The 121,896-nt window shown below is 57.1% G+C and overlaps 8 protein-coding genes and 1 long non-coding RNA gene across 12 annotated transcripts; 5 read left to right on the top strand and 4 right to left on the bottom strand.

Moving 5' to 3' along the window:
- Positions 1-1,411: 1,411 nt before the first annotated feature.
- LOC309874330 (uncharacterized protein) lies at positions 1,412-7,047 on the top strand. Its single transcript, XM_082752391.1, has 8 exons — positions 1,412-4,316; positions 5,205-5,456; positions 5,560-5,648; positions 5,741-5,824; positions 6,069-6,215; positions 6,309-6,440; positions 6,520-6,642; positions 6,734-7,047. The coding sequence occupies exons 1-8, from the start codon at positions 1,454-1,456 to the stop codon at positions 6,746-6,748; spliced, it is 3,705 nt and encodes a 1,234-aa protein (XP_082608517.1). The 5' UTR covers positions 1,412-1,453; the 3' UTR covers positions 6,749-7,047.
- Positions 7,048-7,139: 92 nt separating this feature from the next.
- On the bottom strand, positions 7,140-20,317 carry CCM2 (CCM2 scaffold protein). 2 transcript variants are annotated; one of them, XM_082752404.1, is made up of 10 exons: positions 20,112-20,317; positions 14,040-14,213; positions 13,667-13,750; positions 13,330-13,513; positions 12,571-12,707; positions 11,855-11,990; positions 11,404-11,461; positions 10,285-10,423; positions 9,691-9,829; positions 7,140-8,779 (listed from the first exon to the last, which is right to left on the bottom strand). In XM_082752404.1, the coding sequence occupies exons 1-10, from the start codon at positions 20,139-20,141 to the stop codon at positions 8,499-8,501; spliced, it is 1,362 nt and encodes a 453-aa protein (XP_082608530.1). In that variant the 5' UTR covers positions 20,142-20,317; the 3' UTR covers positions 7,140-8,498. The 2 variants fall into 2 exon arrangements, with proteins under 2 accessions (XP_082608530.1, XP_082608529.1); XM_082752403.1 differs by lacking the exon at positions 20,112-20,317 and adding an exon at positions 15,055-15,128.
- A 177-nt stretch (positions 20,318-20,494) lies between these two features.
- LOC309874156 lies at positions 20,495-22,182 on the top strand. Its single transcript, XR_014316786.1, has 4 exons — positions 20,495-20,609; positions 21,039-21,096; positions 21,642-21,807; positions 21,929-22,182. It is a non-coding gene; the product is annotated as an uncharacterized lncRNA (long non-coding RNA).
- Positions 22,183-23,034: 852 nt separating this feature from the next.
- MYO1G (myosin IG) lies at positions 23,035-32,237 on the top strand. The gene is made up of 22 exons (XM_082752092.1): positions 23,035-23,156; positions 23,443-23,651; positions 23,732-23,825; positions 23,943-24,108; positions 24,192-24,245; positions 25,432-25,527; positions 25,601-25,717; positions 26,669-26,875; positions 26,964-27,109; positions 28,030-28,144; positions 28,248-28,418; positions 28,491-28,561; positions 28,962-29,036; positions 29,143-29,275; positions 29,669-29,835; positions 29,923-30,130; positions 30,538-30,761; positions 30,859-31,003; positions 31,097-31,201; positions 31,289-31,402; positions 31,599-31,753; positions 31,845-32,237. The coding sequence occupies exons 1-22, from the start codon at positions 23,062-23,064 to the stop codon at positions 31,999-32,001; spliced, it is 3,024 nt and encodes a 1,007-aa protein (XP_082608218.1). The 5' UTR covers positions 23,035-23,061; the 3' UTR covers positions 32,002-32,237.
- A 930-nt stretch (positions 32,238-33,167) lies between these two features.
- On the top strand, positions 33,168-35,765 carry LOC309874351 (GTPase IMAP family member 1-like). Its single transcript, XM_082752425.1, has one exon. The coding sequence runs from the start codon at positions 33,594-33,596 to the stop codon at positions 34,371-34,373; it is 780 nt and encodes a 259-aa protein (XP_082608551.1). The 5' UTR covers positions 33,168-33,593; the 3' UTR covers positions 34,374-35,765.
- Positions 35,766-39,346: 3,581 nt separating this feature from the next.
- On the top strand, positions 39,347-50,961 carry PTPN23 (protein tyrosine phosphatase non-receptor type 23). Its single transcript, XM_082752382.1, has 25 exons — positions 39,347-39,506; positions 40,434-40,508; positions 40,655-40,782; positions 41,026-41,102; positions 41,290-41,339; positions 41,686-41,817; positions 42,041-42,121; positions 42,456-42,587; positions 42,738-42,785; positions 43,026-43,082; positions 43,358-43,416; positions 43,549-43,628; positions 43,814-43,928; positions 44,152-44,217; positions 44,411-44,556; positions 44,817-45,140; positions 45,533-45,687; positions 45,775-45,926; positions 46,068-46,247; positions 46,473-48,633; positions 49,019-49,203; positions 49,289-49,393; positions 49,487-49,625; positions 49,724-49,834; positions 49,919-50,961. The coding sequence occupies exons 1-25, from the start codon at positions 39,423-39,425 to the stop codon at positions 50,486-50,488; spliced, it is 5,412 nt and encodes a 1,803-aa protein (XP_082608508.1). The 5' UTR covers positions 39,347-39,422; the 3' UTR covers positions 50,489-50,961.
- A 25-nt stretch (positions 50,962-50,986) lies between these two features.
- On the bottom strand, positions 50,987-97,694 carry SCAP (SREBF chaperone). 3 transcript variants are annotated; one of them, XM_082752384.1, is made up of 24 exons: positions 97,671-97,694; positions 94,904-95,000; positions 86,498-86,684; positions 76,430-76,559; positions 74,871-75,028; positions 71,097-71,317; positions 70,181-70,286; positions 69,122-69,294; positions 68,400-68,526; positions 64,239-64,351; positions 63,211-63,305; positions 60,366-60,464; positions 59,750-59,968; positions 58,654-59,087; positions 57,936-58,130; positions 57,039-57,240; positions 55,927-56,042; positions 55,156-55,705; positions 54,504-54,589; positions 54,008-54,090; positions 53,010-53,176; positions 52,443-52,523; positions 51,881-52,087; positions 50,987-51,765 (listed from the first exon to the last, which is right to left on the bottom strand). In XM_082752384.1, exons 3-24 carry the CDS (start codon positions 86,617-86,619, stop codon positions 51,520-51,522), a joined length of 3,930 nt encoding a protein of 1,309 aa, XP_082608510.1. In that variant the 5' UTR covers positions 86,620-86,684; positions 94,904-95,000; positions 97,671-97,694; the 3' UTR covers positions 50,987-51,519. The 3 variants fall into 3 exon arrangements, with proteins under 3 accessions (XP_082608510.1, XP_082608509.1, XP_082608511.1); XM_082752383.1 differs by lacking the exon at positions 97,671-97,694 and adding an exon at positions 97,549-97,631; XM_082752385.1 differs by lacking the exons at positions 94,904-95,000; positions 97,671-97,694 and adding an exon at positions 93,385-93,403.
- Positions 97,695-98,250: 556 nt separating this feature from the next.
- Positions 98,251-110,242, bottom strand: ELP6 (elongator acetyltransferase complex subunit 6). Its single transcript, XM_082752416.1, has 7 exons — positions 109,952-110,242; positions 106,919-106,997; positions 105,650-105,720; positions 101,464-101,591; positions 100,758-100,950; positions 99,589-99,735; positions 98,251-99,156 (listed from the first exon to the last, which is right to left on the bottom strand). Exons 1-7 carry the CDS (start codon positions 110,003-110,005, stop codon positions 99,031-99,033), a joined length of 798 nt encoding a protein of 265 aa, XP_082608542.1. The 5' UTR covers positions 110,006-110,242; the 3' UTR covers positions 98,251-99,030.
- A 5,421-nt stretch (positions 110,243-115,663) lies between these two features.
- CSPG5 (chondroitin sulfate proteoglycan 5) lies at positions 115,664-120,491 on the bottom strand. Its single transcript, XM_082752402.1, has 5 exons — positions 120,364-120,491; positions 118,348-119,590; positions 117,584-117,772; positions 116,909-116,981; positions 115,664-115,851 (listed from the first exon to the last, which is right to left on the bottom strand). Exons 1-5 carry the CDS (start codon positions 120,428-120,430, stop codon positions 115,687-115,689), a joined length of 1,737 nt encoding a protein of 578 aa, XP_082608528.1. The 5' UTR covers positions 120,431-120,491; the 3' UTR covers positions 115,664-115,686.
- Between the last annotated feature and the right edge of the window lie 1,405 nt (positions 120,492-121,896).

Here is a 121,896-nt window from a genome sequence, read left to right as displayed (position 1 = left end):
CTATAGGGACAGAGTGGGGGTGCCCCAACCCCATTGCCCCCAGCCCCCTGTATCCCCCCCCAAAGCTTAATTTGGGGACAAAAAGCCCCCCCCACAACCCCCCCATCCCCATCCTGGGTGCAAATGGGGATCCCAAAGCCCCCCCCATAAGGCACAGCCCCCCCCAACACCCCATAAGTGCAGCACAAACATCACCCCAAAAAAATAGAGGGGGGACTGCTACACCCCCAAAACCACCCCCAAAAAGTGTCCCCATCCTTTATGGGACCCCCCCCTCCCCCCCCCCCAAAAAAAAAAATCCCAGGGGCGGCCCCTCCCCCTTCCCAGCAGCCCCACAGCCCCGCCCCCCCCCCCCTCGCCCCTATAAAATCCCCCTGGGGGCTGGGGGGGGCTCTGGGTGCTGCTGGAGCCTCTCCTGCCCTATGGAGCCCCCCCTAAGAGCCCTAGGTAAAGGGGGGGCTTTTTGGGGTGATTTGGGGCTTTTTTGGGGTTTTATGGGGTGGGGAGGGCTGCGTGCCCCTCCTGTCTTTGGGGTCAGGACCCTAAACTCCATGCAGCGATGAGGATTAGGGTGTGATGGATTTTGGGGTGGGGGGGTTCTGTTGCATCCCCCCCAAATTTGGGGGGGTCTCAATGCTTAGGGTTACCCCCCCCAAGCCCTAAATGCCCTGGGTGCTGCTGTGTCATCCAGGGGATGCAACTGGGTGTGGGGGGGTCTGGCTGCTCCCCCCACCCCAAAACCTCAAATAGTGGGATTTATTTTAATTTTTTTTGGGGGGGGGGTCACCCCTATAATCCTCCCCAGCCCCCCTGGCCTTAAATTAGGGACAAAAAGCCCCCCCCCCCTCCTTAGGTAAGAACACAAAGGGGGGGGGCTCTACCCCATTTATTTATTTTTTTTGGGGGGGTCTATGAGGACATAGGGGGTTCCCTACCCCCCCCCTACACTCACCCCACTCTCTCCACAGCCCCCCCAGGGGACGTCGCTGCCGCCGCCGTCGTGACCCCCCCGATGCCCACCAAGGAGGAGGCTCGCCCCCAACCCGAGGGGGCCAGCTGCGACGCCCCCCCCGGCCCCTCCACCCCCCATGGGGCCGAGCACGGCCCCATCAACAACAAGGGCTGCCCCCCCCCCCCTCCCCAAAACCCCCCTCCGCCCCCTATAACCCTCCCCGCCGACCCCTTGGACACCCGCATCGTGATGGGCGAGGAGACGAGCTGCCCCCCCAAAAACCCTCCCGAAACCCCCCACCCTTTTAACCGACCCCCCCCCCCACCCCAGGCCGCCAACCTGGACCCCGACCTCTTCTTCACCGCCCCCTCCACCCCCGTGAGGACCGGGGGGGCTCGACCCCAAAAGGAGGAAGAGGAGGATGAGGAGGAGGATGAAGATGGGGGGGACGCGGGGAGCGAGGGGTTGGGCTCCCCCCCCACGTCCCCCTCCGGATCCTATATGACGGCCGAGGGGGGCAGCTGGGGGTCTTCGGGCACCGCCAGCACCTCCCCGTCCTGCTCCCCAAATCTCCTGGTTGAGGCCCCCGACGGCGAGGCCGGGCCGGCGGCCTTCACCCACCGCTCCTCATCCTCCTCATCCTCCTCCTCCTCCTCCTCTGAGGATGAGGCCTCGGCGAGGCAGGAGGAGGAGGAGGAGGAGGGTGAGGATGAGGATGGGGGTAGTGGGGAGGTGCTGGGGGATGAAGGCTCCCCCGGCGGCCTCATCCCCGCGGCCCTGCTGCCCTTCCGCGGCAGCCTCCTCTTCGAGGCCGAGGCCGTGGAGATCACTTTGGTGCCGGCCCCGCCGGCGGCCGAGCCCCTCTCCGAGGAGGATGAAGATGAGGAAGAGGAGGAGGAGGAGGATGAAGACGCCAGCACCTCGGCCTCCTTCCTCCGCTCGCTCTCCGAGACCTCCATCAACGAGGGGGTGGACGAGTCCTTCGCCTTCCGCGACGACACCTCGGCCTCCTCCGACTCGGCCTCCTACGACGGCGAGGAGGACGAGCGGCTCTACGGCACCGAGCGCCACGCGTTGGTGGGGGGCTCGGGGGGTCACCACCCCCTTCCCCCGGCCTCCGCCGGGGAGGCCGAGCCTTCCTCAGGGGACATCGAGCTCCATCTGCGAGGCCGGGAGGAGAGGGCGTCGCCGGGGGGGTCCCCCAGGCACGAGGCGGCCTCCGGGCCTCAAATTTTGGAGGTTTCCGCAAAGGGGGAGCGGGACGGTGCCCACCCGGCTGAGGAAGAGGAGGAGGTTGAGGATGAAGAGGAGGATGAAGAGGATGAGGAGGAGGAGGAGGAGGTGGTGGCCTCTGAGGTGGCCTCCGTTGAGGCTCCTGCCACAGAAGTCAACGTGGAGCTGACGGGGGAGGCCTTCAGCCCCTCCTCATCCTCCTCGGAGCTGGAGGAAGCCTCCACCATGGAGCCTGATGTCCTCCAAGAGCCAGACCCCGTCCCGGAGGAGCCTCCCCACGTGGAGGCCACCGTCCCCACGGAGTCCCTGCCCTTGGAGGAGGCCGAGGAGGCGACGCCAGAGGTGGTGGAGGCCCAAAAAATGATGGAGACCCCAGAAGTGGTGGAGGTCCCAGAGGTGATGGAGACCCAAAAAGTGGTGGAGGTCCCGGAGGTGGTGGAGACCCAAAAAGTGGTGAAGATCCCAGAGGTGATGGAGACCCCAGAAGTGGTGGAGGCCCAAAAAGTGATGGAGACCCCAAAAGTGGCGGAGGCCCAGCCGGAGGCTGACCCCGATGCGGATCTGGAGGCCGCGGCGAGCGCCAGCGCCCCGCAGCCCCCCTGCGCTGGGGAGACCAAAGACCCCCGACCCCATGGCCATGGGGGGGACGCCCCCGCCCTGCCTGCCACCAACGGCGACCACGAGGTTGAGGCCACGGCGGTGGAGGCCCCGGAGCCTCCGTGCCCGCCCCAAGAAGGTGACCCCGAGGACGAGGCCGGCAGGACGGACCCCACCCCGGATGAGGAGGATGAGGACGTCCCCGAGCTGCAGGACGGGGTCACGGAGGAGCTCCCGGAGCAGGAGGAGGCCCCCGAGGAGGACGAGGCCCTCCAGGAGGACGGGGAGGCCACGGGCAGCGAGTCCCCACCGCCGGCCGCCAGCGACGGTGGCAGCAACGCCGCCACCGAGGAGCCGGGGGACGAGGACGAGGCGAGGGACGTGGAGGACCCCGAGGAAGCCTCCAGCGAGGACCTGGAGCAGGAGCAGAGCCCGGAGCCGGCCTCGAGCAACGTGGAGGCCGAGTGGGACGCCACCGCCTCCTCCTCCTCTTCCTCCTCTTCCTCCTCCTCCTCCGAGGACTCCTCGCCCGAGCCGCTGGACACCTCGCGCTCCCGCACCGACTCCAGCTTCTTCACCGCCCCCGAGGACAGCGCGGGGGAAGCGGCCGCCCCCGGCCTCCTGCCTTCCTCCTCCTCCTCCTCCTCGCTGGCCCCCCGGCCCTGCATGGCTCTCTGCCTGCTGCCCCCGGCCTCCGACCCCCCGCCGCTGCGTTTCACCGCCTCGGAGCGGGAGGTGTACGTGGGGACCCCCCCGGCCCCCCTCGAACTGCTCCCACCGCCATCCTCATCCTCATCCTCACCCTCCTCATCCTCACCACCACCTCCACCGCTCGGTGCCTTGCCGGGGAGCGCGGAGGATCGCCGGCACGTGGCCACCATGCTGCAGGGCGCCTTCGGGGACCTCCTGGCACCGGGGGGGCCGGGACAAAGCCCCCCTCTCGTCGTCGCTGCTGCTGCTGTTACGGAGCCTCCGCAGCCCCCCCAGGCTGAGGCCGAAGGCGCCGTGGCCGCGCCTGAACCCAAAGAGCCCCAGGAGCCGGGCGATGCCGGGAGCCCCCCCTGCACCCCTCCGCTTTGCCCCCCGTGGGACGAGGAGCCCCCGCTGCCCCCCGCTGAAGAACCCGATGCCAAAGTCCCGGCGGAGGGCGAGCACCCCCCGACACCCCCTGAGGAGGAGGAGGAGGATGAAGATGATGAAGAAGAAGAAGAGGAAGAGGTGACAGCGGGATCCCTCCCCGAGGAGCGCGGGGAGCCTGCCCCCAGCCCCCCCGAGGCCGTTTCGGTGCCCTCGGCCCCCCCAGCAGAGCCCGGGACCCCCGAGGACCCCGCACCCCGAGAGGTCCCGGTGGTGCCGGTTGAGGTTTCGGTGCCGGCCGCCTGCCCGGCGCTCTCCAAACTCATCCAAGTGCCTCCTCCCGTCTCCTCCTCATCCTCCTCTTCCTCACCGCCGCGCTCGGAGGACACCTCAGGGCTCGCCGAGAGGCTGGAGGAGCACCCGACGGCCCCAGCGGCCTCCAGGAAGAGGCTGGAGGGTAAGAGTCCACCCCGTTGGGTGTCCCCTGTCCCCATAGGGTGCCCTCCGTCCCCGTGGGGGTCTTTGTGGGGTCCCTGGAGCTCTGTGGGGTTGGGTGGTGCTGGTTTTGGGGTGAGCACCCTGGGTACCAACCCCTGGAGGGGGTGCCTGGGTCCCTACCAAGCACAATTTGGGGTGATGGGGCTTCCCCTTCTTGTGGGGTCGCGGTGACCCCAATATCTCCAATCCCCATGGGGTCAACAAAGGTGTTTTGGGTTGGGTGGTGCTGGTTTTGGGGTGAGCATCCCAGGTACCAACCTCTGTGGGGCTGCCTGGGGTCCCTACCAAGCCCAGTTTTGGGGTGATGGGGCTTCCCCTTCTTGTGGGGCTGCAGTGACCCCAATATCTCCCGTCCCTGTGGGGTCCCCAGAGGTGTGTGGGGTTGGGTGGTGCTGGTTTTGGGGTGAGCACCCCGGGTACCAACCCCTGGAGGGGGTTCTGGGGTCCCTACCAAGCCCAATTTTGGGGTGAGGGGGCTTCCCCTTCTTGTGGGGCCAAAGTGACCCCAATATCTCTGGGGACCCCACAGGGACAAGAGGTGTGTGGGGTTGGGTGGTGCTGGTTTTGGGGCGAGCATCTCATGTACCAACCCCTGAGGGGCTGCCTGGGTCCCTACCAAGCCCAGTTTTGGGGTGAGGGATCTTCCCCTTCTTGTGGGATTGTGGTGACCCCAATATCTCCCGTCCCCGGAGGTGTTTTGGGTTGGGTGGTGCTGGTTTTGGGGTGAACATCCCGGGTACCAACCCCTGGAGGGGGTTCTGGGGTCCCTCCCAAGCCCAATTTTGGGGTGAGGCATCTTCCCCTTCTTGTGGGGCCGCGGTGACCCCAACATCCCCCATCCCCGCAGCGCCGGAGCCGTCCCCGCAGAAGGAGAAGGCGCGGGGCAGGAAGGCACCGGGCGGCCCCAAAACCACCAGGGGGTCGGAGGCGGCAGAGGGGGGACCCCGCCGGGCACCCCGGGGCTCGGTGCAGTCCGAATCGAGCTCCTCCAGCGAGGCCGAGCTGCCCTACAGCTGCCCCGGCGCCGCCGAGCACCTCCCTGCCATCGCCCTGCTGGAGGACAAGGCGGCCCCGCGGCGGGGAGAGGCCAACCATAAAGGTAAAGGGGGGAGATCTGCCTTTTTTGGGGGCGTTTGGGTTTTTTTCGGGGTGTTTGGGGTGGCTGTGGCATCTCCAATGTGGTCCTTTTTGGCTTCTTTTAGGGTCGTGCAACGAGTCGGAGAGCAACGACGAATCCATCCCGGAGCTGGAGGAGCCCGAGGGCGCGGAGCCGCGGCCGGCGCAGACCCAGGTATAGGGTTGGGGGGTTCAGAACCCCTATCCCGGGGTACCCGAGGGATCGTGGCGACCCCACTGTCACTTCTGCTGTCCCCGTCCCCATAGGCACCGCTCACCCACTCGCTGGGCACGGGGGAGGAGAGCATCAGCAAAGCCAAGCAGAGCCGGAGCGAGAAGAAGGCCAGGAAGGTGGGACGGGATGGGATGGGTGCTGCTGTCCCATGGGGTTTCTTTTTGGGGGATATGGGGTTGGGGTTAGGCCCCCCGTGCTCCCCAGGGTGCTGCCCCCACCCCTGGGGTCGCAGCTGGGTGTCCTCATCCCACTTTATCCCATTACTGGGGGTTGGGGACCCCCGGGCTCGGCCCCACAAGCCCCAGCGGGGTCTGTAGGGTCGATCCTTCAAGGCGTGACCCCAAAAAAAAACCCCCCCAGGCCATGTCCAAGCTGGGCTTGAGGCAGATCCACGGCGTCACCCGCATCACCATCCGCAAATCCAAGAACATCCTCTTCGTCATCACCAAGCCCGACGTCTTCAAGAGCCCCGCCTCCGACATCTACATCGTTTTCGGGGAAGCCAAGGTGGGATTTTAATTATTTTTTTTTTTTTTTGGGGTCGGGGAGGTGGGAAAGGACCTTAAGGGGCAGCCCCCGACCCTCTTTTTGTCCCCGCAGATCGAGGACCTGTCGCAGCAGGTGCACAAGGCGGCGGCGGAGAAATTCAAGGTGCCCATGGAGCACTCGCCCCTCATCACCGAGACGGCGCCCGCCCTCACCATCAAGGAGGAGAGCGAGGAGGAGGAGGAGGTAGGGTGGGTCGGGATCGGGTTTAGAGGCCCCATTTGGGGTTTTTGAGGGGGTGACGGCGCCGTCCCCGATCCCGCAGGTGGATGAGACGGGGCTGGAGGTGCGGGACATCGAGCTGGTCATGGCCCAGGCCAACGTCTCGCGCCCCAAAGCCGTGCGGGCGCTCCGGCACAACAACAACGACATCGTCAACGCCATCATGGTGAGCCAGGGAAAAGGGAAAAAGGATTTTGGGGTTTTTTATGGGGTTATCCCCATCCCGCAGTGCCTGACGCCGTGTTTTCCCCCCACAGGAGCTGACCATGTAGCAGCCGGGCCCCCCGGCCCCCCCCTGTATAGGTGCACAGTTCTTTTCCTCTTTTTTTTTTTCCCCCCCCTCCACCCCGAGCATCCTTTACCCCCCGCGCCTTCGCCTCTGTAATGCTCAATAAACGGCCTCATGCAGCACTGGGATCGCACCCCGCCACCACGCCTGCTCATTTGGGGTCCCCTCTGGGGGTTTTTAGGGGGTTTGGGGGGGGGAACAGCCCCAATTTGGGGTTCTCAGAGTTGGGTTTTGGGCTCCCGGAGGCGAGCGAGGGCTCAGCAAGGAGACGAAGCGGGGTGGGTGCAGCGTTTATATTTCCCTCGAGCCGTGCTCCGTACAGAAAGACACCAAAAAACGCCCCCGACCCCAAACAGGGGGGGCTCCGGGGTCTCGGTGGGGTGGGGAGAGGCAGCACGGGGCCGGGGGGGACCCCATGGGGAACCCCAACCCCATAGCTCTGGATTTTAGGGCTGGATCTTGAAACAGAGGATTAAAAAAAAAAAATAGAGCTGCTGGGTGAGATCCCCGTACACAACTGTTCCAAAAATAGCCTTTTCTTCCCCAATTTTTCCGGAGGAGGCAGCGACGGGAGCGTCTGTGCGTGTTTTGGGGTGGGTTTGGGGTTTTTTAGCTCAGAAGGCACTGAGGGCTCGGCGGATCCAGGGCTGGGGGCTGATGCTCCCCACTGACGCTCCCCCTGGCTCTCGAGTTTGGCTTTTTTTCTCATTTTTTACAGAAAAATGAACCTCGCAGCCCTGCTGCTGGGGGTGCAGGGGCTCCCTGTCATCTCCTGCTGGGGGCTGAGCAGTAGGAGCCCCCAAATTGTGCCCGGTGAGGTGGCAAAGTTGCTGCCCGGGGTGCCCCGGGGCCATGTCCCAGCCACAAAACCCCACAAAAAGCAGCCAAAGCCCCACAAAGCCCCGGGACAAAGGGTGAGGAATGTGTTTTTGGGGGGGGCAGGGTGCTGAGCAAAGCGTTTGGGCTCCCAGCGAGCTGTCCCTGCCAGCTCCGGGCTGCTGGAGCCCCCCCCCCATGCTCTCTGTCCTTCATCCTCCTCTTCCTCCCCCTGCCCGCCTTCATCCCCGGGCTCTGTGCTGCAGCAGAGATCCTGAATTTGCCCCAAATGAGGAAAATCTCTCCCCAGGACGCCCAGAATTTGGGGTTTTCTCCCCCTGTAAGTAAGGACAGGGACCCTGCTGCCCTCTCCCCTGGTTGTAGGGCCGGGCTGGCTGCCCCAAATCCAGCCCCGTGCCCCCTGCAGCCCTTCTCCTGGGATATGGGTTAAAAAAAACACAAATTGGGTGTTTGTAAAAATATGTACAACGTCTCCACTCGGCCCTGCAGCCCTTCCTTGGCTCCCCGTGGGTGCGAAACGCTCTGAGGACAGGGAGGCGAAGGTTTAAATAATTCACATTGTGGTCAACTTCATTGGGAATTTGGGGAGGAGGAGGGGGAGAGCAGTCCGAGGAGGGGACACCATGTGCAAAACTGTAAACCGGGCGGGGGGGGAGAGGGCTGCAGCCAGCTCGGGGCTCTCCCCCGGCCCTACTTTTGGTGCTAAAACCACGGCGGGGTGGGCTGAAGGCCGGGCTCCTGCCCCAAATCCTCATCACGGCACAGCCAGGCCTCGAGAGGAAGTTTTGGGGTCAGTTTTGGGGCCGGCTGTGCTGTTGATAAGGACGGGAGCCGAATTCCCTCCTGCTCCATCCCCCTTTAAAAAAAAAATAAAAAAAAATATCCTCTCCCGGAGCTCAGGAGGAGTCGCGGTCCATGCTGCAGCCCAGGGCCTCGATGTCGTTGCTGATGTGGGAGATCATGCGGTCCCACTCGTCCTCCTCCGAGGGCACCGACTGCTCGTCCGAGCTGCCCGCGGCCCCGTTGCCGTTGGTGGTGGAGTTGGAGGTGGTGCTGAGCGTCCGCCGGTACCTGCCGAAGCTGTCGGTGATGATGCCGCGGCCGTCCTTCACCCCGATGGTCTCCAGGAAGTTCTCGAAGTGTTGGCTGTCCTTTTCGGGAATGAAGGGCCGCAGGCCTGCCCCGTGGGAAGGAGAAAACAAGAAGGAAATCGGGTAAATAGGGGGAAAAACGGGAAATATGGGAGTTTTTAGCTGTGTCACACAGCCCCCGGGCTCGCCGCGGCGGTGTTGGGGCCGCCTCTCCGGCTCGCGGCCCCAAAACGCTGCTGGATGGGGTTGAGGAGAGTTCACGGGGCTGAGTTGGGATTTTGGGAGCTCAGCAGGGCTGGCTGCTGCTTCAGCACCGAAGCACGTTGCTGGGCTTTGAGCTCCGTGACCCTAATCAGCGTGTGATTAACGGAGGGGGGGGCTCAGGACCCTTTAATCTGTCCCCGCACCCCGCTGGGGGCTCACAGCTCAGCGTGGGTAAATCAAGCGGGGCTACGTGTGCCTCCTCGCCGCCCAAAATGCTTGGAAGGAAACCCCACACACCCAAAAATTTGGGGTTGAGGGGGATGTGGAGCTAGGTGGTGGGGGAGGCTCTTTCTTTGTGCTGTTTCGGGTTATTGAAGCCAAAATTAAGCGGGGAGATGGAGGTGAGGGGACTCCAAGAGCCCCCCGAGGCTCTCAGCGCCCTTTTAGGGAGGGGAAATGGAAGGGTCCTGCTCCCTTCCCATATAACGTCCGCCTCCTGGCGCTGCGCAGGGCCACGTGGGTGCTGCCAGTCCTTTTGGGGTTATAAATTCACTTCCTGACGGTGCAGATCCCCGAAAAAACCCTGTGCAGAGCAGAGGGATGAACGCCAAACCTGTCCCGTGCCATAAACAGCTTCGGGGTGCCACCAGCACGCAGAAACCCCACAGGACCCCGAGCATCGCCCCCTGCTCGCCGTCTGGCGCCCAAGGAGCTCACCCCGAGCCCACAAAACAACCAGCAGCAGCCTCGATCAGCGTGAAAAAAGGGGGAAAAAAGAAGGGGAGCCGCTCACCCAGCAGCAGGAACTTCCTGCTGTCCCCGTAGAGCTGCTTCAGGTTGATGCAGAACTCGTGGATGGAGGCCCCGTTGCGGTACTCGTGCAGCAGCATGGCGAACTGCTGGATCTCCTGGGAGGAGAGCTTCGTCCGTAGCTGAGGAGAGAAGCACGCCAAGAAGGGCAGGGGTTTATTTTTGGAGCGCTCTCGCTCGCTCGGAGGGAGATCAGGGGGATGAAATGATGGGGTCGGGGTGTTGTGATGCGTCCCAGCGCGCTGCCAGGGGAGCAGGGGGTGGAGGAGCTCCCGCAGGGGGACGACGTGAGCCTGAAGCGAGCAGGATTTGCCTGGAAAATGCTGTGAGGAGTTCCCACGCCAGCACAGACTTATTAAACGTGACGAGGTGACGAACCCACAGCACTCAGAAAGCCCCAAAGCCAAAAGAAAGGAGCTCGGGCACAAAATCGCAGCGCTGTAGGGGGTAAAAGGCACCACAGGAGGGTCCAACCCTGCTCCCAAAGCAGGTTTCTTAGAGAAAGAGGGCTGCTGAGGGTGCAAACGTGTTCCTAAAAGCACGCAGACCCCAAAAAGGGAAGGCAATCTGTCCCTACCGTCATCATGTAGTCCTGCAGCAGCTCCGTGGCCGTGGTGCTCAGCTCGCTCTCGCTGACGGTCTTGATGTGGGGAGACTGCTGGGGCAGGAAGGAGGAGGGGGAGCTGTCACCGGCCTCTAAGGCTTCTGGAAAGGAACTGGAACAAGGAGAGATGGTGAGGAAATCCCCCCGAGCCCGAGGAGCTCCGGGTCACCCCGCTCCTGGAGGGGTGCTGCCGGGCAGCAGGACCAACGAGGAGCGCTTCAGATTTGGGATGTGCTGCACACGGAGCTCTAGGGAGGGAGAAATCCCCCTCCACGTGCTTTTGATTTCAGAACATCAGGGAAAAAGGTCCCCCAAAACATCTTATTGTGGGGTTAAATCTTAAATTCTGAGGATTTAAATCTTAAAATCTGAGAATTTAAGATTTAAATCGGTGAATCAGAGAACTTAAGATTTAAGATTTAAATCGGAGAATTTAAGATCAAGCTGGTAGACACCATTTAAATCTTAAATTCTCAGGTTTTAAGATTTAAATTCTCAGAATTTAAGATTTAAATCGGTGAATCAGAGAATTTAAGATTTAAATCGGAGAACTTAAGATTAAGCTGGTAGACACCATTTAAATCTTAATTCCTGAGAACTTAAATCTTAAAAGCTGAGAATTTAAGATTTAAATGGGTGAATTTAAGATTTAAATGGGAGAATTTGAGATTAAGCTGGTAGACACCATTTAAATCTTATTTTCTGAGAACTTAAATCTTAAATTCTCCGCTTCACTGATTTAAAATCTTAAATTCTCTGATTTTAAGCTTTAAACGGTGTCCACCAGCTCGAACCCAGGGCTTTGCGTGCCAGGTTTTTTCAGCCCCCAGCTGCTGTTGCTGCTTTTTGGAGGTCAGCTGGGTGCCTACGTGACCTTGGGCCAGCAGCACGGAACAAAACGCCCAAGGTTGCTGATTTGGCAGCCCCGCGCCGCGCCCCAGACACTGCTGATGCTGGGAAACCTTCCAGCCGGGCTCAGCAGACAGCAATTTTGTTTGGGGGGGGGGCTTAAAGCTGGCAGCGAGGCTGCCTGAGCCAGGATTTCTTCCTCCCCGGGGCTGTGGCGTCGTGCTGCGCCTGCCCTCGACTTACACGGTGCTCGCTTCTGTCTCGTAGGGTTCCTTCACGTCCACTTTTGTAGAAGAGTCATCTGCAAGGGAGGTGGTGGAGAGGTGAAATTCGGGAGGCAGGAGCTTGGTGGCTCAGATTTTGGGGCTGAGGGGGCACAGGGCTGGGCACGGAGCCCCAGGGGAGGTGCAAAAAAACTCCCCGGGGAGGATGCGGAGCTCGGTTTGCTGCCTCCATCCCCCAGGAACAGAGAAGGGCGAGGGGGAAGGACGCAGAGGCTGATTTTTTTTTGGCTCCCCGCAGCCTGGGAGCATCTCGAGGCAGGTGCTGTTCCAGTTAAAGAAAAAAGGGGCTTGTTCTCAGCACGGAGAAGCCCCTGAAGGAGGGGAAACGCGGAGCTGGTGCTGTTTGGAGGGCGGGGAGGCAGAGGGGGGGAGGCTGAGGCTGGAAAGGGATCCCAAAAACGAGCACTCACCGCTGTGCAGGGACAGGTGGCGCGTCGGCGTGGACGCCCCATCGAATATTGCCCGGTCCAAGAAGTCGATGGTGGACTCGGTGTAAACAATCTGGAAGACTTGGCTGAGCAGGGAGCACAGCTCCTCCGCCGTCACCTGGGGAGGGAGAGGGGGGGAAAGGGGAGGCGTGTGGGGCAGCAGCCCCTTTATCTCGGCTCCCCCGCCAGGGCTGCGTGGGCAGGGGGATGTTTATAGGGCTGCTGTCTGCCCCTGAAGGGATGGGAAGCTGCTTTTCGGGGCTGCGGGACGCTGCCTGCCTTCAGGTGAGAAATTTGGAGCTTCGGGGCAGCTCTGTCAGCTCTCCCTGCTCCTCTGGCCCAAGGGGATGGTGAGAAATGAGCCGTGTGGCATCTCAGCACCCTGCCCTAATGCCAGGCGAGCAGCTCCCAGCTCCTAAATCCCACTCCCAGCTCCTAAATCCCACTCTCAGTTCCTAAATCCCACTCTCAGTTCCCAAATCCCACCCCCAGCTCCTAAATCCCACTCCCAGCTCCTAAATCCCACCCCCAGCCCTGCCCTGTCTCTTCCCCTCCCTCATTTCAGCCCCTCGGGACTGCAGCTCCGTGCCCTCCATCCCAAATTAGCGCGAGCACCCCGGGGAGCAGCACCTCTTCCCCCCCCCAGTGCAATTTGAGGCTGATTCTGGACTCCTGGGTGATGTTTTTTGGAGCCTTACTTTGTTCTCCGTGGCCAGCACCACCAAGCAGCAAGCCTCCACGGGCACCACGCCGCTCTCCGACAGCGAGCCCGACGTCAGCGCCTTGGAGCTCTCGGCGCAGAGGCTCTGGCTGGGGGAGATCCCGGGGTCCTGAGCTGAGAGAGAGACACAAGGAGATGTCACAAGCAAATTTCTGACACCTCCATCGATTTCTGCCTGCATTCCCAGGGCTCAGACAGCCTCAGGAAGCTAGCAGTAGAATCAGAGCCCCGTAATCTGGCTGTTTGTTCGTCCCCCAGCCCTTCCTCTGCTGTGGCAGGGTTTGTAATCCACTAAATCGTCGCTGTTCCAGCCCCGAAGGAGCTCAACCCCAATTCTGTCGGGGCCGGGGGAGGAATTTCTGGGCACGAGATGAGTTTTTGCACCCCCCACAACCCCCCAGAAACGTGGCCCGGATCCAGCATCCTCCACCTCACCCGGCGTGCTTGCATTTTGTGAGCCCCACCGCCCGCGGGGGCAGGATCCCAACCCTTCCTCGGCCCCAAGAAGGAGAAAAAAGGAGGGACTGGAACAGCTGGGGGCACCCACACCCCCAAAACACCATTTATTGCCTCAAAACACCCCCTTGCTAGCATTTATGGCCGCTGAGCTTTTAGGGTCGTTGGCAGCAAGGCTTCTTTTTGCCCCGCTGGCCCCAAAACACCCCCTTTGCTGGCATTTATGGCCGCCGAGCTTTTAGGGTTTTTAGCTTTTTGCCCCACTGGCCCCCCCCCCTACCCGTTTTCAGCACGACCAAGTGAGCGGAGTCGTCGCGGATGTAGGAGACGGCGGCGATGTCGTGGATGGGGACCCTGAGGATGAGATCCTCGCCGTCCCGCCACACCAGCTTGATGTTGTAGGCCGACAGGCTGATCACGGCGTCGTGCTCGGGGCTCAGCTGCCCCGGGAGCTGATGAGCTCGCTGCAAGGAGCAAGGGGAGCTGTTAAAAAACTGAATCCGTCCTCCTTGGGTAGAAGGGCAGGGGGAGGATGCTGCTCGGGGTGGGATTCTGGCCCTAAAACCCCCCCCCGAGCCTTTTTTGTGAGGGTTTGAGAGGTTTTTTTGGCGGCTCACCTTGGCGTTATCGATCAGGTGCAGGATCTCGGTGCGGCTGGAGGGATTCAGGTAGCCCGGGATGGACGTCAGCTGGCCTAAATACTGGGAAAGCAGCAGCAAAGGGGGGGGTTAGCGTGACCCCAAAACACTCAGCGGGCCCCCAGAAGCCTTCTTTGAGCTGCCAGACAGCACCCGAGCGCGAAAACCCACTCGTTTTTAGGTAAACCTCACGTTTTAGGGCTTTCAGGGCCTCAAAACTGCAGAGGGAGGTAACCCAGCGAGGCAGAGCCACGAGAGGGGGGGGAAAAAGAAAGCGAAAGAGCCGCCGGCTGCCTGCGGGGGGCCCCCGGGAGGGTTTGGGGGAAGAGGGGAGAGTTTCCCCCAAAATTACCTTCACCTCCTTCTCGATGTAGTCGTTCAGGAGGATGTCCGGCTCGACGCGGTCGGGCAGGGACACCAGGACGGTGTGGAGGGGCCGTCGCTCCGTCACCTTCTCCTGGGCTTTCTTGTCGCGGCCCTTCTCGCCCTTCAGGAAGACTCGCTTGAAAGGGGACACGATCCCGGGCTGCAGGGAGGGGGAAAAAAGGAGAGGGCAGGGAGTGAGGGAGGGCTGGGAACCCAATTTTGGGGACCCCAGCGTGGGCTGATAGGGTCAGGAGTCAGAGCTACGAGTCCAAAGGCGTCGTTTTCCCACACAGAGGTGTTTTTTTCCCATTTTTGCCCGCACAGGGAAGGATTTCTGCCTCAGATCCAACCCAAACCCACCCGTTTTTACCTTAAAACCGTCCCCCTGCGGCCTATCCCTCCGCCCCCTGCCCCTCTCCTCACGCACAAGGGGTGAGGCAGGGCCGGTGAGGAAAAAAACCCCAAACTAAGAGCAGGGAACGGCACCCAGGGGCTTCACCGAGCTGCTTTTTGGGGATTTCGACGAGGAGGAGACCGAAATAACCCCAAAATATCGCTTATGGGGCAGGGAAGTGGTCGGGAAGAGCCCCTGCGAGCAGCAAATCCCAGCTCTCCCCGCCCGTACCCGCTGCCACAAGGACATCGGGGACAGCCCGGCCCCAAAACGCGGCGTGGGAAGAGCCCAAAGGGCTCCAAAAAACCCCAGCGCGAGGGCAGCCGGCCCCAAAACGCTTCCCCAAATCTCGTTTTCGGGGCCGGTTTTGGAGAAATGACGTAGAAAAAGCGGGCCAGCCCGGCCGGTTCCGCTTTCTGTGCCAAAATTGCGCCGATCTGCCCCAAAATATGAGCGAACCCCAAATAAATCCCCTCGGGGACAGGGCTGGGGACGCTCCCGGAGAATCGGGGTCTCCTCCAAGCGGGGCTCGGCCCCGATTTTGCTCCTGGGGGAGCCCAAATTTAGGGTGGCGGCGTTTTTGGGGTCGATGGCGGCCCGCACCTACCTCACTCTCCATCGAGCGCCCCCAAAAAAAGCGAGGAGGGGATCCCAAAACCTCGGGGGGAGCCGTCCCCGGTTGCTGGAGGCTGGCAGATCGCAGCCCGGAAGCGCGCCAACCGCAGCTTCCTCCTGCGAGCGGCGAAAACGCCGAAAACAGGCGGTTCTCACCAAAAAAAAAGGGGTTTTGGGGAAGGAGGAGGGTCCGAGGGGGGGGCAGCCCCGTTTGGGGTCGGGCTGGCGGCCCATGGGATTTGTTATTGCATGATCCCAGCCCTGGGAAGCAGAAGGTGAGGCCTGTAGGGTGATAATCCCAAAGCTGAGTGGTTTTTGAGCAGTTTCTCCTCCAAATTTCAGCCGTTTTGGTAAAAATTGGGTGCTCTGGCTTCATTTGGGCTGCGGGGATTTTTTTTTTTTAGGGCTTGGTGTTTGAGCAGCCGGCTGGGTGCTTGGAAATAGGGGCGGGAGGAGGCCGCCCCCAAAAGCAGCCCCCGGTGAGGTGCTTTGCCCAGCTCCGTGCAGCAAAATGGGTTCAGAAAAGGCTTTTTTGGGTGTCCCTACACGGCAGCCCCCACCTGGGGATGCCTTCAGGATTCAGAAGCCGCGGGGAAGATCCCAAAAGAGGCAGATATAGGATCAGGGGGTAAAGGGCTGCTGTAAGGGGCATGGGGGTGCCTCCAGCAGGGCAGGAGCTGGCCCCAAACACGAAATTTGGGGCCGTTTCCACTCCAGACCCCTCCTGGATGTTTGAATCCACCCAAAAATTATGGGTAATTAACGGGATAACGAGGTGGGGGGTGAATTACAGGGGCGGCGGGCAGGGAGGGGGCTCAGCCCCTACAGAGGGGGCAGCAAGCAGCCAACAGCTGATTTAACGACCCTATAGACAGCTTTACCGACCCTACAGCCGGTTTTATTGACCCTACAGGTGATTTAGCGACCCTACAGCCGGTTTTATGGACCCTAGAGCCGGTTTTACTGACCCTACAGCTGGCTTTACTGACCCTACAGCCGGTTTTACCAACCCTACAGCCAGTTTTACTGACCCTACAGTTGTTTTTACCAACCCTACAGCTGGCTTTGCGGACCCTACAGCTTATTTACCGACCCTACAGCTGATTTTACCAACCCTACAGCTGGTTTTATGGACCCTACAGCCGGTTTCACCAACCCTACAGTTGGCTTTACAGACCCTACAGAGTTTTATTGACCCTACAGCTGGCTTTACTGATCCTACAGCTGGTTTATTGACCCTACAGACAGCTTTACCAACCCTACAGTTGTTTTTACTGACCCTACAGCTGGTTTCACCAACCATATAGCTGGTTTTACCAACCCTACAACTGACTCTACAGACCCTACAGCTGATTTACCAACCCTACAGCTGGCTTTACAGACCCCACAGCTGGTTTTACCAACCCTACAGCCAGTTTCACCAACCCTACAGCTGGCTTTACAGACCCTACCACTGATTTACCAACCCTACAGCTGGTTTGACCAACCCTACAGCCAGTTTCATTGACCCTACAGCTGGTTTACCGACCCTAAAATCGATTTTACTGACCCTGCAGCTGGCTTTACCAACCCTACAGCTGGTTTTTCTGACCCTACAGCCGGCCTTACAGACCCCACAGCTGATTTACCAACCCTACAGCTAGTTTCATTGACCCTACAGCCTGTTTCATTGACCCTACAGCTGGTTTTACCGATCCTACAGCTGATTTACCAACCCTACAGCTAGTTTTATGGACCCTACAGCTGATTTCACCGACCCCTACAGCTGGTTTTATGACCCTACAGCCGGTTTTACCGACCCTACAGCTGATTTACCAACCCTACAGCTGATTTTACTGCCCCTACAGCTGGTTTTATGGACCCTACAGCCCGTTCCCTGCTCGGCCCTGCACGTGCCAGGGTTCCTGGGCTGATTTTTGGCGTGTGGCCGCTGGAGCGGGTGCAGACACAGAGCTGTGGGACCAGCTGGAGGTCAGCAGGGATCTCTGGAGCCCACCCTGGTGTCACCAGGACCCTTCTTGGGGACCTTTATCCCTCCCCACTCCGCTGCAAGTCACCCATCCCCACACCTGGGCCACCCCATGCCCAAAATTCTGTTTATTTTGGCAATTTACTGGGTGCTCCAAGCATCCCTCTGGCTTTGGGGGATTCGATAAAGGGATGAACCGGCACCGCAGGGACTCGGGGGTCTCAACATCGGGTTTTGGGGGCGCCCAGCTTGGCTCTCACCCTTTAGGGCCAGGTCAAAATAACTTTGTGCTTCGGCGGGGCACGAGAGGAAGGGTTTTGTCCTGTAGGGTTTTGTCCTGCAGGGTTTTGTCCTGTAGGGTTTTATTCCAAAGGGTTTTTGTTCTGGGTCGCTCCTCGCCCCACCCTGCTGGCTGCTCTCCAGCACCCTGAGTCATCCATCCCCTCCAAACCAACCCCCCCCACCAGCTTTGGGATCTCCTTTGGGGCCAAATCGCCCCAAATCCCCCCAGGGAATCCTCTCGGGGCGATCCCAGCTGCTGCAGGGCGCAGAGCAGCAGATTATTCAATTTAGGCAATTTAGGGACGATTTCCTGGAGAAAAGGGGGCCAGCACCCACGTCGGTCTTCAAGGAAACGAGAGAAAAAGCCCAAAAAGTGTCAAAAACCCCCGAGAGAGCGAGGCGAGGCGCCGGGCTGTGGGATTTTCCTTCGAGGCAAGAGGAAAGGAATTTTTTCCCCGGCTATTTTTAGCCAAGCCTCGTTCCTCCTCCGGCCCCGCTCCTCCTCCTGCCTCCCAGGAGCCCGGCGAGGCCGAGCTGGAGCTGCCCCAGGGAGGCAGCGGAGCCCTCTCCGACCCAATTTGCTTCCCCTTTGTAGGGTTGGGGGCTCCACGGGTCGCTGTGACCCCTATTTTTTTTGGGAGGGAGCTCGCTGCTGGGTAAAAAGCCATCAAGTCGGAGAGTTTTGGGTCCAGACGCTGAGGAAAGCGCCCAAAAAGCTTTTTTTTAAGCCTTAAACCCGAGGGTGCAGCTCCCTGGCACCTCCCACCGCCTGGGGATCCATCTCAGGAGGGTTTTGGGGGGTGATTTCCCTTCTTTGCACCCCGGGAGGGGAGGTGGAAACGGGCAGACCCAAAACCGAGCGGTTTGGGGCTGTTTTGGGGCTGTTTTCACACCTCCTGAGTCCCTCGGGGTGTTCTATTCGGGCTGGGGGCTCTCCTCGTGTCCCCAACGCTGCTTTGTCACCCTCCAGAGGTTTCCAGGCTGGCCGTGCCCCCAGGGGATGCTCAGCACACGCTCCTGCTGCTCCCATCCCTCGTTCAGGTGGCCCCAAAGCAGGATTTTCCTCCCAGTCCGGCCCCAAAGCAGGATTTTCCTCCTCCCAGCCCTGCCCCAGAACGGGATTTTCCTCCCAGCCCTACAAATAAGGCTGAAGGAACTCCCCTGCCCCGTCCCAGCCCCTAATCCTGCGGCTCACCCACACCCCGAGGGGATTTTTCCCTGGGGAAGAGCTTCCCTCCAAGCCCCCTGGGCTGGGAACCTCTGTCCCGGCAGCCAAACGAGCTCCTCGACGGCGTTTCCAAGCTCAAAAACACCGCAGGGGGGTGGTGAAGAGCTGGTTCGGCACCACCACGAGGGAAAACGGGCAGAAAACGGGCAGAAAACGGGCAGGGAACTGGTCCCAGTCGGACCTGCAGCCCCTCAGGACACCAGGGAGCGTGGCTTTGGGGAGCAGGATGCGAGGAGTGATGGGGTTTTGATGGAGGATCAGAGGTTGGCGGGGAGAGGAGAGCTTCTGCACGAGGTGTGAGTGCTCCCCACACGCTGCCAACCCCACAGGGCCCTCCTGAGGTGTGCTCGGAGCTCAGGATCCAGGTTTGGGGTCCTGGGAAGAGCATGGGGCCAAGCCTTCCTACCTGGGGTGTGCTACAGGGCCCCACAGAGCTGCCAGGTCGGTCAGTGCTGGCTGGACTCGATGGGAGAGGGGCTACCGGGGGCTCGGTGGCCACCACTGAGGTGTTGGTGGCCACAGGGCTCGGCCAGGAGCCCCGCTGCTGTCCCCACAGCCAGGGCAGGGCTTGGAGGCTGGCACCCAGGGGGGCTCTGCGCGGCGAGCAGCTGCCCCAGGCTGGATCTTGTGGTGAAATGAGGTGTAAAATGGTGAAAATAGGCAAAAAAAAAAAGGGCAAAAGGTGAGCAAAGCAATGGGAAAAAAAGGACGAGATGGGGGGAGAGAAGGGAAATGGGGGGAGGGGGGAAGGGGGGAAGGAGAGGGGGGAAAGGGGAGGCATGTAGAGGGGGAAAAAGGGAAGAATGGAGGAAAAAAGGGGGAAAAGAGGTAAAAAGGGGGGGGAAGAGAGGGAAAATTGGGGGAAGAAGGGAAAAGCAGGGGGAAAAGGGGGAAAAATGGGGCGAAAAGGGGGAAAAGAGGGGGAAAAGGGGGGAAAAGATGGGGAAAACGGGGAAAAGCAGGGGGAAAATAGGTAAAAAGGGGGGAAAACCGAGGGAAAATTGAGGGAAGAAGGGAAAAGCGGGGGGAAAACGGGGGAAAATGGGGGGAAAAGGGGTAAAAGAGGGGAAAAACGGGGGGAAAAGGGGAAAAAGAGGGGGAAAACGGGGGAAAAGGGGGGAAAACGGGGAAAAGGGGGGGGGAAATAGGTAAAAAGGGGGGAAAATCGAGGGAAAATTGGGGGACGAAGGGAAAAGTGGGGGGAAAACGGGGGAAAATGGGGTGAAAAGGGGTAAAAGAGGGGAAAAAAGGGGGGAAAAGGGGAAAAAGAGGGGGAAAACGGGGGAAATCGGGGGAAGGAGGGGGAAATCGGGGGGAAAAGGGGGGAAAACGGAGAAAAGGAGGAGAAATCTGGGGAAAGGGGGGGGAAAACGGGGGAATAGATGGGGAAAAGGGGAAAAAACGAGGGAATAGATGGGGAAAAGGGGGCAAAACGGGGGAAAAGGCAGGGAAAAGGCGTCCCCGAGGCCCCGCGGCAGCAGCAGCCCCGCTCCCCGCCCCCCCCTCAGCCCCCCCCCCGGGGCCGGGCCGTGAGGCGCCGCTTGGGGCCTGGCCCCGGGGCCGCGCTCACCTTGCGGCCCTTCCTGCCCTCCTCCTCCATAGCGGCTGCGGAGGCGGCCCCGGCCCCCCCCGGGGCATCCCCGGCGTGGTGGAAAGGGGGGAGAAGAAGCGGCGGGGGCCGGGCCCGGCTCGGGGAGCTCCCGGTTGAGCCCCGGGGCCCCGCGGCCGCCTCAGCGCCCCCGGCCCCGCTTCCAGCCCGCCGCCATCTTGGGCGGCGCCTTCCCGGCCTGCCCCGCGCGGCGGCGGCGGCGCCTGGAGGACTGACGTCAGTCCTCCAGCTCCGGCGGGAAGCGCGGCCACGCCCCCTTCATTTGCATAACAACGCCTATTTATCGCGAGGCCACGCCCCCTCTCTCTGCCTCCGCGGCGGCGTGGTGACGTCACGCGCCGCAGCGCTCCCGCAGCCATGGCGGCCGCGGGGGGAGGCCGGGGCCGGCGCCATCGTTCTCCATCCGCCTCCATCCGCCGCCATCCGCCGCCGGAGCCGCCTGTGATGGCCGCGGGAGGGGTGAGGGAGCCGCGCGGTGCCGGGATTCGCCCCGGATGGCTTTCGGTTATGGCGGCCGGGCCGGGATGCGGAGCTGCGGCCTGCTCCCCGCTGTGAGGCCTCGCTCCCCCCCTGTGAGGCCTCGCTCCCCCCCTGTGAGGCCTCGCCCTCCCTCATCCCCGCAAGCCGTCCAGCATGGCGGGGCCTGCCGTGGTCCCGGCCGTTCCTGCAGCGCTTGCCAGAGCAGCCGCGGGGTGGTTTGAGGCCTCCCCTTGTGCCCCCCTGGGGGAGGCTATAGAAATCCCAAACACAGGCCCGGCCCCTATAGGGCTGTGAGGGGCCTGAGGGGCTCCAGGCAGCTGGGGAGGGGGTCCCCGTTCCCACTGGGGTCTTCAGAGCCACTCCCTTCCCGTCCCTTCCCTCTCCTAACGCCCTGCTGCTTCTTTTTAGGGCCAAGCCTCCCCTCTGATGGCTAAGGAAGATGCCTGAAGCTGCACGGATCCAGCAGGTGAGTTAGCGGGGCCGCCCTGACGGCCCTTTAACCGGTGTCAGAGGGTTTGGAAGAGGCTTACTTTGAGTTTTTAACCGCCTCGTGGTGGTTTTGGGGCCGCCAAACGCGTCCCTGAAGGAAAACCACAACCGTGGGGCTGGTTAATGCCCCAGCAGGTAACAGGGAGGCTTTGTTGGTGCTGTAGGATTTGAGGCCCTGCACCCCATAAGGGTTCTCCTCACCCTGTTGGGTTTTTCCTCACGCTCTGCCTGCCCCTCGTGGTGGTGAGGCACCAAGCTGCGGTCCTCCAAGCACATCCCCTTGCCCCCACAGCACCTGCCAGGCTCCGGCGAGCCGCGGTCACCGCAAGCCTTCCAGCGTGGCGGGGCCTGCGGTGGCCCCGACCATTCCTGCAGCGCTTGCCAGAGCAACCCCGGGAGCTCCGGGGCCTCCCCCTGCACCCCTGGGGGAGGCCGTGGGGGTCTTGGACACACCCGGGTGGCGCTCACCCTGCCTGCGGTGCCTGCTGGGGCTTTTTTAACCGCTCTTGACTCTTTTTGCAGGGTTTAAATCCCGATTTTGGACCACGATGGGCTGCGGGGAGAGAGGAGCGGTGGCTCCAGCCCTGTGAGGCTCCTCCCGTGGCGGGGTCGCAGCCGTGAAGCCGCCCGCCGAGGTGTGAGCAGGGATCTGAGCCCCCCCGTGATGCTCTGCCTGGATCCCACAGAGGTGAGGTGAAGCCTTGGGGGGCCCCTCATTGGAAACTGGAGTCACCCTGGATAAAAAAAAAAAACATTTGACCGAGCTTGGTTTGTTTTTCTGATTAACAAAACTCTGTGTTTAATTCCAGGAGAAATTCCCCAGCCCGCGTTGGCACCCAGACACCTTGAGGAGCTGCCCGATGCCACGGGGTGCTCGCGTCCTGATCGCTGCCCTCTGGGAGGGATGGGGTTTGGGCCGGGATCCCCCGCCCCCAAAACAAAATCTGCCGCTCTCCGTAGGGCCTGGCGTCGAGTATGAGGAGGGGTGAGCGCTGTAGCGACGTTTTGGGGTAAAACCTCTCCTGTTTAGTGCTGTATCAGACCAATAAACACAATTTCCTCACGTTCCTGGTGTCTCTTTGTGGTCCTGGGGCCGCCTGTGCAGCTTTGCTGCGTTTCCTGGGATTTTGGGGAGCCAGCCTCATGAACGGGTGTTGAATTTGGGACATGGAACGGCCCCAAAACCCCACCCCACACCCTCCTGGTGCACCGGAGGCACCGACCAGCGCCCGTGGGCGTGGGGCCGGATGCGGGCAGGCACCGGAACGGGCGTAGTGGATGTAGTGCGCGCAGTGTGTGTAGTGCACACAGTGGATGTAGTGCATGCAGTGTGCGTAGTGCACGCAGTGGATGTAGTGCACGCAGTGTGTGTAGTGCGTGCAGTGGATGTAGTGCACGCAGCGTGTGTAGTGCGCACAGTGGATGTAGTGCATGCAGTGTGCGTAGTGCACGCAGTGGATGTAGTGCACGCAGTGTGTGTAGTGCGCGCAGTGGATGTAGTGCACGCAATGCGTGCAGCAGGTGCAGTGCATGCAGTGGATGCAGCAGCGCTACCTCCGGAGGGAAGTGACGCCGCGTGACCGCAGCTGGGGACACCGCGGTGGTCCCGATGGATAAAATCAGGGGGCTCACAGCCCTATGGCGCCCACCCCGCGCCCCCCACCCACCCAAACCCAGCGCCCACCCCTCTCTGTGAGGATGGGTGCTGCAGGGGGCGACCCGAGCACCCCAGGGCGTGGCGCTGAGCCCAAATCCCCACCCCGTGGCCCCCGCTGTCCCCATCCCACCCGTGGGAGGTGGGAGGTGACGGGGCCGGGCCACCCCCACCCCGAGTCCCGTGGGGCGCCTGCGCTGCAGGAAGCCGGGGCGGTGGCGGCGGCGGCGGTGGTGGCGGCAGCGGGGGGGGGAAGTCGGGCGGCGCCCCGCGTTGGGTGGGCGCAGCATGGCGGAGCAGGAGGGCCCCGAATTCGGCAAGGCCGACTTCGTCCTGCTGGACGAGGTCACCATGGAGCACTTCATGGAGAACCTGCGCCTGCGGTACGGGGTCGGGGATTTGGGGTGGGGATGACTGGATGGAGGAGGATGTGGGCAACGCCCCGCGATGCCGATCCCGTTAGGGCGGTGACGGGGGGCGCCGCCAGCACCGGGAGACCCCAAATCCCTTGCGGTGTGGGGAAAGCAGCCCCGGGGGGTGCAAATCCTGTCCGTCCTTATGCGTCTGTGCGTCCATCCCAACCGCGGTGCCCCCGTTTCCTGCCCACACCCCGCAGGAAGAGCCCGCGGTGCCCCGTGGCAGGGTCTCATCCTGCCCCGCCGCCCGCAGGTTCTCGAAGGGCCGCATCTACACCTACATCGGGGAGGTGGTGGTGGCGGTGAACCCGTACCGGCCCATGGGGCTTTACGGCCCCGCCGTGGTGGAGCAGTACCGGGGCCGCGAGCTCTACGAGCGCCCGCCGCACCTCTTCGCCTTGGCCGACGCCGCCTACAAAGCCATGAAACGCCGCGCCAAGGACACCTGCATCGTCATTTCGGGTAAAAAGGGGGCACCCCAAAGGGGGGGGGTCGGGAACCCGTAATCGCCTGCCCTCGCCCACCTCCTGCCTCTCTTTCAGGTGAGAGCGGGGCGGGGAAGACGGAGGCCAGCAAGTACATCATGCAGTACATCGCCGCCATCACCAACCCCACCCAGCGCGCCGAGGTGGAGAGGTGGGTCCGGCACCACGTCTCCGTGCAGAGTGGGGTGGTCCCGGGGGGCTCGGTGCCCCTAAGAGGGGTGTTAGGGGGGGTTTTGGGGTCAGCGGGCCGTGTCCTCGCTCCGCGCAGGGTGAAGAACGTGCTGCTCAAGTCCAACTGCGTCCTGGAGGCTTTCGGCAACGCCAAGACCAACCGCAACGACAACTCCAGCCGCTTCGGCAAGTACATGGACATCAACTTCGACTTCAAGGGGGACCCCACAGGCGGCCATATCCATAACTACCTCCTGGAGAAGGTGTGTGGGGCGCGGGGAGTGGGGTGTGGGTATGGGGGCGTGGTGCTGGGCCCCCGGCACCCACCCGCTGCTGCCTCTTCCAGTCCCGGATCCTCCAGCAGCAGCCGGGAGAGAGGAACTTCCACTCCTTCTACCAGGTGTGGGGTGGGGTGGGATGGGATTGATGGGATGGGATCAATGGGATGGGTATAGGATGAGATGGGATTGATGGGATGGGATCAATGGGATAGGATGAGATGGGATGGGGATGGAATGGGATGGGGTAGATGGGATGGGATGGGATGGGATTGATGGGATAGGATGAGATGGGATGGGATTGATAGGATGAGATGGGATGGGATCAATGGGATTGATGGGATAGGATGAGATGGGATGGGATCAATGGGATGGGATGGGACGGGATTAATGGGATGGGATGGGATGGATGGGATGGGATTGATGGGATAGGATGAGATGGGATGGGATTGATGGGATGGGATCGATGGGATAGGATGAGATGGGATGGGATCAGTGGGATGGGATGGGACAGGATTGATGGGATTGATAGGATGGGATGGGATCAATGGGATAGGATGAGATGGGATCAATGGGATGGGGATGGGATGGGGTAGATGGGATGGGATGGGATGGGATTCATGGGATGGGATCCATGGGATCCATGGGATGTTACAGGATGTCTGGGATAGGATGGATCAGACATAATATAAAGGATGGGATGAGACAGGTGGGATGAGAGGGGATGGGGCGGATGGAATCTATGGGATGGGACGTAATGGATGGGATGGGATGGATAGGAACAGGATGGAAGAGGTGGGATGGGACAGGATGGGTGGGATGGGGATGGGATAGGATGGATAAAATGGGGCAGGCGGGATGAGAGGGGATGGATGGGGTGGGAATGGGATGAAGGGAATCTGTGGGATGGGACGTGATGGATGAGAAGGGATGGATGGGTCAGATTGGATGGGGTGGGATGGGATAGAATGGGATGGGACAGTTGGGATGGATGGGATGAGATGGATGGGGTGGAACAGATGGGATGGGATGGATATAATCTATGGGATGGGATGAGGATGGATGGGATGAGATGGGGTAGAATGGGTGGGATCTATGGGATGAATGGGATGGGATGGGACAGATGGGATGGGACGGGGATGGGATGGATAGGATCTATGGGATGGATGGGATGGGGAATTACAGGACAGGATGTGACACGGTAGGGGCGAGACTGGGACAGGTCAGGGGACACCAGGCCAGGTGGGACGGGGACAGGGGTCCTGGTGCCCCCCAGGACAGGGTGCTGACACCCCCCCTGCCCCATAGCTGCTGCTGGGAGCCCCTGATGATCTGCTGGCCTCGCTGCACCTCTGCCGGGACCCCAGCGCCTACCGCTACACCCGGGAGGGCGCCCAGAGCAGCGTGAGTGGGCTGGGGTCAGCGGGGGGTGGGCGGGGGTCCCGGGGGTCCCGTTCCTCACCCGCATCCCCCCCAGGCTGGCAGCAACGACGCGGACGGCTTCCGGGCGGTGGAGGAGGCGATGACCATCATCGGCTTCTCCCCGGAGGAGGTGGGCGCCGTGCACCGCATCCTGGCGGCCATCCTGCACCTGGTGAGTGCACCAGTATGGTCCCACGTGCACCAGTATGGTCCCACGTACACCAGTATGGTCCCACGTGCACCAGTATGGTCCCCCACACACCAGTATTGTCCTATGTGCACCAGTACGGTCCCACATGCACCAGTATGGTCCCACGTGCACCAGTATGGTCCCATGTGCACCAGTATGGTCCTACATGCACCGGTATGGTCCCAGATGCACCAGTATAGTCCCATGCACACCAGTATGGTCCCACGTGCACCAGTATGGTCCCATATGCGCCACTATGATCCTGTGCACACCAGTCTGGTCCCACGTGCACCAGTATGGTCCCACTCGCACCAGTATGGTCCTGTGCACACCAATATGGTCCCACATGCACCAGTATGGTCCTGTGTAGACCAGCATGGTCCCATGTGCACTAGTATGGTCCCATACATGCCACTATGATCCTGTGCACACCAGTATGGTCCCAGATGCACCAGTATGGTCCCATGTGCACTATTATGGTCCCGTGCACACCAGTATGGTCCCACATGCACTAGTATGGTCCCCCCCACACCAGTATAGTCCCACGTGCACCAGTATGGTCCCCCACACACCAGTATAGTCCCACGTGCACCAGTATGGTCCCTGATACACCAGTATAGTCCCGTGCACACCAGTATGGTCCCACGTGCACCACTATGATCCTGTGCACACCAGTCTGGTCCCACACGCACCAGTATGGTCCTGTCACACCAGTACGGTCCCAGACACACCAGTATAGTCCCAGACACACCAGTATAGTCCTGTGCACACCAGTATGACCCCCCACACACCACTACGATCCTGTGCACACCAGTATGACCCCACACCCACCCGTACGGCCCCGTGCCCACCAACACAACCCCACGCCGCCCAGCCCGGCCCAGCCCCACCATCACAGCCCCAGTTCCACCCAGTACAGCCCAGTATCCGCAGGGCAATGTGCGCTTCGTGGCGGAGGGCGAGGAGGCGGCGCTGGAGGCCCCGGAGCAGCTGCAGGCGCTGGCCCAGCTGACGGCCACGGCCCCCGAGCAGCTCCGCAAGGCGCTGCTGGCCCGCACGGTGGCCACGGGCGGCGGGGAGCTGATCGAGAAGGGCCACAGCCCCACCGAGGCCGCCTACGGCAGGGACGCCTGCGCCAAGGTGAGGTGGGAAACGCGGAAAAAAAACACCACCGGGTGTTTTTTGGGGTCTCCGGGGTGCACACCGAGACCCCGAAATCCGTCCCCAGGCCGTCTACGAGCGGCTCTTCAGCTGGATCGTGGGGCGCATCAACGCCGGCATCGCGGCGCGGGGCTACGACGCGCGGCTGCACGGCAAGGGCACGGTGATCGGCGTCCTCGATATCTATGGGTTTGAGATCTTCGACACCAACAGGTGACGTGGTCCCCGTGGAAGGGGGGGTGGGGGGACAGGGACGCGGGGGAGAGGTGGGATGGGGATGGGGGAGAACCTTGGAGGGGTTGTGGGGGAGTGGGGATGGGATGGGAGGGATGAGGAGGGGACAGATGGGGAGGACGTGGGGATGGGGAGGACCAGGAGGGGACAGGGGACATTTGGGGTGACAAATGGAAGGGATTGGGGATGGGGAGGACAAGGAGGGGACAGGGGACACCTGGGGGGAACTGGGGATGGGATTGGGGATGGGGAGGACCAGGAGGGGACAGGAGACACCTCGGGGGGACACGTGGATGGGATTGGGGATGAGGAAGACAAGGAGGGGACAGGGGACATCTGGGGGGGACTGGGGATGGGATTGGGGATGGGGAGGACAAGGAGGGGACAGGGGACACCTGGGAAGGACAAATGGAAGGGATTGGGGATGGGGAGGACCAGGAAGGGACAGGGGACATCTGGGGGGGACAAATGGAAGGGATTGGGGATGGGGAGGACCAGGAGGGGACAGGGGACATCTGGGGGGGACTGGGGATGGGATTGGGGATGGGGAGGACCAGGAGGGGACAGGGGACACCTGGGAAGGACAAATGGAAGGGATTGGGGATGGGGAGGACCAGGAAGGGACAGGGGACATCTGGGGGGGACAAATGGAAGGGATTGGGGATGGGGAGGACCAGGAGGGGACAAGGGACACCTGGGAGGGACTGGGGATGGGATTGGAGATGGGAAGGGGACGTGGAAGGGATGGGACCCAGGAGGGGCGCGTGGAGGGGATGGGGTTCAAGAGGGACACCTGGAGGGGATGTCACCTAGCAGGGACACCCGGAGGGACAGCAGCAGGGCCGTGAGCTCGGGGGGCCGGGTGGCCGTGGCCGTCCTGACTCCCCCCCCGGGCTCAGCTTCGAGCAGTTCTGCATCAACTACTGCAACGAGAAGCTGCAGCAGCTCTTCATCGAGCTCATCCTGCGGCAGGAGCAGGCCGAGTACCAGCGCGAGGGCATCGCCTGGCAGAAGGTGAGCGCGCACGGGGCCGGCATCACCCGGCGGGGGGGGGAGATTTTTTGGGGTGCTGGGAGACGGGAGGTGATTTTTGGGGACGCCTTGCCTTCCTCCTTAGATCGAGTACTTCAGCAACGAGCCCATCGTGGAGCTGGTGGAGCAGCCCCACCGTGGCATCCTGGCGCTGCTGGATGAGGCGTGCTTGGCCGTGGGGACGGTCACCGACGCGCTCTTCCTGGCCTCCATGGACACCCGCCTGGGTCGCCACCCCCACTACAGCAGCCGCAAGGTGCTTTTGGGGCTGGGGGGAGCAAAAGGGGGGGCCCGTGGGCTGGGGTTGACACCCTCTTTGCCCCCCCAGCTCTGCCCCACGGACAAGACCATGGAGTTCAACCGCGACTTCCGCATCAAGCACTACGCCGGAGATGTCACGTATGGGGGCTGGGGGGCACCACGAAGAAACCCTGGGGGGGTCTTGGGGCCACAGAGGACTTTGAGAGGGCATGGGGGAACATTTGGGGTCATGGTGGGGCTGTGGGGGCTCTTGGGGTGTCCGTGGTTGGCCATGGAGAACCACAGCGGGCCATGGGGTGCTTTGTGGGGTTTTGGTGTCATATGGGGACTTGGGGGTGTGGGTGGCCACTGGGGACTGTGGGCATCCATGGTGGACTGTGGGGAACTACCAAAAACCCATGTGGGGGTCTTGGGGCCACAGAGGACTTTGAGAGGCCATGGGGGAACATTTGGGGTCATGGCAGGGCTGTGGGGGCTCTTGTGGGGTGTCCATGGTCCATTATCCCTGCCCCCCCAGCACGGTGTCCCCGTCCCGCAGGTACTCGGTGGAGGGCTTCCTGGACAAGAACAAGGACACGCTCTTCCAGGACTTCAAGCGGCTGCTCTACAACAGGTTGGGGACAGCGAGGGGCTGGGGACACAGCCAGGGGACGCTGCCACGGGGCGGGAGGTGGCAGAGGAGCCCGGTGTCACCAGCCCCACGCCGCCACCGTCCCCAGCGCCGACCCCGTGCTGCGTGCCATGTGGCCCGACGGCGAGCAGAGCATCACCGAGGTCACCAAGCGCCCGCTGACGGCCGCCACCCTCTTCAAGAACTCCATCGTGGCCCTGGTGGAGAACCTGGCCTCCAAGGTACCAGCTGGCCACGTCCCTACGTGTCCCCAAGCCAGCCTGGTGCGACCCCAAATCGGCTAAAAGTGTCCCCAAGCCACTGGGACGCGCTCCCGAGGCGTGTCCCCAAGCCGGGTGGGCTCCCTAAATCCTTAAATCCAGCTGTGCGTGTCCCCGAGGCGCATCCCTATATGGCCAAGGTGTCCCCGTGCAGCCAGACACGACCCCAAACTGGCCCTGAGCCACGTGGGATTGTCCCCGAGCCACGTGGGGTTGTCCCCAAGCCACCAAACTCTCCTGTCCCCACGCCAGCCCCAAGGTTTGGGGCCACGCGGGCGCGGGGAGCGCGCCAAGCTGTGCGGGGACAGGGGAACGGGGCCACCCCCTGTTCCCCTATAACCAGCCCCTCCTTAGGAGCCCTACTACGTGCGCTGCATCAAGCCCAACGACCAGAAGTCGCCCACGCTCTTCGACGAGGAGCGCTGCCGCCACCAGGTCGCCTACCTGGGGCTGCTGGAGAACGTGCGGGTGCGCCGCGCCGGCTTCGCCTACCGCCAGCCCTACGACCGCTTCCTGCTGCGGTACGGCCCCGACGACCCACAACAGGGGGTCCTCAGCAGCCCTCGTGCCTCATCCCACTCACCCGACCCCTTTTACACCCCCCCAAGGTACAAGATGACGTGCGAGTACACGTGGCCCAACCACCTGATGGCCACCGACCGCGAGGCGGCGCAAGCCCTGCTGGAGCAGCACGGCTTCCAGGACGACGTGGCTTATGGGCACAGCAAGGTCTTCATCCGCACGCCCCGCACCCTCTTCTGCCTCGAGCAGGAGCGGGCGCAGCTCATCCCCATCATCGTGCTGCTGCTGCAGAAGGTGGGGTGGCGTTGGGGTGACATTGGGGTGACATCGGGGTGACACGGGGCAGGACTAGGGGTTGGTGCAAGGAGTGGGTTTTTTGGACCCTCAGGCTGATGGGGCCGGCTCCGGGCTCCCCCAAACACTCCTGGGGGGGCTCAGGGGACGCATCCAGCCCCGCAGCACATTTTGGGGCAGGGGCAGCACTTTGGGGACCGCCCCCGCTGAGCCTCACCGTGCAGGGCTCAGAGCCTGGCACCGTGCTCCTGGCACCCCCACCTCACATCCACAGACGGGGACGACGACGGGGAGGGTCCCCACCGCTGCCACACACCCCGGAGGCGGTGACACCACCGCCTAGGTCCCCGAATCCCCCCTGAGGGTGGCATTTTGGTGGGGACAAAGCGCCGGCTGCTCTCTTCCAGGCGTGGCGCGGCGCCCTGGCCCGCCGGCGGTGCCGCTACCTGCGCGCCGCCTACACCATCATGAGCTACTACAAGAGGCACAAGGTGAAGGCGTACCTGCGGGAGCTGCTGCGGCGCTTCCAGGGGGTCCGTGCCATGCCCGATTTCGGCAAGAGCCTGGCCTGGCCCGTGCCGCCGGCCGTGCTGGAGCGCTTCCAGGAGAACAGCCAGCAGCTCTTCCGCAGGTGCCAGCAACGCGCGGGGGTGCGTGGCGAGCGGGGGCCGCGCCGGGGATGCGGCGGTCGTGGTGTTTGAGCGCCCCGTGCGCCCCCCACCCCGCAGGTGGAGAGCGAGGCAGATCGTCAAGAACATCCCCCCCTCGGACATGGCGCAGATCCGGGCCAAGGTGGCCGCTATGGAGGTGCTGCAGGGGCTGCGGAAGGATTGGGGGTGCCAGCGGGGCTGGGCGCGGGACTACCTGTCCTCGGTAAGGGCACGGCGTGGATGGCGGGACCCCAAAATCCCACCCCAACCCGCTGCGCACCCCCTTCCCGACCACCCTACACCACCTTCCCCGCAGGCCAGCGAGAACCCCGGGCTGGCGCTGCCCTTCGCCCGCCGCGTGCAGGCTCTGCGGGACAAGGTGCACTTCGGCTCCGTCCTCTTCTCCGGACACGTCCGTAAGGTGAGGGGCTCTGCGGGGCCGGCGTGTCCCCGTCGGTGTCCCCCTTTGTCACCTCCCCCCCCCCTTTCATTCGTCCCTGCCCCGCAGATCAACCGCTTCAACAAGAGCCGCGACCGTGCCATCCTCATCACCGACCAGCACCTCTACAAGCTGGAGCCCCGGCAGCAGTACCGGGTGATGCGGACGCTGCCCCTCAGCACCGTGAGTGTCCCCAGCACCGGGTGGCACCGGGGTGGCCGTCCTGGCTGTCCCTGTCCCCTCCGATGTCCCCGTGTCCCACCCACGTGGGTAGATCTCCGGGATGGGGGCGGCACGCCGTCCCCGTCGCGGTGCCGTGGCACCACCGTGGTGTCGTGACACCCTCGTGGTGTCGTGACACTATCGTGACACCCCACAGGTGACAGGGCTGAGCGTGACGAGCTGCCAGGCGCAGCTGGTGGTCTTCCACACGCAGAGCCACGACGACCTGGCCGTCTGCCTGCACAAGACGCAGCCGCCGGGGGACAACCGGGTGGGCGAGCTGGTGGGCGTCCTGCTGGAGCACTGCCGAGCGTGAGTAGGGCCGGGGACAGCCTTCTGGGGTGGGGGGCAACCCCCCTAAAACGCCCCCGTGGCCGAGAGCTGAGGCCGTGCCCTTTTGCAGGACCAAGAGGGAGCTGCAGGTCCGCGTCTCCGACTGCATCCAGCTGAGCCTGCGCGGGCGCAAGAGGCTGCTGACCGTGGAGAAGAAGCCGGGCCTGGCCAGCCCCGATTTCCGCAAGAGCCGCGACGGTTTCGTCCTCTACTGGCCCGAAAGATGAGGGGGTGGCCGCCCTGAGTGTCCCCCCTCACCCTCAAGCACTGCCACCGGCGCCGCGGTGGCCCCCCTGCGTGGGGTCGGGGGGACAGCAGCGTCCTCGTCCCTGCCCCGTGCTCCGTCCTGCTGGCACGTGCCCAGGAGCCTCCCCCGGCCCCGTGCGCCCCCCGTCCTGTGTCCCCCCCCCTTCCCCTGGGCCATGCCAAAGCCTCTGAGTGCACTGGGAATAAAGAGAGCTGGCTGGGAGCGTGGGTGTGAGCGTGTCTGGGACATCCCAGCCTTCTTTTCACGGTGCAGCCCCAAATCGGGGGGCGCTGGAGCCCGTGGGGACCCCTGTGAGCCAGGTCCCGATGTCCCTGACTCTTGGGGTCCTTGTGCCCCTGTGTCCTGCTGCCTCTGGGTCCCCACATCCGTGTGTGTGCTGGGTACTGGGGTCAGTGCGTTGTGTGCCGGGTGTTTTCTGAGGGTTGGGGGGTTGTTGTGTCACTGCACAACCGCTTCTTGCACCACCGGGGCCATGCTGGATTGCTTCTTCCTGGTACCCTGTTGCTTAATAAGGTGGTAAGTGGGTGATTTTCGCCCTAACCGTGCTGCAGGGCTGCTGTGAAAACAACAGCACGAAGCTTGGGGCTGCTCAGTTGGTTTGGCTTCGTCTCCAGCTCGACGCCAGGGACGTGCCTGGGGCGTTTCGGGGACGGTTGTGGATTTGGGGACGCGCAGGGACAGAGCAGGGCAATTCCTCCCAGGAAACATCCTCGTCCCCTGCATCGGTGCCTTTCTGCTGGCACAAATCCTGCCGAGTCCTTCCCTGCAAAGCAAAGTGGCCGCGGTGCCAGCAGCCCCCAGCACGGGGGTCCAGAGGGCGGCTGCTTTTTTTGGGACCCTTCCTTGAGTCCCCGCGGGAGGTGCTGGCACTGCCTGCGCCCTGCGTGCCATCCCGCTGACACGAGGGCCCTGCTTTGGGCTGCTTCCCTCACCGCTTTCGCTTCCTGGAGGTTGCGAGCAGCAAGCACAGGACGTGCAGGAAGGTACGGGCGGGAGGCCAGGGGCTGCGAGGCTCCGTGCCGGCGGGGAGGGCTCCGAGGGGGCCTGGGGACCTGGCGCAGGGTGGTGGGAAGTGGCTCTTCCCGCTGTCCCCTCCTCTCTCTTTCCCTTCTCCCCACTCCTCGCTCCCCATGCTCGGCGTGGGCACAGCCCCAGCCCGGGGGAGCCCCTGGGCACCGTGCTCAGCCCCACGCGGGGCCGTGGCTGCACGAGTGTCACCGCCCCGAGGGTCCCTGCCACCACCTGAGGGTCCCTGCCACCACGCTGCCTTCCCCCCCCCCACGATCCTGTGCACGCTGAGGCTGCCTCGCTGCTCTGTTTCCCCGCAGCACCTTGCAGCTCCAGCTTTTATTTTCATTTTCGGTTCCTCGCTGCTGTCCGTGCACCCAGCTGCAGCCCCCGAGCCCTTCGCACAGCAGGGGCACACAGAGGCTTCGAAACCATCCCCGCTTTTCGTGAAAATCCCTTCTGGGTGTCTGCTTTTGTCTCCGCAGCGTGACCGTGGCCGTCCGGCGCCTCCACGTGCTGCCCGGGGTCGGCGGGGGCTTGGAGATGAGGCTGATCCTGGCCGGGAAGGCTGGTGGGGGGAAAAGCGCCACGGGGAACACCCTCCTCGGGGAATGCGTCTTTGAGTCCAAGCTGTCCACCCAGCCAGTGACCGTGAGCTGTGCGAGTGCACAGGGGCACTGGGATGGCGAGGACTTCACGGTGGTTGACACGGCCGACATTTTCAACCCCAAAGGTGACAGCAGTGAGGTGCACCAAGAAATTATCCAGTGCATCAGGCTGTCCTCCCCAGGCCCCCACGCGCTGCTGCTGGTGACCCAGCTGGGCCGATTCACCCAGGAGGACAAGGAGGCTGCAGAGAGACTGCAGGACATCTTTGGAGCTGATGTTTTCAGGCACACGATCGTCATATTTACCCGTGCGGAAGAGCTGGGGGAGAGATCTCTGCATGACTATGTGTCCTGTACTGACAACAAAGCTCTCCGCGAGCTGATCAAGAGGTGTGGGAACAGGTACTGCGGCTTCAACAACTGGGCAACTGGAGCCAAACGGGACCACCAGGTCATGGAGCTGATGGGGATGGTCCGCTGCATGGTGCGGGTGAATGGGGACTGGTACTACAGCAATGAGATGTACCTGGAGCCCAATTTAACAGAAGAGCAGGTGGAGTATCACATGGAGAGGTACAGAGCAGGCAGGGTGAAGAAGGAGCAGTCCAGCTGCAGGACAGGTGTGGTTTGTGGGCTGATTGTCCTCACCGTGGTGATTTCCCTGGGTTACTATATCACGCGGGTGCGAGGAGTGCCAGCACCACAGAACCGCTGAAGGCCTGGGGCTGGAGGCACCTCTGGACACCGCTCCAGCTGCCCAGGACCGTGTCCACTGGGTGTTGGACATCTCCAGGGATGGAGACCCCAGCACCGCTCTGGGCAGCCTGTGCCAGCGCTCAGACACCCGCACAGCAAAAAAAGACTTTCCTGATGTCTCAGCGGGTGTCCTTGTGCCTCCAGCGGTGCCCATGCTCTTGTGTCCTGGCTCTGGGCACCCCACCAGGCATTCACACACAGACAGGATCCCCAAGTCCTGGTGCAATGGAACCAACTCTCCCTTGGAAATGAAGAGGAATTGTCTATTTTTATTGAGCTTCCCTTTATCAGGTATCATTTACGTAGCACAGGACAAAAATTGTGGTTAACTTCTAACCCAGGCTCCCTTTGATCAGGGACAGAATGCTCCTTCTGGGAGAAACGAAGGAAAGTTGCCAATAGCAAGTAGCCTGAGGTTGTACTTAGGTGACATGTGGCCATCGATGGATCAAAGGGGTTAGGGTGCTTCATCGGGGAACACCACCAAGGACCCCCAAAAAAAGGAAGGCATGCGCAGACGGGCCCTAAAAGGAGCCATTAAGAATGATGCCACATGAGCACAAAACTCAGGTAGATTAGAATGAATTTGTATTAGATCGCTGAATAGTCATTAATTTAATGTCTCCATGGAGCCAGGAAGTCGACATTGGCTGTGCTTGATCTGTGGAAACTGCACCGAGCTCTGAGGCCTGAATAAAAGCAATATCTCTCCTGAGTGCGTGCGAATTGGCTTCTTGCACACCGGGTAAAGGAGCCACTTTTTCGGACAACAGCAGCGCCTCATTGTCCTTGGCTGAGCAATCGACAGGGTGCCCACGTCCACCTGCACATGGAGTGCTCTGAGGCATTATTGGTGTCAAAAAAGGCCAGGAATGTCAACAATTGGTCTCTCATGGAAGACCTGTTGGCTTTTTTGTAGCTCTGGGTTACTGAGCTTGGTAATGGCATAGATATGTGGGAAACAAAGCTGTGTTTTTGCAACAGAAGGTGGTTTTGCAGTGGAAAATTCCACTAACCTTGCGTATTCAAAAGTGATTGTGCAGGCATGGCAGTGGGGAGTATGTTAAGCAGATAAAGGGAAGGTCCCACTGTCCCAGAATAAGGAGGATAGCTCAGAAAAACAGGATGAGCAGCATGAAAGCAGTAAAAACAAAAATCACAAGCCCTCTAGTCACAAAAGAAGAATGGGAGAAAAAAAAAAAAAAAAGAGAGAGAGTAATTAATGGTTGGTCAAATTAAATTGTACCTATATGGTATAGAAGTGTGTAGGTATATAAGGTATAGGTCTATAAGGTATAAGTATAGTATATAAGGTATAAGTATAGGTATATAAGGTATAGCTAGTGAGGAAATGAGAGAAATCAGGTGTCAGGTAATAGGGGATATAGGGTTATGATAAACTTTTACTGTGCGCTCCTGCTTGCATTGCAATCGTGAATAAAATAGCTTCACAAAAGACCCTGTATGAAAAAAAATATTGAGATTTTTCTCACACAATGGCCAGTCAGAAGGAAGATCTGAGCAGAGACAGAGAAATTTCAGGGTTGATGTGCCCATCTTCCTGAGGAGCCCCCGGGAATGGCTGCCCTGCTCTGAGCTTGGAGCACGTCTCCGGGTTGGGGACAACCCTGTCCCAGGTCTGAAGCAAACCCAAAGCTCGGAAAGAGAGCTCCAAGGAGCCTAAATTAGTGTCCTGACATCTTTGGAATGATCAGGGAGATGTGGTGGGACAAATCCCATGGCTGGTGTGCTGCGATGAGGCTGGGGAGATGAGGAGGGGAGGTTGCCCTTCATGAGGGAGAGCAGCTGGAGGGCATGGGGCTCTGCCTGGGGGAGGATGAGGAGCCCACTGAGACTTTAAGATTAAGATTTAATCAGACCACTGATTAAAGGCAGAACAGGAAAAGGTGACACTAGGGTGTGCATCTGCTACAGGAAGAGCGAGCAGATGTGGCCCTCTACCGACAAAAAGAGCAGCCTCCTGCTCACAGACCCTGCTCATGGGGGGCTTCAGCCCTGTAAGAGGGGATAGCACAGCAGGACACAATCCAGGAGGATCCTGGAGCGCATCTGTGATTTTTTTTTTATCCTTTTTTTTACCTTTTTTTTTTTTAATTATTATTATTATTCTCCAAGTAATAGAGCAGCCAACAAGGAAAGATGCTCTGATGGACCTCATGCTCACCAGCAACGTGGACTTGCTGGGAATGGGAAGGTCAAAGGCAGCCTTGGCTGCAGGGAGCGTGAGATGGTGGAGTTCAGGATCCTAAAGGCAGGGAGGAGGGTGAAAAGCAAACACATAACCAACCCTGGGCTTCAGGAGAGCAGAATTTGGCCTCTTCATGGATCTGCTTGGAAGAACCCAATCCTGTGGGATAAGGCCCTGCAGAGAAAAGGGCCCAAGAAAGCTGGTTAATATTTGAGGATCGAATATTTGAGGTTTTGGTAGCGGGGCTGCAGGGGGAGGGCTCTGTGAGCAGAGCCCAGAAGGGGGACCCATGCTGGAGCAGTGTGCTCCTGAAGGATGGAGCCCATGGTACGGACCCATATCGCAGCAGCTCTTGAGGAGCTGCAGTCTGAATCACACTCAAAATGTAAATAATATGTGACATATGTGACTTTTTTTTTTTTTTTTCTGGAAACACCACTAATACCTGACCAGCACTGGAATAACCAAAATGAGTCTGGGAGAAGAGTCTCGGCTGAGAAAACTGGGGGTGTTTAGTCTGGAGAAGAAGAGGCTCAGGGGAGACCTCATTGATCTATCCAACTACCTGAAAGGAAGGTGTGGGGAGCTGGGGATCAGCCTCTTCTCACAGGTAACTAGTGATAGGACTAGAGGGAAACCTAAACTAGAGGTTCAGGTGGGAAATGAGGAGACATTTCTGCTCAGAAAGAGCAGTCAGGCATCAGGACTGGTTGCCCAGGGAGGTGGTGGCATCACCGTCCCTGGGGGTGTTCAAGGAGAGGTTGGACGTGGTGCTTGGGGACGTGGTGTGGCGGTGACATTGGTGGTAGGGGGTATTGGACCAGGTGAGCTTGGAGGTCTTGTAAAACCTTAATGATTCTGTGATTCTACATGACTTACTGGTTGAGCACTAAACAGAAGATGCCTTTTTTTGCACCATTTAAAACATCAGTAGTCCACGGGGTGGCCATCAATCAACTTTCTCAACAAAACACGCATCTGAAATTTGAAAATGCTTACAGGAAAGAGAAGTGGAAAGTGTGTGTGATAGTAAGGGTCTGGTTTGATTAGCAGAAGTGGAAGCCACCCTCACTGAGCATCGCTTGTACAGCAGCTTTAAAGGCTGCTCACCAGAGCTCCCAGCACACTGTGGCTGATGTAATCCTCACGCTGCTCTATAATTTGACCTTGATATCGGTCGGTTATCTCTAGAAACATATGGAAGGAAGCTCTGAAGAGAAAAGCAGGGGTGTGGGGGGGAGCGATAGTGACCACAGCTGCTGCAAGAGCAGCCAAACCCATCTTGGTACTGAAGGAAACCAGAGGATGCCTCGTTGCTGGCTAACCAAATATTCCAGACTTCAGGAGCAAGGGCTTCCTTGTTGTGGAGGATTTTTGGTGCTTTTCTTTGGCCACAAGAGCTGTGAATTTGGCTCTGCACACCATCAGAGTAATACAAAGGTTTTCTGGTGTGGCAGTTGCTGGCAACAGCAGGGATGGAGCCTTGGTGTGACAGCAGCACCCTGAGGAAATACAGGGAAAAAGAGGGCAGTGCTGGACCTGCAGCCGCTGTCACATCCCTGACCAGTGCCAGCCCACTGGGTGTGCCCGGCATCGTGATGGCAGAAATTCACCTTTGTGTTGTGAGTCAGAGGTAATTGCTGCTCTCCGGTGAGCCTAATTGGTCAAGTGATTTGTTGCACTCTGCTCGATGGAAATTCCGTGCCGTTTCCAAACACTTCAAATGGGTACATTCTGCACTAAATCACCCCAAAGCCTGAGAGGAGGTGGTCAGAGTGCATCGGATCCCTGCTCGCTGCCCTTCCCGGGTGCCTGGGCACCCTCGGGCCATCGGCAGGTGTGAGAAACTAGGTTGTTTTTGCAGTAGAAAACTAATTTTCTGTAGTCCAAGGTGGCTGTGCAGTCATAACAAGGAGCAGTGCCAAGAAGATAAGCGGGCAGTGGAAGGCCTCACTGTTCCAAAACAAGGTGGAAGCGTGAGAAAAACAGGATGAGCAGTGTGGGAACGGCGAAACAAAGATCACAGGTTCTCAAAACATAAGAAAGGTGGGAACAAAAAAAGGGAAAAAGGAGAAATTAAAGGGTTGAAGAAAAATATATTGTATATATATGGTATAGTGTGTATATATAGGTATGGGGTTGGGGTTAGGGTTAGGGTTAGCTTGTGAACCTGTGGTACTCAGCCAGTGAAACGGGGGGTGATCAGGTGTCAGGTAATAGGGAATAACAGTATGTTTATTCAAATATGTTTATTGAAATGTGAATGTTTATTAAAACGTGTTTATTAAAATGTGTATGGTTATTAAAACGTGCTCCTAATTGGCAGGACGCCCACCTCAGGCACCCCCCTCGGGCCTGGAGGTGAGTGCCCCTCAGCTCAGCCGCCCTCAGGCTCCCAGGGGAGCCCTGCGAGAGCCGGGCTGGGGCCGCCCAAGCCGCAGGGGGACCGGGGCCGAGGCCCCGCGGCGCTCCCGGGCCGTGAGGAGCGACCCCGGGCGGGCCGGGCCTGGCAGCGCCCGGTGCAGGCCGCAAGCCTGGCCTAGGCCTCATCCTCCCCCGTTGCCATGGCAACAGCGTCGCCATGACAACACCTCCCCTTTTCCTATTGGCTGTCGCCATGGCAACCCCGCTCCGCAGCGGGGTGGGCGGGGCGAGTCGCTATGGAAACGGCGCTGGGGAGGGGGCGTGGCTTCCGGGCGGGACCGGAAGCGGCCTGGGTTTCCCGTCAGGCGCCGCGCGGCGGGGCCGGTGGCGGCGGCGGCGGCAGCGGCGGGGCCCGGGCCCGGCCCGGCGGGCGCCATGGAGGCCGTGCCCCGCATGCCCATGATCTGGCTGGACCTGAAGGAGGCCGGCGAGTTCGCCTTCAACGCCGCCGTTAAGAAGGTGAGGGGGACGGGAGGGGGGCGGGAAGGGGAACAGGGGGGTAATGGGGGGGTCACGGGGAAGGCCTGGGGCTGGGCTGAGGCCTGTGAGGGGAGCCCGGGGGCTGAGGGGGGTGTGGGGGGGGATGGGGGGGTGAGGGGAGGTGGGGGAGGGTGAGGGGGGGTGTGGGGTGAGTCGGCAGGTTTGTGGCCGGCCTCCCGTCCCGCCCTCTGCCGGTCCCGGCCTCTGGGCCCGGTTCCTCCTCGCGCAGGAGGCCTCAAGGGGAGCCCTGAGGAGCCGTGAGGAAGCTGCCCGGGGGCTGGCGGGGAGCCTCGTCCCTGTTTCCCTTCCTGAAGGGTGTTGCTGCGTGCTGACAGGGCCAGTGTGGGGCTCCGCGGTGCCTCTGAGCAAGGAGCTGCAGAGGCAGGGTCGGTGCTGAGCCCTTCCCAGGCAGGGCGCGGTGCTGGGGGCCTGTCCCTGGGCTGGAAGATGCTGGGAGCAGAGCTGGGATCACCTCCCCTGAGCTTTCCATCCCAACCTGGCTGTGGGGGTGCGTTTCTGAAGCCCTCCTGATGTTTGCTGCCATGCAGGCCAGCTCCCACCCCTCCGTGAGCCCCCCAGCAGAGGCAGCTCCTCACCCACAGCGGGCAGGGTCTCCTGGCAGGCACACCTCCTCCTGCCCTTGGGTTTTTTGGGGGGCCACAGCCACAGAGGAGCTGTGCGGTGACACCGGGCGTGGCACGGGGTGACACCGGGAGCCGCCCCGTGGCTGAGTCAGGCCCCGCAGCCGGCTCAGCACCATCCTGCCTCCCCCAGGGATTTATTCCATGCCTGTACATGGAGGGAAACTTAAATCTTCTCTGTAAATCTGCCTTCCCCCGGTGTTTATGAACACCTCTGCGCTCCGTCACACCCCCTCACCTGTTTTTTTCCCCCTCCCCTTCCAAGTTTGTCCTGAAGAACTACGGGGAGAACCCCGAGAACTACAACGAGGAGCTGCGCAAGCTGGAGGTGCTGCGGCAGGTGAGCCCCCTGCCCCCCTCCCGGGGTGGGCTCGGCCCCAAATCGCCCCCATTTGCCCACGGGAGCTGGGTGACAGCTCGCTCCCTGCACGGCCCCGATGTTTTCTGCCTCCTGCTCCTCCCTCCCTCTTTCTCTCTCCCCTCTAGAACGCCGTCAACGTCCCCAGGGACTTCGAGGGCTGCAGCACGCTGAGGAAATACTTCGGGCAGCTCCACTACCTGCAGAGCCGGATCCCGATGGGTGCTGAGCAGGAGGCCGCGGTCCCCATCGCCTGGTGAGGGCCGTGGGGAGCTCCTCCTGCCCTCCTGGGGTGCAGTTTTCCCTGACGTTTGGGGCTCAAGTCCTATAATTCCAAACTTTTGGTTGTTGTGGCGCTTTTTGGCCGGTTTCCCCTGCTGCTGGGGTGGCCTGGGGACATCCTAAAATGCCACCATGCCCCCGGGGTGGCTCTGGGGGGGCTGAGGAAGCGCCAGGAAGGTGAGCAGGGGGTAAGCAGCCCCCTCCTCTCTCCTTGCAGGACCGAAATCTTCTCGGGCAAGACGGTGACCCACGAGGACATCAAGTACGAGCAGGCCTGCATCCTCTACAACCTGGGTGAGGGTCAGAAACGCGGCTGTGCCCCCTGGGGGGGCCTTATATACTCGGTGCTGGGGGTTTGCTGCCAGTTTGGGGCTTCCCTTTGCTGAATATCTCTGCCTGGAGCCAGCTGCCCGCAGATTTGGTGCGAAACTCCTGGGTTTTGGGGTTTTAAGCCCGCTGAGCCCTGCTCCTCTCCCCGCAGGTGCGCTGCACTCCATGCTGGGCGCCATGGACAAGAGGGTGTCGGAGGAGGTAAGAGCCCCCGAGCAGCCCCTAGAAATCCCTAAAAAGGGTTTTTTTTTCCCCCTGGGGGCCAGCAGCCACGTGCTGACAGCCCTCAGGACTCGGCTGTAGCATCAATGCACGCCCCTGAGAGCTTTTTGGGTTCAAAACTCAGCTTTCGGCCTCTGGGAGCTGCTTTTTGGGGTCTTGGGGGGCCCGTGAGCAGCGCAGGGAGCGTTTTAGCCCCTCTGAGCTGGATTTTATCCCCCTGCCTCCTGCTGTGTCGCTGCTCTGAGGCCAAATGTGCCCTCGGGCTCCTCCCAGCCACCCTCTGGCGTGGTTTGTGCCCACCTAACACGTTCTTTTGTCTTCCCAGGGCATGAAGGTTTCGTGCACCCACTTCCAATGCGCCGCCGGGGCCTTCACCTACCTTCGGGATCACTTCCCCCACTCCTACAGCGTGGACATGAGCCACCAGATCCTCAACCTCAACATCAACCTCATGCTGGTAGGAAAGGGGCCAGCGGGCTCCTGGCTGCCCCCGGGGCGGCTCCTGCTGATTTTAGGGTGGGCTCGGGAGGCAGCAGGGCTCCGTGCCACGCTTTTGGGGCATCCTGTGGGGTTTTCAAGTCAAAGGGGCTGTAACTAGCGGGTCCTGGTGCTGGCTACAGGAGGGATTTGGGAATTTCAGAGGAATCTGAGCGTGGGGACAGCCAGTTTTGCCTCCACAGGGCCAGGCGCAGGAGTGTCTGCTGGAGAAATCCATGCTGGACAACAGGAAAAGCTTCCTCGTGGCCCGGATCAGTGCCCAGGTGAGTTTTTGGGGGATCTTTTCCGTGCTCAACTCCTGTCACAGCTGCCAGGTGACACCTGGGGACGGGCTGTCCGGGCCCTGTGGCATCGCAGCAAGCCCTGAGCAGCCCCCAGCTCCTCCAAGGCAGGCGTAAGGGTGGCAGATTTCCTTAGAACACCATTTTTAACCCGTTTTTAACCCAAACTGACCAGCAGGGCACCCGCCGGCTGGACAAACCGAGCCCGGTGCCACCAAACCTGCCCCAACCCAGCTCTTCCTGGGGCTGCTCTCGGTTCAAATGGGGGCCTGGCTCTTTGGGGGCACCCCAAAACCCCCCCCCTTGCACCCCACAGGTGGTGGATTACTACAAGGAGGCCTGCAGGGCCTTGGAGAACTCAGAAACAGCCTCGCTGCTGGGCAAAATCCAGAAAGATTGGAAGAAACTGGTCCAGATGAAGATTTACTACTTCGCTGCCGTGGCCCACGTAAGTTTTTGGGGCTGGGGGGTGGCACCCCTCGCTCTCAGCCCCCCTCACGGCCAACAAACGGGATCTGGGGGGGCTCAGGGGGGCTGAATTTCTTGGCTGAGTGATTTCCCTTCCACGAGGAGCTCTGACGCTTCTTTTTTTTTGCAGCTGCACATGGGGAAACAAGCCGAGGAGCAGCAGAAATTTGGGGAAAGGGTAAGCAGAGCTGTGGCAGCCTGGGTCGAGGTCCTGTTGAGCCCCGGAGGAGATTTTCACCCCCCCTGGGGTTTCCACAGCCCCGAGGGAAGCAGGAAAGGGGCACCAGGAAAGCCCCTGAAGGAAGCTGCAGCCCTCGAGGGGTGGTGGTGGTGCTCCGTGCAGGGCAGAGGCACTGAATTTCTGTGCCATCTCCAGCACCTCTCCCAAACCTGGGACTAATTCTTCTTCTCCCCACAGGTCATTTACTTCCAGAGCGCCCTGGATAAACTCAACGAGGCTATAAAACTGGCAAAGGTGCGTTCCTTCTCCCTCTGGCAGCAGGAATTGTTGGGTTTTTTTGTTTTTTTTCTTTCAACTCCTCCGGAAAATGTGGGACAGGGGATCTGGGGCTGCCTGAGGGGCTGGATTCTGCCTGGGTTTCTCGCCCGGCAGCTCCTGGGTGTGGAGCTGAGGGTTTTGGTCCTGTTTTGGGGCCCGAGGAGGGGCTGCTGCTGTGTGTGGGGCGTGCTCGGGGTATGGGGGCAGCAGCAATCCCCCTACTTCACCTGCACTCACTCCTGTTTCTGTAGGGCCAGCCCGAAACCGTCCAGGAAGCCCTGAGGTTCACCATGGACGTGATCGGTGGCAAGTGAGTGTGCAAAAATCCCCCGGACACAACTGGGGAGGGGGGCAGAAACCCCCAGGGAGCGGTTTCATTTGGGGTCTGGGGCTTTTGGGGCCTTTTTGCCTGCTTCCTGTCATCCTGAGGTCTCATTTTTAGGTACAATTCGGCCAAAAAAGACAACGATTTCATCTACCACGAAGCTGTGCCCGCCTTGGACACCCTGCAGTCGGTGAAAGGTGAGGCTGAGAGCTGCTGATGGCGGGGTGCACGCTCAGGGAACCCCAAATAGTGGGGTTTGGCGACGCCCTGCTCCCCTGGGAGCTTTTGGGGTGAAGGTGCTGATCACAAGGAGGGGTTTTGGGACCCGAGGAGCGTCCCCGTGGAGGTTTGGGGTCAGCAGGTGTTTGTTTTGGGACCGCAGGTGCCCCGCTGGTGAAAGCTCTCCCCGTCAACCCCACGGACCCCGCTGTCACCGGCCCCGATATCTTCGCCAAGCTGGTTCCCATGGCTGCCCACGAGGCCTCCTCGCTCTACAGGTGGGTCCCGGGCAGGGAACAACCCCAAAAGAGGGCAGAGGAAGGAACCCGTGCCTCAGCCCAGCTTCCAGGCCTCTTAACGGGGTCCAGAGGGGGCCACACCAGCTGCAGGGCTTTCCCTGAGGGACCTAAACCTTCCCAAAATGTCCCCGGGCTGATTCCTGCAGCGTCCTGGTGCTTTCCCATATCCCATCCCGACCCTAAAAGGATTTTTTTCTTGCAGCGAGGAGAAGGCCAAGCTGCTGAGGGACGTGATGGCCAAGATCGAAGCCAAGAACGAAGTCCTGGAGTACGTGTGAGCCCCACCCAGCCTCTCCCCTCCCCTCTCAGCACCCTGCTGCGAGCTCCCAGTTTGCCCAGTTCCGAGCAGGCCCCGATAACTGGTCCTCAGAGCCCCTGCTTTGGGGCGGGGAGGTTGGGGAACCCCAGAAGGCTGACGGGGGAGCTTCTGCTGCCTCTCAGGGCTTTGTTCCTGCCCGCAGCCAGTTCATGGACTCGATGCAGCTGGACCCCGAGACCGTGGACAACCTGGAGATGTACAGCCACATCCCCCCCGTCCTGATGGAGAAGTGCGCCGCCCTCAGCGTGCGCCCCGACACCGTCAAAAACCTCGTCCAGTCCATGCAGGGTAAGGGCCCGGGGGGGGGATACGGGACACGGAGCCGTGCCCTGGTTGCGTTTCGGTGTCGGAAACGGCTTCCCCACTCACAAATTCAGCACTTTTTATAATTTTTTTCCCCAAATCACACTTCCTGGTGGCTGCTCACGGCACGTGGTGCTTCCTCGCGGGATGTTCTTCAGGGCTGGAGCAGATGAGGGCCAGGAGGGTTTGTGGTGGGGATCAGGGAACTTTTTCAGCTCTTCCCATCCTCTGTCTCTCCCTCCCAGTCCTCTCCGGGGTTTTCACCGACGTGGAAGCCTCCCTGAAGGAGATCCGAGACCTCCTGGAGGAAGACGAAGCCCAGGAACGGAAACTCCAGGAGCTGCTGGGGAAGGGCCCGGCCCCGCCGGGTTCCCCTCCGCCTCCTTCCTCCTCCGGGCTGGCCGAGGTGAGCAAGGAGTGCTCCAAGTACCTGGAGGTGCACGAGAAGGCCAGCTTCACCAACACCGAGCTGCACAAAGCCATGAACCTGCACATCGGCAACCTCCGCCTGCTCAGCGGGCCCCTGGAGCAGGTCCGGGCGGCTCTGCCCTCGCCCTCGTTGACCGAAGGTGAGTTGGGAGCCCGCCTGGCCTCGCTGCGCCCCCCTGGTATCGTTTTCGTGCCCCGAGGTGGGGAGGGGCACAGCTTCCGCACCCCCCCGGTGCGTTTTTTGGGTTCTTTTCAACATCAGCCACGCTCTCGGGGCATCAGCCTGCTGCGTGGGGCGGTGCGAGGCGGGCTGTGGGGGTTTTTCTCCCCCAAAAATGCCCAAATCGCCATCCTGGCACCTTGAGATCACGGCGTGGGGGTAAAATAAGTCCAGCAGAGGCTCAAACATCCAACCTGGGTGTGCCAGGACAGGCTGCAGGCTGTCCCCAAGCCCTCGCTTCCCACCCCACGAGCAGTTTGAGGGTTTTGGGGACGCCGCGCCCTCTGAATGTTCCCAATTCCCCCCCCCCAGACGACAAGCAGGTGCTGCAGAACCTGAAGCGGATCCTGGTGAAGGTGCAGGAGATGCGGGACCAGCGCCTGTCCCTGGAGCAGCAGCTGCGGGAGATGATCCAGAAGGACGACATCACCACCTCCCTCGTCACCGCCGACCGCTCCGAGATGAAGGTGGGCTCCTCCTGCCACCTCCCCGGGGCTCTGTGGGGGGGGGGGAGTTTCCCCGCAGCCCCTCAACTCCCCCATTTCTCCCTGCAGAAACTCTTCGAGGAGCAGCTGAAGAAATACGACCAGATCAAGGTGTACCTGGAGCAGAACCTGGCGGCCCAGGAGAACGTCCTCAAGGCGCTGACGGACGCCAATGTCAAATACGCGGCCGTGCGCAAGGCCCTGGCCGAGGTGGAGCACAAGTGAGCGCGGGGGGAGCAGCTTGTGGGGTTTTGGGGGGCTCTGTGGGGTCGGGAAACACAACACAAAGGGTAATTAACGCACGGGCTTGCTGCTAATTGCACGCCAGCCCTGGTGCTCAGCTTTCTGTCCCACCTCCCCAGGTGGAACACCACCGTCCAGACCTTGGTGGCTTCCTACGAAGCCTACGAGGACCTGATGAAGAAATCCCAAGAGGGGAAGGATTTTTACACCGACCTGGAGGGGAAAGCTGCCAAGCTGCTGGAGAAAGCCCGGGCGGCCTGCCAGGCTGCCGAAGCCAACCGCCAGCAGATCCTGGAGAAGTAAGTGCCCCCCCCCCGCTTCTGCAAATTTGGGGGGGGATTTAGGGCTTCGTGCCCCGCTCTGGGGTCGCTGGGACACCCCAGCGAGGTGGGAAGCACCTCTGGGTGCTGCTTATGGGGTCGGGGCCGGCTGTAGGGTGGCTGAGGGCTTGTAGGGCTGGAGGAGGGGGGATTTTTTAGGGCTGGCAGCCCCTCCCTGACTCCTCCTACCCCCTCCCACTTCAGGGAGCTGAAGAAGCAGCCGCCCCCCCGCCCCACGGCCCCCAAACCTGCCTTGCAGAAGAAACCTCCGGAGCTGGACGGGGGCGGCCCCGAAGCCGCCGAGGCCGCTCCGCTCGGCTCCCTGGGCTTGGCCGATCTCCCCGAGGAGCTTCGCAGCCTCCCCCCCGACGTGCTGGCCGCCCACCTGGCCCGTTTGCCCCCTTCCACCCTGGCCGCTCTCACCCTCGACCCCTCTTTGGCAGCCGGGCTGCGCCCCCCGGCCCCCCCCGAGGTTTTTTTACCCCCGGCCAGGCCGGCCAGCGCCCCGCTGCAACCCTACAACCCCGCCCGCTTCCCTGCCCTCCCCGGCCACTACCCCGTGCCCGCTTCTGCCCCCGCTGCCTTCCCGGTGCAGCTCCTGCAGCCCTCTGCCCCCCAAGCCGCCGTCCCCCCCCCCAGCTCAGCCCCTTCCTCTGCCCCCCAACTCTTCCCGGCCGCCCCCTTGCTCCGGGGCCCGCCCCAGCCCGCTTATGGGGTGCCCCACGTGCTGCCCCCACGTTCGTCCCCCCAGCACGGCCCCGCTGTTTCCTACGGGGTCAACCAAGCCGGGCTGCCTGCAGCCGCCCCCCCCAGACCCCCAGCTATGGGGCCGGCCCCCGGGGGTGCTCAGCCCCCACCCATGGGTGCCCCCGAGCAGGGCCCAGCCCCCCGCCCGGCCACCACCACCGTGGACAGCGTCCAGGCCCCCATCTCCAGCTGCACGGCCCCCCCCCGCCTCCCAAATCAGGGGCCTACCGTGCCCCCCGCCGGCTTCCTGCCCCCCCAGCGCCCCGCTGCCCCCCCTGCCTCCTTCCCCTACGCCCCGGGGGGGCTGCAGCAGCCTTTTGGGCACCCCTTCCCCCCCGGGCAGCACCCCCACCCCACTTTCACCCCCCCAGCACAGCTGCAGCCCCCCATGGAGCTGCCAGCTCGCCCCCAAAGCCTGGGGGGCCCCCAACAGTTCCCCCCCCAAGCCCCTTTCCTCCCCCCAGCCCGCCCCCAGCTCCCCCTCCCCTTCCAACCCCCTGCCCGCCCCCCGCTGCCCCCCCAATTTGCCCAGCAGCCCTATTCCGGCCCCGTGGGGCAGCTGCAGCCCCCCCCAGCCCCTCCCCAGCCCCCGCTGTGCCCCCAGCTCTACCCCCTGCCCGGCCAGGACAAGCTGCCCCCCCACGGCCTCCCCCCCCCCACGGGGACCCTCCCCTTCCCCGGACCCCTCCCCAGACCCCCCGGGCCCAGCGTGCCCCCAACCCAACCCCTCCACCCCGCCCTGGGGGGGCTGCAACCCGGGCCCCCCCCCAGCTCCCCGGCCCTCCCTTTTTGCCCCAGCCCTGCCCCCATGGGGCCCCCCCCGCCTTCCCCCGCCCCCCAATCCGCCCCCCCCCACGCCGCCCCTTCTCCCAGCCCCGTCCTGAGCCAGCTGCAAGGCCCCACAGCGGTGCAGGGCCCCCTGATCCCATCCCCGGCCCCCTCCCCGCAGCCCCCTCTGCCCCTACAGCCCCCCCAGCGCCCCCCGCCCTCGCTGCCCCCCGGCGAGCCCCAATTCCAGCGGCAGAGCTCCTCCACCGACGACCTGCTGTCCTCCAGCCCCGAGAGCCAGCACGGGGGCTCCAAGGCGGCCGTGGGCCAACCCCTGCTGCAGCCCACCAAGGCGGACGCCAAAGAGGGCCAAAAACCCAAAGCCGTGCAGCTGATCGAGAAGGACCCCTACGAGAAACCCGAGCGGGTCCTGCGCCTCCTGGCTGAGCTCCAGCGTTTCCGAGGGCTCCTGGAGGGTTTGGAGCACCCGGCGAGCACCGCTGGTGGTGGCGGTGGCGGTGGTGGCACCCAACTGGACGCGGTGTGGAAGGAGCTGCAGGACGCCCAGGAACGCGACGCCCGGCAGCTCTCCATCGCCATCGCCCGCTGCTACTCCATGAAGAACCGGCACCAGGACATCATGCCCTACGACAGGAACCGCGTGGTGCTGCGCTCGGGGAAAGACGACTACATCAACGCCAGCCGGGTGGAGGACCTCTCGCCCTACTGCCCCACCGTCATCGCCACCCAGGCCCCGCTGCTGGGCACCGCCGCCGACTTCTGGCTGATGATCTACGAGCAGAAGGTCTCCGTCGTCGTCATGCTGGTGTCGGAGCAGGAGCTGGAGAAGGTAAAACCCCGAGCGTGGTCCCAAATCCCAGCTCCTGGGCTTCATCACCTCTCTTGATGCCCACAATGGGGTGTTGTGAGCCTTTAAGGGGTGCCGTGAGCCACCCCATTCCCCCTCCCTGACCCTATTCCCCCCTCCCTGACCCTATTCCCCCCTCCCTGACCCTATTCCCCCCTCCCTGACCCTATTCCCCCCTCCCTGACCCTATTCCCCCCTCCCTGACCCTATTCCCCCCTCCCTGACCCTATTCCCCCCTCCCTGGCCCTATATCCCCCTCCCTGACCCTATATCCCCCTCCCTGACCCTATATCCCCCTCCCTGACCCTATATCCCCCTCCCTGACCCTATACCCCTCCCCCTGACCCTATATCCCTCCTCCTCTCAGCAAAAGGTGCTGCGGTACTTCCCGGCGGAGCGGGGCCAGCCGGTGGTGCAGGGCCCCGTCACCCTCATCCTCACGGGGCTGAAGGCCACCCCCACCCACGTGGAGCGGATGATCACCCTGCAGTACCGCGACCAGAGCCTCAAGCGCACCGTGGTCCACCTGCAGTTCACCTCCTGGCCCGAGCTGTACGCTAACGGGGCTATGGGGAGGGGGATCGGGGCGTGGGGAAGGGGTTTTGGGGTTCCTAAAAGCCCCTTCAACCCCCTCCAGGGGTCTGCCCGACAGCAAGGGGAGCCTCCTGCGCTTCATCCAGGAGGTGCACGGCCACTACCTGCACCAGCGCCCGCTGCACACCCCCATCGTGGTGCACTGCAGGTGAGCGGCACCCGGCGGGGGGGTTTTTAGGGCAAAAAAGGGGGGATTCTAGGGGCTGTGGGGTGCCTGATGGGGTCGGGTCTCCCCTGGCAGCTCCGGCGTGGGCCGTACGGGCGCCTTCTGCCTGCTCTACGCGGCCATGCAGGAGGTGGAGGCGGGCAACGGCATCCCCGACCTGCCCCAGCTGGTGAAGCGCCTGCGGCAGCAGCGCAAGCACATGCTGCAGGAGAAGGTAACGGGGTGAGGGGGGAGGTATTGGGGTGCCCCTAAATGCTGGGGGTGCGCCCCTAGGTGCTGGGGGGGGTGCTCACCCCGCTCTCATCCCCGCAGCTCCACCTCAAGTTCTGCTACGAGGCCGTCCTGCAGCACGCGGAGCAGGTCCTGCAGCGCCACGGGGTGGGCACGCCCGGCCCCAAGCCCCCCAACAGCACGTCCCCCAAGGTGGGTGCAGGGAGGTGGGATGGGGGGGGGATAAAAAACAGTGCCCACTCCCCCCCGGGGGCTCACGGGGCTCTTTCCTCGCAGCTCTACTTCCACCAGGACCCCCAGGACCTGGTGCTGGGGGGGGACCTGTCCATCAGCTCCATCCAGGCCACCATCGCCAAGCTCAGCATCAAGCCCACGGGAGCAGGGGGAGAAATTGGGGGGGGCTGGGGGCTCGATCCCGCCCCCATGCCTGATTCTGCCCCCCCGGAGGTGCTGCCAGCGCTTCCCGATGGCGTTTTGGATGGGGTGACGGATGGCAGCACCGCCCCAATCCCTGAGCCAACCCCCCCAGCGCCCCCCGAGCCCCTACCTGAGGCTGAGAGCAGCAACCACGTGGAGGAGGAGACCCCCAAACCCCCCCCGGCTGACCCCCCGGGGCCTCCACAGCCCCCACAACCCCCGGCCTCCGCTCCCTCCTCCTCCTCGCTGGAGCTGCTGGCCTCCCTCACCCCCGAGGCCTTCACCCTGGACGCGTCGCTGAAGGGCAAGCAGCGGATGAACAAGCAGAATTTCCTCCAGGCGCAGACGGGCGAGGGGCTGCGGGGACCCCGGCCCACCGACGACCCCCTCAGCATGCTCGACCCGCTCTGGACGCTCAACAAGAGCTGAGGGGGGGGCCTGGAACCCCCCAAAATCCTGCACTACAGCCACAGCCCCCGGCCTCCCCCCTCCCAGGGTGCTGGGTTGGCCCCTGGGGGGGTTGGGGGGCGCAGGGGGGGCCCTGCCTTCCCCCCCCCAAGCTTTGTACAGGTGTACGGCGCCCGCCACTTTCTCTCACTCCCTTCGAACTGACTTTTTCAGCTCTTTGCTACTAAAATAAAGAGGTCGATCTGGCGCTGTGCGGGGTCTGGAAAAACGTCCCCTCCCCGCGCGTTGTCCCCATGACCCTGGGGACAGGGCCTTGGGGAGCGTTTCACCACCAGGACAACCTCGGGGGGGGTTAGTTCCGTTTAATGGGGGTGTCTTTGTACACATTATAAAACACGATCCGGTACAAAAATGCTGCCACTGTACAGAACAAAGCGTACAGCAGGGCTAAGGCCACCCGAGGCACCGCGCGGGCGCAGAGGGGGGGACTTCAGCCTCCCTCCCTCCCCCCTGCAGCCGCCCCCTCCCACCTCTACAATCAGCAGGGGTCCACGAGCGGCCAGCGGCGGCGTGGAAGCAAAACTCGTGCTCCCCTGCCAGGGCGTGGGGTGGTCGCTGGGCCGTGCCCCTCTCCCCAGCCCCGTGGGTGCCTCCGTCCCCTCCGCAGGGAGGCCCAACCTGAGAAACGCCTCCCCTGACGAGGAGGAGGAGGAGGAGGAGGAGGAGGAAGGGCAGGGTGAGGAGGGGGGAGGCAGCTCCACCACGGCCTGCAGCTCCCCCGCCCTCCTGCCAGAATAAATAACTATATACAGCACATAAATAAATAGGGGCGGGGGCTGCTGGAGCACGGAGCCCGCGCTCCAAGGCACGTGGGGCTGCATGCGGGGGCCTCCTCCTGCCCCGCTGCGCTGAGGGCTCCGTCCTGGACACGTTTTAACGCAGCAAAAACCCAGCTCCGTGTCACGCTGCAGCGAGGAAGATGTGATGCTTCGCCTCCAGGCTCCAGCACCTGCCTCTCCTCCTCCTCTTCCTCCTCCTCCTCCTCTTCTTCCTCAGTCCAATTTCTCCAGCACTGAGGGCACGTAGACCAGGCTGAGCTCGCTGCCGAAGTTGCAGACGATGGCGGCGTTCTCCAGCACCAGGATCTGCCGGGCGGGCTGCGACTCGTTGCTCTTCCCCAGGTAGACCGTCTGCAGCAGGTCGCCGTAGCCGATGTCCCAGAAGGAAACGCAGCCCTGGCCGCCCGTCACCAGCAGGTTGTCCGAAATCACGCCCAGGCTGGCTCCGCACCCCATCTCCTGCGAGGAAACAGAGCACCGTAAGCACACTCGGCCACCCCAAAAGGGGCTCAGCCCCGATTTCACCTCGAATCTGTTCTTTTCCGAGCGCCCCGGAGCTTTCCCCGCTACCCACCTGCTGGATGGAGTAGAGCTTGATGCCCGAGCTGCGGTCCCAGATGCTGATCACGTCGTCCAAGCCGCTGCTGATGACGCAGGAGGTGGTGCAGGTGAGCGAGGTGACGTCCCCGCGGTGGGCGTACATGTGGCTCACCTTGCTGCCCGTCAGCACGTCCCACAGGCAGATGGCACCGTCCTGGCCCCCGCTCGCCAGCACCATCGTCTGCAAGGACAGGAGCAGCTCAGGCACCTCGGGGCAGGGCGGGCAGCCCCAATCCTGACCCCACAGCGCCTCGGACCCCGAACACGCAGGGTGATCCTACAAGGAAACGCTGCCGGCGCGCTGGGCGCAATCCCGGGCTGCCAAAGGAAAGCGTGGGAGGGAAAACGGAGCTGCTGGCTCAGCGTTTTCACTGCTTCTGTACGTGGGCTGGGGGTAACAGCGCAGCAAAAAACAAAAATCCCACTCCAGGAGAAGGTTGGGCCCCAGGAGGGCAGGAAGACAGGGCGCAGACCTGGGTGCCTCTGGCTAAAGGAAGAGCCATAAATAAAAGCTGCTCCTCCAGCTGCTGCCTCACCTGGTCCATGTACACAGCCGTGATGGCTCCCGAGTGGCCCTGGAGAGTGAACAGGCAGCACGAGTCCTCGAGCCGGAACACCTGCGGGGCAGAAGGGCAGATGTGAGCGTCCCTCGTGCTCTTGCTAATGAAGCAATGAAGCTAATTAGCTCTTGCTAACGAAGCTCGCAGGTCGGCCCCCCTCGCTGCCCTCCCCTCTCGCGGCAGCAGGGCAGCGAGCCCCCTGGGTGCTGCTGCAGGGGGTGAGGGCAATGCCTGGTGGGCAGTGACGGGGCAGGGGGAGCGTGGCAGAAGGGAAAGGACTGCTGCTGGAAAGGACGAGGGGAAGAGGAATACCCAGAACCCAGATATTGCTCTTTATGAAGTCGCTCAGCCCTCAGCAGGAGCTCCTGCTCTGTTTAGGAAGCTGCCTCGTGCAGGGCTTTGTCCTCACTGCGCTGAGGAACCAGATCCAGGCAGATCCAGAGTAGAGCTGGGAGCTGCAGGAGTGCACCCTCAGCCTCCCCGCAGGCACAGGCCGTGCCCCCAGCACGTAGAGCAGCCGTGCAGGGAGCCCTAAAGCCTTACCCGCAGCGTGTGGTCCTGGCTGCCCGTGACCAGGCGTCCCGCTGCGGCTTTCAGCGCCGTGATGGGCTTCTGGTGGGCGCAGGACACGGTGTGGGTGAGCTGGCACGTGATGATGTCGCTGCTGCTGAACACCGGGGAGGAGGGGATGCTGCTTCTGCTCGGGGCTCCTGCGGCCAAAACAAACGGCTGAGTGCTCGGGGCAGCACGACGCCCCAAAGTCAGTGCCCAACATCACCCAGAGAGGCCAAAATCACCCAAAGACCAAATCAGGGATGCCTCGGGGCTGAACTCGGGGAGAAATTGAGCCTGGTCCGACCTTACCACCCTGGCTGACGCCAGCAGCAGCTACAGCTGCTGAAGCAAAGCACCTTTGAGCGAGCTGGTGTGGTGGGAGGGGAGCCTGCCCACAGCAGGGGGTGAACTGGGTGGGCTTTGAGGTCCTGACAACCCAAACTGTCCCGGGATATGATAAAAAAACAGAGCGAGCGTCTCCAACACCCAGCTCAGCAGCAGAGCTCCCTGCTGGGAATCGGCGCCCTACAACTTCGGCAGGACAGATCCCTGAAGAGCTCAAGTGAGGTCAAATGAAGAACTCAAATGACCCCAGCATTACAAACAACAACAAAAAAAAGAACAAAAAACAACACACAAAGGTGTTTTAATTTGTGTGTGGCTGTGCCGAAGCCTTGTGCTACCTCCTGGCTGCGTGGGGCTCTGTGCTGTGCAAACAAAACCAGACCTTGCTGCATGAGCAATTAATTAAGTGTGGGGTGGGAGAGGAACGAGGTACAGGGAAGAGCTGACACCAAAATGTGTCCCCCAGCCTCCAGACTTAAGCACTGGAGAAGACGAGCACTCCAAATGCTTTAGCTCCACAGGGAATTCCCAAATTATTCTTCATTTCTGCGCAACGTCTGGTTTGGCATCCTGCAACAGGGATTTTTGGAGCAGAGCATGATTACAGGAGCTTTTGAAGAGGGTGTGAGATGCCCGCTTACCTCGGAACTGCAGGTGGTTGAAGGACGTGTGTGTTTCTAGCGAGAAGAAGTCCAGAGAGCCGTTCAGCCGGGCAGCAACGATCCTGGGGGAGAAATGCACACGCGTGAGCAGCAGCTCCTCACAGGGCAAAGAGCATCAGGACCAAACTACGCCACCCCTGACTGCAAGGGGACTTGGACATTGCGTCGAGCTCAGGCCACAGAATCAGCCAGCAGACGGAAAAGCTTCTTAATTAACAGCAAACAGAAAGTGGTGACCCAAAGGCATCAGCTCTCAGAATTATTCCGGATCCTCAGCCACCAGAAAGGCTGAGCACACACGTGTGGAACAGCCCCGGAGCACGGGGCACAGGACACCTCGCCCCCACCACGCTCTGCATGAGGTGGAGAGGTGGGAAGGAAGCTGCCAGCAGAGCCAGCAGAGTGCCGGAGCTGGGAGCCTGGCTCACGCCACGTTCTCCTCCCCGTGGGGATCACCAAGCACCGACGCCATCACCTGTGGTTGAGGAACACGAGCGCCGTGATGCCCGACTGCCCTTCCTCGTTACTGCTGCGCAGGGTGCCCTCGATGGCGTCCCACACCTGGGAGGAGGAAGAGTTAAAGTGTGAGCAACAGCAGGAGGCCCCTGAGCCTGCATGGTTGTGAAACCGAGCGGCCGCAGGGCAGGCTGCTGTCATCCTGAGGGAAAGATTCTCATTTAATTTCCAAAAACCAAGCTCAAATCGAACTGTTTCTGAAAGTTTCTCGTTGGAGGTATCGTCTCCAATTAAATTGCTTCAGAACCCGTGTCTCTCCTGTCGAGTTCCCTCTCATCTCACTTTGCTTCATGGTTAACGAGTAACGCTACCTAACGACGTGGCGGTCTTTAAGCTTCTTCAGCCTCAAAAAGCACTGCTATTATTTAACACTGAGGCATTTTTTTTCCTTATACTAAGAACTTCCTTTGAAATGAAGTTTGGCAGTGCTAAAGAACAAGGAAAGACGATGAGCAAAGCACTGAGCAAAGAGAATTTGTTTCAAGTACTTTAGGAAATCCGTTTTAGGTGGCAACAGGCACTAAACCACAATTCCTGCGTTGTTCTAAACGAGAACTAAGCTGAAGCACCGAGCTGCTCGGTGCAGAAGAGGAATGGGACCTGTCCCTTACCTCCAGCTTCCCGTTACTGCGGCCGGCCACGATGAGGTTCCCCTGCAGGTCCAGGCTCCAGACGGAGCTCTCCAAGTCTCCTCCCCAGGAAGGAAGCGGCGATGATTTGTCAAAGGCCGTGAAAGACTCGTCCCCCAGGCTCCTCCTGCGGCTGCTGCAGCCTCCCTCCTCGTTGCCGCAGCCCAGGGAGCGGGACCCAGCCTGGCCGTGCGGGGCGGGCAGGCCGGTGAAGCCGATGCAGTTGGAGGTGCTGTGCTCTTCGTACACTTTGCCAACCAGGCTGCTGAAGTCGTAGCCAGCCTCTTTTTGGCGCCCGCCCACAGCCCGGAGCCGCGTCTCCGACTCGGGCACCTTCACCTGCTCGGAGAAGTTGGTGTCGATGAGGGAGGTGAGGTCCGGCTGGTCACAGAAAAGGGGAGGCTGGGGCGGGCCGAGCAGCCTCTTGAGCTGGTGGCTGCTCTCAAAGGAGTCGTCCAGGCTGTTCTTGCCGTCCGGGCTGTGATCCCAGCTCTCCTGGTAATCAAAAACGCCGCTGCTGTCCCGTCGCAACCTGCAAGACAGCACCAGGGGGTCAGCGCTCCCGTCCTCACCGCCTCAGAGAATTTGGGATGGGCACAGGTGGACAGGGATGCCCCGGCCACAAAGACAGCAAGAATGAGTGTGCACAAGCGTGGTATGGCAGGGATCCAGGCTGCCCCGAGGACTGTGGCTGCTGATTTCTTCCAGAAGGGGTTGTGCTGGCTGCTGAGCGACCGCAGAGAAATCACTTACCTCGGTTTGGGAATAACGGTGAGGCAGTCCCCGGTCTGAGCATCCCACACCCGGATCTGGCCCACCAGGCAGCAGCTGACCAGCAGCATCCCGTCGCTAGCCAGGCACTCGATGTCCTGGGAAGGAAGGAGGAGCAGAGCTGAGCACCAGCCAGGCCTCTGCACTCTCAGAGCCACCGTGCGCGTGGCTGAGGCACCGGACAGGTGATAAATTCCACGTCCAAACGCCAGGGCTGGCTTAGCAACCTCTGGATACTCTGAGAAAAAGACCCGTCGCCTGAAGTCCTGGCTGTGCATTGGACTGCTGAAAACACACCAGAACCCAGCTGCCTTCCCCTTCCCTGATAAACACAGCCCAAAAAGACGCCGGATCAGCTGGGTCTGTTCCCACTGTATCATCCCGGATGATGCAGTGGGAACACAAACGGATAGGAGCTGCAGGGACACCCAAAACAAAGGCAAATGCTGCAGTCTGAGAAATAAAACGGCACTCAGCAGACAAAGGCTCCGCAGGGACAGAGGGGCAGCTCATCTGGAAGACACTGCACAATATATTTGTTCATCCTCCGTCTGACTGGGGGCTGAGCGCTTTATTTCATTTCCCAACAGGGAGGAGAATCTTTTGCCTCAAGAAAAATGAGGGAGCTGAGCTGCAGTGCACTCCTGTGGACACCCAGGGATGTTTTTAGCACTGGAAACAGTATTTGACTGCTCAAACCTACCCACTGGCTTTTGGGAAAGAAGAAAAAAATATTCAGTAGGCATTAAATAACAGGAATGCAGAGCTACCCCAGCAAGGAAAGCTGGATCAGCCCAGCCAATAAAGGCAGCAGTTGGCTACACAGAGGAGGGAATAACAGCGACTGCAGAAACCTCAGAGCAAGTTCCAGGAAGGAATGGGAAAGCCCTGCAGGTAACTTCATGCTGCGAGACCCCAAAATGTACCCATCCAGAGCCTCTGCTCTTAACCTCCACGGCTGTGTTACTCTCGGGCTAAACACCCAGCCTGTCTTTCACGAGGGCCGTTATTTAAGTGAAAAAAAAGAAAATAAAGCTGTGTGGCACACGTCACCCAGCTGCCTTTCTCACGACGACTGCGCCTGCCCGACCTACCATGAGGTGGCCCCTGAGAACCAGGGGCACGATCTCGGTCTCGGGCGGGGAGTAGCCGTAGTCGTCGCAGGGGAGGTCGCCCCGCTTCCTCCTGCTGTGGGCCAGCCCGTTCTGCCCGTAGTTTTTGGGGCAGAACACCTTGTACAGGCAGAAGAGCAGCAGGACCAGGATGATGCCCGAGGCCAGGCCCAGCGCAGCCACCCTGTGGGGAGAGAGACACACAGAGAACAAGGTGAGCTCAAGATCCCATCAGCAGTTCACGGGAAGTGTTTGAAACACTACAAACACGTGCCAAAAAGTCCGAGGTTTTCAGCTGAGAAAAAACTTCCAACAAGCTATAATGATTTCTGAAATATTAAAGATTTGTTTTTACAGGAAAACGTTGATTTGAATGAGATTTTCAGACTTGTCCTATGAAGAACACGCAGTTAAGAAAGAAAAAAAAATGCTACGTGGGGATCAGGGTGATACAAAGTGTGTTCAACACAGCCCAAGGAGGATGCAGATGCAGGTGGCAAGCTGGGAGCTCGTCTCCTCAGCAGGAAAGGAAATTCTCTGCTTGCGCGGGAGATTTATCTAACAACCAAGGTTGGATCATGGCATTTATCCCCCCGAAAAATTCCTGTTTCCCATGGATACACCCCATAACGTGTGTGCTAGGAGTACCAGCTTTAACACCACCGTTAAAACCATCCACTTAAAATACATCAAAGCCAAATCCTCAACGTGTGTGACCAGCTGTGCAACGGTCGGGGTGTGACAGTTGTACGACGTTTCTGCGATGCATTTTTTTTTTCCCCTTTTTCCCCTTTTTGGGGCAGAGCCGAGCAGCCAAAGAGCCCCCTGCGTCTCCAGAGAGCTGAGGCATGGTATCAAGGTTGTGTCAAGGGTTCTTACTTGTAGAGGGTGATGTCCCGGTGTCCCTGCAGCTTGGGGGAGGCTTGGTCAGGCTGAGCTGCAGCCCCCAGCTTGGCACCGCTCGAAGCCAGGAAGGGGTGGTAGCGGTTGGCCTCCTGGGGGTGCCGCACTTCTAAAGCCTCTTGGGGGTTCAGGTAGAGCGTGACCGGGATGGCTGGAAGGATGCTGATGTACCTGAAGGGATGGAAGCAAAGAACAGCTTAGGAACAGCAAGCACAAGGAAGACAAAAAACCCCAAACTCGGCTCCACTTCTCAGCAGCAGCCAGGACGGGCTGCCAGCAGTGGAATGAGCTACGGATGGGATCGGGTGGATCATCTTGATTTAAGTGAAGATAAAGTGATCTGCTCTGGTTTCCTGTACGCTGGAGGCCAGCAGATATCACCCAGAGGTTTGTTCAGTGTCTCTGTTCCTCACACATACCACCCCCATCACTTACAGACAAGCATACCAGTCACCTGAGCTTGTCACCTCCAAAAAAATGCAAGCCAGGATGAGGGTCACGAGCAGGGAATACACCCAAAAGCATAAAAAAAAGAAACACAGCCCTTATTTTCAGACAAGCAGCCCAGCAGCTTGGTACCTCTGCACCCCAGGAGAGCCTGTTGAATAGGTTGCTCCTCGAGGCACTTTTGGAGCAAGCCACGTGGAACACAAATCACCTAACTCAGGAGGACGAAGGGCAGAAGGGCACTTACCTTTTGGCCAGGGTGATGTTGTAGTAGCTGAAGAGGGACGGCCAGTGCCTGAAGGAAAGCTTCCTCCAGATCTCCTCATCCTCCGCTCCCCAGGTGACCTCTGCCTCGGTCCCGAGCTCCGTCTGCCCGTTCCCTTTGCCCTCGGGTCCCTGGGCCCAGCTGTGCTGGTTCGCCTCCAGCCTGCTCAGGGAATCCAACCCCGACTTCTGCTCCCGCTGCTGCGTCTGGTTTTCCGACAGCTGCACGGGGTCCGCCGGGAAGACCGAGAGATCGAGTTTGGGGTCGCCAGCAGGCAGGACCCCTCCGGGAACAGGCATGGGAGGCAAACCCGCCTCCCCCAGGGGGCTCTGCTCGGTGACCTGCGAGGTGAGGTAGGTGCGGAGGCCAGCGGGGTCCGTGTAGACCAGGATTCCGATCCAGATCACCGTCCCGGCCTGCGTGAGGAGAGAGGAGACAAAATCATTCGGTGCTCGGCCTTTTTCTTGCTGCCCCAACCCCATCACCGCCTGGCTGAGCTGATCAGCAGCCCCCCAGCGAGGGGAGCGCCCTGCCCTCGGTTAGGGTCGTGCTCCAGGCAGCTCCTTATCCTTTATGGTGACCCCTGAGCACCACTTTGTGAGCTCCCCGCCCCAGCCTGCTGGTGGTGACTGCACTGGGGACAAGCAGAGGCAGGAGCTGGTGTCCCTCTTACACCCAGAAAAGTGAAAGAATTTGTCTTTCATGGAGAGAAATATCTCCGTGCCTTCGTCCCACACTGCCTGCAGGAACAAATATGACTTCTGCTCCGTAAATACCTTCTCTTTCCCCTCGTACAGTTCCTTGAAGATCTGCTTATGCAGAGATATCTCAGAGCAAACAGCAGAAAATTGCCTGCTACCTCCTAAACATCAGGCAAACAGCAAAGCCCTGCAGCTGATGCATGCAGAGGGATGTTCTGAGGGAAGAACTTCTTGTATTATTCACCGTGGGGGTGTGTAAGCCTCGCAGGAGAACAAGAATGTGTAAAAATATCGATTTTTTTTTTATTATTTTCCCCCGGAAGCCTGTTTGGGTCAGGCCAGTGGGACCCGAGGGGAGCCACCACCACGCTGCCTACCATGATGAGCCTCTGGGCCAGCCGGGTCCTGGCGAAGAAGTAGATGACCCTCAGCCTTTTTGGGAGGCGCAGGTTCCTGAAGGACGAGGGCTGCAGGGTGATGGTGTGGGGGGTGGCGGGCCGCAGGGCTGGCTGCCGCTCGTAGCGCTGCGAGCGGCTGACGGCCTTGGCGGGGGGCAGGCAGGCTTCTGCGGGCAGCCGCTTGTTCAGGTCAGCAAGCTGCCAGGAGAGAAGCAGGAGTCAGGAAAACAGAGAAAAACGAGCTCGGGAAGGATCTACGGGATCAGCTAGGACTCTGTTATCTGTCCCCATCCGCCCTTTGATGCGTTCTTCACCTCGGTTCTTTCTCAGCCAGCTTCCCTCTGCTGTCTCCTTCTGCACCCAACCATGTTTTTCACCACATCTCCTTCCAACCACGTTGTTCACCGCGTCCCCTCCCAGCCCACATACCCACAATCTGCCTTTTTACATACCCAAGGGTCCCCCATCCCTGCACGCGTGTCCCAGGACATTTTTACAGCTCACTCCTTCTTTTTTTTGAGGGAGCAAATCCCAGGGCAGGCTCGCAGAGCAGGAGGAGCCCCGGTACGAGGCCGTGCTCCCAGCCCGTCCTCACCTCCATGCGGCGAATGTCGATGGAGAGCACGGTGGTGAAGAAGAACATCTGCAGGAAGAAGTCGGACACCAGGCCCACCACGGCGAAGAGGCAGAACTCCTGCGGGCAGCACAAACACACAAAAATCAGCTCCAGCAGCTCAGGGACACGGGGTGGATATCCCCACGCCAGGAAAAGGGCAGCTCAGCACCCTGCTGCCCAGGGCACGGGCCCGAGTGTGTTTTACCGACCACAGTCCTGCCATCGGGGCTTTGGAATGGTTGAAAGCTTGGTGTTAGAGCAGTGTGAGAGCTCAGGAGCACGTTTATTCACATCCAGGTTTTTTGTTCTTAGCCATAAAACATCAAAGAGTCCCAGGAGAAACCAGCAGAGGTGCTGTCCCTGCTCCCAAAGCTCTCAGCCCCCTGATGGTGTGTGCAAATCGCATGCCCAAAGAGCCCCCAGCAGTGCTGGTTTCCTGCCCTGCACCAATAAACCTCCTTCCCTGCACCAATAAACCTCCCCCTGATGGAACACTCCTCCAGGAGCAGTGGGACGGGGCTCAGCCGGGTGTCCTCCCACCACACAAAGACCACCGAAGCCCCTGTACCCCCCCCGTGCTCACAACTAGGAGCTCCAGGGCTCCAGCTAAACCATGGCTGTGTAAATCACACCCTCAGCTGGTGCTTATTTAGGGTTGGGTCCTTATTTAGGGATGGGCGCTGAGCTCCCTGCCATGCTGCGCTTCCCCAGCAGGTGCCACTGCAGAAATTAGGAAATAATGCAGAAATAAGGGCGCTGCCACGACCTGTCAGGGCTCAGAGGAGATGTAGGGACTCGGAGAGATCAAGCACAGCGAAAGCAGGCACCAGCAGCAACCTGGGGCTAAAGAGGAGATCGAAGAGTCCAGCCCCATTTGCAGAACAGATTCGTTTTTGTCCCCCTCCTGCCTGGGTCTTCCCCAGCTTCTCGCAGTAACGCTGGGGCCAACAGACCTCCCAGCAAAACCAGCACGAGGCTCTGACCGCAGCTTCAGCCCTTCCTCGGGAGGTTTGGGGAGCAAACACAACACCCCGCAGACGTTCTGGGGGTGAAAACACAGCCCAGGTTCCTCTCCAAAGGAGAAAAACAGAGGGAAAGCAGCACCCAGCTGGATTCCACTCAGCAAAAACCTCCACAAACGGCAAGCTCTGCATTTAAATATTAATTCCACTAATACCCCCACTTATTCCATTGAGGATTAGAGCTGTCTGAAACTGCTGGCCCTGGGAATCTGAAATCTTCTTATGCTTGGGTTCTGCACCCCCTACAGCGAGACCCGAACCCGATTTCAGCGGGTGAGCTCCAGGAGGAGCTGGGGAATGCAGGACGGGCACCCAGGACACGTCCCTGCAGCGTCCTGGGACCACCAGAGCCACGGTGCAAGGAGAAGGGGGGGGCTCCAACCCCTGCAACGAAAGGTTCCTCACAACGAGGAGGTATTTATGGTGTATGCCCACTTCTCACCTGAAGCTGAACACGTTGATAAAGGCAACGTGTGGCTGTGGGGACGTGCTGCTCTTCCAGGACGAGGAGCTAAAAGACCCTAGGAATGAGCCCAGTTTACACCCAAAGGGTGGGTCACGCTGGTGTTTGACCTGAGCAACCTCTACAATCAGCTTCAAATAAAAAAAATTAGGACAGGACACGTGGCTGGGTGCACCCTGGGGAATTCTGCTCGAGCTCCTCTCTTGCTGAACTTCTCTTGGCCACTGAGGCTCAAGGACCGTGAAGTTCAGCCCGCCACGCTCCCGTTCAACCTGGCTGTTTAATCTTCTGAGATTATCATTCACTTTAATCTGCAGTCTGTCTGCTGGTGGTTCCCCAATGTCACAGCAAGGACACGCTCAGCCCACGCGCGGCCAGCGCTGGCCTTCAGCTGCGCAGATGCTGCTGCCTTGCTGCCTGCACCTGCTCAAATCTGTGCTAGAAATTTCCAGACCTTGACACCGTTTTCAGTGTTAGACCCAACAGCACGGCCAATCTACTGGATGGTTCTTTGAGGTTTCAGTTTGTTCACCCCTGGAACAGAGACTGTGATGTCTGTGGCTGTAAAAAACCCAAAGGCTTGTAAATCCGGTGAGACAGCCCCAAACACACCGCCCACCCTTTCCCCAGAGGGGATCCTGCACTGGTTTTGGGTTTCTCCTCCACTGCTGAAGGGGATTAGCGAGCTCACAGCTCCGTGATAGGAAGCTCCCCTGCACAAACAGAAAGGAGCACAGGGCCCAGCCCCTTGTTCTGGGGGTGAGAGGCCTCAAAATGATGGGGCAGACAGAGGGGGTCACTGCCAAGGGGTCTGGGACACGCTTGGAGATGCAGGGAGGAGCCTTTGGGATTGCACGAAACCACCTGGAGAAACCAGAGTGGAAAGGGAGGCATTTCCCTGAGTCGCCTCTTCTGCTACTCAGCCACAGTAACGCCAGCTAAGCCACAGAGAATAAGGTTTGTTGTGTTAGACAGTATCATCTGTGAGACCGAGAGGCAAATAAATAGCAGATAAAGCTCCTGACTCCACTTACATCAACTGGCATTGACAAATCACGTTCCTCTTCCTACACACCCTGCTTTGTGTGTATTCTTAGAGTAGAACACCATTACTACAGACACTTCTGTGGCACTTTTCTGTGAGCAGTGAGGCTCCAGGATGATTTGCTCCCAGGAGACACATCCCTGCCGTGGCACACGATCCCTCCCTTCTTCCCCAGAAGCCCTGAGAGGCAGCTGGGTGCTCTTAAAAAGAGGGCTGAGAGCAGAGCATTGCATCCTGTGTTTGTGCAGGGGCCACAAGCCTCTGTCCTGTGTGTTTAAAGTGCTCAGAACTCACCTGGATGGCTGGGACGAGGGTGAAATACCCGATCAGGATGATCCCGAGCTCTGTGGCCATGTTCTTCATAATTGACCAGCTCTCGTTGCTCAGGCCTGGGGAGAAAACATGCAGACAGGTAAAAGGAGACTGTTCCCTAGTGAGCGGGCGTGAGCAGAGCTGAAAGGACTCCTCCCTGGATTCCCCTTCTTTAAAATTAGGCCCCTATAGTCAACAGACAAAAAAGGGCATTTTTAGGCTAAAATTCAGCTGACCTCTTTGGGTATTTGTTTATAATCAGCCTGTAGATTCCAATGTGTTTATCAGCCGGGTTATCATCCAGCCCCAGAGCAGCAGATGGATTTTTCTCCAACTACACGGGGAGCTGAAGAAGACTCAGCTCACAGAACCACCTTGATTTTAGCAGGCTGAGGGTACTGAGCAGGACAACACAGGAATTCAGACGAGTTAGGAATCAGTGAATTTTTGAGTCCTGTTTTTGATCTAGGATACAAAGCACTCTTATTTTCAAAGCTCAGTAGATTTTTCTGGGGATCACTCCAGAATCTCTCATGTCTATAAATGTCTTTTAAGTTTGAAAACTACATTTATCCATGGTTTGAGTGTACTCAAATCCCTATGCAGCTGCAGAGTGTATCTGTAACAGGGACAATAATTTGGTCACAGCCTCAGCAGAACTTCTTACGACCCGTGGACTGCACTTAAAATATTCATGACACGAGGACAGGCACTAAATATCCTTACCAGGAGACACAGCTCTCTCTTACTAACACTTTTTAAAACTTGCTTTGCCAATGCTTCAGTCAAGAATCTTAAAAAGCAGTGCCCATTGTTAGAGGCTTATGTTAGTTCTTAGAAATAACAAAAATAGTACAAAAGACTTTAAGAATACAATCACCGATTCATATTCAACACACAAAGTCCTCGTTTCCTCTACAGACCACGATAAAGATAATTCCCCATCTCCCAGTTTTGGAATTTCCCTGTTTTTTTTTCTCTCTCAGCGTTTTCCCAGAGCAGGTGCATACCTTGGGCGATGCGCAGCTTCACTTCCAGGTCGACAGGCGTGGAGACGACCGACTTGGTGAGGACCAGCACGTTCTCCAGGCCAATCACCACGACCAAGTAGGGAAATATCTCTCTGGGGGAAACAGAGGGAAAAAAAAATGAGAATGAGATCTTTGGGTAAAGAAAGTGAACAGCAAACACTATCAATCGCTCTTAGCCAAATCCCTTCTTGTGCAGTATTATTCTGTGCTGAGGCGAGAGGTGTGATTTCATCTGCTTTGGATAGATATTAATGTTTTTACAAAATTGCCTGATTTTCTGAAAAACAGCCATTGTAGACAACCACTAAATCAGTCTCGATGCTCCTTAGGGTCAGGAATCAGAATCATAGAACATCCGGGTTGCAAGGGATCCACAAGGATCATCAAATCCAACTCCTGGGTCCCCAAAGAAGAGCCCCAAAGGACAGCGCCCCTCAAAGAGTCTCTACGACAAAGTCTCCACAAAGAGGTGAAAATCAAAAAGATGGATTTGGGCACCACTGCAGCAGCCTCAGGAACAGTCAGCCAGAGAACATTGTACCAGGAGGGTAGGGACCACGTCCCACCATCAACAATGAAGATCCTGCTAAATCACAGCTAAGTACTCCATGAAAATAAACTTGCAAAAACAAAGAAACAAACAGCCAGGTCTCAGGCTGTAAAGAAGACACACGATGTGAACATCGTGGATGTGGATGTGAACAAACTAAACACTCCCAGGGATATTTTCAACCCAAGACTCAAGAATACGCCCTGCAATGGATTTGCCCTTCAGAATATATTCAAGCAGAAGAGAAAGACTACCAAAAGCCATCACTGTGACTTTATCCAACTCTCTTCTCACTTTTTTTCTCTCTTTCAACTACTTACAGCCCAGCCCAGTAGGAGAGAAGAAGCTGATCCATGCACGTGGTAAATCTCTTCGTTTCCCTCCAGCTAAACTTAAGCAAAAAGAGGGCTGCTTCCTTTCAGGGGGGGGATAAATTTTTGCTGTGCTGGTCTGTGCAGATCCAAGAGGAGAACGTGTGTGCGTGCAGCTACACGCAGCCCTTGGCAGATCCCTCAGAGCCAAGAAATCTAAACACCAGGGTTTCAGGAGAACACCTCCTGCTTTCTGCCAGTACACAGCCCCCAAGGACCATCTTCCCAGAGCCCACAGCCACCTGATGTTGGCTTCAACAAACCTTGCAGACGTGGGGCTGTCAGCAGCCCGTCCCTTACAAGTCCAGCTGGGGGAAAAATCCCTGTCTGGGATCACTGCTAGCTCAGCGATTTCGTTCCAGCTCCTTGAACAAATGGCAGGCTGAAACAGCAAGAGCTCCATTCAAAGCAAAACTAAATACAAAATCAAAAAAATAAGACTTTGAGGTCTGTAAGGGCATGCTCCTGCAGAATCCTGTCCTTACACGGTCCTGCACGAAGCACTTGCTGTCCGGCACCATTTGCAGACGAGCTGCAGTAACCCTTCAGAAGGCAGTAAAGTCTGGAAAAGGAAACCCGTAATGCTCTCAACTATCTCCTACTTAACCAGTTGCTTCAACTGCAGAAGATTATTAATTAGTAGTCAACAGAAACAGCACCATGAATCACGAAGAAAACATCTCCTGCAGCTCCCTGACTCCATGCATGTATGTGAACAGGGAGAATCTTGGGCTTATCTGAAGATAAACCTGGAAGATATCACTTGGAAGCTTTATGGATCCATCACATCAGCTTCTCCTATCTAAAATGTAAATGTTCGCATCTGAGCTAGTCAATTTAGGACAAAAAATCATATATAAAATATTAAAATCAATAAAGAGAAGCAGGTTGTCATTTAAGATCATGACTCCTTTAACCCAGCTGAGCTAGCAGCTCGTGGTGGCTGTGCTCTGGAATCGTTCAGAGGCTTTCAGAGTCCCCCAGCTCACTTGTATCCCACTTCAGTGAACTCTGGGCATTCTGCATAGCCTACTGCTCAGCTGTAAATCCTGGGCAGAGCATGTCACCAATCTCCATTTACTCTTCTTTTCTGTAAAATAAGACTAATAAGACCTCACCCATTCAACCTTGCCTTCATTAATATCTGAAATACGCTTTAAGACAAGGGGAAACTATCAAAGCAAGATAAAAGATGACTGATAATGATTAAGGTCTGGTTTTTAATATCATACAGCAGCAGTAAGCAGATACTGATCTCTAAGCACCGAGCTCTACTTCAGTACCTTACAAAAATTGGTGAGGGACAGAGGCTTATCGTAAATCCGGGTACCACTAAAAACAAACACACCCATATCTAGGAGGCTCTGCTGTAAACAAAACAGATAAAAAAGGTCAAAATTCAGCTCAGAGTTTAACCAAACAAATCTGACTCTGCACCCTGAAGCCGGCCAACCCCTAGCATGTTAGAATCGGGTCTAGGACATACCAAGAACACTCTGTCCCCACTCGGGAATCAGATAACAAGAGGGAAAGTGCTCTGGCAGACACTGGGGAATCAGGAAAAGGTCGGAGGATCCCTTGGGTACCTGCAGTCCCAACCCATTCTCTGTGCAGCTTGCTCACATATTAATGCCGCTTTCGTCTCATCCAGATCTTTCTTGCTTTCAGCGTGATCCCACCTGCAACAACTGCTGAGAACTGAAAATTGTGAGCATTTAGGAAACGAAAAGACAAGCTTTAGTCAAAGTGCCTCTCTCCCCTATGGTGTCTAAATGTTTACAGCACTTAGGACAAGAGCCAGATCAAGCCCTGAGGGATCCTTCCCTATCACTTGCATCAAAAAGTACAACCACCATCACCAGCACGAGGCATTTATCTAAAAGAGCAGAATCAACCTGCTAAAAAAAATATTAATGTCATCAGAAAATAAAAACCTCGATGTCATCAGAACCCATCCCCACAGAACCCAAGTGTCCTTCATCCAGTTAAACAGCATTTATAAGATATTGCAAGGATTAAGTTTCAACCCCGAAGGAAATCATCTGTGCAATCATTTTAAGGCAAAGAATTTTTGCAGGAAAACTACTTTAAGGAACAAGAACTGATTAACTGTCCAGCCTGCAGGAGGAATAACTGGATTAGTTTAGCCCTTATGTGTGACAACGCTAACACTGACAGTAGACAAAGGCCTTGGTCATTGCACTAACTAAAACCAGACCGAACCAAGATAGGATGCCCCCCATGTATCTGCATCCAAACACTGTTTTTATTTGCTTTACAATTGTAAATTTCCAGTAGATCCTATCTTGATCTGGGCTTGATCTATAATTAAGGCTCTTGGTTACCACAGGGGGAAAAATAGGAACAAATAATTAAATAATTTTGATTCTGAAGTCAATTATTCGCAGCTCTTCTAGGCTTCTCAGAATTCCTCCATCTAGGTCTGGCTCCTGGTAAACTATCACCAGCACTGAGAAACCTCCCTCATGGTCAAACTTTGAACTGTTCCAGCAGTATATGGCTGGAAGGAGGAGTTAAGAAGGAAATCGGTGGGTACGTCCTTAATTACTTAGGAAAGGGATCAGAAAAATCAAAAGGAAGATTCCGAATTGAACTTTAATTAATGGTGTTCTCAGGTGTTTTCAACTTGACACAAATATGAGCGGTAATCACCGCATCAAAAGGCCAAACAGCAACGTGTGCAGGAGCCCCAGCCAAAAGAAAAGCTGACAAATGTCAGAGATGGCTGCAAAGTTCCCCAGCTGGCCCCCAGGCACAACCAGGGCAGCGCTGCCATTCTGAAAGATTCTTCTGAGCGAGCCCAAGATCAAGCAACGAGCGCTTCGGGGTGCTAAGACAAGTCACTGCAGGAGGAAGAAATTTGGGAGCCTGCTCAGCTGCCAGGAAATCAGATTTATAATTAAGACGTTGTCCCGATAACACCTTTTGCTTTAGGCTGAAAGAGCCAAATGCTAAGCAATAAGGCTGCTCCAGGAAGACCGGGACCCAGTCGAGTCTTTTTGCTGGACAGACAAAAACCACAAGGTCCTTCAGCTCAAGAAGTCTGTTTATAATTTTACACAGCAGTGTGTAAACACTGTCACCTAAGCTTATATGAAAAATACTAGATTTTAAGGGCTAAGCATCGAACAGCTGTTTGCAAATGATTTCACCTCTGTCTGCCCTTGTTTGGGAAGGGGTTTGGTGCTGGAAACGTACCCTCCGTTAAGAGTAGGGGTCAAACCAAACAGCGTGCACAGCCCGACTGACATGAGCAGAGAGCTGAGCACCGTGACGACCGCTGCCAGTGCCAGGCCCCATTTCGATTTCACCATGTCAATCTTCCCTGAAAAACAGAATGGAAAATCTCTGTTACGAAGCAGAAGAGAAGGAGACATTAATAAAAAGCCACGAGGGGATCCTCAATCTGACTTATTTCTGCAGGAACTTCACTTGCTGCAGCCCAGAAATAACGGCAGTTCAATGTCTGAAATGCAGATCCCACATCCTCACAGTACCTAAGAACTGTTACAAGGATGGGACAGAAGCTTGCAGCTTATCCTGGCAGTACAGCACTGCTGGGGCACGAAAAAAGGAACTTAAATATGGCTGGTAAGGTCTAAAGCGACAAGCTCAGAACGTGTATTTGATCTGCATGACCACAAATTGGTCTGTCCACATCGGAAAAAGCATCACTACTACGGCATTTAAAGCTGTGTAAGACAGGGAACACCTCAGAAGATACCACAAGGATAAAATTTCAACATCACCTTTGCTGCTGAAACAGGAGGAACTGCAGTGCTATGGATGGAACTCGTTTTTCCCATATGTAGCCCGGGAAATTGTTCCCCACCACCCATCCCTTAGCTGGCAGGTATATATATATACAGGTGGATTATTAGCTTGCTCTACTCTCTAGGCTCTCCACCCCACAAACCTACGTGTGGAGAAGTAGATGTAGGCAAAGAGGATAATGTAGGTGGTGACGAGGGGGATCAGCTCAGCGATGCCGATCTCCTCCTTGAAGTGGACGTGCACGATGTTCTCCTCTCGCAGCGTGCAGTTGGGGCTGGGGTGCAGCAGCTTGAGGCGAGAACGGAGGCTGCTGAGGAACCTGACGTGAAAAGCAAGCGGGTTGTCACTCACACCGTGTCCAACGACCAGCAAACGATCCCAAGGAGGAGCTCAGTGAGGGCAGAGTACATCTGCACTGTGGGCTATCTCCCAGACCTTGATCTCTATGAAGATTCACAAGGGAACTGTGCAGACTCAGCAAAATTATTTAAAGCAAGGGCTCGTCGTCAACAAAATTTGGCCCTGGGGAACAGAACATCCCGTAGACTCAAACATCTCCTAAATTTTATGTAAGCGCTGCTGCTGACAGGCCCTACATGACAGTCCTTGAGGCTGAAGGGCTCTTGTACGGGCAGCAGCAGGGCAGGTTTCGACTCCTGTGCTGCCAATTTTGTCCTAGGCATTCCTCGGGGAAATCTGTGCAGCACCGAGCAGCTCGTTTCGTCCTCAGATCTGCTCAATCCAAGGCAGCTTTGCCAAAACTGCCAGAGGGGTTTCACAGTTGGTACCAGCTGAATTACTGCTTTCTGGAAAGCAAAACACTCAAACTCCACGCACCGGGAACTGGGTCAAAACAGACCTACTGGGCCTTGGCTGCAACAGTTGACAGCTCGGTGTGCAGATGAAGCCATCATCAGAGGAACTCCCACTGGCAGCTTTGGGTATTATATTTACTTTTTTTTTTTAATATATATAAAGAAAGAAACAGCACTGATAGTGCTTTATTTCCCTGAAGCACAGCAAGTTTTATCCCCAAAGCAGCATTCTGCTTTTCTATAGCACCTTCAGAGGATGCCAAAATACTCTAAAGCACAAGAAAATGGGGATTAAACAAAAAGTTAGCAATAAAAAGAGCAGAGAAAAGAGCTAACTTGTCCAGAATAAGGGATCCCTAATGTAAAAATAGCACAGCTCCAGCTCCCTACCTGGAGTCGTATCGCTGGAGGCCCAGTGTGACAGTGTACGACACCACTCGCTTCCTGTTGTACAGATTCACCCCGCTGTATTTTCCAGGGAGTCCAAACAGCAGATCTGCAAAAACACAGGATGAACAAAACGTTACGATAACAGGAAAAGAGGCCAAAAAAAAGATAAAGATGGAGCACCTCTTCTCCGTGGAGCCCAGAGGCAATGGGAACAAATTAAGATGAGGGATGTTTTCTCAAACATAAGAAAAAACTTCCTGTGATGGTTGGTTATCCCCATCTTCTCCCTGACCTGATGAAGTCTGCCCTCTAATCCTAACCCGTAAACTCTCAGCTAGCTCATCACCCAGCCCTAAGCAAAGCTCCAAGCGTCCAGGAATTCCCAGGATATTGTGGACCTCTATCTCGCTTGTGAATGAGCTGTCAAAGAGAGGCTCCATGTGCTCCAAACCACAGCGTGCATACGTTATGGATGCTCAAAAAATAACCATTAAAATAAACTTGCTTTATGGATATAAAGTCCCTTTTTAGACCTGTCACATTAACAGGCTTCCTGATACCTACAAAATTCCTTTCAAAACAAAGGAACAGCGTTTCCCCTGGCCTTGTGGAATCACTGAACAATAAGATTCCAGACACGGTCAGAATTTTTTTTTTAATTAAGAAAGCAAAAATACTTTAATGAAATCCAGTGTCATCTCGGGGTATATGCAGGCAGACGACAGCAAAAGCACAAGAGGGAGCAGGATGAATGTTTGCCTGTGACAATGAGGCAGTCTTTGAATACAATAGACAACGGCACAAGGGAAAAAGGCCAGAGCATATCTAGAGTAAGAAGAACAAAAAGGCTTGGACAACTCACCTGTTATTTTTAAACCTATAAAAAGGGGGCTTCTTTGGCACTTCATGCTCTTACCTTTGAGAGTAGCTGATGTCTGTAGAGTCTTTGGTTCATGCTGGTGGATGGTTTTGATAATATCTGGGTCGGCGTTGAATCGCTCTCGGTCATTCTGCCAGAAGTTGCCCGGAGACAGTAACAGACAGCCATGCTCGGGGAGCAGATTCCGCAGCTTCTTGAGGCCAGGGAGGAGGTCCGTAACCTGAAGGCAAACTTCCTCCAAGCTCTTGACACCAGAACTGAAATGCAAACAAAGATTAGACGCCGCTGTGCACGTTACAACTTTCACAATCAGGCAGAGCTGCTGAGATGAACACCCCAAGGAGCTTCAGCACCACGTTACTGCTCTTGTCCTAATAACAAAGGATCGGGAGCCTCAGGACACAGCTTGGGACCTCACCGTAACAGTGTGCAAACTCCAGAACCCTGTTATCATTTCTCTGCATGCTTTATGGCCTCATAGCTTTCCTAGATGCCACAATTTTCAGTTCCACGTTTCAGATACCTCCAGTCTACAGAGAAGCTGCCTCCCTGGAATTCTTAAAAGACCTTCAACTCTTCTGCATATTTCTTTCCACATATGTTGAATGCCTGAGGTGGATAATTTAAGGTGTAGATTTGTCCCAGAACTTCCTGCTAGCACCATTACATAATCCTTATCAACTATTAACTCAGGAAAGACTCAGCTTGGGCTTACAATAGCATCTGACTGTGACTGCTCAGTTACAAAACCCACCAGCACACCATTTGGCCAGACGAGCCAGAGCAGCTGATCCAAAAGAGAACACTTCCCTCACCGTGGCATGGGCAACCAGAGGGGTTTGCGCAAGAAGAGTATATTTAACAAAGGCTAATTTAAGACATTGGAGGCCAGTTTTCCCTGGCTTCAGCCCCACAGATTACAGAGAAGGTGTTGGAGTCCTATTTTAAAATGCCTTCTCTAGAGGATTTTTTTCCTATCATGACTGCAGAGAGAAAATATGGAACCCAACCAACGATGACTGAGTTATGACTTTGTCAGCACTCCCTCCAGAATCTTTATCTTGTCATTACAGGGCAAGCTACCTAGAAAAGTCACATCTGTCAAGATAAAATACTAGAGAATATGCTAGAAAATACTGTGTTCATAGGAACAGAAGCTTTCTAAAAGAGAATCCAAAAGGCCTGATGCTGTGACCCCTCCAATAACAGCCCCAGGCAGAGTAAGGAGACTACTGTTTTATATTTAGGCTTTAACTAACTTTGAAACATAACAGCAACAGCTTTTTATACTGCACAAAAGCCTATAAGAGTTCTTATTTGTGAAGCAAGTCCAATGTACGTTGTAGATGCAGAGATGAATACCAAAAATAATGAATTGAGCCAATGCCTGCTACACTACAACAAATTTCAGGTCGCTTCTGACTTTACAAATGATGACTGCTCACAGCTTCAACAATCTTATTGCTGATGCAAATATAATCACCTTGTGTTTCCTGTCCAGTTGTCAGCAATCATCAGCTGCTTCTGTCCCACTTTAGTATAAAAGTATGCTTTTTTTGTCATATGAAGAAAATCAGCTGCGCTTAACTTTGATACTGACAAAGCAACCGATGGGAAGGAACTTCATGACTTCGGGGGTAATTTCAGAATTTCTCTCAAAGCTAGATGTTTCCTGAAATATGCGAGTCTGACACCAAATGGAAGACCTTATCCCAGGTCTGAGTGCCTAAATCCCTACCTAGCCTTTTCCTTCTGGTGGCTGTGTAAGTTTAATGTTGCTTCCACACTGCCTCGTTGCTCACCAAGGGTAACACAGCAAGACAATGAGCAGATGACACACATACCAGGAGCAAGTTGTTTCTCACCTGTAATTGGCAGCTATGCACAGATAATATCTAAAGATACACATGTGATAAAGGAAGACGTGAAAACAGAAAGAATGTCAGTGCCAAGGCTCTGAGAGCTGCTAGCAAAAGCTCTATATTTAACAGCAGGAGTGGCATTTCTGAATATTATCAGAGAAAGCAGACAGCTATCTCACAAGGATTGGTTTTAAAAAAGGACAAACCATCAGGTAGAGTGGTTAAGGGAACACTCAAAAATGAAGCAATGAAGGATGCTGCCAGGGAAGCAGGAAACGAACAAAGAGCAGATGTTCCCTAGCTATGTGAATCAGAGGACAAAGAATGAAGAAAGCTCCTGGCTAAAAAGCTAGGAGATGATCAAAGGCTCTAATCTCACCATTTTTCACCACGCTTGGCCTGTTGTCGGTGTCATTATTCTCACTGAACAAAGAAAGAGAAGGAGGAAAAGCCTTTCTGTCTTTGGAAAGTCAACCAGCCAAGAACTTGTCAACACACAGAAACTTGGAGCTCAAAGGGAAACACATTATAAAAAACAGAAGCAAATTAACATGTGCAAAATGTATTCTTGGTTTTCAAAGTGAGAATATGCCAAACTAATCAGAGTGATCCCTTTTTTTTTTTAATACTTGACTTCTTAGATAAAGAAAGCACAGCAAGTTCTCATCTACTCAGGCCCAATTAGGCTTTTGATTCAGCACCATGCAGAAAATGCTTTAGATCACGGGAAAGATAGAATTTAGCACAAAAAATGTAATTCAGTGAAGAAATGGGTTAACAGGAAAATGGCCATGGGGCTGCTGAAAGGGCAACCGCTGGTCTTGAAGAAAACAAAGTGGAATTTTTCATGGACAGCTCGGAGAACCAGTATTTATTTTATATTTTTATTGAAAACCTTGGAATAAGATATAGAGACATCTGTCAAGGACAGAAAATAAAGCAACACTGCTAACACAGAAAGGGAACAGAGTATCTGAAATGGATGTTGTAAGGGCTGGGCTAAATTTAATACCGTTTCTATTAACTGTACAAAGTGCAAGGCCGTGTACTTGGGAACTAAAAAAAAAAATTCTGCTATCAGGTAGGAGCTCATCAGCTGGAAATGATAAAAAGAGAGATGGACGTGGAGGCATCAATCAATCACTTGACAAATGCTGGTGTGATTGGCCATGAAAAAGGGACTTGCAACCTTAGTGTATTTCAGAAAAGTCATTTCCATGGAAAATGAGGTAAAAAGAGACTTCAGTGAGCATCCTGTGTACAGTTCTCATCTCCTGAACAGGGGAGATGCAGTAAGAACAGTGCAGGGAAGAGCAACCAGGCTGACAAAGTGAACACAGAACCACCTTAACAGCGTATGTCAAGAGTTTCCTAAATTTAGTTTAACAAACAAGGATGCAGGGTGGGGAGAATGAGTTTTCCCAGTAAATATCTGGAAGCAGAGGAGAGCTATTTTTGCACGAAGGCTGTGTCAGGACAAAACCAAGCAGGTATGAACTAGTCTTAAACACTGCCAAAAGTGGAAAGTCAGGAGAAGGTTCCTGACCATGCAAAATTGTAGAAGAATAGGCATGGTGGGGCCAAATGAACCTGCTTTAATATAAACCTCACATGCTTATGAAAAGGATTATGTGAAACTGCTACCTGCTATGAAAGGTATAACCTCAGAGGACCATTCCAGACCTCTCTGCCTAAGACTCTGACCGGAGGGTTCCTGACAATTATCAGTAATTAAAGAACAGGCAAGTCCTCTAGCACGAAAGCCAAAGTGCTGTACCTGCAGGAGGGATATGCCACCACTGCTCGGCAGCGACCTCTCATTTTATTTTGAGAATCTGACACACTCAAAGCTAATAATCAGATTTAGGAGGAATAATTTAGAAGACGGGTGTGCACAGCAGCGGGGGGGGTCTGCCTCCTCCACAAATCCTTGACAAACAGTAACTACCTGTCTCTCAGGGCATGGTTTCTGATCTCCTCCACGAGCTGGAAGACGCGGGACAGCGGCGAACGGAACACATCCACAGCGAGGAAGTTCTTCTGCCATGGGGAGACGGTAGCTTTCACAAAGATCTGCTGAATGTAGGCCACAGGAGCACCAACATACTGTGGAGAAAACCAGAGGGAGAATGAAAACACATGGTGAGTGGGAAGCTGCTTAGCAGAATTAGATCACAGCTTGGCAACCTTTCAGGAAGGGGTTTGCCAGACTATATTTTTCTCTCCCAAGTTAAGAGGTGAAACATGGCAGTAGTAACCTAAGGAGAACAAAAAGAGTCTGTTTCTCACAGAGGCAAACTGCCACTGACCATTCTGTCATCGGTATATTGTGCTTCTGTGTGAGGCAGAGGCTCCCAGATCCTGCTGAATTTGGAAGGAAAGGCAGCAGCGGGGACTCGCTGCCTCTCACAGATGCCTCTCCCACACGGTGGTTCCCCCAACCTGTGCTGATCCTGCTGCGTGCCATTTAATTCTTCCTGGTCTGTGTGCCCAGGCTGCTGTCCCCTGCTCTAGGGGCTGCAGTGCTGGCAGAATTTTGGGCCCAATTAGCAGCACTAGGCAAGGAAGCAGGAGATTTAATCAGCCAGCATCAACCTGAGATAACAGCAAAAAGCAAAAAGCTTCTCGGTTAAACGATATCAATCACAATGAGAAGAGCACACGTGGGGAGAGCGGAGAGCTGGAGGCATCAAAAACATCAAGCCAACAGCCAATTTCCACTCCACAGAGACCCTGGAATGAAAAGGAACAATGCAGGCTACAAAGGGTCATTTTACAATTGGTTCCTGATGTCTTGGACCTGTTCTCAGCCTTCCTGGAAAGCATCGGGGCTCCATCCTGTTCACGCAAAAGAAATATTAATTCCTTACCCTTGAACATTAGGTTATAAATCCAGCTTACCTGCATGATAGGTACCAGTCAAGTGGTAGCTGCTCTAGGGAGACTGCATGCCTTCAGTTGGCATTAGGAAACTGGGGCCTGTTATCCCAGAACCCTTCATTAAATGTATTTAAAACCTAATAACGCTTCATAAAATCTACTGCTTGCCTTAGGACAAGGTTATCTGCGTTAATCCTTGAAAAACGGGCCCTTAAACAGCATTTTACAACTGTTATGGAATCATGGAATGGTTTGGGTTGGAAGGGACCTTAAAGATGATCTAATTCCAAACCCCTGCCATGCCCAGGGCCCCCTGTCCCCAGCCCCATCCAGCCTGGCCTTGGGCACTGGGAGCAGCCTGCGCCAGCCCTCACCACCCTCACTGTGAAAGATTTTGACTATCTAACCTAAATCTGCCCTCTTTTACCTTAAAACCATCACCCTGTGTCCTATCCCTACACCCCCTGCCCAAGCTTCCCTCCCAGCCCTCCTGCACCCCCTGAAGGCCGCTGTGAGGTCTCCCCGGGGCCTTCTCCTCTCCAGGCTGAGCAACCCCAACCCCTCGGCCTCTCCTCCCAGCAGAGCTGCTCCAGCTCCTTCATTTTCACGCCCACACCGAAGCCGTACCCAGTCAGGGCGCTCGCCGAGGTCTCCTTGCTGCGAGACGGGGTCTGGAGAGGGTGGAAAATAATCCTTCACCGGGGTGCTGTACTCCACGGGCCCCGTTCCAGGTAACGGCAGCTTAAGCAGGGGGTAGCTACGGTGAAAACAGAAGTGAGAAACATCTGGCTTGGTTTTTTATTTTTATTTTTTAAACAGTTCTCCTTGCAGGAACGCACCTAAATTATTAATTATCACCTAAAAGTTAGTGCTACAGCACAGCCATGGCTCAGCGATTCCCCAGCCTGCACAGAAATGAGATGAGGACTGTACTTAGGTGGCCACTTTCCTACCCAAAACCCATCCTAATCACCTGCTTTTCCTCATTAAAACCCAAACCCTTTCCAGTATTTGTCGCTACCTTCATTTCACCAGCAGCAAGCAGCCACCAAAGCAGTGATATTTATCTTCCTTGGCCCCTACGACCTGCGGGTCACCGCAGCAGCTATTGCACAACGAACGCACGAAACTAGCTCAAAACTGTGGTTTTGGGGAGTTTAGGATACCGCTGTCAGCTCCAGGGGGTCTCTAAAGTCACTAAAACCATGTCAGGAAAAAGCAAGATTGCTGTTACACGGGCAGTGCCCAGAGAGTTGGAAGGGGAAGGGATGAAACAGAGCAGAGATCCCAGCTCCACGCCAACCCTGATACCAGAGAGACTGCATTAACAAAGACTTTTAAGGTTAAAACTGCTAAAATTATCTATTGTAAACCTTTAAATCCTCCTTAGAAGAATTCTTAATGAATTAATGAGTAAAAGGGATTGAATTGCACAGAATCAGGGAACACTCTGGAAGTGGGAGAAAGGGGGGTACTTAATCCCCACCAGAAGAATCCTTATTAGTTTGTGATTTTTATTGTTTTTCTTAGTTATTATTTCTTAATTATTATAGGGGTATATATATATATATATATATATAGGAACGATGGGAACGATATTCCTATATATATATATATAGGAACGATGTATTTTATTTTAGCAATACCTATTCTCAATGGATTAGAGGTAGGATGGAGGGAAAAATCAGCACTTCCAATGACTGCAGAACATCTCTCGAGTTTTATCTTGAAATAATTGTTGGATTTGCACCCGGATGCCTGGAAAGACTGAAGAGGCCTTGTCCCTGATTGCTGTTTCCAGCAGCAACTGTGTCTGGATCCTCTAAATTTCTAAAAATGACAGATCAAGCACAGTCCTGAGAAAGAACAGATTTTGAAGTTGAGCTCCCTGAACATAATCCTGGCTACGACTTACTGTGTTATCAAAGGTGCCTTTTAAACAATGCTAGAAACTCAGGGGGCAACAGTACTGACCCTGGGTGTGGAAATAGCCATGAAGTAGGGAATAATCCGTACTGTACTGAATATGGTAGCCACGGGAATGCTGATATACATAAAACACACCAGGTACAAGATGAGAATCCTGTAACCAGACAGCCTGTCCCAAATGGCAAGGGGTGGCACTGGCTATAGAAATACAATAAAGCCAGGAAAAAGCGGCCCCTAGGATGGAAAGGAGCTTAAACCACGGAGGTGATAATTCCAGATGTAACTATTATTGAAGACCCACAAAGCCAAAGCCCCCTTGAGACCACACGCAGAATTAAGTGGACCCCAGACAATCCTTTAGTAAAATTCTCTAGCTTTTTACAGTTTTGCAAGGTGCTTTTTACCTTGGTTAATGGTGAGCAAATTAGAAAAAGCTATTGTAAATATGTTGAAGAACTGGAAAATAAGTTTGGTAAGTTTGCAAAAATAGTACTCTAGAATCAAATAGTGTTAGATTTATTAATAACCTCCTAAGGCGGAGCATGCACAGTAATTAATACTAGTTATGTATGTATATATGTAGATCAAATGGGATGAATTTGACTGACCTCAAAATATTTGGGGAAAAAAAAACAAAACACAACAAGATCCTGCATAGAGTAGCTCAAGATGACACTTCCTGGGGATTTAGAAACATTTGGCAGAAAGTAATTTCGTGACTACCTGAATAGAATTGGCTCAAACAACTATTTGTTGGTATTGTAATAAAAATGACATTGAATATCTGTCATTCCCCGTGACATCTGAAGAAGAATATTGCACCTTCATGTTGGAAAAAATCAAAAATGCAGTAGGAGAAGAGGTGCAAAAACAATGGTAGGAGTAAGAAAAGAAGTGGGGGGAATTGTGAGAAATTAAGTTGTGTTTTTGCTGTAGAGAATTACTTTTCTGTAGTCCAAGGTAGCTGTGTAGTCATAATCAGGAGAAATGCTCAGTAGGTAAGGGGGCAGTAGAAGGCCTCTCTGTTCCAAAATAAGGTGGAAGCTTAAGAAAAAAGAGGATGAGCAGTGTGAGAATGGTAAAACAAAGATCACAGGTTCTTAAAACATAAGGAAGGAGGAAAAAAAAGGAAAAAAGGAGAAATTAAAGGGTTGAAGAAAAATATATTGTACGTATATGGTATAGAGGAGTGTTGAGTAGCTTGTGAACCTGTGGTACTCAGCCAGTGAAACAGGGTGATCAGGTGTTGGGTAACAGGGAATAAAAGGTTATGCTGTGTTTATTAAAATTTGCTCCTAATTGGCAGGATGCTGCCATTGCTACCACGAATAAAATAGCTTCACAGAAGGTCTTCTCTGAAGACAACGATTTGGGATTTTTCTCACAGCTATCAGGGCTCCCTTTGTCTGGCGTAGCTGTCAGCGTGGCCGAGCTTTGCTGGCAATAAACACCAAGGCCTTGGCACCGTTCTCCTGCAGGACTCTGCTGTGTCAGGGATTAGCCCCAACCATCCTAAAGGCGAGGTTTGGGGCCGAACAACAAAAGCTGGAAAAGAAGATTGGAAGGGGAAGCAAGGCTCGTTAGGTGTGCTCTGTTGTTAGCCTGACAAAAATGCATCTTATGATTGTTATTTCACTGTGCACTGGGAAGGAGAGGAAAATAAAGGGGCTGCTGGCAGCAAAACCTGGGGAGAGGCACACAGCGAGCATCCTGCACACAGCTAAAATTAAGAAATTAAGAAATCGAAGTGTGATAAGCAAAGCTGAACAAAGAGGTGACCAGCAGAATGATCTGGTCACTAAATAATTTTGATGCTGATGCCTGAAAAAGGGGCACAAGATCTCAAAAAGGGGCACGAGGAAAACACTTGGGATTCAGAGAACCTAGAAGTGCATTTCTCTGTGTAACCCCTGTAAATTTTAGGGGCTCAGAAGGACAATTCCTTATATTCCTTATTCCTCTGGCAGGTGCTGGATGGATGCAGGAGGTGCTGGGTGGACGCAGGAGGTGCAGAGGTTCCCTCACCTGGATTATGAGCAGCAACATCACCCTGCTGGGATCAGGGAGCACTTGCAGGAGCTGCTGGCAGGGCTGTGGAAGCAGCAGGAACAGCCGGGAGAGATCAGCAGCCTCCCTCCCCACAGCTGCCTGCACAACACCAACCTGGCCACCACCACTGATGCTCTGGCAGCGGTGGGCACGTCCCGTCAAGCAGTGCTGGATTCTGATGTGCCCTTTCTGTGCTCGAGGCCACGAAGGAAGGCTTTCACGTGCTAGCTTACACGCCATGGGAACAGAAAAAAGAGCATTCTGTATTTTAAGAAGTAGCCTCTGGAAGTGGCTCGCAGTTGCTCCACGTTGGTTCTCTGCTAGTGGTGTATTTACAGCTCGATAAATGCATTTTTAGCAACAGAAATGGTTGTTGCTTGGAGTGGAGGAGGGTGTCGCTGACTTCTCTCATGAAGTTTCCTCCTGCTGTGTACCTGCTGCTCCTGAGCCTCGGCTTTTGCTGCGTGAAGCTGGGAAGGAAGCGAGTTCATCCAACCCCTGGCAGCTCGTACACGGCTTCCAGAAGCATCAGAGGCATCCAAAAATCACAGAAGCATAAAATGTAACCGATGAGAGACTGCCTGACTGCTGCTAATACAAAGGTTTGTTGAGAATCGTGGTTTTTTTTTTTCTGTTGTAGAAGTTATTTAACAAAAAAAAGTTCCGTTCAGGGGCAGAAGCCAACCACTCCCATCCTGATGTGCAAGTCACCTCCCAAAACACCGGGCACAGCGGCTCCTAACTCCTCTGGCTATTTCTTCATGACCAAGGGACACGTTCGTTTTGGTTGGATGTTTTTTTCACCTTAGGATTTTCAGATTTGTCCAAAAAAAAAAAAAAATCCAAAGCACAGGCGAACGCAATAAAGGAAAGATGAAGCAGCGTTTCTTGGAAGAATCAAGGGCTGTAAAATGAGGGGAAGAACAGAAGGGACATTTCTGATGGCAAAAAGCCCCCCGAGACATCTGTGCTCTGCGAAGGATCCCCTCCTGCTGCAGCTCCCAGGGGAACCCTTACTCCAGCACCCTCGTAGGCTGGTGCTGTGTCACCCTGTCAGCATCCAAATCACATCCAGCACCTCCCCACCACTCCTTTCTTCAAATTATGAATATGGAACAGGGCTGATGCCGTGAGAAGAGACCCGTATGCTGCCCCCAGTGCGTGTTTTTAATCCATCCATAGGACAGGGAAGGAATTAGGCAGCAACCAACCCTGCAGGCTGTTCAGGCTGCCTCCCCCTGCACGATGCAGGATGGCACCACGTTTTCTCTCCCCAGCTTAAAAGTTTCTGCAGGCACATCGATGGGATCCTTGCTCTTCCTTGATATGTCCAGGACATGTGGACACCAAAAGCTGCCTCCTCTTGAGCCAGCTACGATGGAAATTAATGTTCTCAGTAAGCAAAGGGGGCAGATATTTACTTGTATCACAGTGATGGTTGAGGATTTGGGTTTATGTAGGGTTTTGATAACGTCTGGTGAAAGAAAAAGCCAGGCACAGGTTCTGGTATACACTCACTGCAAATGTTTGGGTGAGATGTTAAAATAGTTCTTGAATTTAGTTAGCCTTAGGTGGGATATCAGCTAATTTAGTCAAAGATACCTGGGACAGCAAACGAAAAAAGTGAAAAAAAAATAGCAAGAAACTCGCTAGACCTGCTATTTCGGACATCAAATGTTAGAGCATCTTTAGATGATACTTTAAAAAATATTTAAAACTTTATTTTAAAAACGTATCTCATAAAGAGATACTTTAAAAAAATGGCAAATAAAAATACCAAGAGCTAATACTAGGTTGTCAGAAGCATCCTGGCTCCCCACAGCCACTGAACAGGGACAGGGAGCTGGGACAAGCCTGGGTCCTTTCCATCTCCAGGTGAATTACAGGACGGCGATTTTTAGCCTCCAGGTTTGCTTCTCCTCGCATTTCTCTCCGTTAGGGATTTTTTTTCACCATCAGGGGAAGAGGTGAACACCGGAGGGGAAAGTTTAGAGACAAGAGAGGGAAAAAAAAGAAGATCCGAAAGAGGCCAGAGGGAAATTCAAGGAGAAGGGCTGGTTTTGAGGAGGGCTCTTTGTAGCTGCTCGTGTCACAGCGCGCCCTGACGCCCCTCCTCGAATCCCAAAGGGGAGAAAAACAAATTATCTGCAAGTCAGCAGCGCTGGATTCAAGCAAGAGCAGCTCGCAGTTACCAAGCACGAGGTGGGTTCGAGCAAAAAATGTTCATCCAGCTACTTTACATATTTCCAAGACAGCTTCCAGGGCCAAGATGGAGACCTGCCAGGGCAGCCCGAGGCAGCTGGCAGCGCGACAGGACCGCAAGCCCTACAATTGCATATTCCTCCTTGACAGAATCCAAGTGGAGATCGCCGCCCCCAAAAAGACTTCTGCTGGTGAACACGAAGGAGAGGGGAGCTGCCAGGTCTTAGATAACAGGGAGGGCGGAGATGCAGGGCCCTAAAATAGCTACCGCCTCCACCCCGCGTGCTGCAGAACAAGATTTTTACCGTTTCAGCCCCAAACCAAGCAGCACCAAGACCTGAAATCCCGTCGCTGATGAGAAATCTGACGTTTGACAAAAAGGGGGCCTGCCAATGGGTATTGGGGAGCAGATATTTGGCAGCAACAGGTCCCTCTTCAGCCTCACGAAGCGCCCAGGCAGTACCTGCTGCTGGATAAATTGTGTTTGTTCAGCGCTGCCTCCCACTGACAGGGCCCTACGAGGTCTGAGCAGCGCACGTACAGCTTCTCCCTGCCCTGTGCTGCCAGTCTGCTTTCTCAGGGCGAGGTCTGGCCACACAGAAGTTGCTCCTCGTTTCATCATGCGCTCCCAGGGGCGGCCGTGCTCCCTGGGGAGGTGGAATATGAAGAAGCTGTGAGCAACGCAGCTCCACGGGCTGCCACGAGCCTGTAAGACAGCAAAATGCTTTCAGAAGGGGGTGTACACGTGGCTGTGTGTGCAGACTGCAGCCAGGATGCTGCTGGAGACGTGCAGGGAGCAGCCCCCAGCCCCTCTTGGGGCTGGGCACCAGCTCTGGGGGCTGCTGGAGCAGGGCTGGGACCAGAGGGACCTGGGGGGGGCCTCCAGCCTCGGCCACTCCATGGCTTTGTGCTTGTGTAATCGTGGGCCAGGTGGTTTATTCCAGCTTTTAGGAGTTAGCTGAACATCTGAACACGAAGACAGGCTTGGTTTACTGATGTGTTGTGGAAGAAAACGAGAACGGCTGAGCTAATTTCTTCTGTAGCAGGATTTTACCAGCTCGCCTGGATTCTGGGAGCACGCAGGTGCAGACAAAGACAGTTCCACCTCTCTCCCTTTCAAGATTTCGGGATGCAGGCCCCACCCTTGACTTCAGCAATATGCTGTATCTTAGATGTGGTTATCTGGCTGAATAAATATGTGTAAGAAGGAAGAATACAGAGTGTTTCCCTTGTACTCTGCCACCTTCTCTTTTTTCCACACGCTTCGGGGACAGGGAGCGACGTCCCCAACAAGTTGTCACAGCTCCTTCCTTGTTGATAACCGTCAGGATAAAACCCACTGGAGTGGTTTCGTCCTGCAGCAGCCAGCAGCAGGCACCAGGGCAGAGCAGGAGGACGTGGCAAGCACGCAGTGAATGAAACACTCACCGCACGACAAGCGCGAGACAGCTTCAGCCCGAAGCGAGGTCGTGTAGTAGCTAACAATGCACCCTCCGGATCAGTTCCTAAAATACTTCTGAAGTTTCCTGCTAGTCGGCGAGGTGACTGCTGGCCAACGCCGTTTTCCTGTTGTTGTGAGCCATTTCACACAATCTGCCGGGCTGATTAAGAAATTACAGTCCTGCCTTTGGCCTGGGCACCCCGCCCCTCCAAAATAGTAAAATTTCACTGAATCTCATGAAAATACTTACTCAGAAGGATTCTAGTGCAGGGGCAAACTGAAAAGCGACTGAATATCTTGCTCTGGGTTTCTACTGTTGTAATTTTTATCCTTGTGTCAGGGAGTGAGCTTTCAGCAGCTCTAGCTGTGCTAGCCACAGGGCTAACAACTGCACGCAGCCACACGCCACAAATATCAGATTATTCCAGGCAGAGACCTCTCAGACTCGTGCTTATGAGCACCTCACTGAGCTGAGCACACGTTCTAGCACAAGTCGAGGAGCCCAAAATATAATGCAGCTGCTAACTGATAGCATGGCTTTGTTGTAACTGGAGAAAAGTTTTATTTCTTGTTTTAGATGCAGGCACAATCTGTGGACTGCAACTGCAAAGGCACCAGCAAACAGGAGTCGCTCTCCGATCGCTCTGTGGTCCTTGCAGCACGGCTTCCTCTTTCCGTCTGAGAGCACAGAAGATGGCTCATCAGGAAGGAAACGTGGCTGGGGGGAGCATTTAAAACACCTTGAGAAATCAGCACAGCCCTGGCTGCGGAGAAAACTGACAGGGAGCTGAAAGCAGCTCCCGTTGATCATTTGCTTTCTGCAGCTACTTCATAAATTTGTGCCTGTCCGCAGATATCCTGCGAGATGTCCTGCAAGAGCTCGGCCTCACCACGCTGAAATGCTCGGCTGTTTTAGGGCTGCACCCTGAAGAGTTTGGGTCTCAGTGCTGCTGCTTCCCGAGCCTGAATGAACACCCAGTTCACACCAGTTCACACCAGTTAAGGCAGGGCAGCACGGAACAGGAACTGAAACATCCCCAAAAGGTGTTTCTAGAGAAGGATAACTTTAAGCACGCTGCACTTCCAGTTTTTATCAAGGCTCTTTCCCTCTCACAGGGTGTCATTGTATTTTTTAAACCCTGTCCCTCCCAGGGCCATTTTTTGCCCCCCCTTTTTTTTTTTTTATTTAATTGAGTTACTGAAACTTATTAAAGAAAACACACACTATTGATTATGCTTGATGTCTTCAGCAAGCTTCTGCAGTCTAAAGGTAGCCAATAATTACAAAATCCTTGGCTACCAGCACTGAGCAAAGCAGACACTTGCAGAAATACACAATTACAAGCAGCTAACCTGCCAAAAAAACCCTGGTTTGAAGCTTCAGGAGCTTGGTGAAAAAACACCCTGATTCAAATTGCTCTGAACACGGTACCAGAAAGACAGGATGCATGCGAGTTCTGGCCAGGACAGATGCTAGCAATCCTACCTCAGACCTCCTCCTGTCAGGGAAATCTGGAATTTAGGAAGAACATTAAGAAGCAGTTTTTATTTTGACCCCTCCCAACCTGCAGCATGTGTATGGATAAATGGATAAATGTTCTACACTGAAGCAGTCATCCCAAATTCCTGCATTTACCCCCAGGAACAGCAGCTGAAAGGTAACTGAAAATAGGAGGCTAATGGCACTGGGAGCTCTGAAGAGGCAAAAAGCAAGCAAGAGAGCTGAGGCGTGGTGGTTAGGGGCTCGTGGTGGAACTCCGTGCTGGATGGCAGCCCTGACACCTGAAATCTGCATCCAGCAGAGCTGAAGGCAACAGTTAATCACTTGCAATCATATCAAATGATAAGCAGAACAAAGAACCCGCTCGCTTCGACCTTGTAAAAGTTTCATCTTTCTGCCCAACAGAAGAACTGGAAATAAAACTTTATCATTAAGAGTTGAAAGAAATCGTGCAAAGCAGTGCAAAACGAGGAAAGCACTGGCTCCGTGCTGTGCCCCTGCTGCTGCTCACAACCTGCAGGAGCTGTAGGCACGAGAAGTGATCCCATGGGTTTTCAGAGCACAGAAACAAATCTCCTCAACAGCCTTTTTACGTTTGATGTGTTGAAGTCTGTCTTACCCTCAGCAACACTCAAAGAAAAACTGTCCTGTACCAGCACAGGTGGAGCCCTTCTAAAAGCAGATCTCACCACACATGGCTTGTTTTGACCACAGGAGAGGAGATCCTTAAGACTTAAAACCACACAGACTGAACCTGCGTGCGTCTCGGCACAGACCTGAGCAGCAAAGTTGTCACAGCCCCAGTCGGTGTTTCCATTGCCTCACTGGAAAGGATTAAGGGGAACGTAACGTTTCGGATTGTCAAAATATATTCAGCCACAGCTCACATTCAAACCTCAGTCCCCGAGGAAAGTTGAGAATTCACAAGAACAAACAAGACATTCATGCCAAGGCAAGGGCTGAACAGTACAAGCTTCGGGGAGAACCAAATATGCAAGTACGGAGAGAAAAAACAACTTATTTTCTCCCCATTTTCGATTTATGATTTTGATGTCTTCCACCAGGTGTTTGGGGATCACTTTTACTTACTGCTTTGCTGATTAGTTTTTGATTTGCTGATTATTTTTTTTTTATTTACTTATTAAACCACATGGAGATACTTAATTCCCCGTCTTTTCTTTTGTCCCACATAAAATGATGACAAAAATCTACATTTAAGAAAAAAAAAATAAAGGAAAAAGGACTTCTAGGATAGCCCACAAGACAGGGGAACCTGAGCATGTTCCTGGCATGGCTGCGTGATGTCTCCCACCAGGTGTTTGGGGATCACTTTTACTTACTGATTGACTAATTAGTTTTTACTATTTACTTATTAAACCACATGGAGATACTTCGTTCCCTGTCTTTTTCTTTTGTCCCACACAAAATGATGACAAAAATCTACATTTAAGGAAAAAAAATAAAAGAAAAAGGACTTCTGGGCTAGCCCACAAGACCAGGGGAATGCGAGCACTGCTGTGAGAGCCCCCAGAGCAGCCCAGCTGCCCAGGACAGGCAGAATTTGGTGACTTACCAGCAGGCCAAAATACAGAGCCCCGTGAAGAGGATGATGGGGATGGGGTAGGAGGCGCAGAGCAGCCCGTGGCTGTAGAAGGCCCGCGATATCCTCTCGCGCAGCTTTTCAGTCAGGGTCATCCTCAGCGGCCGTCACCTCGCTGCCATCCCGGGGTACAGCAGGGCTTCGGGGGCACCCTGTCCACCTAAAAATCAGGAGGAAAGCTCAGGAGGGAGAAAAAGAAATGAGAGCGAACGCCGCCGGCTTGCTGAGCCACCAGCTTACTTTTTTTTCTGGAGTTCAAACCCAAAGTTTTGTGTTTTTATCCGAGAGGAATGCCATTCGTGACTGCTCCAGGTAACTCATACAAGACCTAAACTCAGGCAGCCCCGCGTTTTGAGCTCCTCACAATCACCGTCCTGAAGGGACAGCACACGGGATGAGGAAGCAACCCTAAGCACAACCATCACGCTTTTAATTTCAGGTGAAATTCTATTTCATGCCCATTTTAAAACAATCTACTTGGGTTTTTTTCCCCGGAAGCACAACTAAAATAATCAGATTTTAGCACCAGAAGCACCGGCACGTCGGCCTCATGACCAAATGAAAAACCTGGACAAATATTTTCGTTAATACCTCTCAGCAAGGCACCAGGACTTGCTGGACGGATCGACATCGCTGTCCTGGGCATAGGGAACTGCCTACCTGCCCCTTTCAATTCTTGAGCTCAAGAGAGAATAAACCAAAGAAATTTTACTTTCAACTTTCAACAACAAAAACCATCTTCCAGAGCTGTTTGTGGAGTGGAAACACACAGGAAATCCCTGCACACATGAGCCTCCTGCTCCAAACTGATCACTGAAAGCAACATCAAACCCCTGGTGAACGTACAGCAGGAGCAGAGCTCAGCCTGTGTTAGTAGAAGGGAAAGGAAATGTAGAAAATTAAGTTGGAACATCCTGAACTTCATCTCACCAGTGATTTTTCCAACAGGAGTCTTGCTAGAGCTACACAACACTATGTTGGGGCTCGCATATAAGCCTTATCCCCCTGACCTCGAGGCAGAAGATGAAAAACAAACATTAAAAAGTCCCTAAAAGCAGAATTCTGCTGCTTTTCAGCACCCACACGCCACGCCTGTCCCGTCACAACAGCAGGACACGGCTTCACCTGATGGCCAGGCTGAAGCAAGCAGAAAGGGGGAAGGAACAAAAAGGAACGCGCCTCACATCAGCCCCACCGACACTCGTTAGGAGGTTTCTGCATGCTGCAAACGCAAGGATTGGGGAAAAAAAAAGCCTTTCAAGCACTCGCCGATCACAAAAGGGGGAAGGCAGCCAAAATAAAAGCAAGTGCAGAACCAGCACCACCAGCCTCGTCCTCTACCAGGGATCCTGGTGGCAGCATCCCACCGGGAACAGTTTCTACTGAATGCAAAGAGACTTTCGGGTTTGCTTGCTTTGCCTGATGTGAAATATCAGCACGAAAAGGAAAACCTGAGTGTTCCAAAGCTAACATGTGCTTACTGGTTTTTGGGGGGTTGCAAGTCTGAAATCTGTTAGCTTTGTGCTGCAACAGTGCTCACCGAAGTAGAAGGCAGGAACAGCTCCTGTTCAAAGCCGGTTTTGCAAACAGAGGTTAGGTAACTCAAAAGAAAGCCTCTGAGTTTACGACAAATATTAAAATAGAATCCGCTCAGAGTGTCTTTTTTCCCCCGTTTTGCACGACTGCAGATCCAAGCCAAAGTTGGAATGGAGATGAGACCTTGGGGTGTTTCCTTCTGCCCTTGCAGCACCGTGCCTCGTGCCCTTCGCCTGCAAAAGAAAGGCACCGAGGGTCGGAGGTGCAGCGTAGGAAACAAAAGCAAACAGCAGGCTCAAAAGAGCGAGGTTTAGCTTTTAACATCCTCAATTTCCAAATTTTCTCCGTTCCCAAGCAGCACCTTGCCCTACAGCAGAGCAGGCTCCGTACAAGGAGCAAAAACTGAGGAGCAAAACTTCGCGACGCGCCGCGTTGCGTGCCAGGTCGCCACCCTTTTTCCTGGGGTACAGCACCCTCTGACACATGGAAATGAGTTCCTCCAGCAGCCAAAACCTCTTCTTCGGGGTTAGCTGCAGCCCCAGATGGTTTCTTTCCTCAGCAAGGAAGAGCCAAGTCACTCACCTGCTGTTCAAGCACCGCACGAGGCAGGCAGAGAGGACGTTAAATAAATGCCCGTGCGCTTGGAGCCCCAACTCCTTCTATTTAGAGGCAAAATTAGCAAGTGTGGGAAAGCTTTTTCCTTCATTGTGAACACTAATTTATTTATTTTTTAAAAGATAAATAGATTTAAACATTTGAGTACCTACAAAAAAGCTTCTCTGGAGCATGCCTCAGCATTAGGTAGTCGTAAAACCCGATCGCTCAGCACCTGATCCAGCAACAAGTCACCCTCCTGGGGCTGCTATCGCACATTTTGCCTCTGTCAGGCCAGCACGGGCTTCCCAAATATCTTCCATCCCCAGAGGTATCGGAATTAAGCTTCCACTTTCAGTCATCACAAAAGAAGAGGAGACAGCGGGACCGATGGGTCTTGAGGACTCAAGACCAAGCTAGCCAGACTGCTTCAAAACCAGACTGAAAATTGAGGGAAAAATGGATTTGGGGTCCAGTTAAGATCTCGAGCCACAAGCAGAGCACCCACCGAGCACAATGCCTTGGTCACATCCGTGTCCCACCTCTTCCACGCAGCACTTTGACATCCTACAGGCACGTGTTTGTACACACACATGGCTACAGGAATTTTACACACTCCTGGATTATTCCAGGACCCTCAGGAGCCATCACAGACTGAGCTCACCGCCTGATTCGTAGCCCACCCTCAACCCACAGAGCTCCCTGATCTCTCTTCAGTCCTCTCTACGGATCTGCGTTCACTGCGATGCCCAAAACTCAGCACAACGTCCCCCAGAAAACAACCAAAAAACCCCAAAGCATCCTGCGAGAGGCACAAAACACCCAGAGGCCAGATTGTCCATGAATCAAAGAAAAAAAAAAAAAGATTCCTTGCCCTCTGTTGGGCTGCAGAGGCAGCTCCTACCCCGAAATGCCAGCAGCAACTGGTGCCAGCAGCCTCCGGAGCTCTGCTCCCAGCCCAAAACATCCCAGCAGCAGCAGCAGAAGGGGAAGGAAGAGGGGAAGACGCCACGGGAACTCACTTCTCAGCACATCTCACTCGCCAAGCGGGAATTCTCCTCCAGCCAGGGCCAGGGACGAAGCGCTTCTGAAGCCTTCAGAGATGGGAAAGGAAGAAATCCGCTGGAGGCACGGCCCTCCTTCAGAGAAACGCCACACAATCAGCTCCAACACCCAGCCCCTCGCGTTCCCAGGAGAAGAATAAGGGGCTTTGTGCTGCGAGAGGACGCGGGTCACGGGGAGCAAAACGCTTCCGATGGGAAAACCCCGACCACGGCACTAACCTCACGAAGGCTCCGGCCCCAACGGGTCGATCCTAACACAGCCCTGGGGAAACGAGGCTCCAGAGCTGCCCCTGTTCCCTCCTGGAAGGCTACTTCTTATCTCTGGAAAGCAGAAGCTCTTTGGTAAGTGTGATTTCAGACTGCATCCTCGCCATCCCATAGAAGGCCAGAGCAGTACTGAAAATGTTGAGCTGGGTTTTTAAATCAGCTTTCAGAAGTCATCATAATATCCCAGACAACATAAGCAGCTACCAAAGAGGGACCAACGCTCCAAAATAAGCTTCCAAACCCATTTTCTGTCTGTCTTTTGGATCTTCATGCCCCAAGAGAAGAACCTCAGCTAAACTCCTGCCCAGGAGCAGCAAACCCATTGAATCCGTTTCCTATTAAAGCTCATTTTTTGCTTCCTACAACAACGAGCACCGCAGTAGGCATCAGACACCTAGTTGACATTTAGGAAGTGGTGGGATGCTCCACCACAAAACACCAGATCTCTACAAAAACAACAAGCTTCAAAGTTTCCTCCTCTTTTCGCACCCAGCCGAACGAAGCGAAGCGTACTGACGCCTTAACCAAGCACACGAAAACATTTCCCAATCGTTTCTTCCTGACGTTTCCCAATCTTTTTCTTCTCTTGCCCAACCCGACTCTCGTTAGCGATGATCTGGGCTCCACTATTTACTACACAGAGAGAAACTCAATCGTATGAGGCAGCTTCTCTTAAAATATGGTTTTAGCATCATTTAATACCACTGCAGAAGTATCACTAGTGTACCCCTCACACGGGGCAGTAACAGGGAGACAAATGATAGAAAACCTGCAAAATGAGTTAGGAAAAGGTTTAATTTAGTGAAGAGAAAGTGCAGGGCACACCCGAATCCCTGACATTTTCATTTCCAGTGTTGGCACTAAGCTGCTGAGCGAAGTTTTGGACAGAAGGTTTGTGCTCTCACATCAAGTTTACAGGGCCTCTGGAGAGCCCTGCTTTGCCCCTCAGTGAATATCCAGAGGGTTTCTAGGCAAGGTGGATTCTTCCACGATTCCAATACACCCGCTGCAAATGAACTTTAAGAGTGCAACCACAACATGATATTTTTCCAGGCCTTTGGCAACTGGCAGTAGCAAACTCCTACTCTAATGAGATAAGTAGAAAGAAGGCAAAGGAGACAATGGGATGGTCTAAAAGCCAGCGGCTGGCTTTTAATTCATTTCCAGCAGTGAAGAACTCAGCATTTACTTAAACACAAGTCACCGTTATTGTAACAGTCATTAAAAGACTGCCAGGAGTTTTGGAAGAGGTGACCAAGCGCCGAGGAACACACAAATGGCAGCAAGCCTTTCCCAAAAGATGCCTTCAAATGCCTCAAACCTACCTGAGGATATTTTATCAAAGCCTACCGAACGCTAAAGCAGAGATTCAATTCCTTCGCTTGAATCGAGGAGTTACGGAGCTCTGAATTTGCCATCCAATGGATTTGTCACTGAACCTCCCTGTCAGTAAGATCAGCACCAATTTGTAACTGTCCAGCTCACCAAGGGTTCAGGCAGCAGGTTTGGACAGTGGCTCTGCACTGGACGACCAAAGCTGCATCTTTCCAGGAATAAGAGTCCAAAATAAAAACCCACCGATGCGCAGAACAGCACAGGAAAAAATGCAGACTACGTTAAAAAAGAAGAGATTGTGTTTAAAAAGCCTTAAAGGGAATTAGAAGAGCAAAATGTTTAGTGATAACAGAAGCTATCTAAAGATATCGTTTGGGAGCCATGGGAAGCTCAGGAGAAATGCCTACAGCATCAGCAAATCTGGCCAGGAGTTGAAGATGGGTCCAAACGAGCAAAATAGGGAGAAAAATTCTTGCAAACTACCTACAAAACACTCTGCAGTGGGCCAAAAAGGAGTGGAGGAACAGCTGGAGGAAGGTATAAGAAGGAATAATAAATCCCAATTCAGATACCAGGAGCAGGCCTGCCAGGGAATCTGTAGGGCCAGCAGATGACTGGGATATGGAAGTGCACCACGGCACGGGCTCTGAAGTCAGCAGAAAGAAGCCAACCAAATTTTGGGCTGGGAGGATGATTATTACAACACGTTGGAGAAGAGTCAGCCTCACAAATCCGCACAGAGATTGGAGATTCAATTCAGAAAGTCTTCCTAGGCTTCTCCAAGCGGGTTCAGCTCCTTACAGGGGCCTGCTGAAAAGCTGAGCAGTTGGGTGCTGAAGGAGCAGGACCTTCATAGGGCCAGAAATTGATCAGAAGAGGTTAAAAAAGGATCATAACAAATGTCTGATCATTTTACTAGAAGGAGGTACCTGGAAGAAAGGTGCGACAACAGCAGCAACACCTCCTGGTCATTCTTCCTCCTCCTCCTCACCTCAGAGAGGACACACAGCAAAATTAGAGGTACAGAGAAGCCCAACCAAGGGTGATTAAGGAACAGTTTCCATAAAACAATAATATGGGAAGACTTTCCATCTGGAAAGGATTTGAGCAGCTAATGGATACAACAGACCTCTAAAACCCGAGGCCATCTGAGGAAACGACCAGGGAAGGGCTGCCTCCTCCAGCACCAGCACCACGCAACGTCCCAGGAAGCTGCAAAGCAGCAGCCCAAAATAAAATCTGCAGTGAAGCTGTGGACATCTCCACCCCAGGGCTCTCTGCCCGTGCCACACGGGTTAGAAGAGCAACCGGGCACGTTATTTGGGAGGAAGAGGCAGGATTAAACACCCCACGAGGCGTTCCCCTGGCTCGTGGGGGCACTGCCACTTTCCCAGACCTCTCGTTCAGGACTCTTCCCCTGTGCCAAGCAGCACCCACGCTCGGTGACAAGACACCAACAAAACCTCGCAGCCCCTTCCCGGGTGATGCCTCTCACACGGCTGCTTCTGGAGCAAGCAGCTCCTTTTATTTGTCGACGCTGCTGCCTTACAGCAAGCAGCTAGGGAGTTGCTTTCCCCAAAAATATCAGGAGGGTGATGCAACAGGTACGCAGGGTTACGTGGGGATGCCTTGCTGGTACACACGGCAGCCTCAAAGGGCTTTTAGGGCATTTAGGGCTTTAATACCTGCAGTCTGTTTCACCCCACAGGTCCTGGAGGCAAACCTGTGGCCCCACAGTAACCCCGCAGCGCAGCCTCCTGCTCTATCCCGTTCCTCACAGAAGACGCCCACTGCAGCTTTCACATTTTTTTTTCCAGCCTGTATTTTAAGGACGTAAAACGAAAATATCTGACTTTTCTGGCTGCCTGCGAGCCTGCTCCTCCTGCATCCCGGCCTGTCAGCAGCATCAGTCGCTGGCCAGCTGGCTTCAGTCTGCAGAAAGTCAGCTCCAAAAGATACCACGAGAACAAACAGCGAGAAATCTCCTCTCTGCTCTGCCCTCCGCCATCCCCTTCCTATTAACACATTCAGAATTATTTTATTCCTTGGCAGTTACCCATTTACCTGCCACACCGATAGCTGGAACTAGCACGACCTCTTCCCCGTTCCTTTACCTACAGCTGGGGCTCCTGTCGCTGCAGAGGATGCATTTCCTGCTTCAAACCCAGCCTTCGGGACAGAAAAAAAAGAATTTACTTCAGGCCTAGAGACCCAAATTGCCTGTTTCTCAAGCAGACGGCCCTGCCTGCATACCTGAACACCTCTTTCTACTGCAGCTACTTTTAAAGACTTTCTGCCCCAATAAATACTGGGCCTTCTGCACCTCGTAAAACTGCTGAAAGCAAGGTGAAAGTTAAAGAGGACAATAATGCTCAGGTTCTCCCAGGTAAACCACATCTGCACAAGGGTTTCCAGCAGCTTTTTCCCTTTTTCCAGACTTTCAGTCCCTTTTCCCTCCTGCACACGCTCTTTGGACGCACCCAGGGCTTTCTGCAGGTACAAGCCCGAGCAACAGGCTATTAATTTTTAAGCAGTACCACCAGGGTCGTTGTACGGATGAATAAGGTATCTGTTACTACCAGGAACTTCATAAATATTCCCCCAGCGAAGCATTTCTGCTTCGGGGACTGAAGTTCCAAGACGTACAGACAATAAACTAAAACAGAAGCTGGAAGGGCTCTGAAGTGATGAATTCAGAAAGAAACTTCTCTGGTAGGAGAGAAAGAGACGTGAAAGAGCCACTGATGCTGGCTCATGGTGTCTGGACGTCTCCTCACCACCCAGAAACCCGCTCAGGAAGGGCAGGAGAGCTTTTTTCAGGCATTTTCCTGCTGCTGCAGCCTGCACTGCCAGCACCGAGGCTCCGGGCACCTTTTGCTTCACCACCTTCCTTTTTCACCACCTGCAATGAATCGAATTCAGCAGCTAGCTCTGGTGATCTCTGCTAGGGTTATTTTGCCCTGGTTTAACCAAGCCCACAGCTTAGACGGGATCGTTTGCCTCAAAACAGAACTCAAAAATTAAGAACCCAAGCTCAGCGTGTATTTCCCTACGTCGTTCCCCTCCCACCCCCCAAAAAAAGTCACGCACAACTCTAACCAGAAGGGGTTTCGTTCTAAAATGTCAGCCTGCACCTTCAGGTGTTCCAGGCACAAGCGCACGCAGGCATCAGTCCGGTGACTCACCTGCACGGGATTGATTTTCAGCAGGTTCTAGGTTACAGCAGCAGCGCTCAGCAAGCCCGAATAAGCCACCAGGACCATCAGCATCCGATCCGGGGAGCTTTCTGCCAGCTCCAGCACCGCTCAGAACCAAATATTTTTCTTTTTAATAACCAAAAAAGCCGGGACTGGCAGCTCACCGAGCTCCTTCTTCCCAGCAGCGAAACAATCCCCAAAAACTCCTCTGTGAGATAACGAGCCTGGAAGCCTGGCTCGGGCATTGTCTTCCCCAAACAAACCAGCTATTATCCCCCCCGGCATCTTTATCACAATGCTCCACTCACGAGCCGTTGGGCTTTTTTTAGCAAAGAAAGGCGACCCTCAGGACCCTCCTCCTCTCCTCAGCTCCAGCTGAGACTCACCGTGCTGCTGCCAGGAGCTCAGGCTCGGTTTTTCTTCCCGAGGGAATCCAATCCTGCTAGGCACGACAGGCTCCGGCCATTCCGAGACTGCCTTCAGCTGAGGACACAAGAGAAAAGATTCAGGTGAAGGCAACCATCCAGCGAGCAGGATGCATCAGGACACATCCACGACATGCACGGGGCCGGTTTGTCATTTAAATTAAAGAAGAAGCAGGGCAGCCACAGATCTCAGCAAGAAAACACCCCCCCAGCTTCAAATTTAGCCTGAATTCGGCCGTTCTGCTTCCTGAAGTCCACAGGAGCCGTAACCCAGCCTTACCTCTGCCCCTGGTTCATGCTCAAGGCTGGGCTCGGGGGGCAAAGCGAGCTGTGGAAGCACCTCGAGCCCTTTGGGGACAGAGCTGGAGCCTGGCTACCCGCATCCCTGCGGGGACAGAGCGCTGCCAAGTCCCCCTCTGCGTGCTACCTATACAGTTGCACCGCAGAAATTAATATTTTTATTCATCAGGCTCTACCTGTTGTATTTTTAAACTCTTTGCTCACCAGAGAAGAAGAACCCAACTTTTCTATGCATTAACACACAAACTTGGACAAGAAACCGAGTGAAAAGAACCCCGACTGCACGGCTGCCTTCAGAGAAAGCCCGACAGATCTCACTCATCGCTGAGATCGGGACACTCAGAAACCTATTTTAACGCTCCTCAGGGGGAAAAAAATAATAAAACAGATTTTTCTCTGCTCTTCTGTGACGCTGCTACACTGAAATCACGTTTGGAAAAATACCCAGCATTGTGTGGAGCTCAGCACTGTGGCTGGAAATACTGAGAGGAATTGTTTCGGCGAGAGGATTCGGTGAAAATCCCGGGGTGTTTTCCTTCCTGGTGAATTCAAGCCAGCTAATCGCCTCTCTGCGTTACACAACCGCTCGTCTAATCCTAAATTTATCAGGCCGGCGTGCTGTCAGAACAGCTACAGGTTTCACCACGGAGGAGACCGTGCCCCGTGTCGGAACTGGAAGCGTTTTTTCGTGCAACCAGCCCGGCAGATAAGCGGGCACCGCGCTCGGGATCGTGCTGGTGTCCGGGCAGCAGGCACGAAACCACGAGCAGAGCACTCGGGGACCCAACCAGCTCTGCCTGCGTCTCGTCCTCGCCCGTCCTACCGTGCTCATCTGCTCTCCAGGCCAGAAATCGATTCCTAAACTTTAACCAAACTTCAAAGGCTGGGGCCGCCAGCTGGGGCGAGCCATCCTCGCGGCACCACAAAGTCCCCGGGGAACCACAGCACTGGGGCAGCCCCAAGGTAGCCCGTGACTGACTGATGGCCCACTTACCCACCTGCCTGACCACCTACCTGCCCAAATGACCACCTAGTGACCACCTCCCTGCCCAACTGACCACCTACCTGCCTGATTGGCTACTTACCTGCCTAGCTGACTACCTACCAGCCCAGTTGGCCACCTACCTACTTGCTTGACTACCTACCCACCCGATTGACCACCTACCTACCTGACTGACCACCTACCCACCTCCCTCATTGACTACTTACCTACCTGATCGACCACCTACCTCCTTGATTGACCACCTAACCCACCTACCTGCCTGCCCGATTGACTACTTACCTGCCTGCCTGACCACCTACCCGCCTGATCAACCACCTACCTGCCCGACTGACCATCTACCCACCTACCTACCTGCCTGATCAACTACTTACTTACCTACCTGCCTACCTACCTGCCCAACTGACTACTTATCTGCCCGATTGACCACCTACCTGCCTGATTGACCACCTACCCGCCTAGTTACCCGCCTGATTGACCACTTACCTGCCTGATCAACCACCTACCCGCCTAGTTACCTGCCCGATTGACCACCTACCTGCCTGATTGACCACCTATCTGCCAACCTACCCGCCTGATTGACCACCTACCCGCCTAGTTACCTGCCTGATTGACTACTTAACTACCTGCTTGACCACCTACATGCCCCATTGACCACCTACCTGCCCGATTGACCACCTAACCCAACTACCTACCTGCCTGATCGACTACTTACCTGCCTGATCGACCACCTACCTGCCTAGTTACCTGCCTGATTGACTACTTACCTACCTGATCAACTACTTACCTACCTACCCACCTACCTACCTGCCCGATTGACCACCTACCTGCCTAGTTACCTGCCTGATTGACTACTTAACTAACTGCTTGACTACCTACCCACCTGATTGACTCCTTACCTACCTACCCACCTACCTACCTGTCCAACTGACCACCCACCCACCCACCCGATGAGCACCTCCCTGCCCCATCCATCCCCTCCGTTACCCCCTGCCCACCCCCCACCACCTTCATCCCCTCTCCCCCTCCCTCCCCCATCCCACTCCCCCCCCACACACCCCAAATCCCCCTAAATCCCCCCAAACCGCCCCAAAAAAACCCCGATTCCCCCCCACACACCCCCCGGAAGCGCAGCACAGCCCGAATAGGCCCCAACCCAGCCCCACACCCCCCCTGCGGCCTCCTCCCGAGCAGAAATTCGGGGAGGGGGCCCCGAGGCTGGGCCCTTTTATTTTTTTTGGGGGGGTTCCCACCAGCGGCCCGGCCTCAACGCCCCCCACCCCCCTCCCCCGCGGCCCCTCCTCACCTCACGGCCCCCCCCCGCGGCGCGCTGCGGCCGATCCTGCAGCGTTTGGCCCGTTTTGAGGCGTTTTAGCCCCGTTTTTAAGCCTTAAACCCGCCCCCTCCCCGGGGCGCCGCGGGATTTACCTCACGGCCGCCCGCCGGCCCCGCGCGCGCGCTCCCGGCGCTCCCCGCCCCCACCCCCCCCGCCGGGCGCGAGCACGCAGGGCAGGCCCCGCCCCCTCGCCGGCGTCGCCGTGACCACGCCCACCTCCCGTTAGGCCACACCCCCTCGCTACCAAACCACGCCCCCCCATTGCCTGGCCGCACAGCCCCACTCAGCCAGGCCACGCCCCCTTAGCGCTGTAGCTCCGCCCACACCCGCGTGGACACGCCCATTTGTGGGCGTGGCTATAGGGCTCTCACGCCAGAACCCGGAAGTGGCCGGGGGCTGGCGGAGCACGTGGAGGGGCTGGGGCCGGGGCCTCGGGTTTGGGACCGGGACCGGGACCGGGACCGGGACCGGGACGAGGACCCCAGGGCCGCTCCCCCCGCAGCCCAGCGCCTCCGTGTGCCCCCCAGCACCCTCACAGGGGAGCTCCCGACCAAGTCCCGGGTACCGGCGGTGGTTATTTAATTCCCCGCATCCTTGTTTTAATTAAAAGGAGGGATCAGGAGCCCCCAGAAGCATTTTAAATACAGGCAGGTGCCGGAAAATTTCAATATATGTTTGATATTTTAATAACAGGCTGTGCTTCAAGTGCAGACAGGTATTGGGTTGGGGTTAGGGGGCTAGGGGTTAGGGTTAACAGGGCTAGGGGTTAGGGTTAGGGGTTAGGGTCAGGGCACAGCAAAAAACCCAAGCACCCATCACCCAAAGCCAAGGCTGACCCTGGGAGCTCACACCCCAAACACCCGGACACAGCCAGTTTTATGTGAAAAGAGGGAAAATAAAGCAAGGAGCAATCGCCCCAAGGGCTTAACGCCAGCGCAAGGCGAGGTGAGCAGCCGTATAAATAGCACCGTGGGGGTTTTTTTGTTTTTTTTTTGTTTTTTTTAACGGGGCGTTGAGCAAACCTCTCCGCCCCAGCTGGGAGAAAGGTAAGGGTTGCGACACACGCTCCCACCTCCTCCGCCCTCTCTGCGTCACCTCGCCAAGTGGCAGGGTGGGGAGGTGGCTCCCCGCCACGCCGCCGCCGCACCGCCTGGCACCAGCGGAAAAGGCGAGGCACGCCCGGGCCCCCGGGGCACCCTCCTGCCTGTGCTCACACGCTCTGAGGGACACCCTCGGCCGTTTTTCGCTCTTCCTCGTGGCCTTGGTAGGTTGGGAACGGGGTGGGAGGACGAAGGGATGCAATAAGCTCTTGGCAAGCCGCTGCCCACGCTTGCGTGTCGCGTCGAAGCCTCTCTCCGCGAGGGAGTTTTGCTCCTGGAAGGCAGGGGTGAGGCCGGCGGGGTGGTTCGGTGGCAACTCTGCCAAAAAGGTGCTGTCCTGGAGCTGGCTGCATCACAGCACGGCTGCAGAAAGCCCCCTCGCGAAGAAGGTGACGTTCTTCTCCTGGATCTTGTACTGGTAGACCTGGACGACGTCCTGCTCCGTTGACTGCAGCGACAGCCTCTTAATTATTTTGATCTGCAAAGGGAAAGGAAGAGGAACATCAACCTTTGGGCTGCAGCATCCTCACCCTCTGCCCCCCAGCGCCACCAGGGAAGGATGTCACTGTCACAAAATCCATCACACGGTGCCTGGGGACAGTTTATCACCCCTGGGGGCAGCCCCCAGCGACCCCGCTGCCCTCCCAACCCAACAGAGACCACTCCGGGCCAGGCTTGAGATCCGTGGAGGTGATAATTTGAGAAAGTTTCACAGGAACTAGCTATTATCCCTTTGGATCACCGTGGCGCAGGGCCTGGTGCTGGGTAAACCCCTTCCATCCCGCAGAAATGGGAAGTCTCCAGGGGGCAGGACCTCACTGAGACATCCCCACCGCAGCCACAAGGGTCCGGGGGCTCCAGCAAACCCTGGAGACCACGCTGGGGGCTGCAGACCACGCTGCTCCGTTACCTCTCCGTGAATATCTTTGCAGAAGCCGGTGGCCAGCCCCTCTGCCCACAGGATCAGGTCGCTGTGATGACCCAGGGCGGTCCCGAGCAGCTCGTTTTCCTCGTCTGCTCCATCCTCGCCGCTGTGAACCAGCACCACGATGTTCCCCTGGAAGGAGAGAGCCGGGAGGCGCTGAGCCCCTCGCCCACCCGCTGGGGGTGAGGAAGAGGAGGGAGCGAGAGGAAAATGCTCGGGCATCTGCTGGTGTGTCCCCTGCTTCTGGAGTCCCCTGGGATAATAATTATAAGGCACAGACCCCTCTCGGACACACCTTGCTGTCTGTACGCCGTATATCCATGGGGGTGTGTGTGCGCCAGCTCCGTTACAAACCTCCCCAGAGGCTCTGCCTCAGCCCGTGCAGCTTGCCAAGGGCTTAAAATAACACCAAAGCCACAATCAATTAAAATGTACTTGAAGGCTTCGGAACATCTTGGGCAGAAATAGAAGCGTGTTAGCGTGATTTATCTTTTTTTTTTTTTTTAGCTGCTTTGGAGGTAAATATTCCCAGGGAGCTGAACATCCCCTGTCAGGACGTACAGGGCAAACACCCCGACACGATTCGAGGTGGAGAACAACAAAATTTGACGCTGTCTATTTTATTTCTCACTCAGGCAAAGAGAGAAGTGGCCGTGGTGTAAATATTAAAGGATGCATGTGGCTGCAACGAATTTTGGCTGGGTTTTGTCAGAACAAAAGCTGAAGGCTGCTGGAAGCAGAGACCCAGTCCCTCCAACCACAGGAGGAGCTGGAATTTCATCTCTGTCCCCTGCAAGACTCCTCGTCACCTTCCCAAGCTGCCTCTTCCCCCCGTGCACACAAAAATGGGGGTGAGCAGCGACCTCTGGAGAGCTCTTAAAAACGGCATTTTCCACCCCAAAGCTCTGTTGACACATCAGGGGCACGGGGAGCCCTTCCCGCAGCACCTCCGGGGAAACCAGCTGCAAAGAACCTTGCAGGGGGACCCCAGGCTTTGATGCAACCCCCCAAAAGTGGCCTTGGGATGATGATTTGAACTGTCTGGAGGGACAAAGCCTTCCAAAACCCTACCAGGCAGAGGAAGGTAAAGGAGACAAAGCCAGGCTTTGCCTCCAGAGGCTCTGGGATGTTGAAGCACACGGAGGGAGTGTTACCTGGAGCTGAGAGCACACCACGACCCGGCAGTAGTGGATGAAGTCGAGCACGGCCACCGGCGAGGCGCCCAGGCTGAGCAGGACGCTGAGGTCGTCCACCAGCAGCACGGGGCCCTGCCACGAGTCGCCCTCGGCGGGTGTCAGCGAGGTCCGGACGAAGTCAAACAGGGCTTTGAGGTTGGAGGTGCTCCCGCTGGAATTAAAAAGAGACCCTGAGGGATTCTGCCCGCCCTCGCGTCCCTCTCCTCACCCCGCTGACCCAAAAAGGGGATCGCCAGCCCGTGCCACCCCTGCTGTCCCCAACGCTGTGCCACAACTGGGTTCAGTGCCTCCCTGCCAGCCCCTGCACCCGACCCCAAAGGGTTTGGGTTGGTTGGTTGTGAGTTATTTGCGCAAAAAGCCAGCTGGAGAGCTGAAATACGCTTCCTCTGGAGCTACAACGCGCTTGGCAGCGAGGATGGGAGCAGAAATTGCCCCGAAATGCTGGAAAAGGGGGGGCAAAATCCCTCTCTGAGCAGCAGGGAAAGCACAGCAATGTGTTTGGTGCTGGCATTTCCATCCCAGTGTGTGTCCCGGTGTCAAGCACAGCTACTGAGCCCTGGAGGGAAGCTCAAGGGGAGCTTGGTCTCAGCCCAGGGCCTCGCTGCTGCTCCCTGCTTTGGCAGGAACCAGAGGGGAATTGCTCTGCAGCAGAAGAGGGGCTTACCTTAGGAACTGGAGAGGACTGGGCTCTCCCGACGGCTCCTTCTCCCCAAACAAGAGGTCGAGGCAGGACTTGAGGCCCTCCAAGAAGACGAGCTGGCCCCGCTCCCTGGCGGCTGTCAGGCTGACTCCCTGCGGAGAGGAAAACACCACGGCGTGGAGCAAACAGCTCCAGAAAAAGGGTGCAAGCAGATCCAAGAGGATCAGCGAGGCTGTTTGGGATCAGATCTCATCTCACTGAAATAAAGCCACTGCCTCGGTGACTCCTGGAACTGCACGAGCTGGTGGACACCGTCACTTCCCTTCATTTTGCCAGGGGGAAAAAAAGAAATTGCAGTGATTTGGGGTGTGCAAATGAGCTGGAATTGCTCCTGGGAGGACAGCACGGGAGAAAATTCTTATCCAGAGTCAGGGAGAAGACAGGGGCAGGGTGTGGGCAGGTGCTGATTGCTTCCCCTCCTTGGCTAAAGGGTTTTTGCTGCTTTCCAATCATCGCTGTGGCAAGATCGACGCCCTGGCAGCTCCTCAGCACCACCCACGCGCCTGGAGGAGGGCACGAGCTGGGCACCCTGATACCTGGGAGGTGGCAGCACGGCTGGGGAAGCAGCCTCAGCCCTTTGGAGGAGGAAAAGGGGCCACAACAACGAGCTGCAGCCCCGGCTCCTGCTCTCAGCCTGCCTCGAGACGGGGCAAATCCAGCACAAAAAGCCCTGGCACACACACACAGAGGATCCCAACCCGAGGCTCGGTTCACCAATCTCATCCTCCTTTACCACCAAGGGCGGCTTTTGGCAATTCCGCAGCCCCCCAGCTTGCCTCAGCCCCCGTTTTGGGTGAAAATTCGCAACAGGACTCTCAGAAATCAAAACGTTTTTTTGCTCCGTGCAGCAATCCTCAAGAAGCAGCAGCAGCGCTGAGCCAGGGGCCAGGAACCAGAAGCGAGGATGCTGAGAGAGCAGTTCCCTGATTTTTATTTTTTATTTTTTAATTTTTTTTTTTGCTTTTTGCCCTGCTGGGAGCTGCAGGACACTTGGGCACAGAGCTGGGGACGCCGGAGCCGATGGCTCGGAGCAGCTTTTCCCCCAGGAGCTCGAGCACGGTGCCTGGCACGCTCCCAGCACCTCCTTCTGAAGAGGCCCTGGAGGTTTTCCAAGCGTTTCACCTTCCTCCCTCCTTTATTTTTTTTATTTAAATAGATCAGAAAGCAATCCCCAGCACCTGATCGATGAGCTACCCCTGCCAGGGGCTGCTCTGTGAGCACGGAGGGCCCCCCAGGAGAGGAGGTCTGAGCAGATAAGGACGAGGTCCTCTGCAGGAGGATTAACCCCGAGCTCCTGCAGGGCTTAGCAGTTGCCACGGGCTCAGTGCTGATGACAGGGAAGACAGATTTACACCTCTCCCCCTGCCCTGCTGAAATCCTAAGGGGAAGAGATCCCTTCAGGAATTGCTGCCTGCAGCAATTAGGAAAGGGCTCGGAGGCAACGTCCTCGGTCACGGCCAGGGGTGAAGGGCTCCAGACCTGTGCCCAGCCAGTTCCTAACTCGGCCCCAAGTTTGCCCTTCCTGCAGAGGGCTCCAGACAGCAGAATCCAGCTTTGCTGGGTGATAATTCCTGACTAAAACCCCGCGAGGAGCAGGGCAGGGGCGCAGAGCTAACACAAACCTCTTAAACTACTGCAAACCCACACCAACATACCTGGGGCAGGGCTAAGATTTGGGGCAGCCTCACGGCCCTGAGCCCCCGGGGAATTTCTGGAGCCTGCAGGAGTCTCACTGGCACTTAAACCAGTGTCCAAGCTCACTCTTGATACTGGTAATTCAGGAATCGAGGGCAGGGAGGCAGCCCAAAGGAAAGGCAGCTTGGGGCAGCGTGTGGATGGCTCTAACGGGGGAATTTGAGCCCCTCAGTGCTTGATGTTCCTAGGGGAACCTTCCTGGGGGAACCCAGCACGTCCAGGCTCATTTTCCAGCTGGAACCAGGTCCCAGAGATGCAGCACTGGATGAGGTTTAACGCCACCGCACCGCAGCTGCAGCCTACCCGAGCAGCAAGCACCTCAGGGAGCAGCACGGGAAGCCCCCGGCCAGCTCAAAATCGGTGAGAAAAGCGCCCAAAACAGCCAACGGCACCTGCTCGGCCACTAAAAGGCCTGCCACAACAAACGTCCTCGCTGTGGAGCCGCAGCACAGCCTGAAAGCTTTCACCACCTCGCAGCGCCACGCTCCGTTATCGCCCGCAGACCTTATCTCTGGCAACCCGTCCCTTATCGATCGAGCCCGGAGATGCCTTTGAAATTACAGCCCGGCGTGACGGGGGCTGCCAGCTCCACACAGGAGCACAACGGCTCTCACCCACGGCCCTAAAAGCCAAAAAACTCGCCGCTGGCCAGCAAAATATTTGCAGGCGAGAGCTGGCGAGGCAGCGGTCACGAACTCGAGCAGCAGCCACGGTGCAAAGTGCGCCGTGAGGAGGAGATCCAGCGAGGTTTTTCCTGCAGGGCAGCACCTGCAGGGGCAAGCAGAGGTTGAGCAGGCAGTGTCCTCAGTTTTGGGGTCTCGGCGTCGCAGCACAGGACGGGGGAGCAGGCAAGAGCGGGGATAAATGCGTCTTTCCTTTAAAAGAAAGCAAACGTTGTAAAAATGAGGGTGGAACCACGACCTGGCAAGCTGCCCCGGTGCTATTAAGTCTTCCTACAGCCCAGCGTGCTGTCTGGAAGGCCGTAACACCATTAACTGTCCCTCAGAATTCAGCGTGGATCCTCAGGAGCGGGGTGAGGAGAAAAGGAAAAGGTGAAGCCGTTACTGCGGAGGAAGGGCAGGCACAAAAAAAAAAAAAAAACACAAAAAAAATCAGGGAAGCTTCTTCCTGCAAGTAAAAAAGAAGTCGCTGCACTTGGCCAAGAGATAAGGAACTGGTTCTGGGCTGCTGAGAGCTGGCAACGCTGTGGGGAAGTGGGAAATAACACCAGATTTCAATGGGGAGCACAGGACACCGCTGCAAAGTCTGAATCCTGTCCCCCTGGCTCCAGCAGCCCGCAGAGGGAAGGATTTCTGCCTCGGATCTCACCCACGCTGCCGGCTGCGAACGGAGCAAATCCCAAAATTCCACTCATAAACAGGGCTCTGATCCTAAACAGGTCCACGAGCGGAACCACCCTGCCCAAAACCACCCAAGGTGCTTGTTTAGGCAGCGAGCAAAGGCGAGACCTTAGGGAAACCCCGACAGAAATAACCCACGGAGGTCCGACCTCCGGCTGCTCGGGGCTCAGGACGAGCTCACAGCACCCGTCTGCTCTGATTTTTGGGCTCCCCCAGGAGGGAGATGACGCCGCCGCCTATTGCGAGCCCGCACGCACACTGCATGCCAGGAAATTTCCCCACGTGAAGAAACCCACCGAGATGTGGTGCTGCTTTCAGAGCAGACACGGTCAGGGGGTCCCCATCCCTCTCAGCAAGCTCCCCCCAAGGTTTCCTGCTGTCTGCAGGGACTATTTGGTGCTCACAGCGCCTGGTTTGCTCAGCAGGGATGCGCTCTGCAGGGGAAACGCAGGTTCAGCACCTGGCCGAGAGTCACAGCCTCACGTGGAAATGCTTCGTTTGCTCAGTCCCTTTTAATTAGCTCAGGTCTGAGCTCTCAGACCATTCATCTCCCTTTAAAGGGTGAAAACGGAGTATGAGGTGACATACCAAACCAAAATTCCTCCCACGTTTACAGGACTCCAGAGGCCAAGAGCAGCACGCAGATATCATCCTGAATTACGGGTGTTTCAGCCCAAAATGATTCAGGACAACGCAGCCACAGGCCAGAGGATAGAGCCAGCCCTCCTGTGCCATGTGCAGGAGCACAGAGAGGCCCTATGGACACTGCACCAGTGAAATTACACCCACCAGGCTGGGCTTGTCTGGGGAACGCCAGAAAACTCCTCTAAACCTAAAGAAAGCAGGCGGGGGGGTCTGGTGGGGCTGCTGCAGTGAGCATCCTAATCAGACAAGCCTGATCCTAATCCTAAACCTGGCTTTTGTCCTGTACCACATCCCTCTGTTCCCTGCTGCAGCAGCACCAAGCCTGGTCGGCCCCATCAAGACCCGTGAATCTGTGCTCACCTGCAATTCCCATCCCTCATCCTCATTTCTTTCCCCCCAAAAAAACAAAAACTGGGCCTGGAATTACTCACCCGTGCCAGGAGACTTACCAGCTTCTGTGCCACGATGTTGTAGTGACTGAAGGACTGGAGCAGGGCCACGAAGCAAACCTTACAGCCAGCTGGGGGAGAAGACAAAAAAGGCGCGTTATTATTTCGAATTTTTGCAAGCTGCCATTGTGGAGGCACACAAATCACAGCAGCCAGGCTGCAGATCTGTCTGCCAAAGCCTGGAAGTGAGGCAGGTCGAGGCAGCCCCTCCGCTTGCTCGCGGCCGGGCTCCCAATTTTCACCTCTCCGTGGGTTCCCCCGATTTAGGGAAAATTTTAGTCAGCTTAAAAAGAAATGGAAAGAACGGGAAAGAGAGGAAAAAAATAAAAAATGTAGGTCTTTTTTTTTCTGTTTCATGCCATTCTGCCCTGGGATCTCCCTGCACTGTTTGCTGGTCCTGCTGCAAGGAGGCCAGCGGCCGACCATGACACGAACTACTGAAACCGCTGGCGTGCCAAAAAGTCCCTGTTTTGGCTCTCGCAGAGCGAGTGACCTTGTGTGGAATTACACCCAGAACCAGCAACGCTGACGAAGCCACCTCGCTCAAACGTGATTTTGGGGAAAGCCAGCACGTGACGACCCGGCCTTGTGGCTTGGGCACGAACCAGATCCCTGTGCCTGCTCCTCCCTGCCGGGGATTCGTTTTGGAAAACAGGGTGAAGCTGGAGCTGGGGGGCAGGATGCTCTCAGCCCCACAGCACTCAGAGCTGAGTTTCAAGGTGGAGAAGTTTGGTCTGAGCACATCTGCGGGGCCGGCTGCTTTGCCAGCAGAAAGCTGGAGGAGCCCAAGCACCCAGCGCCCTCTCTGCAGGTTGTTCCCAGGTGAAAGGTGAGCCAAAAAGCAATTAGGCAACTCGGCGAACCCTCTGCTTGTTTGTTTGTTGACCCGCTCCCGGCTTATCTACTTGTTCAGTTGTTCCTGCTGTATTTTAATTGTGTTTGTGAAAGGCTTGGTAGCGAAGGAACCGCATTCATCACCTCGCTCTGGGGTGCCCCTGTGATTTCCAGCCTGCCCTGCGCTGATGACGAAACGAGCTGCAGGGAGATGAAGGCTACGGGGCAAGTCCCAAGCGCCCAAGGCTATGGAGCACGTCCCAAAAACAAGCCGGGACTGGGATCCATAAATCCTGACGCCTTGTGCTAATCCAGGGACGCCACGTGCTCTGCAAAACCAGCCTCTGCTCAAGGAGAATCACTGCTCGGGGAAGGAAGCTCCAAGGACCAGGCGAAGACAAGCCCTTGCCTCGCAGAGCCCTGCTGCTCACGTACCTTTGAGGTAGAAGGAAAGGAAATGGTGCACCAGGAAGCTGCCGTCCGTCCTGGTGTCCCGCAGCAGCGTGAATTTGCCCTGGAAAAGAAGAAGCAAAAGAACTGAACAGAGGACGAGAGGCTCCATCTGGGTAGACGAGGTGCCTGCTTGGGTCTGCAGCCAGAGGAGGATCTGCAGGTGATAGAGGAGGCAGAAGCAGCACTGCAGCCACCCATCCGTTTACAAAGGGATGCTGATCCGTGGAGAGGCAGCAGTGGATGCTGAGCTCTCCGTGGAAGCTCTGCCCACCACCTGAAAGCCCTTACGTTGGACTCAGACCCGGCGGGACCCCTCGCTCTGTGCCCACCAAGAAGCTTTCACAGCTTGCTTTCACGCTCCTGGTGCTGGACACCTCCACCACGGGTGGCTGAGAGCAATTTCCACCTCCCAGCTCTCCTCCTCCCTCTGCACAAAGTGGCGCAGGTGACACGGGGACAAGAGCCACCAGATCTGCTCCCTCCCCTGCTCCCACTGTCCCAGGCAGTCCTCCCAGCCCTGCTGAATGTAACCCCAGACCATGTTTGTACCATTTAAATACAGCCACAGGAGCAGAGCTCCCCGCACGAAGTATAAACCTTGTTTTGATCACGCAGGAAATTAATTCAGTTCATCAGCGCGTGCTTGTTATCAGCACCCGTCTCATCAAGGCGCTTGTTGCCATTACAACCTTAGCCAGGATTTCTCTTTAATCAATACAAATCACAGAAGGGTTGTTTTTAATCACAAAGAACTTACCAATGCTTTTTTTTTTTCCAGTCTATTAGAAGAAAAACAAAAAGCCCTTCGCAGCAACAAGCACGCTACCCACAGGCAATTTGCAAGCCATCTACCAGGCAGCTCCCCGATGCCTGACACGTGTTGTGAAGTGGTGCTAATGGAACAGCAAATATATAAACGTGTCTGCACAGGATGCAAGGCAGGACTTCGGGTCCAGAGAGGCTGCTCTGCCCCAGCCAGAGAGCATTTTTCCATGCAAAAAAAAAAAAAAAGGGTGCACCTCAGTGGTCATTACAATAGCAGGAGGCACCACACGGTGGGAATCTCGCCGGGATGCACCCTCAGAGGTGAAGCCTGGAGGGATCTCTGTTAAAATAGCACAAGCTCAAGTGTTCCTTGGTTCAGCTCCTGCTCCATCCCCTCGGACTCCTCTCCTGTATTCAGTCAGCCTGAAGGCAGCCCCACGTCCCTCCTCGTGCCCGCTGAAGCAAAGTCCACCTGACAGCTCTCGGAAAGCTCTGCGCTTCGCTACCACGCACGCTGTGCAGGACACAGTGGGATGCTGCCATGCAGAGCATACATTATTTAGCTTCTTCAAAACTTCCCATTATTGACCTTTTATCCTGCTGATCCTCACTTGGCTGTCGCACTGCAGCTGCTTAGACTGTGCCCAAAACTCTCCATCACCAACATGTACGTGAGGGGTGGGAATGCCCGAACCGTGCACCTCCAGAGGCAGCAGCTGCCCCACAGCTCGTGGGAGTGCATAGTTTGACCCTCATCCCCCACCTGCACATCCTTCTCAAGGCCAGAAATGGCTTGGGATGAAGCACTTTCAAAGGGAAGGCCTTCTTCTTGCAGCACCTTCTCCCTCTGCCTGCCCCTGGTCTCTCCGCACGCTGCTTTCGCGCTCTTTCCACCTGCAGGCTACGAAGCAGAAGCTGCAGCGACTTGTTAGAAACTGCCAAAATCAGTCGGCAGGGCAGCGGCAGATGTCACAAGCGTTCAGTGGTGACATCTCAGATACACCCACGCAGGCAGCAGCTTCTTCCACCTACCAGCCCTGCAGTCAGCACTCGGAAAATGGCGCGGATTTAACCGCGGCGATGCAGAAAATGGAAAGGCAGAGATGGGAAGAGATTTGCAAAGGGCTGGTGCTTTTTAAACGCAGAAGGACACTGATTTCTGGCCAGCCCTTGTAGCCCAGGTGTGGTAGGACATCTGGGTGTGTTGTAGGAAGTCCACATCCCCGGCTGATGGAAGAGCCAACACAAATCTGAGGCAATTCCCCGCACAGATGCCTGGCGCCTCTGCTAGGTTCTGCCTACGCTGCCAAGTCAAAACTCGGGATCTCGAGGCCAAACCTCCTGTCGGTTTTGCTCTTCTGAATTCCCAATTTGCGTCAAGCCCCACTTTGCAGGGCTGCAGCATCAAACCACAATGCCGCTTGGCCACGGTCCTTCCCCCCGATTTTCTCTCTGATTTCCCCATCCATCGAGACCCCCTCCCAGGAAAAGCCCTCCAAGATCATTGGGTCCAACCACCCCCTGCCACCAATGCCACCACCACACCATGTCCCCAAGCACCACGTCCAACCTCTCCTTGAACACCCCCAGGGACGGTGACTCCACCACCTCCCTGGGCAACCCGTCCCGATGCCTGACTGCTCTTTCTGAGCAGAAATGTCTCCTCATTTCCCACCTGAACCTCCCCTGGCACAACTTGAGGCCATTCCCTCTAGCCCTATCCATTTTATCGATGAGAAGAAGCCGACCCCAGCTCCCCACCCCTTCCTTATAGGTATTTACAGAGAGCAATGAGCTCTGCCCTGAGCCTCCTTTTCTCCATACCAAACACCCACATTTCCTTCAGCCACTCCTCACAGGACTCGCAAACTAGCCCAAAAACCCACCCTACGGTGACAAAATAAACGAACAGAGCAGCCTAAAGCAGGCTACATACATCAGAGGGGCTAGAAAACATTTGGGGCAACTCTTTTGCCCAGCCATTTTACGACCACAGCCCCCAGCAGCCCCACGCCCGATGGGGGCAGAAGCCTGGCAGCCCCCTTAGGGGCTGCAGGCGGGGTTGTGGGGACAGAAGGGGCAGAGATGGGGACAGCAGTGACATTGATAGTGGTGATGGGGACAGTGCTTGTGGTGGCAGCGTGGCCGTGCCCGCGCCATGGCGGCCGCCCGCCCGGACTACAACTCCCAGCACCCCCCGCGCCTCCGCCATCACCCCCCCCTTCCCGCCACCACCGCCGCCCCCCTCACCGTGCCCGGGCGCTGAGGGGAGGCGCCCAGGAGCTCGTTGAGCTCCCCCAGCATGGCCGGGGGCTGCCGCTGCCTCCCGCTGCCCTTTACCGGGGCTGTGTGTGCGTGTCGGGGGGGGGACACCACAGCCACGCATGCGGCAGGCGGAGCCCTCTTCTCCCTCCCCTTCCTCCGGTTCCGTGTTCACGGAGGGGAGCGGGGGGGAGGAGGATGGATGAGCCCCCCCCCGCCATTAACGGGGGTCCCCCCGGTGTTAAAATGGCGGCCGGGGAAAATTAGGGGGAAATTAGGGGGAAATCTGTCACAGTTTTGCTGGCGCAGCTGCCCCCAGGAGCTGGGGGTGCCCCACCGCTGGCAGTGCCCAAAGCCAGGCTGGATGGGGCTGGGGGCAGCCTGAGGGCTGGGGGCTCTGAGCACGGCCATGGGGGGGTTTTTGGGGGTCCCTTCGCACCCCGACCCCGCTGTGGTGCCGTGGTTGTGCGGTGCCATCCATCCGCCTGCTGGCAGTGCTCAGCCCCAGGGCTCCCTCAGCCTGCCTCGTGGTCACCTCAGTCCTACAGACCTGCCCCCATCATCCACACCAGTAACGGGACTGGGCCCAGTATCACCCCTGGGGTCCGCCACCAGTGCCGGGACTCCCCCCAGACCCTACACCTCGAGCCACCACCCTCAATACCCGGCCATTCGCCCAAGCCATGGCACATTGGTGGCTTCACGAGGGCTCTCCAATGTCCTCAACACTTCCCAAAAAGTCACCAACACCTCAGGGTGCTGAAGAGCATTTATTTGGGGCTCTCACAGCAGAGCCGACATCATTCCTGGCTTCTTCCCCGAGTAATAACAGCTCATTTACAGCCTGCAGCCGTGAACATCCAAATCACGTAGAGTTATTTTCACCCCCCGCACCTGGATTCGCGTTTTTTGGCACTGAATGTGCTTGCTCCTTATTTACTTTTGTCATTTTTTTTCTCTTTTTTGTAGTATAAAGGAGGATTGCCCGGCTGAGGGAGGCGTGTGGAGCACTGGATGTGCCAAGGGGACTGGAGGAGCTGCGTGGTCCCAGCACTGCCTCGTCTGCTGCGAGCATTAGGGGGCATCAGGAGATGCTGAGAAATGGCAAGCGCCGAGCAAGAGCCAGGAGACCCAAGTCTGTTAGCACAGGGCTAGAAAGAACCACAAATTATCACTATTCAAGGGTTTTGTGGGCTTAGGAGGGTGAGTTGGTAGGAGAAAGGGGCTAAGCCATGGAGGAGAGATCTGAGGGCAACCTGGGAAGCCCCTGAGCTGCAAATTTTGGGGGTTTGGGAGAAGAGTTTTGGGACCACGCAGCGCTCGCCTTAGCCTCAGGCTTCCCCCATCTTCTGGTTTGGGAGAGCTGCAGAAAAGCCAGCGGGCTGCGTGGGGATTTGGTCGAGCCGCTGCAGCTCTTCTTCCCCCTTTATTTTTGATGTTTATTTGTGTGTTATCTGTAAAATTTGCCACCCTATTCCCCAACCCTTTTCAGAGAACGTAGGCACAGACTGGGTGAGGCCCCCAGACCCCGAGATACCCCCCCTGCCACCTCTCTCTGCTGCAGTAAACCCACTTTTTGGGGTCAGCCCCGTGCTTCCTGCCTTTTAACCAGTTGCAGAGCTGTGAAAGGGCTTCCTCTCCTTCCCTTGGACGGCTTCCTCGCTGTAGGAGCTTCAGCTGAAAGCTGCTTTAACAGCCCGCATCGCTTGGGCTTTTGTTTTCCTACCCTTTTCAGAGCGCTGGGAACCCGGCTCCGCTCTCGGGGCGTGGGGAACCAGCTCCGGCCGGGCTCCCTGCCTTAACTCCCTCGCTTCCCTTTGCCTCCTGTCCTCCCAGCCCTTGGGGTTTGGCTCACAGAGGGATTTGGCAGAGCCGGGAGCTGTTCCTACCTCAGGGCTCTCCCATGTGCTGGGAGAGCCCTGATCGGGGCGTTTTCTGGCCACCTTTTTGCCTGCACCGTCACGTTTCTCTCCCCGGAGCGCTTCCCTTCCAGCTCCTCCAGGAGCCGCAGAGCCTTCCATTTGTGAATGAAACATAAAATCCTGCCTTTTTTTGCTTTTGTGGCGTTTGCAATGCAGCAAACCTTGCACCTATGGCATCGAGGAGCCGTGTGGCACCCGTAGGTAACCGTGCTGCTTACCGTTAAGCCATGTGGGACCAAAACGAGTGGCAAAAAAAGCAATTATTCACCAAAAAAAAATAAAACAACACTAAAACACATCAAAACACTTCACCGTGCGGCGTTTGAAGCAATTCCCAAGAGCACGGTGGGGAGGGTTAACTGAAATCACCGGGCTCCTTGGTGTGAGCGTGTGGGAAGAGAGATTTTTTAGGGAGAAAACCTTTGCTTTACCTCCCCTGATGATCCCGAGCTGCCCGGGGTGTTCCCAAACAAAATCAAAGTGCTGGGCAGCCAAAGGAGCATGAAGGATCATTAGGGCTTCGGGGCCAGGAGAGGTTAACGAGCAAGAAACAGGGCTCGGCCCTGCCGTGGCAGAAAGCAGCTGGAGGGAATAATGCACGAGGGTTGGGTTCAGTTTCCAGGTCATTTTACAACTGGAAGCAAACTCCCCGGGGCCTTTTCCAGCTCCGAGGAGCCCCCCAGGGACGTGATGGCACAGACACCTCCACGGGGATCAAACGGGGGCACCGAGCCCAGCGTCGCCTCCGTTGCTTTGTGCTGTCTGCCCAGCGGCTTGTCTCCATCTGCCGGCTCTTTGCGGTGGAATTGTGAGCTCCCTGAAGCACGGCCCGTGTTTCCCTGCTGCCTTTTGGTCTCACCTAGCAAAAAGGAGAGCTTGGCCCCGAGCCGGGGCTCCCGGATCAGGTCTCAGGTGCCTTCAGCCAGTTTTCTGAGGATAAAGCTCAGAAAATCCCTCTCCAAGCCACGTACACTGCTTATTATTCTCATTTACCCCAATTAATGCTCTCTGGGTGGAGAGCACCTCCCTTATTCATTGCAGCTGGCGTGTTTAGGGCTGGTTTTACCAAACCTTTGAGTGCTCAGCCCCTTGTTTGCCATCCCCTCCCTCCTCCTGCTGTCGTTGCCCTTTCTGCTTTCTATTCCCATCTCGATTTGGCCGGTCGGATTCCCCCACGTGCCTGCGCCCCCCGTGTGGCTGTCCCTGGTGATCCGACCTCGTTCCCACTTTCTGCCGACCTTTTTCCCGAGCCCGAGGGCAGCGAGGAGCCGGCGACGGATCCAAGCCTGTTCCTGGGGCATTTCCTTTTGGGTTTGCTGCTCGCGGCGCTCCTCTGAAGCCCTGCCAGCGCCCCTAAAGCCTCACCCAGGCTCTCAGCCCATTTGTCTTTGGCTTCTTTGCCTTCCACATCCCTTCACGAGGGCCAGGAGCGAGCTCAGGCCGTGCTCAGCCTCCTCCTCGCCTCCTGCCTCTCCCCTCATCCCAATCCCTGCAGGTCCCCCCGGCCCCGCAGCTGGAAAGCGGCGACGGAGCGGGGTGGGAGCCTCGCTGGCATCAGCAAACACAGCCACAGCTGCTCTCCCCACGCTCAGCAGCGCTCAGTTTTTGCCCAGCTAAGAGGATTTTCCTTTCCTCCTCTCGGTTCAACCCGGCGCGGGCTCGGTTTCGCGCGGGGTTTGCTCCCTGTTAGGCTGGGATCAAGGAATAATCGGTGGCATCCCCCTGTCCGTGGCCACCAAGGTCCCCACACATCACCTGGGGGCTCCCCTTAGCAGCTGAGATGCCCTGGGGTCCCCAGGAGCCCCCCCCCCCGTGTGTGCATTTAGGGCTGGATGGGGTTTTGGCAGCTCCTGGAGACGGTCCAGGAGGCCGAGGAGGGTTTGGGATCGGTCCCACCAGCCCGACCTCCGTGCCCCTTACGCCATCGGGATTATGGCCAGCCCGAGGGAAGAAAGGCTCCTTGTCTCCACGCTGCTCCCGGGACGTGTCCGAGGGAGAAAAGGGGACGAGGGAAGGGATGAGGACAAACGTGGCTCCCGTGCCAGCCCCCTCTCCTCGTCCCGTGTCCCGTGCCAGCCGTCACCCGGCCACAAAAAGCCACCCCCCCCTAAAAGGAAACGAGCGAGGCATTTAAATTTAATGGCCATCCCCGAGCTCCCCATTTAACGGGGTTGGGTCTCTGGGTGTGCTGGGAGGAGGCTACGGGGATGGAAAAAGTCACGGGGCTCCTCGGTCCTCCGGCAAACCTCGGGGCAGGCAGCGGGATGGGGACGTGGCAGCGGCCGGAGGGGAAACTGAGGCACGGCGAGGGATGAAAACCCCGGAGCGAGAGGGGCACCGGGGTGAGAGAGCTTTGGGGAGGTGAGAGGGCTCCGAAATGGGGCCGTGCCGAGCCAGCTCCCGGGCGTTAATCCCCCAAAACGGGGCTGGGAATTAATTAATTAACCCTCCAGCGGCCGATGGCGAGCGCCACGAGCAGCCAAAAGGCGACGAGCCGCAGCCTGAGCGCTGCCCGGCCCCGGGGAGCTCACCTCGAGCACGGCACGCTGATAATCACATCTTGATTAATTGCTTAATTTATTCTCTCTCCCCCCCAAGGAACCAGCCAGATCCTCTCCGGCAGGGAGCGGGCAGGGAGCTACGGAGCCGCGTCCCCCCTGCGAGCCCGGGTGGAAATTGGGGGGGTTTCCTGATTTACACCACCAGCAGCGTGGCCAACGCCACCGTGGAAAAGGGAAGGGAAAGGTTTAGGGTTAAGGTTAGGGTTGGGGTTGGGGTTGGGGTTGGGGTTGAGGTTAGGGTTGGGGTTGGGGTTGGGGTTAGGGTCAGGATTGGGGTCGGGGTTAGGGTTGGGTCGGGATTGGGGTTGGGGTTGGCGTTGGGGTTGAGGTTGGGGGTGGGATTGGGGTTGGGGTTGGGGTTGGGATTGGGGTTGAGGTTGGGGGTGGGATTGGGGTTGGGGTTGGAGTTAGGGTTAGGGTTGGGGTTGGGGTTGATGCTAGGGTTGGGGTTAGGGTTAGGGTTGAGGTTGGGGTTAAGGTTAGGGTTGGGGTTGGGGTTAAGGTTAGGGTTGGGGTTGATGCTAGGGTTAGGGTTGGGGTTGGCGTTAGGGTTGGGGTTGGGGTTGAGGTTGGGGTTGGGGTTGATGCTAGCGTTGGGGTTAGGGTTGGAGTTAGGGTTAGGGTTGGGGTTGGGGTTAGGGTCGGGATTGGGGTTGGGGCTAGGGTTCCTGTTAGGGTTAGGTTTAGGGTTAGTTTTAGCATTAAGGTTGGGTTTGGGGTTGAGGTTAGATTTAGGGTTAGGGTTAGGGTTGGGTTTGGGGTTGAGGTTAGGGTCAGGGTTAGCAGCCGCAACGTGTGTTGGGAGAGCGCAGACACCGGCAAGAGAGGCTTAAGTTTAAAAAAAAGAAAACAAAAAAACTTTTATTTCAACATCTCCCCTTTTTTCTTTTTCTTTTTTTTTTTTTTTTGACGTTTTGACTCATATTTCAAAAAAAAAAAAAAAAGCGGGGTGGTTGGGGCTGCGGGACGGGGGGAAAAAAAAAAAAAAAACAAAAAAAAAACCAAAAAAGTACAAAAAAAAAAAAAAAAAACAAAAAGTGGCGCGGTAACAGCAGAGGCTTAGAAACCACGGCGCGGAACGGAGCCAAGCGGCAGGACACGGAGCACGAAGCACACACCCCAAGGACACGGCGCTGCCCGCGCTGTCCCCCTGTACAAAACACACCAAAGCATGCCACGGGCGGGGAGACGGGGGGGACACGGGGAGGCCAGCCTGGTTTAGGGTGTCCCCCCCCGGTCCCTAAGCCAGGTTGTTGTGCAGGCAGGGCACCCCGCAGCCCCCCGGCTCGCCCCCTTTGCCGGTTTCTGGCGGGGCCGGCGCGGCGCTGGGGATGCTCGGCGGCTCCTCGTCCTTCAGGCAGGATTTGAGGGAGTCCTGCAGCTTGTGGGGGGCGTTGGGGTCGTCCTAGAGAGAGAAAGAGAGAGGAAGGAGGGCTGGGTTTGGGGATTTTGGGTGGGCAGACCCCCACGGAGCACCCCAAGGCGCGCTCCCCTCGGCTCCCGGTGCCCAAAACCCCCAGCACCCCAATTCTGGGCACCTCCAGCGTTGGGCACCCCCATCCCGAGCCCCTCTCCTCCCTTCTCTCCCCCCACTCTCACCCTTTTGGGGTTTCAAACCTTTTCCCTCGTGCTGTCCCCGTTCCCTGGCAGAGCCCCTCTCCGTCCCCTACCCCCTTTTTAGGCACGGAAAGGCCCCCACCTCCCCGGCGTGCCGCCACCACCACCTCACCCCCCTCCCCTTTCCCACACCCCCAGCCCCTTGTAGGGCACCGAGGGGAATAAAAAAATCCCCCAGAAGGAATCCTGGTGGCTTTGAGCCCACGGGAAGGGCAGACAAAAGGGTTTCAACCCATCCCTGCTCGTTCCCAGGCGAGCCCCCGGCACCTCCAGCACCCAAAATCGTGCCCACCACGCACCGCCGCGTGTGTCCCCCCCCCCCAGGACAAGCAGCGACCCCAGGCAGCGCTGGCAGGAGCCCCGTGGGGTGGGATTTATTGCATTTTGTTATTAATTTATTGCATTTTGTTATTGATTTATTGCATTTTGTTCTATCCTCCGCTCCTGGTGCCGCCGCACCCCAAAAAAAAAAAAAAAAAAACCCTTCCTGGGGTGTCCCCCTCTCCCCCCCCTTGCTGTCCCCTCCGGTTTGGGGATCACGCAGCCCCAAATGGGCACGGAGGGGACGGGGGCACAAGAAGCGGGAGCCTCCTGCCGGGTGGGGGGGGGTCTCTCACAGGCACTACGGGTGCTAAAATCGGGTCGAAAGACGGGGAAAACGGCTCAGGCCCGGGCTGGGGGGGCTCCGCGCTCCTCCCGCGGCTCGCAGGCGGCGAGGCACTTGGCGTCTCTCTGTGGCAAGCCGAAAAAAGCGGCGGTGGTGGGACCAAAACCCACAAAACCCCAAAAAGCCCAGCAGCACGGGGACCCCCCCCCCCCCCCCGGTGTCCCCCGAGCATCCTTACGTTTGGGTGGGAGCCCTCGGCGATGGTGGAGAGGGAGAAGTTGTCGTTGTGCAGCTCGGACGGGGTGCGGTATCTGCCGGGGGGGGAGCAGTGCCATGGGGTTTTTTTTTTGGGGTGGGGGTCCCCACGGAGTGATTAGGGGGAGAATGGGGTCTTTGGGGGTGCCCCCAGGTGGAGGGAGCGACGGGGGCAGGCAGGAGTCACGGCCACGGAGGGGGACGCGAGGGCTGGCAGGAGTTTTGCTGCTAATTACACTTGGCCCAGGCAAACGCTAATTAACAGTTCATTAGGGACCCGCGCCGGGAGCGCTTTCTCCTCGCCTGGCTCCGGGGACACGGGGGAAAAGTGGCTGGGGACGGGGTGAGGGGACAGGACCCCGACCTTCACCCACCCCACAGCATCTCCAGAGGGGCGGTGGCAGCCTCCCCCACCCCCCCATGACCCCAAAACCCCATCACACCCCCTCCCCAACCCAGTGCCCCCAGTTCCCAGTGGGGCAGATGAACTGGAACCAGTAGAGGCTCAAAAAGGATTAACCACGCAGCAGCAGCAGCAGCATTTCTACCACCGACCCCAACCCCGTGCCACCCCAAAAGCACGCGGGGACGGGCGCTTTGGGGGACGCGAGGGGTTTTGGGGTCGTGTCGTGTGTCCCCCCCGTGCCACCCCGCTCACTTGGTCTTGCGCAGTTTGCTGTTCTCCGTCCGGAGCAGGTAGAGCTTCTTGGCGAAGCAGACGGTCAGCATGAAGAGCAGCAGCAGCACCAGGGCGGCCGAGCCCACGGCCACGCACAGCACCTGGAAGTCGGTGACGATGGCCTCGCAGCGCGTCCCCTTGTGCCACGTGTAGTCCTGCGTGTTGCACCTACGAGGGGACGCGGTCAGGGTCCCGTCCTCCCCCCCCCTTCCCCAAAAAACCCCAACACGCACCCCAAATCCCCCCCCCGGGGGGCTCCGGGTGCAGCTGACATCTGCGGATTACGGCAACCGGTGAGGATGGGATTAGTGCGTGACCCCACAAGGGGATGGCACCGGGGGGATTCCTGCCCCAAAGGCAGCGTGGCCCCGCAGGGACAGCCCTGCTGGAGCCCTCCCCGTGTCCGTCTCCCCCCCCCCTTGTGCCAATCCCGACAGGCGCCGCGGCCGGAGCCTCGTCCGCGCAGCCCTGACCCAATTCCTGCCTGGATGCAGCGGGCGATGGAGAGCCCCCGGCCCCCGGCGTGGCCTTGGGGAAGGGGACACGGCCCCATAGAAGGCGACACGGCCCCATGGAAGGCGACACGGGCCAGCTATGGGGCACCCAACCATCACCCCAAACCCTGCACCCTCCTCCGGGATGCTGCTGGGGGTCTCCCCGACGTCTTCCACGGGGACGTGCCCCCCCCCTAAGATGTGCCGCATCCCGGGGCGAAGCAACCCCCCCGTCACCCCAATCCCTACCTGCAGAAAGCCCCGAGGCCCTCCAGCAGGTAGCACTGGCCGCCGTTGTGGCAGTAGCTGGGGACGAGGTCGCAGACGGAGCGGCAGGAGCCGTTGTGCCTCACGAAGCCGCTCCGGCACTCGCTGCCGTTCTCCGGCACCAGGCGCTCCCCGGGCCGCGGCGCTGCTGGGGGGCTGCCCCCGTTGGCACCGGGGGGTTTCGGTGGTGGCCGGGGGCTGGCTCGGGGTCCCCGCGGTGCCTGGGGGACGCGGGGCACGGCCGAGGGGGGCGGCCGGTAGCCGTTCTCGTCCTCCAGACCCCCGTCTTCCTCCTCATCCTCCTCATCATCCTCCTCCTCATCCAGCTCATCCTCCTCGTCCTCCTCCTCTTCGTCGCCCTCGGCGTAGAAGGAGGTGGTGGGGTAGAAATCCGACTCGTCGAAGGGCGTGAAGTCGTCGTAGAGCTCGTGGAGGCCCCACGGCGTGGCCCCGCCGCCCGGCTCCCTCCGAGCCGCGCCGCCGGCCCCCCGGCCACCCCCCAACCCCTCGGCGCCCTCGAAGAGCTCGTAGTAATCCACGTCGATGATTTCGGGGGCCGGAGGCTCGGCCGTGCCCGGCGGCGGCGTTGCGGCCGTGCCGGGCTCCAGCACCTCCAGCCAGGTCCTCTCCGTACGGCCACGAGCCCCTTGCGCCGGGGCCGGGCTGGATGAGGCCGACCAAAACTCCTGCCCCGAGTCCCCCAACCCCGGGGCCGAGCCCCCGGCCGCCAGCAGCAGCTCGGATTCGGCCGAACCGGTGCCAAAAGCGGGGCTGGGGAGGCCGGGGACGCTCGGCGGGGAGGCCGGGAGCCCCCCCGGCGGCGAGGCCTTCGTGGGGTGCTCGCCGCTGCCGGCCTCTTCGGGGCTCCCGATGGCCACCCTGCTGCTGTCACCGGGCCAGGTGACACCGGTGGCCACCTCGTTGTCCTCGGCCGAGCCGGGCGTGGGGGGCAAGGCGCTGGCGTCGCCCTCCCCACCGCCACCGGCGGCGGCGCAGCCCGGGCACCCCAGCGCCGGGTGGGTGGTGGAGGCCGTGCCCCCCCCGGGGGGCTCTAGCTGGGGTCCCCGCGGGGTCTCGCCGGCCGCTGGGACCCCCCCGGGGTTGGTGCTGTTGTTGCTGGGGGTCCCCGGGGGGGCTCTGTTTGCCGGGTCCCTCTCCGGGGAGCCGCCCCCCCCCCAGGCTCTGCCTTCAGCCTCGCTGCCATTATGGGGGGGCCACTGGGGCGCTGCGGGGAGCACAAGGACACGGCGGTGTCAGGGGGGGTCCCGAGCACCCCCCGGGATCCACCTCGCACTGGGAGCCCCCCCCCAGGCTGTGACACCCCCGGGGGTCCCCAGCATCGCCCCTGCTGCCCCCAGTCCCCCCCCTTACGAGGGGATCCAGCCCTGCAGAGGGGATCCCGCCCCTGCAAGGGGATCCAGCCCCCACCCCCAGGCACATAACGGGATCGTGCCCCCCCCCCCAGGCAAGGGGATCCAGTCCCTGCCAGGGGATCGACTCCCTCCGGGGGGGGGCTCCGGATCCTGTAGAGCGCATCCCAGCCCCTAAAACGGACCCCGATCCCCCCCCCATAGCGGATCCCAATCCCCCCAGTGCAGATCCCAATCGCCCTATAACGGCCCCCAACCCCCCCATAGCGGACCCCAGCCCCCTAAAAAGGACCCAAGCCCCCCCATACCAGCCCCCAGCCCCCTATAACGGACCCCAGCCCCCCCATAACAGACCCTAGCCCCCCCATACCACCCCCCAACCCCCTATAACACCCCCCAGCCCCCCCCCACACCACCCCCAACCCCCCCCTTGTCCCCCCACCCCCCCCCCACCCATCCGCAGCCCCCCCCCGGCCCCTGCCCATCCCCGAGAGCCTCGGGGGCCGCCCCCCTCCCTCCCACAGGTGGGCTCAGCCCCACCGACCCCCACCCTTGGGCAGGGGGGGGGGGGGATACGGTGGGACCCCCCCCCCGGTGTGTGTCCCCCCCCCGGTGTCCCCGCACGTACCGGGCGCGGCGGGGCCGATCGCGGCGAGCAGCAGCAGGGCGAGGGCGGCTCGGGGCGGGGGGGCCATGGCGGCATGGATGGGGCCACGGCACCGCCACCGGCACCGGGAACCGGCACCGGGAACCGGGACCGGCACCGGCACCGCCCGAGCCCCCGCTCCCGAGCCCCGCAGCCGCCGCCGCCGCCGGAGCTCCGCGCCTGGGGGGGGGCCAAGGGGGGGCCGGGCCGGGCCGGGCTGGGCTGGGGGCGGGCGGGAGGCACCGGCTCCGCCCGTGGAGGGGGTGTGGGGGGGTGTGGGGGGGGTGGGAGTGCAGATGGGGGGGCACCGGGGTGGGACCCTCACCCCCTCTCAGCCCCGAAATGCCGGTGATGGTCGCGGGAGAAGCCCGGACCCAGGGGCTGCGCCCCCCCCCCAGCATCAATGACTCCCCCCAGGAGCTCTCCCAGCACCGGGATCCCCCCCCCATTGCGATCCCAGCACCGAGATCCCCCCCCATAACAATCCCAGCACCGGGACCCCCCCATCTGCCTCCTAAATCCCACCCCAGCACCCCGAATCCCCCCCATCTCTCTCCCCACACCCCCAATGTCTCCCCCCTGCATCCCTTCCATCACCCGGACCCCCCCACCATAGCAATCCCAGCACCGGGACCCCCCCATCTCTCTCCCCCCCATCCCCAATATCTCCCCCCTGCATCCCTTCCATCACCCGGACCCCCCCCCCCTATTGATCTACCAGCACCAGGACCCCCCCATAGCAATCCCAGCACCGGGACCCCCCCATCTCCCCCCTAAATCCCACCCCAGCACCACGAATCCCCCCCATCTCTCTCCCCCCCATCCCCAATGTCTCCCCACCGTATTCCTCCCAGCACCTGGACCCCCCCCATAGCTCTCCCAGCACCGGGACCCCCCCATCTCCCCCATCTCCCCCCTAAATCCCTCCCCAGCACCACAAATCTCAGCCAGTCTCTGTGTCCCCCCCCCCCCCCCCAGCACTTGCCCCCCTCTCAACATCCCCAAACAGCCCCGGGGGACGTGGGCAGAACAGGGGGGCTCCATGGTGGGACCCCCCCCCAGCAGCCCTCACTGAGCCCCCCCCCACTCTGTGTAGGATGAATTGGGGGTATCCTGCACCAGGACCCCCCCCAGCACCTCCAACAAGCACAGGGACCCCCCCAAAAAGCCCCCCCCCAGCTGGGGGGCCCCCACCCCCCTCCCCTGGGGTCACTGCAGGGCTGGGACCCCCCCCCCGGTGCTGGGGCAGCCGCTCCTCGTGCCCACGGGCGCTTTTCTCCCCAAAAATGCTCCCCAAAGTGGGGGGCACGGGGCAATTTTTGGGTGTGTGGGGGCCGATTCTGCCCTTTGGGGGGGGGTGAGGGTGGGGGCACGGGGCAGGATTTGTGCCGGGGGCTGCTCCAGGCCCCCCCCCTGCCCATCACGAGCCGGAGAGGCCGCGGCGGCACAGAGGCCGGATTGAGCAGGGAAGGAAAAGCATCTCCGGGACGTGACCGGTGTGATAATAGGGCTGGG

The sequence above is a fragment of the Aythya marila genome, assembly GCF_965140915.1.
Source record: "Aythya marila genome assembly, chromosome: 2".
NCBI lineage: Eukaryota > Metazoa > Chordata > Aves > Anseriformes > Anatidae > Aythya > Aythya marila.
Note: the sequence above shows the minus strand (reverse complement) of the source record. Positions and strands in the feature narration are given on the sequence as shown.

What these genes read in the sequence shown, in the direction of transcription:
- LOC309874330 (XM_082752391.1), top strand. Translation starts at nt 1,454, where the DNA reads ATGACGGCCGAGGGGGGCAGCTGGGGGTCTTCGGGCACCGCCAGCACC. An exon ending in CGCGGCCGGCGCAGACCCAG is followed by an intron (nt 5,649 to 5,740) that starts GTATAGGGTTGG and finishes CCGTCCCCATAG; the next exon opens with GCACCGCTCACCCACTCGCT. An exon ending in AGAGCGAGGAGGAGGAGGAG is followed by an intron (nt 6,441 to 6,519) that starts GTAGGGTGGGTC and finishes CCGATCCCGCAG; the next exon opens with GTGGATGAGACGGGGCTGGA.
- CCM2 (XM_082752404.1), bottom strand. Translation starts at nt 20,141, where the DNA reads ATGGAGGAGGAGGGCAGGAAGGGCCGCAAG. An exon ending in ACCTGATCGATAACGCCAAG is followed by an intron (nt 13,514 to 13,666) that starts GTGAGCCGCCAA and finishes TGCTCCTTGCAG; the next exon opens with CGAGCTCATCAGCTCCCGGG. An exon ending in TGCAGGACTACATGATGACG is followed by an intron (nt 9,830 to 10,284) that starts GTAGGGACAGAT and finishes TTCTCTCCTCAG; the next exon opens with CTACGGACGAAGCTCTCCTC.
- MYO1G (XM_082752092.1), top strand. Translation starts at nt 23,062, where the DNA reads ATGGCGGAGCAGGAGGGCCCCGAATTCGGCAAGGCCGACTTCGTCCTG. An exon ending in CCCACTACAGCAGCCGCAAG is followed by an intron (nt 28,419 to 28,490) that starts GTGCTTTTGGGG and finishes TTGCCCCCCCAG; the next exon opens with CTCTGCCCCACGGACAAGAC. An exon ending in AAGCGGCTGCTCTACAACAG is followed by an intron (nt 29,037 to 29,142) that starts GTTGGGGACAGC and finishes CACCGTCCCCAG; the next exon opens with CGCCGACCCCGTGCTGCGTG.
- LOC309874351 (XM_082752425.1), top strand. Translation starts at nt 33,594, where the DNA reads ATGAGGCTGATCCTGGCCGGGAAGGCTGGTGGGGGGAAAAGCGCCACG.
- PTPN23 (XM_082752382.1), top strand. Translation starts at nt 39,423, where the DNA reads ATGGAGGCCGTGCCCCGCATGCCCATGATCTGGCTGGACCTGAAGGAG. An exon ending in AGCTGGAGGTGCTGCGGCAG is followed by an intron (nt 40,509 to 40,654) that starts GTGAGCCCCCTG and finishes TCTCCCCTCTAG; the next exon opens with AACGCCGTCAACGTCCCCAG. An exon ending in GCCAAGAACGAAGTCCTGGA is followed by an intron (nt 44,218 to 44,410) that starts GTACGTGTGAGC and finishes TCCTGCCCGCAG; the next exon opens with CCAGTTCATGGACTCGATGC.
- SCAP (XM_082752384.1), bottom strand. Translation starts at nt 86,619, where the DNA reads ATGACCCTGACTGAAAAGCTGCGCGAGAGGATATCGCGGGCCTTCTAC. An exon ending in TGGCCCAGAGGCTCATCATG is followed by an intron (nt 59,088 to 59,749) that starts GTAGGCAGCGTG and finishes CTCCTCACGCAG; the next exon opens with GCCGGGACGGTGATCTGGAT. An exon ending in AACATCACCCTGGCCAAAAG is followed by an intron (nt 58,131 to 58,653) that starts GTAAGTGCCCTT and finishes CCATCCCTTCAG; the next exon opens with GTACATCAGCATCCTTCCAG.
- ELP6 (XM_082752416.1), bottom strand. Translation starts at nt 110,005, where the DNA reads ATGCTGGGGGAGCTCAACGAGCTCCTGGGCGCCTCCCCTCAGCGCCCG. An exon ending in ACATCGTGGCACAGAAGCTG is followed by an intron (nt 101,592 to 105,649) that starts GTAAGTCTCCTG and finishes TCCTCTCCGCAG; the next exon opens with GGAGTCAGCCTGACAGCCGC. An exon ending in AGTCCTCTCCAGTTCCTAAG is followed by an intron (nt 100,951 to 101,463) that starts GTAAGCCCCTCT and finishes TTTTAATTCCAG; the next exon opens with CGGGAGCACCTCCAACCTCA.
- CSPG5 (XM_082752402.1), bottom strand. Translation starts at nt 120,430, where the DNA reads ATGGCCCCCCCGCCCCGAGCCGCCCTCGCCCTGCTGCTGCTCGCCGCG. An exon ending in GATCGGCCCCGCCGCGCCCG is followed by an intron (nt 119,591 to 120,363) that starts GTACGTGCGGGG and finishes TGCTCCCCGCAG; the next exon opens with CGCCCCAGTGGCCCCCCCAT. An exon ending in GGCCTCGGGGCTTTCTGCAG is followed by an intron (nt 117,773 to 118,347) that starts GTAGGGATTGGG and finishes GTCCCCTCGTAG; the next exon opens with GTGCAACACGCAGGACTACA.